Raw genomic sequence first — 140,543 nt, 5'->3', positions numbered from 1 at the left:
GGTCAGGTTGGTAGGCCTGGAGATTGCGGGCCTTCAGTTTGCAGAACAGGTACAGCACAGGCATCAGCAGGACAAACAGCACTCACGCTGACCTAGAAGGACCACCTCTAACAGGGAGAAAAGGAGTACTTGTGGCACCTTAGAGACTAACCAATTTATTTGAGCATAAGCTTTCGTAAGCTACAGCTCACTTCATCCGATGAAGTGAGCTGTAGCTCACGAAAGCTTATGCTCAGATAAATTGGTTAGTCTCTAAGGTGCCACAAGTACTCCTTTTCTTTTTGCGAATACAGACTAACACAGCTGTTGTTCTGAAATCTAACAGGGAGAGTGTCTCTGGTTCATTAAATCCTTGCCCTTTCTACTAACTATGCCATCTGATCATGTGGGGCCCATCTTCTGTGAAGCAACTGGACTGAGACCATCAAATGGTTTCACCAAATAACTCACAGCTGGTAACTGACATGGGCTGGTGCTCTGGAGGTGAAAGCCTCCGTATCTCATTGTCGGTTCCCTGTGACATACAGTCCAAGTTAACCCCATTTCTCTTAATGAATAGGAATTAACTTCAGGTCTATTCTACAGAGGGAACTTTAAATCCCAAACATGAGTTTGCCCAATATGAGTGACAAATATGCACTGAATGGGGTGACTACTAGGCAATTTTCTTATTGTATGCAGGCAGTGTCCCCTGCTGTGCTCCTGTACCTCTTGCTGGGAGACGCAGGAACTGTAGTACTGGAAGTGTGCACCCCTTCCTGCACCATTTCCCCAGGTGCCCCATATGGTGAGATGGGTAATTGCTAACTCCCCCCATGACCAGTGTTGCTGCATCATTCTCTAGAACACCCCTGGCTTTGCAGTAGAGGAAAAGATTTTGGACTAGTGTTTTCAGGAGAGCTTCCATTCTCTCCAGTGAAGTGTTGTTGCAGCCAAAAAAATCTGGCTTGCTTTCTGGTGTGCATGCCAGATATCTCCAGAGGAGTTGGCTCCAGGTGCACTAGTCTAGGCCCTCTCATCCTGTACTCTTGCGACCACATTTGTGTTATGTTTATACAGTGCCTGGCACAATGGAGCTCAGGTCTGTGGCTGCTATTGGAATAACAACTCTCGGTAGACAGCACTGCATTCAACATTTCAGGAAGGGAAATTCTCAGCCCTGTCAGATAAGGTGTAGTCTCTCTGCATACATTTAAGTATATAATCACTAGATACAGCTGTTCTCTCATCTGGGTAGTCTGGAATTGGGTCTGGATCTCCTCAAAGTTTTTAGGGTGTTGATGTGGTATGTTAGTTCTGTTCCAAGTCTGAGCAATGGGCTGAAGCTGAGCTATTCAGATAATTGGGTCTTGGCCCATCTCTACTTGTGACAAACACATCACAAGTAGATGTAATTATTGAAGCAAATTGCATCATACAAACACTGCCAGGCCTCTTCCACCTACCCATTCTAATTGAACATGACTAACAATTCCTACATTATTTAGACAGTACGTAAACATTTTATCTAGAATTGCTTTAACTCAGAAATATCCTCATATATTCCATCTCTCTTCCTATGTCAGGACAAATTCTATGCTCCGTACAGAATACCTACTGCATCTGCTCTATTTGTTGTTGTTATGAAATTAACTTCCTACACCATATCACACATCTCCCAGAAGGCATCAAAATGTGTAACAAGTAACCACAATGTGGAACACCTGTGTTTTGTTGTGTGCTGTGCCATAACTGATGGTAGATAATGTTTTTAAACTAAAACAGGTTAAAGACATTTTCTTGCTGTGTGACTCAAATAAACCAATCTGTTAGAGACAAGGGTTGTGGGTCTCTACCTGGGCGTCTCATGGAAAGATAAGGGTTTGGAGAAAGAGGGATGGTCCCTGCCAAGGTTCCCCAAATTCACTTAATGTTGGTGGATCCCCCCCCCCTTCCCAATTCACTTGGTTTAGGCTGGCCCTACCTTTGGTTTCCTTTGTTACTGCCTCCACCACACTTGCCTTCCTCAGGCCCACAAGGCCCTTAGGCTTTGCTCTTCTCTCCCTCTACCCTTAATGAGCAGAGAGAAGCCTCTGAGAGTGGGAACTTAACTGCCCTGGAGCTGATAGTTGCTGTTGGGGAAGGAGGGCATGCAAACTTGGGACCGATGCATCTTTCACAGGAGGAGAGCAGGGAGTAAACAGGAGAGAATGGCACCTATTAGCCTGTGAAGAGCACAGCAGTTCAGGGCCTGCTCTGCTCTCTGCCTGTTCCCCTTCGCCTCCCTCTGTAAAAATGTATCATCATACCCACTTGCCCTCCCTCTTCTGCCTACCCAAAAACAACCATTGGCATCTTTTTGGGCTCATTTCCTTAGAGACCTCTCTCCGCCCCTTAGAGGGGAGGTGAAAAGGGGAGAAGAGGGGCAGAAAGCAAAACGCACTGTAGAATGCATGGGACACTCAAGTTCCCTGCAATACCAAAAATATTAAACTGGTAATCATCATCTAGCACAGAAAGAACAACCAATGAGAAAAAAGGATCAATGTATGTATATTTGATGGTTTAATGTGAATTTTCATATTATAACTGGACATTATAGTGAGAGACAAATTAGAAATACCTAAAGATTACATCCTGTATCTGCACTACGGTGACCGATTATCTCCATACTTTGTTTTATTAACTAACATACTTGGCATGTAGCTTAAGCAATACTTAGGTTATCTGGCAACCTTAACATTGAGCTAAAGTTTTTAGCTGAAAATTTCCTTTTGGAGGACCGGCGGGGAAGGAAGAAAGAAGCAGAAGATACTTTAGTAGCTTAAGCTGATTTCAGTTATAAAGTTATATGTGGATCAAACTTTGTGTCAGAAAGAGACTTCAGATGAATTATTTTCAGTGTGTAAAGGGGTATGTGTCTAAATCTTTATGTATGGAAAAGAATACAGTGTATAAATGTTGATGCAATTATAAACTCTTCAGGGCATGGATGATGTCCTCCTGTGTGCTTGCAGAATGGTAGAGTGATTCCAGTTGGGGCCGTTGGGTGCTACCACTATACAAATAATAAATAAAAAGAATAAATGTGAATAAAACCTCATGCTGAAAAGGCTTCTTGGATTTCTGCGCTGTTTGGTAATTCCACACAGATGTTAAAAGTGCCTATATTTTCCTGTAAAAGCAGCAGAGAGTCCTGTGGCACCTTATAGACTAACAGACATATTGGAGCATTAGCTTTCATGGGTGAATACCCACTTCGTCGGATGCATGTAGTGGAAATTTCCAGAGGTAGGTATAAATATACAAGCAAGAATCAGGCTAGGGATAACGAGGTTAGTTCAATTAGGGAGGATGAGGCCCTCTTCTAGCAGTTGAGGTGTGAACACCAAGGGAGGAGAAACTGCTTTCATAGTTGGCTAGCCATTCACAATCTTTGTTTAATCCTGAGCTGATGGTGTCAAATTTGCAAATGAACTGAAGCTCAGCAGTTTCTCTTCGAAGTCTGGTCCTGAAGTTTTTTTGCTGCAGGATGGCTACCTTTAAATCTGCTATTGTGTGCCCAGGGAGGTTGAAGTGTTCTCCTACAGGTTTTTGTATATTGCCATTCCTAATATCTGATTTGTGTCCATTTATCCTTTTACGTAGGGACTGTCCAGTTTGGCCGATGTACATAGCAGAGGGGCATTGCTGGCACATGATGGCGTATATTACATTGGTGGACGTGCAGGTGAATGAACCAGTGATGGTGTGGCTGATCTGGTTAGGTCCTGTCATGGGGTTGCTGGTGTAGATATGTGGGCAGAGTAGGTATCGAGGTTTGTTGCATAGATTGGTTCATGAGTTAGAGTTACTATGGTGTGGTGTGTAGTTGCTGGTGAGAATATGCTTCAGGTTGGCGGGTTGTCTGTAGGCGAGGACTGGCCTGCCTCCCAAGGCCTGTGAAAGTGAGGGATCGTTGTCCAGGATGGGTTGTAGATCACTGACGATGAGTTGGAGAGGTTTTAGCTGAGGATGGTATGTGATGGCCAGTGGAGTTCTGTTGGTTTCTTTCTTGGGCTGGTCTTGCAGCAGGAGGCTTCTGGGTACACATCTGGCTTTGTTGATCTGTTTCCTTATTTCCTCATGTGGGTATTGTAGTTTTGAGAATGCTAGGTGAAGATCTTGTAGGTGTTGGTCTCTGTCTGAGGGGTTGGAGCAACTTCTCCTCCCTTGGTGTTCACACTGTTAAGGAAAAGTTAGCACATGACTCCATTTTGGTTTGGGGCCCAACACCTCAACTGCTAGAAGAGGGCCTCATCCGCCCTGATTGAACTAATCTCGTTATCCCTAGCCTGATTCTTGCTTGCATATTTATACCTGCCTCTGGAAATTTCCACTACATGCATCCGACGACGTGGGTATTCACTCTTTGCCGCTTTTACAGATCCAGACTAACACAGCTACCCCTCTGATATATTTTCCTGCTGGGTTTACAATTTCTACTTGGATTCCTGTGAATGCTAGATATACTTAAGCCAAACATAAGTTGTGGTGCTCAATACAGGGGTAACTGGGTGAAATGTAATGGCCTGTGTTATACAGGAGGTCAGACTAGATGATGTAATAGTCCTTTGTGGACTTAACCTCTATGAGCCTATGAAATGCTGGACCTAATCCTTTTTGTTGGAGGGTCTTAGCTTTTCCCTCATTTTAAGTGGACACTCCTTTCTTCAGGTACAATGCAATCCTCCTAGTGGATTCAGTACCTGCAGTAGTTTCTGTACTGAAATGAAAGGCATGGAGCTTTAACCTGCACCAGACTCAAATCTTGGTAGACAGTGAAGACTCAACATTTCAGATTCGATTTTGGCTGAGGATGTTTGTGGCAGCTTATGCGGAGGAAGACCAACCATCTTGCAGTTGATTGTCTTTTGCACAAAATAGTCTGTGTGTGAGTCTTCATACACAAGTATTTTTATTGCATAAGGATAGAGGTTTGTCTGTATAATGTATGTGATTAAAGATGTCATTACATAACTTACACATTAAGCCATTCTGATCATCATGCAGCCTGCCTGGTTTCCCATCTTTACTATCTGAAATAACGTCTGAGGTCTTTGCTCTTTACATCAGCTCTGCTGAGAGCAGCGCTGCTAAGCTAACCATCGACAGATACAGAACAAAAATGCTCTGCATAGACTGGGAATGCATAGACTGGGAGAACCAGAGTTATGGGTCACAGGAGAAGATGGCAATGAGGAGCAGGGGGCTCACTCAGTGCATGCAGTTTTATGTCCAATGTTTGCCAGAGTCCATTTGATTAACAGCTTTCCCTGTGTAGCTAAGGATAAAAGATACCCGTATATTTAGTACATAGAGGTGAAATATAAGAATTAATGTTGTAACATAGGCCTGAAAAACAACAGCTTAGCTAAACTAACTATGACCTAAGACCTAAATATTTGACACAAGCCTCTAACTAGTAAGTGACCCTAAATCACAAGTTGTCACAACATAGCAATGACCCTATATCACAAGATGTCACAAACGTGAACGACTCACACAGAAAACTTAAAACTCAGGAGGAGCTTTATGGACATGTTAATAGAGTGTTTCCCATCAAACCCCTCCCACAGCTACACTTTTAAACAATGGAGTGCCACCATGTCGAAAATTTTACGTTGGCCTTTGTGAGGAGAAACTGGTTTGTTTATATGACAGTAATGCCCAGAAGCGCCAGTCAGGATTGGAGTGCCATTTTGCTTGTAATTGCACAAACATATCTGTACTTGCTCTGAATCACTTCCTGTCTAAATTGGAACAAGATGTAGTGGGAGGGTGTGGAACAAACCACATGGTGAGGGGAAGATAAAGTTGCTAATGATAGGAACACAGGTTGCATAACTTACTTAAGTTTACGATTTGGAGTGTGTATGTAGATAGATATAGATATCAAGGATCATTAAAGGCCTGTTGGTGATTCTTTAGTTTCACTTGTTCACTTCTCTCTCTCTCTCTCTTTTTTAAATTGTACTGATTAAGGATGCTAATAAACTTGTTTTTAATATTTTCTTATTAAAAGTAGCCTATTTTTGTTTTTATAGATAGATAGAAATATATAGGCACCAACTCCGGGGCTGGAGCTACAGGCACCTAATTTCCAATGTGCTGGGGGTGCTCACTGCTCAACCCCTGGCTCTGCCACAGGCCCTGCCCCCACTCCACCCCTTCCTGCCCTCTCCCCTGAGCCTGCTAAGCCCTCAGTCCTCCCTCTCCCCCTCCCGCTCCAAGCCTCCTGTACACCACAAAACAGCTGTTTGGGAGGGAGGGAGGGAGGGGGAGAAGCTGATCGGCTGCCGGTGGGCAGGAGGCACTGGGAGCAGGGTGGGGGAGCTGATGGGGGGGATACTTACGTATTACTGTAGCTCTTTGGCAATGTACGTTGGTAAATTCTGGCTCCTTCTCAGGCTCAGGTTGGCCACCCCTGATCTATCACATAGTCCAGCTTACCCAGGTGGCAAGATAAACTGGAATGCCCAAGGAGACTGGCTGTGACTCCATGATAAAACTGCTATAGTGCTTTTAGAGTTCACATTTTTTAGTGGATTGGTGAAACAATTACAGAACAACCAACCAGTCTGAGGTTTCTGCCCTGCCTTTTGACAGTCTTCCCTGAGATTGGCACTCATGTTCGTGAGCCACTCCAGCCAGTGTGACACATTAACTGGGCCAAAGAGTTAGAATGACTCCATAGCCTAATGGTTATGGCATTCACCTGACAGGGGGAAGATCCCTGTTCAAATCCTTTCTCCTGTGGGGAGAGACAGTTGAATGAGGGGCCTCCCACATTCAGAATGAATACCTTCTCCACTTGACTAAATGTTATAAGGGAGGGGGTCTCCCTCCCCACTTGTATGTGAACTTGCCTGAAGGGCCCAGTCCAGTAAATGGCCTCCCAGTACACCTATTATATCAGGCCTCAGAACACAACTTAGGCAGCCAAACACCTATCTTCCCCTGGTTCATGGATCAGAGAGCACTTCCCTACATCCTGTACTTAAGCACCTGTCTCTGAGAGAGGGTCAGGGCTTAACATACTCTCCTCTTGTCAGTATCTCCCATTGGCTAGCTTAGGCAGCTCCCTGCCTACTGTGGTGGCTTTGTGGATCACATTCTAAGGCACGTATCTCCCCATTCATTGTACAGAAACCTAGGTGCCTAATTCAGGCTTCGTGGATCACAGTAGCGTGCCTGTGATTTTCTAGGCACCTGAAAGTTAGGCACCATGATGCTCATCCATTGACATAGCCCTCTCAATGTAACATCCTAGTGAAGATAAAGCACTGTAGTTTTTGCCTTGATATAACTAATGGTGATCAAGCCCAGGCAGGGAGAGGGGCATGGGGTTAACGTACACTAGCTATATCAAGGTATAACTCAACTTGCCTTCCTTAGGCTTTTACATCACAACAGCTATTCTCAATACAAAACCACACCTTTTTGTAGTGAAGACATAGCCTCTGAGGACTGCATAGTAGCTGGGGTTATCTGACTCTAGAGAATATTAAAGAGACAAGGTGGGTGAAGTAATATCTTTTATTGGACCAACTTTTGTTGGCGAGAGAGACAAGCTCTTGAGCCACACAGAGGGTATGTCCACAATACAACTGCTAAAGCAGCACAGCTATGGTGCTGCAGCTGTGCTGCTGTAGTGTAGACACTTCCTACATTGACAGAAGGGGTTTTTCTGTCAAAGTAATTAATCCACCTCTCTGAGAGGCAGTGGCTAGGTTGACAGAAGAATTCTCACATTGACCTAGCCACATCTACAGGAGAAAATAGGTTAACTACAACAGACAGGGCACAAAATTTTTCACAGAACTCAGTGACGTAGCTTGTTTGTTCTAATTTTTAAGTGTAGACCAGACCTAAGGCTTGCACAGCTATTTGCTTATCTTTTGGTGCATCTCCTTTTACCAGCTGAGGTGGATAGATGTCTGTTACATTTTGTCATTTGAAATACTTAAGTGTTTCACAGGATTATGAGAGTTTGCATCCGAGTGAATTATTACATTGTGCAGAATGTTTTTAATTCAGTTTATAACAAATGAGCTGTGTGGGTCTCAAATGACAAATGAGTGATGTTTTGTCTTATGCTCTCTGTTGGCCCGTTCCATGACCTTTGAAACAGCTGATCCTGAGGTTTTGTTGCAACAATAAAATGGTTGTATTCATCTGTGTTGCAAGTGGTCAACATTATCTGTCATCTTTCATCTTAAACTGTTCATTGGCTTACCCCTGTATTTTCAATGTTGCCCAAACAGTCTCTGTCATGGGACTGATGGTAGTTGGGTAGCATTCCCAATGCTCATGGCAGCTAGGGTCAAACACACAGCTGATGCCCGCGAGAGCTCTTGTTTCCTTGAGGCCTTATTTGATTTGTATTATTTCATTTTCTGATCCTAGTGATTTAGATGTTGAATAACTTCCTCCTGGGAATTGTTACACAGAAAGAGATACTACTGAACAGTTCTCACAAAATGTATTCTCTTCTTTCTATAGTTCATCACCTTGAGGTATCTTTGCCCTTGAGCTGTTGAATCATGTACAAATTAACCTGTCTGATTCTGTATAAACAGCATCATGGGGTTCCATGTTGCATTACAGCTTTATAGAGAGGAACTAATCTCTCCCTGCTTTGGGATGTGGTGCCTCAATAGGTGCAGCACAAAACCTTTGCAGCCATATCACATTGCAACTCCTGTCTACTTTTCTGTAAACCCTCACCACCTTGGTCTCTTTCACCCATTCATGCTTCCCAGGTTTCTTCTTCCCATTCAGTGTCTTGTTTTAGGATAATTTTCCTCCAGGTGTATCATATTAGCTACATTTTCCCAAGTTGAATTTCATTCTGCTTCTATATTTCTAGATACTTTTTATTTCTCTGTCATTGGTACTGTCTGCAGATCTCTCAATTTAGTAACATTTACAAACTTCATTAACATGGTGTCTTGTCCCTTTTGAAGATCATCAGTGATATGGATCCATCCATGAGTTAAATTTGACATGGATATTGGATCAAGTGGCATTAAATAGAGTAACACATTGTTTATTATTAAATCACGTTTGATCTGTTTAAATGACATTAAGCCCATCACAAATCACCTAATCAGAAATGTTATGCCCCCTCCTCTCAGATACAGACCATGCCTTGATCCTCCCTTCTTCCATTCTATGCTTGATTAAGGCAACCAGTTTTAATTTTCACTAACCAGGAAAGTGACACAGAAGCTCTAGCTCAGGGGTTGGCTACCTTGCAGAAGTGGTGTGCCGAGTCTTCATTTATTCACTCTAATTTAAGGTTTTGCGTGCCAGTAATACATTTTAACGTTTCTAGAAGGTCTTTTTCTATAAGTCTATAATATATAACTAAAGTATTGTTGTATGTAAAATAAATAAGGTTTTTAAAATGTTTAAGAAGCTTCGTTTAAAATTAAATTAAAATGCAGAGCCCCCTGGACCAGCGGCCAGGACCTTGGCAGCGTGAGTGCCACTGAAAATCAGCTTGCGCGCCACCTTTGACACGCGTGCCATAGGTTGCCTACCCTGCTCTAACTTGTCCAGAATGCAGCCATGTATTTCTGATTGGAGTGGTCTGGCAGAAGCATATTGAACTGGGTTGTGCTTCTGCACTGGCTCCCTCTTCTGGTGGCTATTTGCAAAGCTCTGAATACCTTTGATCCAAGTTACCTTTAAAGGCTGCCTCTTCATCTGGGCTTCACTGCAGCCTGTCTGATCACTGGCCCTCTCTCTAGCAAAAGCTTGAAGCTGGTTGTTTCTGGCATTAGGGCCGCTACTGGCATTCAGGCCTGGTGGAGGCTTATTTAACCACGTTGCAGAAGATTTGTGGAGAAGCAGATGCCTGGCCAGGCCTCCCCACAGCACCACTGCCTGGCCAGGCTCCCTCGGAAGAAGTCGCCTACTCAGTGAGATGGGCGAACAGAGCCAATGAGAACCCCTGGGGCCTAGGAACAAGCAATGATGGGGGAAGGAACAGCCCCAGCTAGCGGGGCTAATGGAGCCAGACTCTAGCACCCCTCCGCCCCCAAACTACCCAAGGGCCACAGGGCTCCCCTCCCCCACCGCAGCTGTCTTCACTTCCCAATCACAGAGCCCCCCAGCCCAGCCCCACAGAGTCCCCCTCTGAGCGCTCCCCAGCCCCCCGAGCGCTCCCCCACAACCCCTCCCTCACAGAGCCCCCCCCTGAGCGCTCCCCCACAACCCCTCCCTCACAGAGCCCCCCCCTCTGAGCGCTCCCCCACAACCCCTCCCTCACAGAGCCCCCCCCTCTGAGCGCTCCCCCACAACCCCTCCCTCACAGAGCCCCCCCTCTGAGCGCTCCCCCACAACCCCTCCCTCACAGAGCCCCCCCTCTGAGCGCTCCCCCACACAGCCCCCTTCGGAGCCCTTCCCAGCCCCCCGCCCTCAGAGCCCTGCCCGGGGCAGCCAGCTCCCCCTCGTGCGGGTGCCCGCCGGGTGGCGGGAGCGCGCAGGTCACGGCGGCGGCCGGAAGCGGTTCCGGGACTTGCCAGAGCCAATATGGAGCCTGCCGGGGCTGCGGGAGGCCGGTGAGGGAGGGGCCCGACGCAGAGCGGGCGCGCGGCGCCGAGCCGGGGACACTCCAGGCCTCTCCTGCGAGTGCCCGGCCCTGCGGCGGGCAGAGCCGCCGGGACCATGTCCCTGGGCGAGTACGAGCGGCACTGCGACTCCATCAACTCCGACTTCGGCAGCGAGTCCTCGGGCCGGGGAGGGCCCCGCGCGGGCCCCAGCCTGGGCGCCGAGCAGGAGGAGCTGCACTACGCCCCCATCCGCATCCTGGGCCGCGGCGCCTTCGGGGAGGCCACTCTCTACCGCCGGACCGAGGTACCGCCCGCGGCTGCGCCCGGACCGGGCTCCCCGGCACCAGGATCCCAGGCCTGAGGGCGTAACCGGCCCGCGGCTGCGCCTGGGCTCTCCAGCTGTGCGGCCCTGAGCCCGCGGCAGCCGCCTTCTCCGCCCGCCAGGGCCGCGCTGCAGAGAAAGCGGCGCCCACGCCAGCCCATTGGGCTGTGGAGCCGAGGCGGGCATGGCTGGCTTGGCACAGGCTCCTACGGCGGGGGGGAGGTTCCGGCCTCTCCATCAGCCGTGGCTGGAAATAGGGACCCTGCGCGCCCTGCATCCGCTGATAAAGCCCCGCTACTGCAAACCGTCTTGCCCAAGCCAGGGCCTGCCTCCTAGACAGGGGACCAGCATGGGCCCGGACACACCCCTTCTAAGCGCTTCTGCTGACTGGCATGGCAGTGAGCCTCGGCCAGTTCACTTCCAATCTCTGTAGGGCACTGGGAAGGCAGAGAAACTGTGGCCTGATGTATGCTGAAATAGCCATCGACCTGAACATTTTCAGCATCATGTGTGATATTACCGCCCAAAGCTTCCAATACCTACAGAAGTCTCCTACAGGCATTGAACAGGAGAAGCTGCAGGCTAGGGCACTGTGGTACTGCAGAGAGAGCCCTTAGGAAAGAAGAGTAGTTCTTCAACAATGGCCTCTGAGTTATCGCTCAGAGAGAGGAGCTAAATCACTGCAAAATTGTGCCATATGCCTCTGCAGGGGCCTGCATGCACATCAGCCACATCACCTGGTCAGTGGTATCATAGATCGAATTGTTATGGATGCGTACCATTGTAAGGCAGATATCTTCTGTCATAGATATCAGTACAATTTCTCTGCCATACCCAGGCTGAAAAGCTGATTGTTTGGAACAGGAAAGCTGAGGAATTGAGGTGCTGGCAGCATGCCCTATAATAACCTTCAATTTTCTCCCCAAAAATAGGAGGCTAGGACCCAAGTCGTGACTGTTGATGTCAAGCGATGGTTTTTTTTGAGCTGCAGTCTGGCTAGTGCTGCTTACAGGATTTTGGCCTCTCAGATTTTCAAAGTGAGGCATTAAGAATCCCTGCCACTAATGTACCTCAAACTTTTTTGCTGCTTTCACCAGTTATGACTGATATGAGGCTATCTTGCAGAGCTGACTGAAGCTCTCTTAGTACGTTCACAATCTCAGTAAAAACAGAGGAAACTCAGCCACAGAAGCCAGAGCTCTCTCTTCTCCCCTTTCAATTAAATCCATCCAGATTCCATTTATTTTTTGTTGCTGGCAGAGAGAAACACTTGACTCCAGTTACCAAATTGTCTTTAGGATTTATTACCCCTTCTGGAAGAAGGGGACAACTAGGTATTATAGCCTGGATGGCTGGGGACAAACAATGATGTTTCACCAAGGCACTGACAGAATGACCCAATGAATGGGCAGTATAATTCTACAATTGGGTGGGTCTATAAGGGCAGACTGTTAAAATTTGCTGTAGCTCCTCAAGTCTCTGTTTGGATAAACTGGCTCTGGAGTAGCGAGGCGCTTCTGAGGGCCAATGCTATTTCACCATAGCCTACATTAATGCTTGTTGGGAAAATAATGGATTATAGCAGAATTGTTGTTTTACTGGGGAATGCACAATGTGTTTGAGTTTGTGCAAGAAAAAACAACAAAACCTCCCATTCCCCTATAACACTTTCCTTGATAAGTTCCTAATTTATTTTAAAACAAGAGAGCGCTAGCCAGCTAGAAAAACAGCTAGGTATAGTGATTTCTAACCTCAGAAATAGAGAAACTTTAAATTAATTCTGTGCAAAAACTTTGACTGAAATCTGTAAGAGGGAGAAAATGTGTTTACCTTTCATAGAGGTTTAATTTCCTGACTCAAAGGTACATGTTGTTCTTTCCCCTTCCCAGCAATATGTTTTAATTCAGAGTCTTTGTGTTTCAGGATGACTCGCTTGTGGTGTGGAAGGAGGTGGATCTGACCCGACTATCAGAAAAAGAGCGTCGTGATGCTTTGAATGAAATAGTTATCCTTGCTCTGTTGCAGCATGACAACATCATTGCTTACTACAATCATTTCATGGATAACACCACACTGCTGATTGAGCTGGAATACTGTAATGGTGAGATCCCCAGTCCCACCTGCAAAAGGGAAGGTGCCGTGCAGCTCTGGAGCAGAATCTGCTGGAGCATTAATTGTATTTCTTGAGTATCTTCTAGAGAGAAGAGGCATAAAGCCAAATCTTGTAGTGCAGCTAGAGAAGGGAATATTGTGGGTTTGTTGTAGGGTGCCAAAGAGAGAAACTAAGTGATCAATCTAGGTATTTCCAGAGATTGACCAGTTTCTGAAGAATTGTGAGCAGATGGAGCATTGAAAGAAGTGGAGGTATTGTTAATACAGAGCTCTAAATATATCTCCCACGTTTGAGCATGTACATAGGTCTTTCCCCACTGTCCTCCTGTCAGGTCGTCTGCTCCATCTTCCTGCCAGTACAGGGCATGTCTCTGTTTTAGGGTTATGGCCAGAAGAGACAGCACCTTTTTAAATGAGTCCCGTCTTTAGCTAGAGTTACAACCAGGGCTTGAAAATCCTCCTGTCCAGGGTAAGCAGGAATCTTACCTCAGCAAGTGCCATCAGCTTTTGTAGAATCTGCATCTTCCATTGGAAAAAAACTTTTCTAGCCATTATGGTTGTGAAGAGAACCTTTGAAACATAAGCCAAGTTTAAACCAATGCAATGATAACTTCCAAAGTCTGAAGAGAGAGTGATCCCATTTTTGGGGGTGGGGTGGTCAGCAGATACCACTGTTGGAAGGGGTGAGGGGCCAGGCTATCACTGCTGTTAAGGAAGCTGGGAAAAGAGAGAATGTGCAGCTGCTACTGTTAAGAGCAGAGAGCTCTGGATGGAGCTACTACCCCCTGGAATAGGGGACACTGTGGTGGGGGAGTCCAGTCACCCCAGCAGATGACTTTGTGTGTTTGGGGCCTTCCACCAATGCTACGAGCCACTCAAGCAGAAGATTATTCTGTATGGGAGCAAGGTCCCTCATGCTGCGACCATCACCACAGGAAGGGTGAGGACTCCACATATGCACAGCTTTTTGGAGGTGCCTCACACACACAGCTCTCTGCTTGTGGGGATATTGGCAGGAGGAGGCACTTGTACAAGAGCCCTTTGGTAGAGGGCCTATAATCACTGGCTCTCATGCTGGCCAGGGCCTCGCTGCTCCTCAGGTCCACTGCCGTTGTTTTTAGGTGAGATGAGGTGTCAGTCTAGGACAGGGGTTCTCAAACTGGGGGTTGAGACCCCTCAGGGGGTCGTGAGGTTATTATGTGAGGGGTCGTAAGCTGTCAGCCTCCACCCCAAAGCCCACTTTGCCTCCAGTATTGATAATGGTGTTAAATATATTTAAAAAGTGTTTTTAATTTAGGAGGGGGGTCGCACTCAAAGGCTTGCTGTGTGAAAGGGGTCACCAGTACAAACGTTTGAGAATCACTGGTCTAGGAGGAGGGAAACAGCCCTCTGACACCACTGTGTGTGAGTCCTCTTGCCACTCTGACAGAGGCTCTGGTTTGGGGCCAGTATAAATTGATTTGAGGGGGCAGAGAAGGGCTGGCCAATATTAATAGTTACATCCCCCCATGTACATGCATGTGTGCGCGCACACATACATTCTCTAAATTGTTTGAGGGCAGACCAGCATTAATTGATTTATTTTGGTGTAGGAAGGGGCAGTATGAGTTGAGAGCTCAGAATTCAACCTGCAGTAGACAGGAGTATTAGGGACCAACTAGGGGTGACCAGGAGGAGGGTATGTGGCTTAAGACACAGCTGTATTTTCGCCGAACAAATAGGCTTAGTGTTTGGGCTAGTCAGTGTTGGGAAAATATTATAAGCCCTGAAGACGGCAATAGTGGAAAATGAAATGCACCAGATGTTGCTCATTTCTCTAGGGCCCTGTGTTTTATTTCTGGTGTTGGCAGTGGGTTCCAGTTTAGTATAAACTGTGAATTTCAGTAATTAGATGTTTATGCATTGCCTTCTTCCAGATAATTAATGAATATGTTAGATAAGACCATGCCTGCTTCAGTTACTCACAACCCTACTAGACATCTCCTGAAAATGGGATGCTTTTGAAGTTTATTGTTGCTCTGTGTTTGCAGTTCTTCAGCCAGGTTTCAGTCCAAAATAATTTATATTCATTTTTCAATCAAGATTTCATTAGACACTATCAGATATACTATGGAGATCCAAAACCACAATATGGACAGAAAAAAAATGTATATAAGCCCTTTCTTCCAGGGATCCTGAAGGGATTTACAAATGTAGTTAAGTATTATCCCCATTTTACAGATGAGGATGCTGACACACAGGAAAGTTGTGACTTACATAAGGTCACACACCAATAGTGGCAAAGCTGGAACTAGACCCAGATTCATCATGGAAGAATGCCAATTAATACATTTGTTGAAAATAACCTGAAGCATAATTGATGGGAGGGGAAAAAACCTGGGAATTAAGAATGAACAAGAAAGACCCCAGTGTGTTAGTTGGCAGCAAGTTAGGCATGAGTTTGCAATGATTTAATATGAAAAGAGAAAAGCTAATGTGATTTTTGGCTCGCATAATACAGAGGCATCACAAAACCAAGTAGGGAGGTAAAGTGTCTCCCTACATATGACCATGGAGATATTGTACCTGAGATACAGCATTCATACCTGGGCAGTTCTGTGCCAGAAAGATGTAGGTACGCTGGAAGGAGTTCAGAGAAAACCAACAAAAATGATTAAGGGGCTTGGGGCAGACAGGATGGAGGGAAAGAGAGTTTGATTTGTGAAGAAAGAAAAGAGCTAAATATAAAAGCTTGGCTTTTAAATTATTAAAGGGGAAGATACATTGTTTTAAAATATTTTAGAAGGTGTGAATGCAAAGTGAGGAAAGATTTGCGTGCAGCCTGTTTATGACTATGAAGAATGGGAAGAAGTTAAGCAAAGGGAAATTTAGATTGAATATCAGGAAAATCTTCCTTATAGGGAGATCTGTTGAACACGCTCAAGGAATATAAAGGAATTCCATCACCAGCACTTGGAACACCTAAGGCTTGACAAAGCCTTGGAGAATGTACTGCAGGATGTGCTGTGCTGTCCCTATGGGAATGAAAAAGAGGGCCTAATGGGTCCCTTCATCCCTTACATCTATGATAATCACCACTGGAACATGAGTAGATGATTGTCGAGGACTAAAATGGTGCAGGATGTAATCAGAGGAGACTTGGGACCTGCCAGTAAGATGCTGACTTGGTAGGGAGTCTTTTCTTGCTCACTGCTTGCTGCAGTCCATTTGTACATCATTCCTTTTAGCTTTCCTTGATCTTCAACTCACCCTCCTGGAATTGCTAGGCAGCCTGAAGAGAGAGACTGTGATTACTGATTAAGGCTTCTGCTCTTGTTGGATTGTCAGTGCTACATAGTATATCTTTCATCAGGGCATTTGATGATCACAAACCTAGATAATTGGGCTTGCATGGACAAAGAAGATGGGGATGTAATCACTGCTGCTCTTGGGGACTTTTCTGCAATGGTTGTAATTATTTTTATTTTGTGTTGATTTTTTGCTGTGCTCTGCAAGGCAGTCTAGTCTGATTTTCTGTATAGAGTATAAAGGTCTGCCCATTCTAGGAAACACTGTTATGTAAGGAGCACTGGCTGTTCTTTCATATACATTTTTTAAACAAATTGAAGGTGGTGGTCAGAGAGATTAATCCCTTTATAGCCTTAGATGTGCCAGCTTCCCTGTGAGAGGAAAGGGGTGTGTGTTCTGAAGAAAAACTTGTTTGTGTGAGACACTGCAGAGTCTAAGTGAAGAGCACAGAGGGAGAGCTACTTCTGAAGAGGCTGGAACAGTCCAGCAGATTCCTAACTGGATTCCCGATGATACATCAGCAGAACATTTACCATCACTAAGATATGCTTCTCTCTCTTACTTTTAATTGCAGGGGGGAACCTCTACGATAAGATCCTGCGGCAGAAAGACAAGTTGTTTGAGGAAGAGGTAATTTGGGCTGTTTGAGGATAGCAGTGGTGCTGGTTTCAGCGCTACTTGAACGTATGTAGTTATCTAGGTATTTATACTATGCTCCTTCCCGTAGTATTAGCTCACCTCTATTCTTGTCAGGGGTCTCTTCTCATATCCTTTGGGCTGTAGTCCCGCCTCTCCTTTTGGACATCATAAGCAGTTATGAGGCATCAGGAGGCCTTTTCCTTTCAACCTATGAATATCTTTAGGCAATTATATCATGCGTGGAATAATGGAGGGAGAATCAGTGGCTGTGGCTGCTTTACAGTCTCAGCTGAGATTTTGCTTTAAGATCTCCCTTTCTGCATTCCCATTTGACTATCACTCTGCTCATTTCTCTGTTTTGGCCTTCCATGGGATCTATTCCAAATATGGCTTGTTCACAGACTATTTAATGAACCTGTCTGACAGTGGACTTTTTCCTGGGCCATACTTGTTAATGTGTACTGTTCTTTTCTCATTAGCTCCTACATTCTCACTGCTTCCTTCTCCCATCTTGAATTAAGATTCTCACATTTGCACCGCTCATAAAATAAACTTGAAGAATTTGTGAGTCTTGTGAAGATAAAATGGTCCAAGTTGGAGTTGCAAAGACCCACCCCAACCCAGATTCCCTCAGAAGATCATTAGCTGCCACTCCTAATTATTTTTACTGTAAGTTACCAATTTCTATAGCACGTGTCACAGTGCACTTTGAAGAACACTGACACAAAATTATCTTATGGAGGTTCCCTCTTATAAGGATCCCTAAATTGGGATATTCCCAGGGGAGTGAAGACGACCTCTCCCTAAAGGAGCCTCCAGCCAGGATGTTCCTTGCTGATGGTCACCAGGTTCTCTTGCTGTAGCTTGCCAGGACAATGATATATGTAATTTTTGGGCCTCATGTGACCTTTGTTCCTACCTCTACAGATGGTGGTGTGGTACCTATTTCAGATTGCATCAGCCGTGAGCTGTATCCATAGAGCTGGAATCCTTCACAGGTAGGTGTCTAACGTAACAAAGCTCGGGTGAAAGTGGATTCATGTGTCTGAGGGCCAAACCCATTTGAAAATCTCTGTGCTCCTACTTCTGAAGCAGCATATCCCTGGCTAGCAGGAGCTGGGGGAGAGGGGAAATCTGTCATACCTGTTTGATGCCCCTTTGGGAAGCTTCCCTGCTCATGGCATATCTGGGTGCTTTGGCATTAAATGCCAGCTCATCTCATGAGTTTAGGTTAGAAACTGCATTGCTGCTTTTGTACAATGAACTAGAAAAATAATTGCTCTACACAGTCAATGCTGCAGCCATTGGAACCTATTTATTGAGTAAAAAGATAAATATCAATAGGGGAATAAACCAACCTCTGACTTGAAGCACAAAACAAATTTATTTCCTAAATCAGGCAGGTTGGAGGTAATCACTAGTGGAGAACACTGTCCCCATCTGCAATAATATCCCAGCATCAGATCAGTATGTGAATCTGCATCATTACTCATGTGGGCTAACCACATCACACCAGTGCTCCATGGACTGCAGTGGCGGCTTCTTCACAATTTCAGGTGCTGATGTTGATCTGTAGAACTCTAAATATAAAATAGTGTGTCTGGGGGACTCTGTTTTCAGTGAGGGGCTTAAAGCTCTGGATTCACATTCTTTCATACTTAACAGTTTCCTAACCTTAAGAGCTTAGTGTAAAGCTCATCTCTTCGCAAAGGCCTTTGCCTAAGGCCAGAGGCACTGGAACAATTTGTATAGTGCGGGTACTGAGAGCCACTGAACCAAACTGTAAACCCTGTATATAATGGAAACCACTTCAAGCCAGGGGATGTGGCAGCACCCCTAGTTCTAGCACCTCTGCTGAAGGATGAGGCAGAGGGCTGTTTTGTTTAACAGCTAAGTTCTGGAATTGGGTTGCTTTTACGCTGTTTTATTTTGTTAAGAATTTTCCATGGGCTCATATGCCTGGGATTGGCCCATTTCTGAAAATGGAAAAATAAAACGGTCTTTAATGGTCTTCACTGTGACTCACAGGAGAAAGAACCATAGTCTGTACATTGGGCTCTGAAGGATGAACATTCCAGACTATTTCTGTTTGTGCATATATGATAAAATGCAGCTAAGGTGATTACTTCCCTGGGACTGTGAGATGAGAAGCTCTGTCAGTGACTGCAACACTGGGCTTTCTATGTCTGAAGAAATGCTAATCAAGTCTGATACAGTGAGAGATGCCATTCAGGGCTAACAGAAAAAGGAAGGCAGAAAGTTCACTCCAAGTCCTGATGAGCAGAAAGACACTCAAATACCTCAGCTTCATAGTGACACTTCTCTCTCTTTTTTTCACCAGAGATATAAAGACATTAAATATCTTCCTCACCAAGGCAAACCTGATTAAGCTGGGAGACTATGGGTTGGCAAAGAAGCTGAACTCTGAGTACTCCATGGCTGAGACTGTGAGTATATTTTAGCAGGTCAATTTTGGGGCAATGTAATCAAAGGATTTTTGTTTTAAAGAAAAAAATTAGACATGTGAATGCTTGCTGGCAGGGGAAGTGCTTTTTAGTGGGTGGAGGAATAGGGATGTGAGGCTGCATCAGTGGAAGGAGATTACGGAGAAGGGATAAATGAAGCTGGGTGGTAGGGGAGGTGAGAGGGACGGCAGTGCTCAGGTGAGGGGGAGGGACTCTGGGAAGGAGACATGGGGATAAGTGGCAGGAGGACTGGGAGAGAAAAGAGGCAGGGGAGCTGGTCAGCAACTCTGGTCAGTCCTACATTCTCCCCTTCTGTAGGTATGCACCCTTCATGGGAGCTGGGATATGGAGGGCCTTGCTTCTGGGGGTGTGCCAGGGTCCTGGGAGGACTCTGCCCACCTTTCGGGTCTGATCCTGCTTCCGTGACCCCCTCTTGTGAGTCAGGTTCTGGAGGCGGCTTTCCTTTCTGGCAGTGCCAGAGCCCCTCTCCCTACCTTTTCATGTGAGCTGGAGTTGCCCGTTCCTCTAGTGGGAGAGCGAATGTGAGTCCATCTCTCTGACCTTGATGGGTATGTCTACATAGCAAAGACACATCCTTGGCTGGCCCATGCCAGCCAACTTGGGCTGCAAGGCTGTTTCATTGCTGTATAGACTTCCTGGCTCTGGAGGGTCCTGGAGCCTGGGCTCCAGCCTGAGCCTGGAATTCTGCACAGCAATGAAACAGCCTGAGTCAGATGGCACAGGCCAGCTGTAGGTTTTTCTTTGCTGTGTAGACATACCCTATGTGAGCCAGGATCTGGAGAAGCCCTGTGCTTCTGGGGGGAGCTGGGAACAGAACTAAACACTCTGCTGACACAGGTGAGGAGTTGAGAACAGTCACGCTTGATGCATATCACAAGCTCTCCAGTGCTAGGGCAGGGAGATGGAAACACCTGCTGATGAATGAAGCAATTAACACATCTCAGAATTATTGCTTCAGGCTGTGTTAATCTCCATAGGGTGTTCTCATTCATCTGAGATCATCACACCTCTCTGAGCCTCCTGTGTTGGGGATCTGCGTATAGAAAAGCAGTTGCTGATGGTTAATTTCATAAACATTATAGTGGAGCAGCAGCTCTGCTACAGTTAGGATTGAGAAGATTTTTCTGTTTAAAGGATGACTTTCCTATGTGTTCCAAAATCTGCATGCCTGTCCATATTTTCTTGAAATTTGCTGTGTCTTATGGGGGTGTAGGGTAGGGTTTGTGATCCAAATTTGGGGTCATTTGACCAAGGGGTTCCCTAGATATGACCCTTCCCCAGGAAAAAAGCTTTTCTTTAAAGTTCACAGATTCTTCCAGCATTTTTGGGGGCACACCAGGCTTCTGCAATACTAATGGTTTAATGGGACAGAAAGGGGAAGGTGAACTAGAAGTGGTGGTGATGGGGGGGGAAGGGGAATGGGAGCTATGTGTTGCAGGGAATAGTGGGGGTGGTTGGGCGGAGAGAGACACATCAGTCTTCTCTCACAAAACTCAAAGCACCAAGCTGCTCAGACTTTGACGTAGCACAGGTGTTTGGAGCACATTGTCCTGGAACATCCAATACAGTTCTGTTGAAGGAGCTCTCCTCTTCTCCCTCCGGTATCTGATCTCCGAGCTCCATTGTTCCTGCAGTGATTAGTAGGCTTGGAATGGGAGACTGCTCTGAACTCCCAACCTGTTAAGGATTTTATAGGGTAGGACACCTGCTAACATGCACTTTTCCCCCCAAAGGCTTGATTGTTAAATTTAATGCAGCTGTTGGTGTTTTGCTAGGATGCTTCCTTCCTTTGAAAACTTCCTTCAGGAACATCAGCACTATTACACAGCTCCATAACAAATGGGAACTTAGGGTTACTGTAATGTGCCCTGGTAGCTCCTGCTATAGCAAAACCAATTCAGTTATAACCCATTTTCCTCACATTCATAACATTTAGAAATTCACCTTTTTTGCTGAGAATTTCCATGCTTGATTTTTGCTCAAAGGGGAGTGTGTATCTTTTTCTTGCCCCCTCCTTTTTGGCTGGTGGATAGTTTGATCAAAATTCATTCTGACACTTTTGAGTTCTCTGAGGGTGACAATAAATACATGCTGACCTTGCTGAAATTGGTATTTTACTGTGTGACTAGAGTTCGTGGAGTTGTGTAACTACCATCCAGCTTAAGGGAAAATGGATAGTGGATGATAGAGTAAGAAGTGATTGAATTAGCCCTGTGAATGTGCTCATAGGCCTCTGGTAAGATTCTAGCAAAGACTAATGAAAGCCTACCTCGTTTGTGACATAACTGCCCATTCTCCCAGCCTAGCCTGGCAGTCCCTGGGTCTGTTGCTGAGACAGTTTGCATAAAAAGGATTATAAATATCCCCCTCTTCCTAAAGACATGGTCTGTTCTCATTTCTCTCTCAATTTCATTCCACAGTGGTTAGTCTGACTCATTGCTAAGGGGAAGAGCCTATTCAGCTGGAAGCTTCTTCCCACTTACACCACTTGTCATGTTCATTCTCAGTTTCTCATTGTGATTTTGAACTGTTCATCTTTCATGTGATGTTCATGATGGCTTCTGCATTTAACCAAAATATAGGTTCCATTGTTGAGGAAAGTCCAGTCCTGCAGCGGAAGTCTTCCAGATGGGATTCAGGCCAGCTTTTTGGCTTCTTGATCCTGAAAACTTCCTTTTTCATTCTGAAACAGAGCAGCTTTTGTCTGCTGACATCACACAGTCAGACAGAACTGCTCACCAGTTGTGAGCTGGCAGCTGCTTTCCAATGCTTTGTCAGATCCCTTGTCCCTCACCTTCCCAAGACTACTGGGAGGGGGGGTGAGGAGAAATGGATGGCTGAACCTGATATGTTGTCATCACCTGCTTTGTAGTCCTGTTTGCCCTCACCTGCAAGGTGGTGAATGGTGAGGTAGGGACTATAGGTCCCTCTCCTGAAGTCCTGACTTCCACTATGTGCTACATCAGAGTCTGAGCAGCTTGGGTGCTTTGGGTTTTCTGTAAACATTAGAAAATTAAGATTTGCAATGGAAATACTGATGGGCCCATGGTAATTATGGTGGGTCTGAGTGGAATGTGTATGAAGATTTTCTGCTTTTGTTATCTAGCTGGTGGGAACTCCATACTACATGTCCCCAGAGCTCTGCCAGGGGGTGAAATACAACTTCAAATCTGATATCTGGGCTGTGGGCTGTGTTGTCTTTGAGCTTCTCACCCTGAAGAGAACCTTTGATGCTACAGTAAGTCCATAGACTGTGAGATAAATTGAATATGCTATTTGTTATTGTCACAGTGTCTATGCTTGTCCTGTAGCTTTTCTAACTTTTGTTTTTATTTTTATTCCTTCATGGCTATTGGTAATTTGAGTATTTATGAACACGAGGGTCTGAGAGCACAACCAAGAGCTGGATGTAATATGGGCAAACTTTTCCTGCTCAGCTTTGCTGATTCTCTTTGATCCTCCCCGCAGTCTGAGACCTCACACGCACATGGAGTGCAGATGGTCCTGATTTGTACCAATGTTTGAAGGGAAACGTTCTCTTTTGACCAAAGCAAGACTTCATTAATTTTCTGTGCAACCAAGTCCTATCTCCCCCACCCCCCACAAAAAAAAAAAGAAGTCTTATGCTGGTAGTTGGGAGTTTCACAGTACAGCATCCTGTTGTGAGAGTTTGTAATCTCTGGACCTCCTGGGATTTAATCATGTTGTCTTGTTCTACAGCTTGATTATGTGAAGCGTGTGGCTGATTGGCACAGCTGGGAGTTATCACTTAGCTATGTGGGGAGCATGGCTGGCTGGCTGGCACGGGTGGGTGGGTGAATAAAGCTGCCAGCTAGTGTAGCATGACGATGTGGGGAATGCAGCCAGCTGGGATGGAATGGCTGTAATATGTTCTATACTAGCTATGGGACCATGTCAAATCACTGTCCTTTTCTGACTTTTCATTGCCAGTGGTGCCTAGACTCCAGTACATGAGTGCTTGTGTGGTATCTTCAGAGCTGGGGAGCTTCTGTACACTGATGGAGCCTGACATACAGGGGGGAGCCCACCCTCCTCTCCCCCATTGCTTCATTTGGAGAGAAGCTTGGTGTTGCCACCAAGCCCTAGCTTGGAAAGGCTGTCTGGAAGAGGTAGCGGTTCTGTAGGGGAGGTGACTAGGTTGCTGCAGCACCTAGTAGCAGCTGAGAGGAGGAGGGAAATGTTGAGTACACAGTCAGAGAAAGATGATAAACATCAGAGGCCTGCAGCATCCCTCCCCATTGGACACGCTGTCCAAGTCAGCTCAGCTCCTTTACAACTGGTCATTGTTTGTTTCCTCCCTAGAATCCCCTAAACCTGTGTGTGAAGATTGTACAGGGTAATCGGGCCATGGAGGTTGATTCCAGTGTCTATTCCCTGGAGCTGATCCAGATGGTGCACTCCTGCCTCGATCAGGTTGGGAAGATTAATTTTCTCTTCAGATCTTCTGCCCAGTTGCCTAAGTCCTGCAGCTCCAGAGCAATGGGTGACTGCTGAGATGTGTATTTCAGAGTGGGGTATGTAGGTGCAGACAGACTCCCACATGCAGCAGCCTGTGCAGCCTGGTGTGTCAGTGAGAGTAACTTCTGCTTCCTCTTGTTCTCTGAAAACTTCCTGTCAGGATGCCTTTCCAGCTTCATGGGATTTGGAGGGCTGCTGGATTTTCTCTGATGCTGTATGTTGGGGGATGGTTAGAGGCTGAGGTTTTCACATTCATCAGCAGGCCTATCAGCATGATTGATATGGAAGCATCTTCCCAGTGTGATCTGTCCTGCCTCCAGCTCTCTGGGCTGTGCCTCTTGGCTTAATGTTCTTGTTGCCCTCAGAGCACGTGCTTCTTGGAGGCAGTTAAATTGCCCATATCTTTGGAGTGTGGGAGTTCACAATTTGAGTATCTGGCTTTTAACCCTGTGCTGTCCAGAGACGTGATGGCCCTTTGGTTCATTTCTGTTTGACCGCATGCCTTTCTGAAGCAAGCGAGGCATGAGAGAAGGAGACCAGTGGGGGCTGGAATGAGATTTCACTGCAGACAATGACCCTTTCCTTAGGAGTGACCTGTTGCTCACCTCTTTCAGGATCCTGAGAAGAGGCCAACTGCTGATGAGCTGCTTGAACATGTTCTTCTCAGCAAACGCAGGAGGTAGCCAAATGTTCTCACCTTGGACATAGATGGGCTGTAGGGGTCAGGAGGGACCTTGGAGCTTTGTGCAAACTAATAATTCTGATGCTTCCTGAATTCAGCCCTTAGACTGATTTCTGGCTGGTAGAAGGCACACCTTGAAATAGACTCTGCCCCTTTAAGAGAGTGGAGTGGATTGCTGCTATTCAGGCAAGAGAAAGCCTTGCTGGTGCCTTTTAATTAACCTGCATACTGGTGGGAGCATGGGGGGCTGTGGAGTGCCCATCTGCCCTCTTCGGTCTAACAGCTGACGTTCTGAGAACTCTGGTGTGTTTCTCTGAGACTCCTTAGAGGGACCCTGGCTGCTGACATTCAAGTTAGACCTTTAGGAACACGTAGCAGTGCTCAGGCACTTGTAAGGTCATTATAAAAGCCCTTTTATCTCCTGTATCCCATATAATAAGCCCAGTCCAGCACTTTTCCCCTTAGCCCTCCCTGCAGAGTTGTGATGAAAATGCCCCATTTCAGTGGGTGCCCGCACTTAGCTACACTAAAGACCACGTTGGCAACTTACCAGGAGCCTGAGGACTGTGCTTGACTATTTGCCCACCCTCATCTTCAGTGCAGAGGGGCAGCCCACAGAGACTGCAAGTCAAGTCCCAAGATGTGCTGCTTCATGGTGTTCTAAGTGGCCTGGCTGAGACATAACCTACCTACTCCTTCATGTAAGATGAGGGTGGCTGTGGGCCATGCTGTCGGACTGTTTGAGTTACCCTTTGGCCACCCTGGTGGTGGAGATTTCCTTGCTTTAAGGTGCTTTTCATTAGTAGGCAACCCCCAGAATGATGCTCCAGGGTGTTGTCTTGCTGAACGTGCCATCATTAGGATGAGATTTAAAACCCACATCCTGTTCACTTGTGGTCATTAAAGATCCAGTGGTACTTTTCTCAAAAGTAGGGGTGTAAGCCTCAGCATCATAGCCAAATTCTGGCTCTGGTATATATTTTTTGCCTCCCTTAATTCCCACAAGAGTTTGTTCGCTCTCTGGTGCGTTACTTCTGCCCTAATCACGTGTATTGCTGTAGGATGTGTAAATAGCTGCCGTGGTCCACCCCAGAAGGAGCAGCATTTCATCTGAAGGGAAAGTAATCCCTGTGTATGGCTTGTCAGTTTGTGGAGTCTGTAAAGTGTTTGGGCTATAGTAATACGTAGTTACTATTTTCTGTAATGTTTTTCTTTTTTTTCCCCCTGTGCTAGGGAGATGGAGGAGAAAGTCACACTGCTTAATGGGCCAACCAAACGGCCAAGGTAATGATTTGGGCATGTATTTAAAGAGATGTTTGTAGAGAATAGCTTTCCACCTAGAAATTTTGCTGAGAGTGTTAGAGATGAGGCTGTGACATCCTTAATGGAGTGTTGTAGTTAGAAAAACTTTAAATGCTAGAAACTCAGGGAGGGTGCAATTGTATGCTCATCAGTGTATGAGGCTGTAATCCAACCCCCTCTTTTCAGGCTTGTCTCAAGTGCAAAGGTGGGAGTTTCTACTACATGTGGGGAGAGTGTTAGGTGGATCATTCTGTCTCTGAGATAAGTAATTTGCTTAAAGGGGCTCCATAATTATTGGTAGATAACATGTAGCTAACTGACACTGACGCAGCATGTGGGACCCAGTTCAGAAGAGCAGGAGGTGTTCTGTGTGAATCTCAGTTCCCTCAGTGTACATTGTTATGTCACTTGGCTTGATGAGTGGCCTAGGGGAAAGGGATAGGGTGTGGGGGAGGCGCTGCTTGGACTCTGAGGAGGCTGCCAAGCACAGCCTATATCTGTCCGCTACCCATCCTTGTCCGTGGAGGGGGGCGTGGGTTGATGTCCCCACATGCTTGGCTGTTTGTGGTAGTCTGGGGTCCATGGACAGTGTGAGAGTTGGCTCTGGCCTGTATCTGGAGGCTGTGATCTCTGACTGGTATTGGGAGGGCAAATGAGGTAGTTACAGTGGGTTTCTAGGTCAAATAGGGAGGGAAGTCAGTATAGACTGGGCTGTTCAGGCAATAGTGAAATAGGGGAGATGCTGGGTCTACGCTGTGTTGAGGGTCAGATGTGAGATGTTGAGCTCTGTGGCACTATGGGTGGTTGGGTGAACTGCAGAATGGTCAGGTCACTGGCCCATATGTGGTGGGTGGGTTGTGGTTCATCAGTTCGTGTTGTAAGGGAGATAGTGGGTCTGTGGCCCATTTTAGAAATGTAGATGCAATAGGGTGGGTGTTGATAAGGGGGCAAAGCTAACATTGGTATTTTATGATCTTTAAAGTGTGCAACTTTCTATAAAAGCTCTGTTAGCAGCCTTTTGAGGGTGATAAATTCTGAACCCTAACTCAGCCCTAATGAAGTTTTTATTGGAGAATTCCTGTGTGTGTGTGTGTGTGTGTGTGTGTGTGAGAATTTTGGGTGAAGGAGAGTGTCTTATGCTCAGATAACTCAAAACCAGTACTGGAGTAATAACTCAAGTTAGCTATGATTGTGGTGCGGAGATGAGCACAATTAATTGAGGAGAACAGTGAAAATTACAACGAATAACTCATAGTTTTGAAGTTAAATCCCATGACAGACTCACATTCCTAGAGACTAGTTTCCACTTTGAGGCTTTTGAAAATGAGGAGGACTAGAAAGGTAACCTTTATTTTTTTAAAATGAGGTAAGGTGTGGTGGCATTCATAATAGTCATCAGGCACTCCAGGACATAATAATCGCTGCCCACAGGCACCAGGCTGCCAGTGACGAATTGGGCTATTCATTTGAATTTTGCGACAGTTTTTTGTAAAACAGGGTATGTGCATAAATTCTCCTTTAATCCCAGCTAATGAGCTAATTTGTAGTAAATAATTTCTGCAATAAATGTAGCTGTTTTTCTGCTGGTGAATTATCAAACAGTTTGATTTTCACAAATTGATTATTTGAAAGCATTGGCTCAGCTCTGTGTTTGATCCTGTTTCAGTCCATGTGTTGTTCACAAACTACTTGCTTTGACTGCGGCTTCTGTTTTGTGATCTGTTTGTGGAGCGATTGGGCACCTAAGTTTTTTTGTTCCCTGATTGGATGGCTGAAATTCTCTTAGAGGGAAACTGGAGATTGAGATGGCCATGTGTTCTTCTGTGTATGTTTGTGTGATTATTTGTGAATCTTTCACTTTCTGAGCATTTTTTCATGAGTACTCATGAGACCTTCACATTTGACAAATACCAACTGTCATGTCAGTGTTCTAAATGTCATCAGATTGGATTTTGGTTTTTATTTGAATGATTGTTGGAGGCTCCTTTTTCTGCAGAGCTCACTCAGCTGTGCTCCTGAGCATATTTAGAACACTCCAGACATCACAGTCTTTGAGAAGAACTTTTGTAAAGAAAAACCCACTAATGTTTGTGAAGAGCTGCAGCTGGGACCCAAGTTGTCCAGTTCTCATCTAGTTTCTCCTCTGCGTGGGGACCAAAAGGAAGGATTTGGATTGAACAGTGTTGACAATGGTCATAGCTTCATACTAACAGCATTTGTGTTCTGGGGGGTGTTACACAGGTCCAGCACCGTCAGTGAGACACCAATTGCAGTGGTGACTTCGCGCACTAGTGAGGTGTATGTTTGGGGGGGTGGGAAGTCCACCCCCCAGAAGCTGGATGTCATCAAAAGTGGCTGCAGTGCGCGCCAGGTGTGTGCTGGAAACACTCACTTTGCTGTGGTGACGGTGGAGAAGGAGCTCTACACTTGGGTGGTAAGTGAGCCAAGCAGAAGGAACTTGGGAAGGCAAGGAGGCCAGGGATAGAAGATTTAAAAGTTAGAGAATCCAGCCATAGGTCAGTTTATCAATCTGTTAGAAACAGGAGAATGGGAGCTCAGGAAGGAGAGAGATGAAATGTAGGCAAGTTTGGGGATTAGATGAAGTAGCGGAAATGGTTGAAGGCAGCCCCTTTGGGTGCTAACCTAAACCTCTCAAGTATAATATTTTTTATGCGGGGGTGGAAGCATTCTTCTATGGAGTCAGGTGTCGAAGTGCTGCTGATGTTACCCAGGATTGCAGCACACCAAAGGGTGGTAAGTTAGGGACTGTGGCATGATGCCCTGAGCCAAGCACCCTTTCTTTCCCTCCCCCATCCCTAAGTTCCAGTGGTGGTCTTGTACTATTCCATTGGCCTGTATCTATTTTTGGAGAAGGGTTTTCAGAGACGACATGGAATGTGTTGGGGAGCCCATTAGAATGCAGGAGTCATGTCCTGAGTGCAGGAACCATAGCCTGGCTGGGTATAGGTAGGACTCTGAGTACTCTACAGCAGGCTGGTTCCCAATTCTGCAGCAAGGGCCCCTTCTTTCAGGGACCAAGCTGGAGACTGCAGCAGCTTAAGGTGAATGGAAAAATTGAGTTTTATCATGAATTTTAAAATAATTCACTTTTGTTTCCCCTGTTGCTTTGGTATCAAACTAAACAAATGTATCCTACGTCTACATTTTCAGTTTTCTGCAGATTTTTGTACTGACAACACACAACTGCAGCATAGAACCTGTTCAGAGGGGAAGGGGAGGAACAGGAAATTTGATCGAGCAGGGGATAGGTCTCTTGGGGAGGCAGGCAGTTGGTGATTATGGGACAAACACATTCACTACTAAAACCATCAGTGAGATCATTAACATGGTTGACACTCTAATTGTCATATTTAGGTTTCAGCATCAACAACCCATCAAGATGAAAGGGGAAGCTCAAAATTCTCAGAGCTGTTGTTTCAGTCTGTCTGCAGACTCGGGCAGAAATTGCTGCATCAGTGACACTTGTTTCACATGCTTAAGGATTTCTTTGCACCCATAAGCATTAGCAGCATATGTAATAATGAAAGCTGAGATCCTTGAGCACAGTTCTGCAGCAACAAGTGTATTCTGCAGCATCTTAGATTACACAGGGCCTTAGTCATATAATGCACCTGTCCATTTGCGTAGGCATGGGAAAGGAGAGGTATTCCTTCCTGACTCCTGTGGCTGGCTTGAAACCTGATTGCTGCTCCTTAGGGCATAATTAAAGCTACCTAAAAGCCCAAGGTGCCATTTAAGTGGTGTTTGGTATCATACCCCACTGAGAGACCAGTCCCTTCCCTAGGATAGGGTAACGAAAACACTTTCCCTTGCTCTGTTGTTGTTTTTAACTTACCTCCTCATTCTCAGGCTTCAAGGGTACTGACAGTATCCCCCTGAGCTCTGGACATGCATCCTTACCAGGCTTCTATGTATTACAGAATATGCAGGGGGGCACAAAGCTGCATGGCCAGCTGGGGCATGGAGACAAAGCTTCCTACCGGCAGCCAAAGCGTGTGGAGAAGTTGCAGGGGAAGGCTATCCACCAGGTGTCCTGTGGGGATGACTTTACCGTTTGCATCACAGGTGAGAGACTGATTGGGTGGCATGAGGACAGACCCTGGTCTGCTGCACAGTGGACCAGTCAGCCTCCAAGACGAGCTCAGCAGAGAAACTTTACCAGGGAAAAGGCTACACTTTGGCTTTCTCTGAGCTTCTCAAACAAGAGGCCTGCAGGTCCCAGCATGCAGTGATCCATCTTAATATGAACAACCAGGTTACATTTCAGGCAAAGACTTTATAGTCTCCTGGGGCCACTCCTCTGTATTAAAGATGAGGGTGACCACAGGGATCAGGCTCCTTTGGCCACTCCATGGGAGGTTAGTAGGCAGCCTGATGCCAGCTCCATGTGCTGACTGAGTTTGCTCCATCTTCCATGCAGATGAAGGCCAGATGTATGCCTTTGGCTCGGACTATTATGGCTGCATGGGTGTTGACAAGGCATTTGGCTCTGAAGTCCTGGACCCCCTGCAGCTGGACTTCTTCCTCAGCAACCCTGTGGAGCAGGTCTCCTGTGGAGATAATCATGTGGCTGTTCTGACCAGAAACAGAGAGGTCTACTCGTGGGGCTGTGGGGAGTATGGTATGTGCAGTCATGCCGTGTCCTTTTTCTGGGACCAGTTCCAAGCTTTGGAGGCCTAGGGAGGTCAGATATAGTATGGCCCTGAGAGGGAATGGAAACACATCCACTCTTGCTCACAGCTGGCAGGATGGTGGCTATGATGCAGTTATATAAAGCAGAGAATGGATGAGGGCTGCCTAGGGCACCTTGGAGGCCAAAAATCACCTAGTCGTTCATGGGGGTTTCTTTCCAACTTAGATTGAGAGATGAGGAATGAACCTTTGGGATTTTACTAGGAAGTTGGGAGGCAGGGTGGTTTCCCCAGGAATAGGTACTCCGCCTTTGGGACAGAGAGTTCCCTGTGAACTGGAGCAGTGCACTTTGTCCTTGGAGGGGTTACCCTGGTGAATGGAAAGGAGCACTGTTTTCCCAGAAGCAGGGCTCCTGGCTTTGGGGGATTCTGCTAGGACTGGGGAAGGTCAAGGGCATGTCCCAGGGACAAGCCTCTCAGCCATGGGAAGATCGTACATCACTGTTTCTCACCATAGTCTCTCTGCTGACACAGGGCGCCTGGGTTTGGATTCTGAAGAGGATCACTACACCCCTCAGAAGGTAAAACTCTAGCTGCCTCCTCCTGAAACACCTCTTGGGCATTAATCTGGGCCCAAATTAGTCACTGTTTTCAAAAATTTGCTGCCTAAGTTTGTTTTTCCTAAGGCACTGCAAAGCTTTAGGATTCCATATTCCCTTCACCAATCACTGGCCCTAGATCTAATGGCAGTTATCAGTCGGTCTGAGATGGGAAATATAGCTCTCAAAATGGCTAAACTAGGGTGCTCCCCGTGCCTTGTGACTTCCAACTTCACTGCTCTGAGACCTCCTTGCAGAGACAAATAATAGCAAGTGCTGAACTTGACAAAGAAAGCCCTGTAGGAGGGGAGCATCCTGAACTATTAGCACCAAATTCCATGCCCCAGATCTACAGAGGAAAATTGTGCTTCTCTAACCTACTGGAATTCTTTGGGCATTCCACAAACTAATGGCAAAAGGAAAATGAGTTGATATAATTTGTCAAAGATTATTTGGAAATCCATATAAAATCCCTCCCAAAAAGGAGTGGGAGGTGAAGTTCTATCATGGGTTAGAAACCAGCTAAGAGACGGAAAACAAGGATAGGATAATTTATCAATTTTCTTCATGGCAAGAAGTTTACTTGGAGGCTCCAAGCGTTGCTTGATGTATTTATTAACGATCAGAACAGGTGGATGAACAGAGGTGGTTCAGTTTTGCAGATTATACAAAATTATGTAGGTTAGTCAATAGTAGAGAAACCTGTGAGGCACTCTGGAACCTCACATGGAACCAGCAAGTTTGCATGGCTAAAGTGTTTACTGTGATCATTTTTCCCCACTCACTATAAAGATCACTCCTCACCATCTTTTCTTTACCAAAAATATGTTGTGTAGATAAGCAAACAATCTCCTGATTTTGATCATTACACTTGTTCTTACTTCCCCTACGCTCACTGTCTGTTGTTCTGATTCAGTAAAGGGTCAGATGTTCACATTAAATAGTAAAGAAGATACAGAAGGAAGAAAAACACATGCTTTGGGGGTAAAAGCAAAATTCTGATAGTGCTTAAGAAGTGACGTCCCTTATGGAATAATAACTGTTACTAATGCAAAATACCATTAAGGTCACAAGCTTGGTAGGATTCACTATAGAATCATACATTGGTATGGATGGGCTTCAGGTCATAAAACCAAACTAATTGTCAGGAAGACGTAACTTCCCTGTGGGTAGTTTATTCTGTTATGAAGATTCTTACACATTTATGTGAAGCATCTTGTACTGGCCATTGTCAGGGATAGGACCTAGACTAGATGGACCACCACTTTGATCCAGTCAGGTATTTCCTGTGTTCTAGGTTTGGTCCTTGGCTTCTGCTCTGTAGCTGTCAGGACTTGATTCCTGGCATTTGTGTTTTCAATCTAGGTGGATGTTCCAAAGACCTTGAACATTGTCTCAGTCCAGTGTGGCTGTGATGGGACTTTCCTGCTGACCCAGACTGGCAAAGTGCTGGCATGTGGACTCAACGAGTTCAACAAACTGGGCCTGAACCAATGCACGTCTGGGATCATCAACCATGATGTGAGTGCATCTGGTGCTCCTGTGCCTGCTCCCAGGGTTTCGTAGAAGATGGGGAAGCAGAGGTCCCCCAACAATGGCAAGGAATCCATCACATGGGATACGTCCATCCACTGGATCCCAGCTCAGAACTGCAGGGGGAAGGGAAATCCTAAGGCACCTGCTAGTATGATGAGAGGCAAATCATTCCCCAGCCTCACATCTGCCAGTGGGTTCAGTTCACTTCTGTGGTGGTAAAACAGCATGTTAGCTGCATCTGGGGCACTCATACAACGTAAGTGGAATCTGAGCCTGGCAGGAATTACCTGCCTTCTTGCAGGGCTGGCAGACCCAGCACTGTCCTCTACCCAAGACCTGCATAGATAGATCTTGGCTGGTGAATGTGCATGATGTGTGTGCCCCTGGGGTGCTGGCTCTGGGCTTTACCTGATTATGTCTGGTCTCTTCCTTCAGACCTACTATGAAGTTCCCTACACAACTTCCCTTACTCTGGCCAAGCAGCTCTCCTTCTACAAGATCCGCACCATTGCCCCAGGAAAGACGCACACAGCTTCCATAGATGGTGAGACCTACTCACAGTGCAAGTGGTGGTGGGGAATGGCTCCACTTCCCCACTCCCAGTTAGAGGAGCTAGTTGTTGTCCCCAGGGATAGGCTTTCATTGTACATGTCACTGGCTTGTATGCTGTGTTCAGAGTTAGTAGGATACCATTTGTGCTGGTCCTTTTAAATCAGTTCTATTCCATTTCATTCCAGCTCCACTGAGCAAAGTAGAAGCGCATGAAGCCCCATCCAGTGATTGCGAGCCGAGTGCTGACCCCTGGTCAATGAAGGTTTTAGATAGGGTTTCAGCTCCCTTTGCCACTGGCTGTCAGTTCCTGGACCAGGCATGAATTTCACATTGTTCAGCAGCAGCAATATCAGAGCTCAGTTCAGCCCTCCTAAAGGGAGGAGAGGCTTGTGCATGGAAAGGATAATACCTTGGGAAGGCTGACGTTCAGCATTAGAACCTGATCAGGCACCTTGGTTCCCCCTGCCAGAGCATCTCAGTTAAGGGACTGGGAGGAGTCACGGGATCCAGAGTCAAAGGTAGGAAGCAAAGAGAGATTTGAGTGGCTGGGGGACTTTCTTGGGTTGAAGCAATTCTCACTGGCTAATAGCCCCCTTCCAGAATGACCAAGTTCTTAGCAAAGTCCTTTTTGGTCATGGGGTGTTGCTAGTAATTCTCTCTGCCTGCATGGCTGCTTCCTGTCTTGGGTACCTACCATGACTCTCCTCATTCTTCCTCTCAGAGCGGGGCCGCTTGCTGACCTTCGGCTCCAACAAGTGTGGACAGCTGGGCGTTGGTGACTATAAGAAGCATCTGGGAATTAACCTGCTGGGAGGCCCCCTTGGGGGTAAGCAGGTGATCAGGGTTTCATGTGGAGATGAATTCACCATAGCTGCTACTGACGGTGAGTGGGCATTTGTGGGGCTGCAGTGGACTTCTCCTGTGGGCTGGGTCTGCAGAATAGTTTGACATTTGGCTCCCATCTAGCAATGGGAGCATTTCCTGAATCTTCTGCCATTCAGGGCAGCACAGAAAGGCTGCAGTCTTTGCAGTTAGCCCTGTCACAGTCAGGCTCTGAAAGGCCGTGACTGGAACGGGGAAATTTTCCCAGATTGGTGCCATATCAGTGGGGCAGGGCAGCACAAAGCTTTAGCTAATGTTGTCCATAGGGTACCAAGTGGTTGGCTGGAGACTGGCTGCTAGACTTCACTACACACAATTTTAGCCTTCCAAGGGCTGGTTAGTAGCAGGTGGACTAGATACCCTGTCTGTCTTGAATCTGAGTAGCTATGGGAGATCTCTGTAATGAGTCCAGGCTGGTGGGGCCCCTGGAAGGGTAATGAGGTGTTTCTAAGTTCAGGCTGATGGTTCAGTTTTTTCCTAGATAACCATATCTTTGCCTGGGGCAATGGTGGGAACGGACGTCTGGCAATGACACCGACAGAGAGAGCTCATGGCTCTGATATTTGTACTTCATGGCCTCGGCCCATTTTTGGGTCCCTGCATCACGTTCCAGATCTGTCCTGCCGCGGCTGGCACACCATTCTCATTGTTGGTGAGTGTGATTCAGGGACAGGGGCTGTTCCAAGGACATTTGTTGTGATAACTCATTACTCACTAACATAGGCTTACTGGGAGGGAGGGTCAAGATCATTCTGAGGGAACTCGCTGGCGAGTCCACATCAGCCCCGGTATTGGAACACTGGTTTCGTCCTGTATTGATTTGAACCATCTTTGTGAGAGCCCCTTTACCGAAAGGATATTCTTTCTTTCCATAGAAAAGGTGCTGAATTCCAAAACCATCCGATCCAACAGTAGTGGCTTGTCCATCGGTACAGGTGAGTAATCAGCCCTGGGTAAAAGCCATGTGGGTCACTCCACAGCTGGGGTTCCTGGGCCTCAGCAGCTTTGATGCACACTGGAAAGCTTCAGACATGTGCAGGGTCATTTCAAAGGGCTTTCAGAGCCAGTTATTACCCATCCCACCCTCACTGCTTCCTGCCTGCACTGGGCTTTCTGGTCTCCTTCCCCACTGGGGCCAGCTGACTGCCTCCCACTCCAATATTGTTGTACCTGTGAGGAGCACGATGATAGGAGGTTACTTGCCTCAATTAGCACAGTGTGACACACGTTGTCTGTTTAGGTGCCAGCAAAAACAGTCCTTATAAACCAAACCAGGTTTCAGCCCAGTCAAACCCCCTAGAAGTGTGAGATCTGAGAAAACGAGAGCAGCTGAAATTTCTGAGGAGCAAAGACCTCAGGTCCTTGCAGGAGGCCCTGGAGATAGCAAATGTAAGAACCAAGCACCAGAAATGTACACATCATCTGTATACTGTGTTGAAGTCCCTGCCCCGCAGGGGGCTTGCAGCTTGAGTTAGATTGAGCACAGACAAGGAGGATCAGGGTCTGTGCAAGGTGGTTCTGTTATCTTATCCAGTCACCGAGGTATCTAGGTGTGAATTATGGTATCTGTGTCCAACTGGCTCAGGCCTCTGCATTTTTTCAGACATGGTCCTTGCACAAGTGCACTGAGAGTGGATGCAGTTGGTCCTGCCACAGGGTTTCAGTTCTGTCTTTGAAAGGCCTCAAAGAAGGATGCGAGGGGCTTTTAATAAAGAGAGGGAGGCCAGCTGGTGCACAAGATGAGGAAGGGCTAAGCCTAAGGGGAAGGATCTGAACAGCGTGGGAGAGGAGTAGGAAGAGATGGAGGCAGGAGCTGAGCTGTGTGGGGCCTTTAACATGAGACGCTTGAACTTGATGTGGAAGGCAAGAGGAGAACAATAGAGGGAGGTGAGTGGGGAGGTGATATGGTGGCAGCTGCTGGAGGATACATTTTTGGCAGAAACATTTTGGATGGACGGAAGGAGGGTAAGGTCAGAGGCTTGTTGGCAAGAGAGCTGGACATTGTGAGGTCTGTGTCCTGTTAGCTTAGCCTGGGGTGCCAGTGGTTCAATAACTCTCACCAAAGTGGCAATGACCTCATTAAGTTTCAAACAGACTGCGTGTTATGAGGGTTAGGAAAGCAGGGCAGGCTGATAGGATTGGACTGGATGCTTGTGGAGGTGGTGGGACTGGATGAGTGGCTACAGATATGAAGACAAGGAGATTGTGTGGGTGGGAAAAGCAGTCAACACTTCTGTCTGATCTGTCCAAGCATTCGTCATCCGTGTCCCTTTATGCAACAGGAGGCAGCTTGATGGATGAGGAGGTGGTTACCTATCTTGGGGTCACTACAGGGACTTTTGGGTGGGGAGAGATGAGGCCAGGAAGCAAGATTGCGTGGCAGAGGGTCACTTTTGGGGAGGGTTGCATGGTGTTTTATGAATTACATAGCTGGAAGGAGACATAGTCCAGGTAAATACACTCACCTTCAGGCTTCTGCAGTTAAAGTAGCTTTTAGGGGGATAATCTCCCCTTCTCTTTTCTCTGCCTCATCTGGGATCCAGCACCTGCTGCATTCCCTGATCTGGTAGAGCCAGTGAAATGTGTAAGGTTGCTGCTTCTCTTGTCTGCCAGTGGCTCAGAGCTCCACAACTGGTGGAGGAGAGGAGGAGGAAAATGAACGGGAATCTGAAACCCCTGATCCAAGTGGAGGCTTTCGGGGAACCATGGAAGCAGATCGTGGAATGGGGGGCTGGATCAGTGCAACAGAGGCCATGGGGGACAGCAATGCCGACAGCAGCTCCTGCCCTGGCTGGCTGCGTAAGGTAATAAACTGTCTCATGAATTTATCTAAAATCCCAGGATCTGGGATCACGGTTAAGGGAGAATAAGCTGTCCCTTCTTCCTCAAAGAGCCCAGCAAGAGGAGTTCCAAGAGGCTTCTCTAAACTGTCTGCAGCCTCTATTCTTCCCCACCAGAGGGCACAGGAGACCCCCTCTTCACCAGATTGGCATTTCTCTGCGCTCCTTGTTCTGTGGTAGTACTGGAATTAGACACACAGCTAACACCACTGGTTTGGTCAATTTAATGTACCCTGTCTACCCCCACACACCTCATACATCATATGAAAGTTTATCATGTCTGCTTTAAGATGTGGTACAATGTGGAGCTGTCAAGTGGTGCCATTACCATAGAAACGGGATAAACAATGACACCAAAATGACCACTTTGAAATATTTGCATTCATTTGTTAGTTTAATCGCTCTAGGTATTATTGCAAGACATAAAATTTGATTTCTTTGTGATCCAAAGCATCACAACAACAATCTAAAGGGTGAAGCAAAATCTAATAACACGTTTTTTATAGGTATCATTGAAATGTAATAGCGCTGTTAACATCTCTAGTCAACATTGTCATCATCTTGTTCATCATTGTGATCTCTGTCAAGAGTGCATGGGATAACAGTCTTCATTGCCTCAGCTTATACACAGTTCTGTGCAGGGAAGATTGTTCTGACTACAGACACAGTAGATTGTGCAGCAACCTCTACTGGTACAGGCACAGATAAGATCTTGTAGAAGCTCAGCTGCTATTGGGCCCTTGAAGAGTACAGGCAGTAGTTCATCATCTACATTGCAATAGTGATCCAATAGCTGGTTTACCGATTTGTGGAGGCATTCAAATATTTGTTTGCCAAGATGCTCTTGATCGCTTTTTTCAAAACTGTCCTCACACGATGGGAGTTTGGCCACTGACTCGTCCTTTTTGATGGCTAGATTGAGGCGTAAGCAATTCGGGTCTCTACAGATCTCTTTCTTTCTCGTGCTGGTCAGACAGCACCACTACCAACTTCTTTGGTGCAGAAATTGCAGCTTGTCCGTCACTCTTTTCCAATTTGGCAAGATGTCTGAAGTGGTAAGGTACCTTTGTTTTGACATGAAACACAGTTTTTTTCTAAATACTCAATAGGGCTGATATAGAGTCACATCCTGTTAATACGTGTACAGCAGGAAGTGTGTTGCCGAAGTCAGGGTGAATGCATCACAAATTGCATGCACAGATATGAAGAATTGCATGAACAGATATGTCAGTTGTGCTGGTAATGGTAATGGTTCCTACATGTTACCTATATGTTCCAGTTTTGGAAAGCAATGAACAGCAAGGATCAAAACTTGTGTATCAGGTGACCGTATTATGGTTACTTTGACACACAGAGAGCCAAAATCCATATTGGCACATACAGCATGCAAAAGTATTCTTGTGTCGTTGTCTTCTTGAGTACTGTATAAGTCTTGGACTACTTCAAAAACTTCTACTGGTGATGGACTTTGCTTATTTCACCATCAGAAAAGCCTCTAGCAAAAAGGAATGTTTGTGTTGGGTGTGCTCCTACACACTCAGGTGCATTTTTAATCCTATATTCATAGAGAAATTTTAGAAGTGACTGCTTGTTGGATATCACATTTAGAAACATTTCCATGGAGGCACAGGGCATCCACCAATCACCTAGTATTTCTTGCATCCAACCTTAGATCCTGTCCAGCACTGTCTGTCTGCAGTTTTCACAAAGTTCCTGTCGTATCTGTAAAAGACTTTGATTACAGAATTAGCATTGTCAAATTCTTTTAGCACCTGCCTCAAATACTCAGCAGGCAATTCATAGAATGCGTAGAATTTGTCTCCAGCCATCAGTTGTATGAGAGCCATGGCATCTCTGGCTTCTTTGTTGTATGCTCTTTGCTCATGGGGTCTTTCAGATTGAGCTTCCAGCTGATCCCTTAATTCAGTTTTATCTGTTCTTCTCATAGTTCCATCAGCCTGGAAGAGGGGCACAGCATAGGTCCTATTGGGTGACTAAGAACAGTTGCCATTGAAACATCATCTCTGCATCTTGCTAAGGACTGGGCTCTGCAGAAAATAATTTCAGGACTGATAGCTACTGCAAGTTTCCCTCCTTTGCCTGACTTAAATTTGGTGGTCTTGACCATGTCAGCAAATGTTTTGATGCCAGATTTCTTGACTGAGCTGAAGAAGATATGTCCTATCAGAATCAAGTGCCCCTCTCATAAGTCTCTCTATTTGTTCTTCACCAACGTCTGCTGTTTTCAGTAGACTCTTGTACACCTGATTTTACATGCAGTCTAGCAAATACGTTGATAAACTCCTCTGGATGTGATTCAGGGTCAAATGGGTTTGTCATATTGTTGATGACATTGTTAAGAGTTGTAATACGCTCTTCATCCTTCAGTGCAGAGGCAAGGACTTGTTTATGAACTTTGTCTTCATTACTTCTCATTAGGCCACTTCTTTCTCCCATAGCTTTTGCATATTTATATTATGATGCTATGTATTATCATCTCTAACACTGACCTGTACATAAGCGTCACTGAATTAAAAAGCTAGTTTCTAGAATATTTCAAATGCAAGTACTGCATGCATGGGCAGTTACAAATTAAAACCTTCTACCAGGCAGACTAGATGCTACATTATATGTACGATAGCTTACAGATGGAGAAGCATTACATTAGGAATTCATGTACATTTATATGTACCCACTATGCAGCACAAACTGTAGGCACGTAATCTGCTTCTGCTGGTGCAAAACCTTCAATCTGAGACCGATCTGGTCAGCAAATTTCAGTTGAAAGTATAGAAAACTATTATCACTTGTAAGATACTTTGATATTGATATTCACCATTTTTTGCCACATTCTAAACAGCTTCATTTCTGAAAAAAATACTTGCCCATGAGAAACTAAAAAAATCTTTTAATACATTGTTGTTTGGTAGCTTTGACCAATAAGTACCACACTAAGGTGCTGAAATTAACTTAAACAGTAAAAACTGTACTCATGGTCCTGTTGCAGTGTTTCTGGAACTGTGCAGAAAATGACACTTTTTTTGTTTTTAGTTACCACTGTTTCACCTTGTCTACAGGCTTACGGCACCACTTGACTACTCCATATTATGCCTCATCTAAACATACATAAAATAAGCTTTCAAGTTATATATGGTGTGGGTGTGTGTAGGGTGGGTATATTAGTATGGCCCTTTTTGGAGAATTGTCGCACACCTAAATGGTGACACAAACGGGACCTGTCAGCCAACCAGCCCACACCAGGAAATGGTGTGGAGTTCACCCCAGTGACGATCTGAGAGACCTAGTGCCAGTGCCAGGCTACTGTTAGGAGGAGAGTGTCTCGCTGCTAGTCTGACTTCAAGCAAGGGGTCTGCTGTGTGAGGAGCCTGTAAGCCATAGTAGTCTTTTCCACCACAAGAGGGTGCTGGTGCCCTGGCTGAAGAGATGCAGGGTGTTTAGGAGCATGAGGAATCTCTGACACAATGCTGCTTGTGTGTGTGTCCAGGAACTGGAGAATGCTGAATTCATCCCCATGCCTGACAGCCCCTTTCCTATGAGCACAGACTCTTCAGAGCCTGAAAAGGAGACTCTTCCCTATCAGGAACTTCAAGGACTGAAAGTGGCCTCTGATGCTTCTGCTGAATTCAACAAGCCCAAGACAGAGCCCCAGGTAACGTATACCTTAAGACAGGGGTCTCAAACATGCGGGTTGCATGTGGCCCGCAAGGTTCTTTCGGGAGGCCTGCCAAGCTGCCCGCGCCCCCCCTCCTGCGCGACCCCCCGCCCCTCTGCCTACCCTGTGGCATCGCAAGCACCACGCTGCTCCCTGAAGTGGCTGGAACCATGTCCCTGCGGCCCCGGGGGGGAGTGGCAGAGGGCTCTGTGCATTGCTCTCGCTTCCAGGCACTGCCCCCCGCAGCTCCCATTGGGAGATTCGGAGGAGGTACCTGGAGGAGTGGCAAGAGCAGCACATGGAGCCCTGTGCCCCTCCTCCCCCAGGGACGTGTTTCTGGCTGCTTCCTGGAGCAGAGCAGCGCAGGGCCAGGGCAGGCAGGCAGTGACTTCGGGGAAGGGGTTGGAATTGGGGCAGGGAAAGGGCAGGGGCGGGGCCTCATGAAAGGGGCGGAGTGGGGGCAGGGGCAGAAAGGTGGGGGTGTCAGTGACGCGGCCCTTGGGCCAATGCACTAGTCCTCATATGGCCCTCGTGGTCATTTGAGTGTGAGACCCCTGCCTTCAGACCACATCTCCCACAATGAATGTTGGTTGAGTAGGAGCTGATGGGAACATAAATGGCAACGTTTGAGTTGTGGGGAGGTCTAGTGGGGGCCATTGGGTCAGGCTAACTGATGGTCTGGATGAGAGTGGAAAAGGGCATGTTCATGATGATCACAGTTGATGCTAACTTGGGAGGAGTTGTGAATACCAGTGAGGAGAGAGAAATCCAAAAGAGAGTAGACATGTGGGCAGGAAATAAAATGAGTTCCTGCTTAGGAAAAATGCAGCTCACACATCTGGGGAAATATTAACCCCATGTTGGGAGACTCCAGTGGGAGGGAGGAACCTGGGAAGCATGGATAGGGCAGGAAATTATACAGGAGTTTATAGTGCTGCCATACCTAGATGAGGTGCTAATTCCTGACTCACCTGGGAAATCAGGCTGGGGTGGGGAGGCATCAACAAGGATCTCAAAGTGACAAGCAGGTAGGGACAATAGCTGTAAAGAGGGAGTGGGAGGAAGGTCTGTCCAAGTTTGGGGTCCGGGGAATTGGCAGTGAATAACATAAGGGTTAATATCATGTTGACCTGGCTGCCCAAGGGTCCAGCACTTAGCGCTTGGAAATCTGCAACTTCAGCAACTGTGGTGCCATCTTCCATCCTCATTCTCTCACCATGGCACAGGCAGCCACTGGCCTGGGAGGTTTCATGCATTGCGCACACATACAAACTCACTCCCCCGTCTCTCTCTGCAGCGGATGTGTTCAGCTCCAGCCCTGCCCTGTGTGGAAGGAAAGGCAGCGTCTCCAGCTGCAGCCTGTGTGTGCAGCACTTTGCAAACTGAGGTGGAGCGGCTGCAGGGGTTGGTGTTACAGTGTCTGGCTGACCAACAGAAGCTGCAGCAGGAAACCAGTCGTCTCAGTGCCCAGCTCCAGAGGTTCTGCAGGGGGACGGAGGGAATGCAGCAGGTGAGGACATCCCTTGGATGGGGCATTCAGGCTGAGAACCCTCACACCCCTTGAAAGGTGTGTGTGCAGGAGTAGAGAACTTGGATCCTGGTTCTGGTTGGATGGCGGGGGGAGAGAAGAGGAAGAGCTTTTAATCAAACTCAAATCTCTTCAGGCAGCAGGAGATGGGACAGAGCAGAGAGGTGTAGGGTAAAAATTCCTTGTGCCTGTTGCTCTTGGTCAGCTGCAAAGACACTCTAATTTACTCTATGGCAATAATTTAATAGCAATACAGCCATGAGGCAGGCACTTCAGTGCCTAAGGGGTTTTGAGCAACTTGTATTTCTCCTTCCCAAGAAGAGGGGAGCAGTTAGATGTAGTGTGCTCTGGCTGGGATTGCCATAGTAGCTCTCTTCGTGATGGTAGAAACTTGCATCTGGAGTAGCCAGTAAATTGTGTATAGCCAGCAGCTGAGTTCTGGGAGTGACTGACTGTTTTGTCTGGACAGCTGCAGGCTCATTCCAAAGGAACCCAGACAGCCAAAGAAGAGATGGAAACTGATCCAAAAACTGACTTGGATTCAGATTCCTGGTGTCTCTTGGGAACGGACTCATGCCGCTCCAGCCTCTAGTCTCCTGAGCCTACTGGGATCCATCCAACTTCACAACACACTAACTGAATGCAGAAAGCGGCTTTCCTGGCTTCAGGTCACTCACTGATAAGGAGCGAGGGCGGAGGCTCCAGAGCAGCACCCATGTACGTTTGGTGGGAGACACCTCCTTTAGATATGATCTAGGAGTGAGTTTTGAGAGGGGTAGGGTCCTGAGCTCTGGGCAATGGTCAGCTCAGTGATTATGGCAGCAGCAGCTCTTCTCTGTACCTCATCCATCAATCCTGCCCTTGAGGCAAGACGACCCTGGACCCATCATGGTGATGGCTCCAGTAGCAGCTTGTGGCCCTTTTGTTTCACTGCTTCCTAAGAGCTGCCCTTGGGACCCCAGCATTAGTCACTGCACCTCTAGGTGAGAGAGTGAGAACCATTGAGTACGGAAGCTGGCTGAACCCTAACTCCCCACCTTCACTTTAGAGCAGTGAACTCTGAGCTGCTCCCAGCCATTATGACAATGGACAGGGCCCTGCCTGTGGAACAGCTCAATGCTGCTCACGGGCAAACAGAGCCTTGAATGTGTTTTACTCTGGAGGCAGTGGGGAGATGGTGATAGAAAGCATGCCCCTGGCCTGAGATGCAGCCTTTGTCCATACAGCTGTGTGCCCTAGTCCTACAGATGAAGTTTAAATGCTTTATTCTGAGGGCCTAGCACTCAGCTAATGCTTTCCACCCTCCAAGCACTGCACAAAAAGGAAAATTGGATTTAGTTTCCAGTTGTTGCAGAGGGAACTGCTTGAGATAGGGTTCTTGAGTTCAGACTGGCTGCTTCCTAACCAGAAAAGGTGTGTCTGGATCTCAGGCTGTGGCACACTCATTACTCCATCTGTTCAGCTAGTTTTGGGTGCCAGAGCTCCTCTTGTCATGTCTGGTTTCTCAGAGTGAGTCCATTGCTGCTCCTGGCTTTGTTTCTACTTATCCCTCACCGTAAGCTGGCACAGTCTCAATGCTGGTGTGGGCCTCGTCAGTATTTTTTTCCCCTCCATTGTTTTGACAAAGTGGGAGCACAGCTGTCCTCTCAGCATGGGTCTCTCCTGCAGTGTACACAGAAGGCATCTTTCCCAAGGGCAGTAGATGGTTAGGCCTCAGTCTAAAGCTCACCCCTTCTCTAGCTGCACAAGGTTCTCTCTTCCAAGGAACTTGAAGTGGCCTGACATTTGAAACTTTCCCATATCCCTAGTAGGGAATGAGAGAGTTTTCTAAATTTGTTTAACAAATTGGCTTGGGGTGGATTTTTGGGTTGGGAAGGGCCTCTAGGGGGAAGCTAGTCCCTCACCCTTCCCCAAGGTGGGGCTTCTAGGAAGCAGAGTCTTCTCCTCCCATGCAATGGGGTGGGGTTGTGATTTCATTATCCCTAAAACTGTCTCCATCACCGGTGTGTCTCTAGTTTTGCCTTGAATCTTTCAATGAGAGCTATTTCACCTGCCTTAGACTTTTCTTCCCTTGTGGGGACTGTTTAAGGGTGCTAACATCTTTCTTGATGAAATTCTCTACCTGGGGACAGATGCCAAAGCATCCTGCTTGGAATCGGTGCTCTCTTAGGTTCTTCTCTAGTGCCTATCACTGTAGTATACTAGAGCTGAATCAAATGCAGTCTGTTCTGAGCAGCACCCTGGGCAGAGTTAGACCTCAGTCTGGCTGTCCTTATTGTTGTAGAGCGGGAAGGAGACAGACAGCCCCAATGTAGGGTCTTGAATGCCAGAAGTTCAAGTGTTGCTTGGTTACTGTTGGTGACACTGCCTTCTCTTCTCCCATATGTATTGGAGTCAGTTCTCAGGTTAGGAGTCCCAGCATAAGAATTCTTTTGCTGCAGTGGAGATGGAGTCTGTCATGTTGCAGCAGTGGCTTTGAGAAGGAGTGAAGTGCTAAGCCTAAGCCATGTCCAATAAGCGAGCACCAAGCTGATGGGAGTTGCTCTCCTGCAGTGCACTGCTATCTCCTGTCTCAATGCTCTACAGCTGGGAAGACTGGATTCCCCTTGGATCTAGTAGAGGATTCAGATCCCTGGCAGAGGGTGTCCTGTGCTCCACAACCTCATATGTGCCTTAGAGGATTCACGCTATCCAAGTTGTGCCTATTACAGACCACTGATTTTCACACCAGCTAGCTGTGCAACCAGAAAAGCAGTTTAAACCCAGTTTTTGGCTGGAAAGTGAAGGGCAAGTGGGTAGAAGTGCCTTTGAACAGTTTCAAAACCCTTTTGACTTCTCCCCTTTTTGCATTGCTAGCTCCATATGTCAGTCTCCTGCTAGTTTTGCTCTTGAGTTGTTATAGTGGAACACGACTTATGCCTGCTCTGACACTGGCAGAATAACTAGTTTGTCATTATCTTTCTTTGAAAGATTAAAGAGTGGAGTGGTTTGTAGTTTGTTTAAATAAATGTTTAAACTAATTCTCCGGTGTGTCCTGACTCTGTGCATATTCCCACCTCCCCTCCAGGCAGAATCTCGGCTTGGAGCAGGGTCTCCTGTGTTTTCATTCCACCAAGAGGTGTGGGGAAAGTGTGCACGCAGTCAGCTTAGGGGAAGGTTCATTGCTGTGAAAAAGTGGCAAGTTTTGCTTTACTAGGGACATCTACATGAAAAGAGGCTCTGTGTTCCATGAGACACCTGGTCTCTTGATGCTGCTTCTCTTCCTGATGATGCCATTTTTACCACAGCTCCAATGGTGCCATGTGGGGTATGAGCAGCAGGAAGAGATGGGGTCCAAAGGAACAAAATCCTGGTTCTCTTAGAAGAGCTTTTACTAGAGTGTTAAGTCTCCCACAGTCACCTATTCAGTAGTTGTAATAAGCAGCACTGCTGCCAGTTCTGATTGATTATTTGCATTACCACAGCACCTAAGAGCATCAGTCATGGATCAGGGTCCCATTGTGCTGGGTGCTGTAAAAACAGAATATTAAAAACTCTGAGGTTTTAATCAGGGTCTCCTGTATTCAATGGTATCTGTATGCCTGCCTGAGTCTGCAGACAAACTGAAACGATAGCTCAACAAGAGCAGTGAACTGCCCATTGTTGACTCTGAAACATAAAGATGGCAAGCCAATTATCTCCTGGCATAATTCCATTGACTTCAGTGATGTAACCCCAGCAGACAATTTGGTCTACAACTTCAGTGTCACCATTAACTATTTAAACTGCTCATCTTTTTCACAGAAATTTGCCGTGAATGTGTTTATCGCACAATCCCAAACTGCCTCCCACAACTTCCCAAGAGCCCCATTATGCCTACCAACTTCCCCTGCTGACTTCTGTGATGCAGATCAGCATTGTTCACACCGTCAGCCTTTGGCACACTGAGAACAGGGTGAGGATCATGTAAAATTGGATTTAATATAAACACATCACAGGGGTTACGATACTGATTTTCTTAAACTAGTTTCATGTTTAGTTCATTTTAAAAATTAATTTATCTGTCAGTTCAGATGAATTTCCACTCCCCCCCCCTTCCCCATTTTCTTGCTATTTACTCCTCTCCAGCCTTCCTGTGACCTCACTGCTATCCCATAATAATAAAACCAGAAATGGAGTTACTAAGCCATGTGCCCAGCCTTCCATGATCACTCTGCATGTATGTTGAACCCATTTCAGACCCTGTCTCTGGATTTTAATATTTCTTCCTAGGCTGTAAGCTCTTCAGTGCTTGCACAGTGCCCAGCACTATGCAGCTTTAACACTAATTGGGGCTTTTGAGCACTACCATAGTGTCCCAAGGGAGGGAGCTTTGCCCACTTATCTTGGGGACAGGAGGTCTCCTATTTCCTTGGGAGACTATTCCACACCTCACAGTCAAGGACTATTTCCAAATATCCAGCCTCTGACTAAGCCTAGTTCAGTCTGGCCCCTGTGTATCTTCCCCAGGCTGTGCTGAGTTGGGGCAGGACCACCATGTGCCTTGAAGAAAACGTTACTGGGCTTTTTTATTCATTTTCTCCTCTCGTGAATTACTTGTTCTTCCATTGGTATCCCTACACTACTTGGGACCCACCTGCTAGGGCTTCGTTAGTACTGAACAACCTGCTACTTACATAGGGCCTAAAGAAATCTGCCAGCCTGGATGCTCTCCATGGAAAACTGAGGCTGGAAAGAACCTTGCATCGGAGTCCTAGTTCGTGTACCTGGTAAGTAAGCCCTTTGTAACAGTCACCCTGTAGCCTAAAGGCCCTGTCCTAGCTCTAGGAGTCTTTACCATTCCACAGTTGACACTGGAACAAGCACACTTGGGCTGAAAGATGCCTCTCCAAATACTCAGTAAGTGGCTGGTGGTGCATAGCTCCCCTGCTACTATGAGGCCCCATCTGTAAGCTTTCTGCCCCAAGGAATTCTTGTGCTGAAGCTGCATTTTATGGGTCCCGCTCCCCAGTCTGCTCTTCCGATTAAAGAGATGGTATGTCAAACATGGCCCCAAATTAAGGGTTTTGGATGTTTAAAAGCAAAATGTTACTGACCCAAAGTCCAATAGAAACAGTCCGAGGATTTTCCTGAATTCCAGTGGAAACAAGCTAAATAAATCCTCCTGTGGGCTATTGCAGGAGAAGCACGGAATGAGCCCACCTGCTCTGTTTTAATTGTTCAGCTCAAAAATAAACAGGACTGAGCACAAAAAGCAGCTGAGAGAGGGAAGCAGTTCTGGATTCTGCCTCTAGGGACTGTTAGAAACAGAGGGAAGGAAAGTTGTAATTTGTACGTTGTTCTAATGTACTAATGTCATTTATCTTCCCCGTCTCTCTGCAAGGAAACTACCTTCCCTGACTTATCCAAACTACTGTATCATCCCACACAAGGCCTCTCTACTGTAGGAACCCAGAACTCCCTCCCACCTGCTCTTCCCAGAGACAGCCACACAGGCTTGGCGGATGAAGCTGGAGAGTTGATCTTTGGGGGCTTTCATGTGCCAGCATCTGCAGCTAAACAGCAGTAGAATTCCAGCCCACTCCCCAGCTGTTCTGCAGGCAGGCGCTTCCTTCAGCACAGTCAGGCTGTTAACATATAAATATCAGGTTTCGGAGTGGTAGCCATGTTAGTCTGTATCAGCAAAAGCAAGGAGGAGTCCTTGTGGCATCTTAGAGCAGGGGCGGGCAAACTTTTTGGTCTGAGGGCTGCATCTGGTTTCCAAAATTGTATGGAGGGCCAGTCAGGAGAGGCTGTGCCTCCCCAAACAGCCAGGCATGACCTGGCCCCTGCCCCCTATCCAAACCCCACTGCTTCTTGCCCCTAGGACTCCTGCCCCATCCAACCCCCTGCTCTCTGTCCCTGACTGCCCCTGGACCCCCCACCCTAGCTGCCCCATCCAACCCCTCCTCATTCCTGACTGCCACCACCCCCAGACCCTCCACCCCTAACTGCCCCCTGCCACCCCCTCTCCTTCCTGACTGCCCCCCCACACCCAGGACCCCTGCCCCATGCAACAACCCCTTTTCCCTGACCACCCCTGGAACACCCACCCCTGACTGCCCCCTGCCACCCCATCCAACCCCTCCTCTCATTCCTGACTGCCCCCCTGGGACCTGTACCCCACCCACCCCTCCTGCTACCTGTCCCCTGACTGCCCCCTGCTGCTGCATCCAACCCCTCCTCTCCTTCCTGACTGCCCCCCCAGGACCCCTGGTCCCTGCCCTCTGATCGCCCTGGCCCCTAACCACCACCCTGAACTCCCCTGCCCTTTATCCAACCCCCGCCCCCGCTCCTTGCCCCCTTATCTCGCTGCCTGGAGCACCGGTGGCTGGCAGCATGGCTGCACCAGGACAGGCAGCCATGCCGCACAGCACAGAGCACTGGGTCAGGCCGGGCTCTGCAGCTGCGCCCCCAGGAGCTCACAGCCCTGCTGCCCAGAGCATTGTGCTGGTGGCACAGTGAGCTGAGGCAGCGGGCAGCAGGGGGACTAGCCTCCTGGGCCAGGAGCTCAGGGGCTGGGCAGGAGGGTCCCATGGGCCAGATGCGGCCCACGGGCCGTAGTTTGCCCACCTCTGCCTCAGAGCCTAACAAATTTATTTGGGCAGAAGCTTTTGTGGGCTAAAACCCCCTTCATCAGATGCATGGAATGAAAAAAAACAGTAAGCAGAATTCATGTGCTATGAATTCTGCTTACTGTTTTTTTCACTCCATGCATCTGATGAAGGGGGTTTTAGCCCACAAAAGCTTCTGCCCAAATAAATTTGTTAGGCTCTAAGGTGCCACAAGGCCGCCTCATTGTTTATACAAATATCAGTTTGATCTCAGCAGGGAAGGGGTATTTTAGTGTGGCTGGTTCAAGGCTGAGCATTGTTGGTGTCTAACTAAAGGGCTTCTTTCCATCTGTGAGATCTGGATGACCTCTGCCCCAGACTGTGTACTACTTCATGTCAGAGGAAAGAGCCCTCAACCTTCCACCCCCACCACCTGCCCATAGCCCCAACCATGATTCTGAGGACCAGCCTATCCATGGTGGTTCTTCCCTTGCTGCTGTCCCACCAACAACCCCATTCCCTACACAAGGGACATCATGGTAATCTTCTCCCACTCACAGCAAGACCCAGCAATCTCTTCCATCAAGAGAACTGGAACTCCTTGTGAAGAGCTGTAGAAGGGGAAGAAATGGGAACCAGCAGCAGTAGGGTAGTGGCCTAAACTGTCATGGACCTATTTTTCTGCACACACTCAGGAACCACTGGCTGCAGCTCAAAGTACAAGCACTTTAGTATTCTGTTCATGGGGCCTGAGCTTCTTACTCATGTTACATGGGGATATCTTAAAAGTTAGCAGCCTGCTTGGGGGAGGGGAAGAACACAAAGCTTCCTCTAGATGGAAGCCAGTTTGGGAGAGGGAGCTAGGATTCACTGCAGTGTGTCATCCTTAACGTCTCCTTTGTGGTGGTGGGGGGGGTCGGTTCTTGATGGTCTTGCATTTGGGAATATGTCTCTCAGCCACCTTGGGTGCAAAGCGGCGGTTGCAGTGGGGGCAGGAGATATAGTCTGGATTCTCTACAGGGGGCAGTGGTGGCAGGTCTGAGAGCTTCCCCCCTTTGGAGATCACATGCTGCATCTCACGGGCCTGGCGGAGGGTCCGGATGAAAGACTCATGCTTTTGTCTCCAGTTGTTCTTGGGTGGCTCATTCTGCACAGAAGGGGAAGAGTGATTAGTATAGATGGCAGGAGTTATAACTGGGCTGGCTCCAGGTCCTGTGCCTTTACTCACCATCTTCTCATAGAGGGCCCAACCCCGTACTCAGCCCTGAACCCACCTCCAGTGCAGCAGACCCCTAGATTGGTACCACTCCTTTAAGGCAGCCGAGACAAATGGTCGTTGTCAAGGGAAGGTATCAGTCACCAGGAGCAGGGGAAAATAGCCACTTAAAGGGAGCCTGCAGAAGTGAGGCCAAGATACACCAGGCAGGGGCTGCTGGAGCTTGGCTGAGGGATGTTAATGTTCCCGTTGCCATTGGTTTGTTTTAACAATAGGCTTTTAGATCAGGTCCTAGCCTGCCCCCAATAGCAGCCCCAATTATACTGCAGCTCCCCCAACCTAAACACAGCAGACCCCCCCCACCACCAATAAGAGGTTGTCCCCGCTGGGAGCATCCTGGAGTGGGTTGAGCCCCTTTCAGTGGGAGGAGATTCTTCCCTTTGCACGGTGTAAACAGCCCAGAAATGGCATAGGTCCTGGAAGGATTTTTATAGTGAGGGTGCTGAGAGCCATTAAGCAAAACTGTAAACCCTGTAACTGATGGAAACCACTGCAAACCAGCAGGTGCAGCACCCGCTGTTCCAGCACCTATGGGAAGTGGAGGGGGGGTCCTGATCTCCCCCTTGCTGCTGGGAGTGCCCCAGTCAGGATTGCCTAGTTGCTAGTGTTGGCCAGTGGTGGATTAACTGTGCCCAGGAGCCCAGGCCAATTTGGGGGCACCCCAAACCCCTGGCAGAAGCCTGGTTGTCCCAGCAGGAGCCCCAAGCCCAGTTCTGGGGCTGCTGCAGCACAGAAGTGAGGGTGTACCACCCTCATTTCTGTGCTGCCTCAGGGGGTGGGTCTGATCTCCCCCCCAAGAGCAGCTGTGCAGGGGAAGGACACGTCCTGTCCTGCCCAGCCCAGCCTGGACTAGGAGCTACCAGCTGGGGTACTCCCAACAGCATGCCAAGATTGGATTTCACGGGGAAAGGCTTATTTCACAGTCCAGGACATGTTTTTCAGTGTCATGAAATTAGTAGGGCCCTACCTATGAGCAAGTTCTTTCATACCCCTTCATTATTTTGGAGATCAGGTGACTATCTCCAGGAAGCGTCAGTGTCCTAAACCAAGCCCCTTAAACCTTCTAATGCTGGATCCTGTCCATGGGCTCGTTGCTGGCTTATCCCTTAAAGGTGTCTATATTCTATTGGCCCTGAATGGAGTGTCAGGAGCATAGTAAGTATTATTAAAACAGGTATAATTCCATCCTTCTTAAAGAGGGTTCCAAGGGGGAAGGACTGATCCACCCCCAGGCCAGCCAGTTGCCTGGAAGTTCATGTTACCTGGGTGGTGTTTTTGCCCTTCCAGTGCTGATATTGCTCCAGCTCAGTTCCCCTGGCTCTGGCCATGCTTGAGTCAAATACTTTCCTCTTGGAGCCTTGGCTTTTGCTGCAAACATACATGTGCTTCTCCAGCCGGAGGTGGAGAAACCTACGCCCACAGAAGCCACACTCTCCTAGCTCTCCCTGCTCCGTGCCAATGGGAGCCTGTGAATGCAGCAGTTCTGCTGCAGGGTCTTGTTCTGAGGGGGCTGCTGCAGGTGTACCCTGGCTGTGTTTCATGACCAACTTTGAACAGGAGGCCATGCTCTCCAAAGACATGTGCTCTTGAATTTTGCTGTTGCTGGCCACCAGCCGCCCCTTCTTGAGTCTCTCTATGCCCAGCACATGGGGAAGGTGGGTATTGTTTGGCACGGGCATGGCACCCTCTGGAGACTGCTCCCAATCACAGTCCCCCTCACTGGGCCTGGCTGTAGCCCTGAAAATGTTCCCTCCAGAAAGCCCTGCCGCTTTCCTCTCTTGCATCCTCAGACCCTCTCTCTCCTTTCTCTCTTCCACCTCCACCTGCTGCTTCTCTCTCTGGATCCGCCTGAGCTCCTCCTCTGTTCTCCTCAGCTTCTCCCTGAGGAGGGCCTCTTTCCTTCGGATCTCCTCCTCCAGGCTCTGCCCAGCTGCCTCCAGCCTTTGGATGTAACCCAACTCTGCCCTGCTTGGATGGGTGGCTGACTGCTTAGGCTGCTCTGCTGCCAAAGGAGATGGGAATACGGCTGGCTGGGCCCTGGCTGCTGGCAACTTCCCTCTCTTCTTTGAGCTAGATCTATTGCTGGGAGATTCAGCCATGGGTGGTGAGCTCCTGAGCGGACCTGTGCTGACCACTGGAACACTCTCAGCCTTGCGGTGAAAGACTGGTTTCAGAGGGTAGGACCGGTCTACCCCTTCTCTCCGCCTGGCTGCCCACTTGGAGGGCAAAGTACTGGTCTGGCTGGTGAGATACCTGCTGTGGGGTCCAGCAGAGTAGAAGCCTTCAAGTCCAGAGTCTTGCCAGTTGCTCCCAGAAAAGAGAGAGCAGGAATAACTCCGGCTTTTGCAGATGCAAAGATCCTTCAGTTTTTCCTCCTTGTCACGCAGGAGCTGCTGCTGGAAGTTGTTCTTCAGGTGTTCTAGCCGGGACTGGTGCCCAAGGGCCTTGGGATGGTATCTCTTCTGCCCCGTCAATGGAAGACTGGGAGCTGCCACCATCGAATCCACAGGTGGACACACAGCCAGTTGCAGCTGAGCCATTCAGTGCCTGTGGTAGAACATTGGGGCAAAAACACATTATAAACATGTTTGTTCCCAAAATGGGGCTTCCTCCCCCAAAATCAATGCTCTAGAGTAGGAGTGGACGAACGTTTTCCCAGATGTGGCCCTCAGGCCAATAGAACTTGTATGGCAGGCCATGAATGTTCACAAAATTAGGGTTAGGGTGTGGGAGGGGGTGAGGGCTCTGGTTGGGGCTGTGGGCTCCAGGGTTGGGCCAGAAATGAGTTCAGGGTGCAGGAGGGGGCTCCAGGCTGGGGAGTGGGAGGTGAGCTCTGGGGTGGGGGATGAGGAATTTGGGGTGTAGGAGGGTGCTCTGGGCTGGGATGGAGGGGTATCATGGCTGGGGCAGGGGGTTGGGGCATGGGAAGGGGTGCAGGCTCCAGCTGGGGGTGCAAGCTCTGGGATGGGACTGGGGATGAGGGGTTTGGGGTGGAGGAGGGTGCTCTAGGCTGGGATCAAGGGGTTCAGAGGGGGATCAGGGCTGGGCTGGGGAGAGGCTCAGGGGTGCAAGAGGCTCCCGGAAGCAATGGCATGTCCCTTCTTCGGCTCCTACGCGAAGGCACGGTCAGGCTGCTCTGCACTCTGCCCCATCTGCAGGCACCGCCCCTGCAGCTCCCACTGGAGCGCCGGAGGGGGCGCCATACCACGGCTTCCAGGAGCCGCATAGAGCAGCCCCTGACCCTGCGACACAGCAAGAGCTCGAGGGCTGGTTTAAAATGACTGACGGGCCGGATCTGGCCTGCAGTTCATAGTTTGCCCACCCCTGCTCTAGAGGCAGTGGCCTGAACAGCCCAAAGGACATTAATGGAGCTTTGGAGAGCTTGTGTGATTACTCTGCCCTCTGTGAACCTTCCCTGAGGTGCAGGGCCTCTTTGAAGGCCTCTCCTGGTTTTACCTGTGGAATTCTCTAATGCAGTTGGAAATAAATTGCTTCTTTCTCTGCCTGTGCAATGTCTTGCTACGAAAGCAGCAGGAATGTGCTCAGCCAGCAGGGAAGTCTATTGCCCAAAAATATCTGTTAAGTCCCCTCCATCGTTCCTCCCTTTAGAATTTGCAACACCAGCTAGAGAAGCAAGTGTTCTTTGGATTCTGCCAACACAGATTCTTATATGCTACAGGTAGAGTCAACATACAGAAACCTCCAGAAGCAGGTTACCCTGCTCCTGCAGCATGCTCTCCTACAGCACGCAGCCTGAACAGATAACTTGAGGTTCCTATAGGGCAAGGCCAATTATACACCATCACAAGCATATACGGAGCTCTACAAACCAGCACAAAGCCACTGCCCTTAGGAGTGTAATCTAAACTAAGTGTACAGCAGGGGATGATGAGGACATATAGGCTTTGGGCTGAGATATGCTCATGTAAAGGTCACATACTATTTGGTGCGTTTTTGGTGCTGATTTATTTGCAGTCTAATCCCCAGCTGCTGAGAAGGCTGCTAGAATTCCAGTGGCACGCCCACTGACTGCAACAACTTTCAGGTAGGTACTGGTAGCAGTGTGCCCTTCGCTACAACTTAGCTCTGAAGAAGTCATGTGCTCTTAAAAATCATACCTGTAGCACCATGATTGGGGTGGGTGTACAAACATCCAACATTTGCTTCATGGCATCAAGTTTTACCAATTTGGACAAGCGGTTACAGAAGTTTTTAATTTGAATTCAAAACAATTGTTGAACAGCTGATTGGTGGAAAGGGACTGTGATAGCAGCAGTGATTTAGCCAATTAAGGGATAAAACAAGTAATAAGAGAGGAAGCTCTTAACTGGGCACTTAACTGGGTTATAAGTGGGCAAGTGTCTGGGGTAACCTGCAAGCTTCAGCTATCTTGGAACCCAGTTTTACCTTCTAATTATTGTGCCTTTGATAGGGGCACTGTAAGTTCTGTTGTGTTTTAAATTAAAACACTGGAGCTGCAAGGGGTCAGCTGGGTTCTGAAGTCAGTCAGCACTGTTTGTGGTCCTGTTTTTGTGATCAAATGTCTATTCCACCAAGACCAGGAAATTGAGGCTATAGCCTTCTGCTGACATTAGAACAAAACCTCTCTAAGTGGCACATTGCAAACAATGCTGAGAATGGGGAAGGTTTGCAGGGACTCTGTCAAATTAAACAGCATTTATTGTTATCACACACACTTTTCCTTATAATAACCAACAGCCCCTAAAGCTGAATGAATGTTGACAGCACCTGCAAAGTGCAGTTGATGCGGAGTATTGTTTCCTTTATTGCCCTTCTCTCAGCCCAGACAGTGAAAAATCGAGGAGGTCACGTTCCTTGCTGGGGTATTTCCGTGTCCCAGGCGCGGAGGCAGGCAGCGTTGTCAGGCGGAGACAAGTCACGGCTTGCTCCGCGAGAGGCGGCTGCTAAGCTGAGACTTGAACCAGGCCCTTAAGTCAAGCACCCTTCCTCCTTTTCGCGTGGGGAAGGCCCGGCCCGGTCCCTCTCGGGGCCTGTTATCCCCAGGTCAGCGAAAGGGGGTTGGGAGGTGCTCGGGCACCCCACGGAACGCCCTCCCCGGCCCCCGGCGACCGAGGCTGTCCAGATACGCTCCGACACCCCGGCAGCCAACCCCCTGCCCTGACTCCCGCCCTGGGAAAGGTCCCCCATGCGTGGGGTGCTGCCCTCACGCACCCCCAGGGAAACAAACGCCCCGTGACCGCCAGCCTCACCTGGGCCTCCAGCCGCGCTGGGCGGCTGCGGGCGCTGCGCACTGACTGTTTACTACTGTTGCCTGGAAACCAGCACGCCAACGCTAGCTCCAGCGTCGCTCTAGCCTCCCGCCGAGTTGGCCGCTCTGGCACTCGACTCCGCTCTATGGTCTGGGGCGGCTCTGTTCCCGGCTCTATGACCCGACGGCGGCAAAAGCCGGCGCGCGCCACAGCCGTTGGGCGGCGCTAGTTCTCGCTCTAGCGGCGGGTCCCCGGCGGGTGAGTCCGGCGGGACCCGCGCCCGAAGGGTTCGGACCCGTCTCCCAGCCCTGCTGCTTTATTCGTGAAGTTGCGGATGGGGACAGGTCGTGGGCGGAGCCGGGACGCCTGCCCGGGGGGGCTGGCGGAGGCGTGACCCCGCCCCCAGGGCACGGCGGGGAGCCGGGGGCAGCTCTACCTGCCTGCTGGGAGCGCCGAGTGGCTGCTCAGTGGTTCCTCCTTGGGCACGGGTCCTGGGACTTTAAGCTCCAAATAAGGCGCAGTTCCGACCCTCCTGTCTCTCCCAAGCCTCGTAATGCAGCCGCAGTGGGGCCCTGCGGGAAGCCCCTCTTGCCCGCGTGGGTGGGGAGGGCGGCAGCGGCATCCCCCTGGATCTCTGCTAATAGTCGCCGCTTTGTTTTTGTACCAGGCGTGCGTCACTATGGCTGAGGGCGACAGCCTCATCTCTGTGGACTATGAAGTCTTTGGGAAGGTCCAAGGAGTGTTCTTCCGCAAGCACACCCAGGTGTGTCTGCTGCAAATGATGGAGCAGAGGGCGAGGCTGGCAGCTCAGCCAGGATGGGGCTGCTCAGGCAGCTTGATCTAGTCACCACCGGGGCGCAGGCTGTACTGAACTGGCATCTGCATTTGCATCTCAGCACAAGCTGGGCCTGAGCTGCCTTTCCCAAGTTGGCGTTGGCCCTATCTGCCCTGTAGCTGCTGCTGTTTCCCCCTACTGCTCTTCTATGTTTTCTCCTTTTGGGGTAGCTGCAGGAGTCACCAGTCTTGCCTTCTGGATCCATCACTTTTGGGGGGAGAGGAGTGGGGTGGTCCAGATGTTGGGTTGTGACTTGCTGAGGACTTGTCACACTAAATAAGTACAGCCCATTAAATTCCAGCTCCTAGAGTAAGAGTATTGTCTTGGGACTGGAGTGGTCTAGCTATTGCTGACCCCCCTAGAGAACAAAATCTGAGTTAAATTTTGTACTTTAATGAAAAACATTAACCTTCAAGGCCAGTCTTTTCCTTTTGGAACCTCCCAGCGTGGGGAGTCACCTTACCCTCTTCCTGGTCAGCCAACATTCTGCTGTGATCTCAAAATGGTCTCCATCACAGACTCTTTCCATCAAAGGTCCCAGAGGCTTTTATGAGGCTGCTGGGTCATTTGTAAGTAATTCAGCTGAGGCTGAGTCACTAGCATCATGGCTTTTATAGCCACAGCTGTGTTTTGTTTGGAATCTCTTGACACTGCCTGTTGCCAGTGACACCTGGATTGTATTCCCTAGGGGTAACTCAAGGGATGTATTGTAGGTGCTGTTTTCAATGTAAAGGTGTTACAATGGGTAACTGGATTAATCCCAAAATACATTCTGTCTGGCTATTCCATGGGATCTCTCTTATCAATGGCTTTCCCATGGTCCTCCCTGGGGACTGATTCCTATAAAAAGATGTCAGTTTGTGGTCTGCCTTCAATTCAGATTAATCCCATCTTCATCTCCCATTTCCTTTCTAGGCTGAGGGTAAGAAGCTGGGGGTGGTTGGCTGGGTCCAAAACACCGAAGACGGCACTGTGCAAGGACAAATCCAAGGTCCCAGTGTCAAGGTACGGCAGCTGCAGGAATGGCTCAGGAAGACAGGAAGCCCCAAATCCCACATCGACCAAGCTGAATTCCGCAATGAGAAGAAGATTGTTGCACTGGAGTACAGGAACTTCAGCATTGTGAAATAACTAGACAGAAAGCACCGAGAAGGGAGTTGAGCTCTCAAAAACTTCCCCACCAACCTTTACTTGTTCAGTCAGATAGTGTCCAAATACAGAGAGCCCTTAGTTTTATCTTGTTACTCTTCTAATTTATTGTCTTTTTGTTATACTATTTAACCCTGAACCTTCCTGAATCCCATGGGCAGGAAAACAGGCAGACTGGAGGGTGAGACTGCCTTTAATAAAGGGATTGTTTGGAAACCCAACCTCTCATATCTGAATTTATTTGTAACCATTCAAACTCATTTTGCATTTTAGAGAACACACAGTCAGTATAGTATCCCATCTACTTCACAGAAGTCACATAACCAGCCTTGGAATTGATGCCTTAGAGGGCAGAACCATGGAATTTTGGCTTCTTCTAATACTAAATACTATTAAAGAATCATTTGCCTCTCTTTATTTTTTAAATTTCCAGTTCTCAGAAACATCTGTTTTATCTTCCATCCAGCTGTAACCCTTCTGCCCATCAGAGTTGGCAGCAACAAGGGCCGGGTTCAATATCTAGGGGATCCATTCCAATAACACAATGCAAACCGGCTCGAGCCCCCACCCAGTGACCTGGGACAAATATATACCACCCCCCGCTGGGTGCCTCCAAGAGGCAATACTTCCCCTCTCGCAAGCACAGAGTCTGAGTGTAGCAAAAAGCCTTTTAATAACAGAGAGAAACAATGTGGCATCATGTTGGGGAAACACCCCCAACAGGATTCATAACACAACCCATGAGCAAAAAAACCCCACCCCAAGCAAATTGGGGCATGCCCCTTTCCCTTTGGTTCTTGAGTCCAGCAACCCCAAATCACCCAAAGTCCCAAAAGTCCAATGACCCAAAAGTCTCTGTCCCTGGTCAGGGCAGCCCCAGAGTTCGAAAGTTTATCTGCGGAGCTTTACCTCCCACCCTGGGTGGAGATGGGACAGAGGTAAGAGGCACCTTACATGATCTGAAGCTGACCGTCCCACAGCTCCATAGGCCTTCGCTCCGCTCCGCCAGCCGCCCCACGAACTCCTTCGCTCAGCTCCGCGGCCCACGAGCAGCTCCCGCCGCCCCACGAACTGCTCCACCAGCCGGCCCGCAAACTGCTCTGTGTCCCACCAACAGCTCCCGCCGTCCTACGACCGCCAGCCTGTCCACAAGGCACTCCAGCCGTTCCACAAACTGCTCCACGATATATCTTCAGGCTCCCCCACACAATGCTCAGTGATTTCAGCTCTTAGTCAGTTCAGCTCTTCGGTGAATTCAGCTTGTAGTAGGGTAGCCTCAGTGCTGGTACACCCTTAGCCCAAAGTGAGCTCAGCAGCCTGTAACTAGACTTCTAATGAAATCAAAATTAGCTCTGACATTCCACAGTGGAGAGAGGAGGAAGTGCAATTAGCACATAAGGCCCTCACCAAGGGGCCCATGCCACCAACTATTAATACTTATCCCCAGCCTCTCTCAATTCACACAGTTTTGGAACCCATGACCCTTGCCTAGCGAGTGCTACTTAGTTGATGGTGAGTCCCTCCATCATAACAAAAGGCCAAGTACAGTTCCAAGCACAGTTCCCATAATCAGGGTAATAACAATTTATTCTTCCTGCCCCAATAACAGAGACACTGGGGATCCCACAGCAGCCAAAGTGACCATTTGGGCAGCTATGGCCTCAGTCTAGGCGGGGTGGGTGTGCCTATGCAAATGAGATCGGCCCCTGAAGTTTTTTTCCACACCTTGCCACACCTCACCACCAGATGTCAGGGTGGAGCTCATCCTGACACTGCTTGCACAGCAATGACTTGTATTTGGCAGTTTCTGTTCTTTTGGGTGCCTTGTGTGTACTTCACACCAGCATCATTGATGTTTTTGGGTGATAGTTGGCCAAGCTGAGGGAAAGCTTTTAGTGGTACTGCAACAACACCACCTGCAAGGGATATTGCTGCTGCTGCTTGTGATGTTTTTCAAAATTTATGAATGAATATAATAGGGCTGGTGCAAGACCAAAAGCCCTAGAACTTGAAGTCTTCTCTCTGTCCCCTCAGATTGGTAGAGTAGTAGCACAGCATGCCTTGCTGCTAATTCCCTAGGAGGGAGAGGAGAATTCAGTCTGTGTAGCCCATTCAGTCTTTAGGCTCTATATTGAGACTGCCAATAAAGTGGTTGATTAAAATCAATTGTAGTAGTGGTGGTTTTGTCATGTGGGTACTTGGCTATTAGCAGGTAGACCTACCAACTCCTTTCACAGGTGGAGCTGCCATAATGGGTTTGAAATAGGACCAGCTTTTTGGGTTACCATATTGTTATTATTTGGCATGCATCCCTGTGCAATCATGGTATGCCATTGTTATTACTTCATTCAGTTACGCTGAAACCTAAGATTTTTTTTGTCCCATTTGCAGTAAACTTAGCCTGCCCACTACTTCTTTGTGTGAGCCCAGATTGCTGTGTGGTAGACCCTGTATGCTGCCGCTCACTGAGATTTTAATACGCTACCATGTGAGGCACGCCAGCATAGAGGCAGTTGGGCCTCCAGTCAGTGTTAATATAGGGAGAGGAAGGAGAAGTGAATGGGGAATGTAGGAGGAATGAGCTTCTGGCCCTATATGGCTAGTGACCTCCAACCCATCTGCACCCTCAAGGGAACATTCTGTCTGCTTACTAGATATTTATATGGCATCAGTCACCATCTCATTCTAACCCCAACCTAATTTCCCATGCTACCCCTCGTCTGCTGTCTGCTCAGCTTTCCCAGAGGCACTGCTGCTGCATTCATGAGACTGTTCAGGGGATGGTAAGGGAATCAAAGTGGGCAGCCTTGGGCACGCACCTTGGCCATGCCCCACTGAACAATACTGACAATATGGTGCGTTTGCCCACCACAGAGGACGGAGCCAGTGGTCGGTAATCAATTGACAAAATACGACAGAAGGGGCCACCCTCAAGAAAGACTACAACTCCCAGCATGCACTGAATCATGTTGCAATGTATGTTGGGAATTGTAGTCACCTCCGGCCTGCCATTGTTCTTCCCTCGGCTCCACATATCTTCACTGCGCATGTGCCATAGGGGTTTCCTCTCCCCGCCTTTCTTCCCTCGAACTGGGTCTGGGACGGCTACCTTGCGAGCCGAAGAGCTGCGGCGGGCGGTTGGTCTGTCTCGCGCCCCGGCCTTTGGTGTGGAGGAGGCCCCTCCCCCCCTCAACGGGTTCTGAGAGACTGTGCGGGGACATTTTAATTTAGTCACCAAAATGCAGCTGCCTCCCTGAGCTGGTCTGGTGGCGGAGGGGCTGGGAGGCCCCTGTTTGGCATTGGCCAGGGCCGGGCCAGCACAGCTCCCTCACGCTGCTGCGGCAGGGGACCTGTCGCTTGTAAGTTGCTAGACTTCATCCCTGGGGTGGCTAAACTGTTTCCCTTCCTTTCCTGCCTGGCATTCGGGGCAGTGCCCTAGCGAAACTGGGCACCAAACTCTCCCAGCAGAGAGCCATAGCTGTAACGTGCTTCACACGGGCACCTGCGTGGCACCTTGGTCTCAGTGTGGACCTGTTGCAGGTGCTGGGGCGAGTGACCTAGGCCTGCCCAAACCGAAAAGCCAGTTGGTCATAGCCTGTAGCGTGGACAGGGCCTAACTGATTGCACTGACGCCTGTGACTAGGCTAAATCCTGGGATCTGGGCCATGGTTGAAGTGGATTGAAATAGGAAGGGGAGCACTTGCTGTACCCGCCAAAGAGGAAGGGAGCTAAGCGGGAATGCTGCTCCTCAAGGAAGAGAAAGGAGAGGGGCTTCCCTCTGCTTTTAGCTCAGGAGGGGGAGCTGTGCTTCCCCAATCCCCTTCTTTCTAACCTGTAGATGTGAGATTCAAGGGAAAAGTGTACATCCTGCTAACACCACAGGTGATGAATGAATCAGTGTGGTATAAAATAATCATAATAGAAAGAAAAGCTTAATTTATTAGACACCCCACCACCACCTTTGAGCCAGCCCATGTGCCAGTGGGGTTTTATGGCAACTGCATCTTCCCAGCTGGATGCATGTTGGAGTGTTTCCAAGGATAGATGCTGCCTGGCCATGGGGAGGATGGACATCCGGAGTCCACTTGAAAGCAAACAGCAAAATAAGTTTATTGGATGACAATGATGTGAAGAGGGCTCTGAGCCTCGCTTTTGGTGGCATTGAGTACCTACTGCTGAAGTTACTGGCAACTGGTGCTTTCCATGTGCAGATCATTGATAGCTTGGTTTTGGTTTGTGTGTTTGGATTTTCTTTTAGGAAGTATGGGAGTAGGGAAAGGAGTATAGTGTTAATAAGGATCATGAAAATGGGGGCACTTTTTATTTTTTATTGTTGCACTTTCATGCCTAGGGCACTGGCTGATGCCTGGTCATAGCCAGGGCAGGGAAAGTGAGCACAGAAAAGCGCTCTGAATACCAGGAAAAAATTAAGGCATTCATGGAGGCAAAATAAACTTTTTAAAATGGTAACTTTTTATCCAGTAAATGTAAGAGATTTTCAAACTCTGAGCTTTTACTCTTTGTCCATTTGTTTTTTTTTACAGGGGACTATTTCAAAGAAGGAAGAGGAATGATATTCCTGAAATTTCTTGGGTTCCTCACCTTTCTGCTTTTGCCATGATCAAATGTTTGGTGGAAGATGTACGCACCAGGTTACGCTCTGGAGTGGCCATCAACTCACTGGCCCAGTGTGTTGAAGAGCTTGTCCTCAATAGCATTGATGCTAAAGCAACATGCGTGGCCATACGGGTGGATTTGGAAACTTTCAAGGTCCAAGTGGTGGACAATGGCTCTGGGATGGGGAGAGAGGACCTAAATAAAGTGGGTAATCGATATTTCACTAGTAAGTGCAATTCAGTGGAGGATTTAGAGAATCTGAAGTTCTATGGTTTCCGAGGGGAAGCTGTGGCCAGCATAGCAAATATGGCCAGCATAGTGGAAATTTCATCCAAGACCAACAATACAGTGAAAACCTTTATGAAACTGTTTCAGAATGGGAAAGCACTGGAAGTCTGTGAGGCTGAATTGACTAGACCAAGTGGTGGAACAACAGTGACTGTGTATAACCTGTTCCACCAGTTACCAGTGAGGAAAAAGTGCATGGATCCCATGCTGGAATTTGAGAGGGTGAGGCAGAAGGTAGAGGCTCTTTCGCTCATACATCCTTCCATCTCATTTTCCTTAAGAAATGATGCTTCCTGTTCTATGATGCTTCATCTCCCAAAGACAAAAGATATGTGTTCCCGTTTTTGTCAGATTTATGGACTGGGAAGAACACAGAAATTACGAAAAATAAATTATACATCTGGGGAGTTTGAGTTAAGTGGCTATATCAGTTCTGAAGGGCATTACAATAAAAATATGCAGTTTTTGTTTGTGAATAATAGACTGGTTTTAAAAACAAGATTGCATAAACTCATGGACTTTTTATTAAGGAAAGAAAGTGTAATTTGCAAGGCAAAAGGTGGCCCTGCCAACAGACAAATGAGTTCAAGTCCTGTTTGGCATCGTGGCCCAGAGCTCTATGGAATCTTTGTTATCAATGTGAAGTGTCCTTACTGTGAATATGATGTGTGTCTGGAACCTGCAAAAACTCTGATAGAATTCCGCAATTGGGATGCTCTTTTAGCTTGCATTGAGGAAGGAGTGAAAACATTTTTAAAACGAGAACACTTATTTGTTGAACTGTCTGGTGAAGACATAAAAGAATTTAATGAAGACAATGGCTTTAGTTTGTACAGGATCAGAACTCTGCATACTGCACTCTCTGAAGAAAAGAGCATACAAGACAATTTTAAGAAAACATGTGATGATATTGTAGATTCCTATGAAATTTTTAATTTGCAATCAAAAGCTGTCAAAAGAAAAGTGACTATTCCGGAAAAGTCTTCAGATCTCATAGGTTCAAATGGTAATGCTGGAGAAAAGGAAGTCTCCCCAGGTCTGATCATTGCTGAACCAGCTGACGCAGCGAGTCCTCAACTCAACAAAGAAGGCACCAATTCTGATTTCTCAGAATCAGATATCTCAGAACAAGAGCCAAGAGAGTTCAGCAATCCCAAAATGGTGTTTGTGAGCCGCAAGTCTTCAGAAAATCTCTATGGGGAGTCCAGGTCAGAAAGAGTAGAAATAGACAGTTATGCTAAAATGCCACACTGTACTGAGAATTGTGTGGAAGATGCAAAAACACAGGAGGACAGCGCAGCTCAGAAAAGCAGCATCAACATTGCCTTTGGAAATGGTGTCACTCAGGGGCAGCATGAGAGAGTTGAAGATACAGCTGATGGACCAGAACTTCTTTGGGGGAGAGCATTGATGGGAATGTCTGATGTGATGAAAGAAGACAGTAGAAAAAGTAAAGGGCCAAATAATGATGGTGGAGGAAAGGTTGTTAGATCTGTACCACTGAAGTTGTGTTCCACAGGCCTTATAACTCATGTGATGCAAAATCAGCCACCGCGTGAACAAACTGAAATGAATTGCTCATTAAACATGCATTCTAAACCTGGTCCTGTAAGTGCCAAGGACATATTTGGAAACAAGATGAGCTTTTCAATTCAGAGTCTAAATGTTCAGGATATTTCTAGTATTTTAAATAAAGAGTATACTACACTACCCAATAGAGAAGTATGCAGAGCATATGCATATGAGTGGTTAGAAAATGAGACTGTATCAGGCCAGAAGAATGAGGAGGTAGCTTCCATTACTGCACGAGGTAGAAGGGAGTGTGTAACATCACACACTAGAGAGTTGCTTCCCGTCACTTCCTTGAGTTTTCCTCATAATGAAAATAATCCAAGCAACAGAAGGCAAATGGTTGAGCTATCTGTTACGCCCAGAACTCAAGCCTATAAGAAGCTGAGTTTGTCCATACAGTTGGGGTCTTTAGAGCGATTCAGGAGACATTATGGGAAGGTCAGGAGTGTTCCATCAGTATCTATTCCAGAGAAGAGGAGTGAATTTGAACCTCCAGATGTTCTTGGTTCTCTGGCTGATCTTGACAGCTTGAAGAATCAGAATAACAATTTTGAATGTGTTAACATTTGTGAAACTCAAGTTCTGGAACATGCTGATTGTAATAATAGTTGCCAAGCTGGTTGCCTCCATTCCTTGGAGAGGTCTCAGTTCTGTGGGAAAGAAACTTTGTTAGACAGAAAAGCTCCTTGCGTGAGAGAGAGTCCTTTGATATTGACTGACTACTCTCAAATAAGAAAAAAGGACCTAAGCAGCAGTAGATTACTGGGATCACTAGCTTCTAAACTGTCCAGAATGAAGGGTGACCACAAGGAAGTTTTAGCTACAGAAGTTGTGGGACAAGTTGATGAACAATTCCAAACAGATTCAAGCAGAAAAGGTGACACATTGCATCTGTTGTCTCAAACTGATGATTTTTTGCAGAGTTCTTATCAAATGTGTCAAAGCCCCTCACAAGAAGCAGGGATAGACGATTGCATCCTTGCGTCTGCCTCTGATGAGCAGGATGCTCCCTCCAAAATGTATAGTACAAGAGGAGGGACCATGGAAAATGCTCTGAACCAGTCACTGCTCATCAACACAGATGGGGAGTACATGGCCACCACAAGCAGTGGTTTGGCATTACAAAGTGAAAAGAGTTATTCTGAAGACATCTGTAAAGATGGAAAGATTGTGGCTGTATCTTCAAAGCAGACTTCAGAAGCCACTGAGCTTCCCAGTGTAACTTTTTCAAGTAGTTTGGAAGTACTTGGAGATGTCACAAATGCAGTTCAGTCTAAAAATGAGGAATCAATATTGTGTTCTGTCTGGATGCAACATTTTGATGTTTCACTGGGTAAGATGGTATACGTCAATAAAATGACTGGACTAAGCACCTACAGCACTCCTCCAACTGAAGAACTTCAGGCTGCTTGTACTAAAGATATAACTACAATGGCTGTGAATGTTGTCTTACAGAGTGGTAAGTACAGGATGTTTAATTTTGTTGCAAGGAAAGAGTGATGCAGATAGTTTGGGTCCTCCTAGCAGTGTAAAATACTCTTTATGGCAATGCCTGCAATTTCCACACTGAAATAACTGTTGTGTCACATGAATTAGTTCTGTAGAAAACAGGAAAATGTTGATGGCAATATGGAAATAGTACAGTAGATTCACATTTTGAAAAAGATATGAAAATAGCATACTGCTTAGCAGACAACCACTTGGTGTCACCCTGCATCATGCTCTGAGAATTCTCATGATCATGACCCATTTTGTCATGTATAAAGTGAGAGACATATTTGAAAGTAAGGGTACTGGATAATCACGGCATTTATGAACCTCCTGCCTTGGGCAGTCATGTTCCTAAGGAGATTTTGATACCATCATTACAAGAGACCAATATCAAGCTGTAAAAATCAGGTTTTGTTCAACTCTTTTACTGGATTTACATCAAAAGATAAATACTAAATATCTACAGTATGAAAACAAGTTCTCTAGTGCTGCTGGAATCAAAAATTACATTGTTTCTGTAAGATGGTTGTTGCCAGTAGGAGCTCCAAAAATTCAAAATTTTTATTTCAATTTTTATTTTCAAATACATTCCTCAGTTAATTTCTGATTAGAAGCATGTCTTACCATGAATTCTGTCAGAATCTTGTGCTGAGCAAAAGGGGCAGTTTCTTGCAACAGTAACTATCAAGCTCTCTTAGGGCAGAGGTGCTTCTGAGTGCTATTTTGAAACGACACAGATTGATTCTGGGACCTAGCCTGATAATGCACATAACATGTTGTCTGGATTAATAAACCAGTCTCTGTGATTGGAACCTCATGATACCAGCTTATGATTTCATAGCCAATAGAGTAAGTTCATGTTCAGTATTCAAGCATAAGTAGAGTGAGAAAGCCAAGACAGTGCAATGTTCAGGCTTTACGCCTTTATCCACATATATCATACGCACATCTATCAAGCACTTCCTGAAGGTAGAGTTCTCTAAGTTCCTAAACATCACCATATACATTAACATACTATAATATCTCCTACTGGGAAGCTATTGTAACATCTGTTTTGTTTTGTTTAGTTTAGTTGAGAGAGCAAAATTAAACATGAATATTGTAACTTGCTTATGTATTTAACATTCCGTTACACTGCCTTAAAGTCTATATAATCGTATATAAAAATCAACTTTTTTTTACTAGCTTCCTTGGGAACTAGGGTATTTTCCTGTTCATTTGGGAAGGTAGTTATTTCACACCTTCATTTTATACAAAGTCTTATGTATTCCTTGCAGGTTATTTGATGTTGGAGCAAATGCGAGTCTTTCTTTTGACAACAGGAGTTTGCCTTGTACTTGGTTCTTTTGGTGCCATGGTGTTTTGAGGGTCTGTTCTGATATCTATCAGTTGCTCATTAGCCCATGTTCCTTCCATTTCCTGGAGATTTGGGTTACTTTTCGTAATAATCCTGATAACAGAGCGGGATTGTAGTATACTGATTGAAACATTCCTGGATAGGTTGAAACAGATTGGTGGTCTAACCCTGATCCCTCATGTGGCTTCTCTGACTTGTATTTTTCCACCATGCAAGACAGTTCCTTATTAATAAACTAAGTATTAAGATGAGTGGCCGTAGATTGTCAGTGCTGGCACGCCTGAATGTAGGGTAGGGAATGGGTATTTTGGGACCTGGCAGGCTTTACTGTGGCCCTTTCTGTTCTTTCAGAATAACCCATTTCAGTTGTGGTAGTTTTGGAAATAATCCTTATTGATTAAAGCAGCAACATACTCTTAATGAGCTCTGCCTTTGAGAGGCTCCAGTAGTGTCAGCCATCCTAAAAGTATTAATTGCTATAATGTCTATGCAAGTACAGGGTACACCACCCCTCCCTAACACAGCACTTATGTATGTAGCCAGGGCCAAAGAGGAGGCAAACCACACCAGGGTTTGAAAACCTCTATTACTCTCACTAAAGAGCATAAATTAGTTACTGTTCATCAGTCTCACATCTATGGAAAGTCATTCAATAGTCTGATGGTATGAGATTGGTCAAGATGTGGACCCTGCAGAGACCACAGGTATGATGGAATAAATGAAGTTAAAGAACACAAAGAGTGTTCAGAGTTTGAAACATGTAGTGCTCTGCTTTAGCCTAATTCTAAACCGTATCTACATTTCTGTTTCAGCTTCATGTAGGCACTTGTGTGCAGTCTACGTTTTCCAGTTCAGCTGCATGTAGGCACTTTTGTGCAGTCCACATTTTCCTTTGCTCCATCACTTTGTTTTTCTCCTTTCTGCATATATGAGAAGCACTATACCCAACTCCTTCAAGCATAGTCTCTCTGTAAATGATGATGATTTATATTACATAAATGTATCTCCTATCTAGAAGGATCCCAAAGTGCTCTGCAAACTGACTTAGAGGAATCTCTTCATCCAACACGGAAATGCAGCCTTCCCTAAATGGGACAGGGGAATGCAGCAGCACAGCATTAGCAGCAACAGTATAGAGCAATTTAGGATCGAAAGTGAAGGAGAATCCTGTATCCAGTTGAAACCACAGCGGGAATTCAAATTATTTATCCAAGACAACCCCATGTCTTATGAAAAATAATAATCATAAGTGCTCAAGAACTTTGTTTGTCTCATCTCTGAACATTAGACACCATGCTGGGTTATTGGTTCAGCACGGACGTGGATGGAAGAGCCCCACCTATTAAATCACCAGCACTTCTTTTTGCAGCCCCCGAATATTCCCTTAAGTACTAATCAGGCCTAATTTAATTTGTGAGATCTTATAAGAGCCCAGCTTGAGAAACGTATACACTATGGGTCAGATTTTTGAAGGTATTTAGTAGGGCTGTCAATTAATCACAGTTAACTCACATGATTAACTCAAAAAAATTAATCATGATTAATCGCAATGTTAATCGCACTGTTAAACAATAGAATACCAATTGAAATTTATTAAATATTTTGGATGTTTTTTTACATTTTCATATTTATTGTATTCTGTGTTGTAGTTGAAATAAAAAAGTGTACAAAAACAAAATAACGTAAAACTTCAGAGCGTACAAGTCCACTCAATCCTCCTTCTGGTTCAGCCAATCGCTAAGATAAACAAGTTTGTTTACATTTACAGGACATAATGCTTCCCTCTTTTTAGAATCATAGAAAATTAGGGTTGGAAGAGACCTCAGGAGTTCATCTAGTCCAATCCCCTGCTCAAAGCAGGACCAACCTTAACTAAATCATCCCAGCCAGGACTTTGCCAAGCCGGGCCTTAAAAACCTCTAAGGATGGAGGTTCCACCACCTCCCTAGGTAAGCCATTCCAGTGCTTCACCACCCTCGCAGTGAAATAGTTTTTCCGAATATCTAACCTAGACCTCCCCACTGCAACTTGAGACCATTGCTCCTTGTTCTGTCATCTGCCAACACTGAGAACAGCCTAGCTCCATACTCTTTGGAACCCCGCTCCAGGTAGTTGAAGGCTGCTATCAAATCCCCCCTCGCTCTTCTCTTTTACAGACTAAATAAGCCCAGTTCCCTCAGCCTCTCCTCAGAAGTCATGTGACCCAGCCCCCTAATCATTTTTGTTGCCCTCCGCTGAACTCTCTCCAATTTGTCCACATTCTTTCTGTAGTGAGGGGCCCAAAACTGGACGCAATAATCCAGATGTGGCCTCACCAGTGCGAAATAGAGGGGAATAATCACTTTTCTCAATCTGCTGGCAATACTCTTACTTTTGTAGCTGGCATTGCAAAGTATTTGCATACCAGATACGCTAAATATTCGTTTGCCCCTTTGTGCTTTGGCCACCATTCCAGAGGACATGCTTCCACAAATAAAAATGAGTTAATTAAATTTGTGACTGAACTCCTTGGGGGAGAATTGTATGTCCCCTGCTTTTATGTCCCCCCTCTTTTACCTGCATTCTGCCATCTATTTCATGTAACAGCCATCTCAGATAATGCCTCAGCACATGTGGTTCATTTTAAGAGCACTTTCACTGCAGATTTCACAAAATGCAAAGAAGGTACCAATGTGAGATTTCTAAAGATAGCTACAGCACTCGACCCAAGATTTAAGAATCTGAAGTGCCTTCCAAAATCTGATCGGGATGGGTTGTGGAGCATGCTTTCAGAAGTCTTAAAAGAGCAACACTCCAATGCAGAAACTACAGAACCTGAACCACCAAAAAAGAAAATCAACCTTCCGCTGGTGGCATCTGACTCAGGTAATGAAAATGAACATGCGTCGGTCCACACTGCTTTGGGTTATTATCAAGTAGAACCCGTCATCAGCATGGACGCATGTGCCCTGGAAGGGTGGTTGAAGCATGAAGGGACATATGAATCTTTAGCACATCTGGCACATAAATATCTTGCGATGCCAGCTGCGACAGTGCCATGAGAAGGCCTGTTCTCACTTTCAGGTGATATAAACAAGAAGCGGGCAGCATTATCTTCTGCAAATGTAAACAAACTTGTTTGTCTGAGTGATTGGCTGAACAAGAAGTAGGACTGAGTGGACTTGCAGGCACTAAAATTTTACATTGTTTTATTTTTGAATGCAGTTTATTTTGTACATAATTCTACATTTGTAAGTTCAACTTTGATAAAGAGATTGCACTACAGTACTTGTATTAGATGAATTGAAAAATACTATTGCTTTTGTCTGTATATAGTGCAAACACTTGTAATCAAAAATAAATATTAAGTGAGCACTGTACACTTTGTATTCTGTGTTGTAATTGAAATCAGTGTATTTGAAAATGTAGAACCATCCAAAAATATTTAAATAAATGGTATTCTGTTATTGTTTAATGGTGTGATTAATCACGTGATTAATCGCGATTAAGTTTTTTAATCATGCAATTAATAGTGATTAATTTTTTTAATCACTTGACAGCCCTAGTAGTTAGTTGCTTAAAGATGCAAATCAGTGGGAGTTAGGCATCTGGTGGTTTTGAAAATCCCACTAGGCACCTACCTGCATCTTTCAGTACCTAAATACCTTTAAAAATCTGGCCTGCATCTCTGTGTCTATCAGTTTCTCTTTGTAAAAATATTTACATATATTTCATATAAAGGACACAATATAACCATGCACTGTGTGTGTTTAGTATTCACTTCATTTTGCACAGAAATGTGTTGTATTACAAATATACTTCTTTCTGTGTTCAATGTTTCAGTCTTCGCTCATATCCTTCATTAAAACACACCTCTTCTGCCAAGGCAGCTAGTATTCTCCCAGTCACATTAGAAGTTAGGTTATTAGGTACTTACATTAATTTATTTTAAATGAAGTTCCCTATACTAGCTTCTGATCATTCAGAGCACTGTGTTATTATTTCTTCATTGCTGACTTCTAGTTCTATGGGTCAGGAATAATATCTTCATCGTTTGTACAGAACTGAGCACACTATAATAATTTAGTTAATAAAAATATGAAGAACGGGGCTCTAGAGATGTTTGAAACTTTGTGTCCGTTAAATTTGCAGCAGTAAATTTTTGTTGTGTGTTTAGGGTTTCAGTGCAGGTGCCATCCTTTTAGAAGTGAGCTTGTTCTACCCTTCCTTCCTAGACCTCGGGAAGAGAGGATTCTGGCAAGCCAGGATTTCAGAGGTAGGGTCATTTTGCCAGGACATAGAGTACAGTGAAAAACAAACCAAAGAACTCTGCCAGATGTCCTGACAGAAACCCAGACTTACTCAAGGTCTGTTAACAATGGGACTCTGTGAGTCATCTCATATGTGGAATTGGAAAAAAATCCTGCAGGGTTGAAGTCTATTAGAGAATGTTTATATTTACAAGATGATGTTCCCAGTTCTCTGTAAAATCATGCTAATAGTTTAAAGAGCAATTATCTAATCCCCTTGTCTGTCTTCACATTCCAGTCTGAGCATAGAAATTAGTTTAGTCCTTGGGACTCTTTCCCAAGAAAGGATGAAATCAATGTTTTGGTATGTGGCTTTGTCTAGAGGGAGTGGGCGGCTGAGTTTATCCATCTTTTCCTTTCCAGATTTTGTTGGGTTGTTCTGTAGTGCATAGTGTAGTCAGAGAAGCTGCCCAGAGTCCTACTCCCATCTGACAATAGGAAGGAGCATTCTCTTGTCTCTTTTTCTCCCTTTCATTCAAAAAAGAGAAGAAAAGAAACCCAGACATTGTGAGCTAAAGAGTCCCAGGTTGGTGGGAATGAACAATCTGAGTACATCTTCTATTGGCACTCCTAGGCTTTCTTAATCCCCATGTTATACACAAATTCTCTCCTAGATGCTGATGGGGAGTCTCTCCAGTCCTTGTTTTCAGAGTGGGACAATCCTGTATTTGCTCGCTGCCCAGAGGTGGGTATTTTTACGTTCTAGTGTTTCAGTGGGAGCCATTTCAGTCTTCTGTTATGTTGATTTTTTTAACTGAAATGGCAAATACTATAACTGTTGTGTATATTTATTCTGTTGTACATATAACAAGGGGCTTGTCTGTGGTACATTTTTATAGATTGTTTATATGTGAGTTCATTTTGTGGGCTTATGCAAATTAGAAGTGATTGATATTACAGCTGATCTTAAAGAATACTGTACCTCGTGTTATTTGGAAACAAAGTGTTATTGTGGGCTGTGTCTACAATGCAAAAATAATCACCTTGACTTAGGATAAAATTCTGTCCCTTGCAATACTCCCCTCCCCCTTGTATGTATTATATGGGTCATTTAAATACGTTGGTAGCATTGGCAGGACCATAATGTGTGAGGAAGAAACAATGTTGCACCCTATGTCTGTGGAGCTTTTAGAGCGATTTCCTTTATAGTCACAGGGAAATATCTTTAATCAATGTGAGTAAGTGTACAATTTCAGTCAGGATGTGCAGTATGCATACAAATATTTCCACTTGTGTACAATAGAGATGCAGGAGCAAACCACCTGCTGGTGAGTTTCTGAAGGGGAACAATTATTTGGAACATTTGCTGTAGTAACAGTCATTTTGAGTTGATACATCTTCCTGGATGTTCAGCTGGTTGAGTGTGTACATGTCGGCTGACAACTAATGTCAGATTGTCTAATGAAATAGCTCTTAGTGTGTGGGAAAGTGCTGAGAGAGGAGCAGAGGGATTACCAGATGGTATTTTGAGCTAGTTCTGTTCTTGTTAGCGGAACCAATGCACTAAGTACAAAGGGACCCCTTTCCAGAATAGCCTTATTCAAAGCTGGCAGTTCGATTTTGTGGTTTTAAACTCAGTAGTTAAGTCTGCATCCTGTAAATTATCTGTATTGATCTTTTTCACAGGTTGCTGTTGATGTGAGCAGTGGCCAGGCTGGGAGTCTGGCTGTGAAAATTCATAATATCTTATATCCCTATCGTTTCACCAAGGAGATGATTAATTCAATGCAGGTATAATAAGTCAGATAGCAGCTTTGTGTAAACACCATGTTTCAACTGCTACTAGCCAAATAGTGTTTGTCAATGTTTCTGCTTGGTGAAAAAGACGTAGGGAATTAAATAGATAATACTTTTAATTTGCAAAGAAAAGCATAATTGGTTTGTGAGAGAAACACCAACAGATATATGCATCTCAAAACCATCTCTTAGATGATTGTAAACAGTTACCTACAGAGTGGTTCCCAACTTTCTTGAGTTTAAAGCTAGTCAAGTCAAGAAATAGCCCTGCTATCACTGCCTTGTAACTTACAGCACTATCGTTGGCACTTCACTACATAACATTTTGATAGTCAGTTGTAGTTGTAGCTGTTTGGTTAATTCCGATTCTTTGACATACATTTTCAAAAAAGATTTGCTGAAGAAATTCTGACCTTCAGCTGAGCAGTTTCAATAGCTATCCCAAAGCTCATGTAAGGATTTTTACATTTATTTTAAAGTGTGGTTCTGCTCTGAAAAGTGACTCTAAAATGGTACAGTAAACATGAAACCCAGTTGTATCTTAGTGCTTCTGTATCAAATGTTTTGCTCAGACATTTTAAAATTAATATAAATATGCTGCCAACCTTGCACTTTTACCTTTGGGCTCTGAGAGCCAATCTGGTTTCTTTTCTTCTCTCAAATCTAATCTAATGCAAGTTCTGCAGGCCAAACTATATTCTTATTTACATCCATGCAGTCACATTGCTTCATGTGGTTTTGCAGAGGTATAAGTGGTTGGGACTTAGTAAAAAGATAGTATTGATGCACAAGGTGAACTAGAATCCAGTTCATTTTCTCTTAGTTGTTACCTCTGTAAGGCTAATGGGAGTAAAAACATTTGTCACTAATGGCAACAGGTTTGTCTGAAACACCGGGGAAGAGATCTAGAGACCTGAGGGTTTCATTTTTGCATTAACTTTTTCAGGTGGAACTGCACTTTAACTCATCCAGTGGTTCCAATGTTAGCTATTGGTGGGGAGAGGAGTTTTTCTTTCTAAAGTTTTGTATGTTTCCCTTCTAAAAATGGTTTTGCCAATGGATAATGAACATTTTGAATATGTTACAGGTTCTTCACCAAGTGGACAATAAATTTATTGCTTGTTTAATCAACACTAGGAGTGAAGTGAATGCAAATGCAGGTAAGAATGCCCATTAGTATTGATTAGGTTGAGCTAGCCCTCATGTAGTTTCAGTACAGAGAGGACACTGTCCTGGCATTCTGAAACATGTTCAGAAGATGTGATTTTTTTCAGGGATGTATTCTTTTGGTCTGATAGTTCTGTGATGCTAAATGCAAAATAACAATGCAAAATCTCTGTTTCAGTAATATTAAGGCTCTAACTTGGATCTGACAAAAGCCAGGAAACCAAAAGCAAATGCCAGGACTGTGTCCTTATCTTCTGCTGTTGCGAGACAGGATAAAAAGGCATGTTATTATGAATTAAGGAGGGTGTTGGCCTTCACTTGGAATTTCCTAGATTTTTTTCTCTCTCTGTTTTGGAGATTGCTAAAGGACTTTGTTCATGGTGCTCCTTAGATGCTGTGGTGATTAGTGCTGCTATAGATAAACACATTATATTTCACATTACCAAAAGGTATTGGACTTCATTCTCAGTTAATGGATGCATTTCATCTTTTGTATTGAAACTAGCTTGAGCTATACAAAAATGCTCTCCAAACCAGTAGCTTCTTGTTTTTTATCTAATCTGCATAATAAAATTGAACAGATTGTAGTTGACCTCATCTTTAATATAGAGGGAGTAGGAATTTGGCTGGTGACATCATCAAACATACAACTCCTTGAACTTCATTCTGGCCACCCCAGGTTTAAATGACTCATCTGGATCCTCACATTTCATTTCTGCATTATTTTATTTTTTGTTAACCCAGCTTCCTCCTGAACTTAGCTCTGTTAAATAGACTGATCTCCAGCTGCTAAATCTGACCTTGGTGAGACATGGGCAATGCTCTTTCCTTCTCCCAACATGTGCAGTTGTTTGAAATGAAGGTGCCTGTTGTTAACCTCCTCTCTTAGATGGAAATCTGCTAGTGTTGGTGGATCAGCATGCAGCCCATGAGCGTATCCGCTTGGAGCAACTTATTGCAGGTGAGGATTCAGATGTCCAAAGAAAGCTCTTCACCATCCTAGCAAAGTGCAACTGAGAATAGTCTCCAGGGGGAAAAGGCCCCATGAGACAGCATGCTAACAAAATTATTTTAAATATAAATTTCCTCACGGGGTCCAGGGATCCGGTATGATCCTCCATCTTTCCCATGTCATTGACCTGTATGGGCAGTGGTGAGCTGGAGCCAGATCGCACTGGTTCACTAGAACCGGTTGTTAAATTTAGAAGCCCTTTTAGAACCAGTTGTTCCGCGAGGGACAAACGGTTCTAAAAGGGCTTCTAAATTTAACCGGCCAAAAGTGGCACCTTAGGCGCTGACTCCATGGGTGCTCCAGCCCTGGAGCACCCAAAGGGAAAATTTGGTGGGTGCAGAGCACCCACCGGCAGCTCCCTGCCCCACCCCCGGCCCCAGCTCACCTCCACTCCGCGTCCGCCTCTTCCCTTGAACGCGCCGCCCTGCTCTGCTTCTCCGCCCCCCCCCCCCCCCGGGCTTCCCACAAATCAGCTGTTCGCGTGGGAAGCCGGAGCAGGCTGAGAAGCAGGCGGCAGCTTCGCACTGAGGCCCAGGGAGGCGGAGGTGAGCTGGGGCGGGGGGGCGCAAGGAGGGCCACCTGCGCCACAGCAGGTAACCCGGGGGGGGGCGGGGGTGCATGCGTGCAGGGGAACTGCTCCCCGCCCCAGCTCACCTCCACCGCCGTCGGCCTGAGTGGGAAGCCACTGCCCACTTCTCAGCCCTCCCAGGCTTCCTGCCAAACAGCTGATTCGCGGGAAGCCAGGGGGAGGGGGGAACGTGGAGAAGCGGAGTGGGGCGGTGCGTTCAGGGGAGGAGGCGGAGCAGAGGTGAGCTGGGGCCGGGCGGGGAGCTGCCAGTGGGTGCTCTGCACCCACCAAATTTTCCCCGTGGGTGCTCCAGCCCTGGAGCACCCACAGAGTCGGCACCTAAGGCGCCACTTTTGATGTGATCAGTGGGGGGAGTGGCCACTGCCCCCTGCACCCCCCCCAGCTACACTCCCCCACCCCTAGGAGCCAGAGGGACCTGCCGGATGCTTCCTAGGAGCTGCCCCAGGTAAGCACTGCTGGGACTCCCCACCTCGTTCCCCAGCAGGTCCCTCTGGCTCTTAGGGGTGGCGTGGGCACCCACTACGGTGACCCACGAGACCCTCCTGCCTGGTTCTGGGGGCAGTCAGGGGACAGGGGAGGGGGGTGGATGGGGCAGGGGTCCTGGGGGACGGGGCGTCAAGGAACGCGGGGGGTTGGATGGGGCAGGAGTCCCGGAGGGCGGGGGTGGGCAACAACCCCCTCGTGGGGTGGGGAGGGAACCAGTTGTTAAGATTTTGGCAGCTCATCACTGGGCGTACAGGCATCTGGTAGTATTGGCACCCAAAGGAGTACTAGGTGCCTTTCAAAACAGATAGAATGATCCATGCCCCAAGGAGCTTTCAGACTGAAATAGGTCTGGTGTAATGGGGGGCTAACAAGACAGGCAGGATGAATAAAATTAGGAAAATGGGGGTAATGTCAATAAGATTATGAGGTTTAGCAGTGTGGACTAACGGGTGGGATAATGGAATAAAGAGCATGGGTTGTTTTTGTTTGTTTAACTAAACACAATGATCAGAAGAGAAACCTAAAATTCACCACATTTAGTCACCTGAAACTGTATGCAGAGGAATAAGTCTTTTCTCTTGCTCGGCCTAATTTTGGTTATAGATCTGTAAAACACAGTGCCCATCCATTGAGCACTTAAAAGATCACTGGCCTTCTCTTTCATCAAAAAGGGCCATGCAGTCCCTGCAAACAAGATTCCAGGAAAGAAACATTGCTCCTTTTGGCCTACTGGTGAAAACAGCTAAAGACTGAGAACCCTTCGGGGATTGAGGGAAATGGCTAATGAATGGTATTCAAATGGAGACTGTGTGTCAGGGCCCAGACATAGGTAGCCCGTATCTAGTGGTTAGCAGCTTGGTTCAGGAGGTTCTTGTCCTAGGTTATGGGGCATCAGATAGGCACTAGGTTGAACTAATTCAGACAAGGTCAGGCACTATTAGGATCACCAGGACTCAGGCCAAGGTCAGGATACTGGTAATCAGGCAGATCAGAGTCTATAAAGCTGGGTGAGGCACCCAAACAGCAGCCACATAGAGCCCAGTTGTGCAAACGTCTTCCTGTGCCTCTCTTTGGATTTACATAGAAGCCCTGGCCAATCAGAAATACTGGTGTTCCTCCAGTCAAAGCCCGAGGGAGACCTTCCTGATGTAACTTCAGGTTTCATGATTTCTCTGCTGGGTTGGTTAGTAACAAGCCACTGGGTGAGAGCAGGGAGGCATCAACTGACCGGGAAACCTGCAGACCCAGCGAGGTTTGAGACCTGCAGGGTCATGACACAATGCACTTATTTTAGATGTTTCAGTTCAGTTCAATTCAAGTGGCCATTCCATGAGTTGAGCTAACTCTTGTAATAACCTTTGCTATGTAGGATAACTCCTTTTTAACACTGAGGGGGGATCCAAGTATGGAATTAATCATACTCCCTAGACAACGATTGTCTTTTCCATGACTGTCGCTGTCCCCCATGAGTCCCAGAAGGAAGAGTCCTGCGGTCGCTTCTTAATTCAAGCACGAAGGTCTACATGCCAAGCCATAGGGCCATTGAGGATAAAACCTGCATGTACATTTTAAGAACAGGTTTCAGAGTAGCTTTTTCTTCGCAGAAAGAAAAGGAGTACTTGTGGCAAAAGGTTTCCCCCCCCTTCCCCCCCCCACCGTGCTCTCGTGCTGGTAATATCTCACCTTAAGTGATCACTCTCGTTACAGTGTGTATGGTAACACCCATTGTTTCATGTTCTCTATGTATATAAATCTTTCCACTGAATGCATCCGATGAAGTGAGCTGTAGCTCACGAAAGCTTATGCTCAAATAAATTGGTTAGTCTCTAAGGTGCCACAAGTACTCATTTTAAGAACAGTATTTGTAATTTTTCTACCCACAGATTCCTATGAGAAGCAGCCTGAAGAATCTGGCAAGAAGAAATTGCTGTCCTCCACCATCTGTCCCCCACTGGAGATTGAGGTAACAGAGGAGCAGAGAAGACTCTTACGGTTAGTAATGGTTGATGGCTCCAATATCTTGGGTGGGATTCCAGTGAATAGGAGAATGTAATTTCTGTGTGCTGTTTTAGATACCACAGCCATTGCTGGAGTTGCTTTCATTCTGCTTTAGGTGCACACTGAGTGAGTTCCAATAGCTATAGTGTGAGGAGAAGAGAATAGAGGGGTATGGTAAGTTTGTATGATGAATTGTTAGAAAAGAAGAGTCTCTCTGCTCTTGGGTGACAGAAACCAAAATCACTACATGGAATAAGAAGTGAACATCGTCTCTCAAATGTTTTGGAATAGGGGATTGGCTACTGTCAGGAATTCTTCCGTCCCATACAAGAATTTTTATTAGCTGCAGATTTGGTTTTGAGTAGTTACATTTATCTAGCATTAATCAGAGGTTTATTCAGAAATCTCAGCTCTCGCTCTGAGCAGGAACTCAAGTGGGGTGGGTATTTACAGTTACAAGGTGTTCTCTCCTTTTGTGCTCAGCGTATGCTTGTTTGGTAATGGATACTTTTCTGCCCTTCTTGTGTGGACTCATTAGGAACATAGGAATATCTGTACTAGATCATATTGGTAGTCCATCCAATTCAGCATTCTCCCTGACAGTGGCCAGTGCCAAATGCTTCAGAGGCAGGTGCAAGAAATTACTTAATGGATAACCATGGAATAACCTGTCCATAGAGGAAGATTAAGAAAGAGGGTAAATAGGAGCACCTGATTTACTTTCTTTTTCCCTGTTCATTATTTTGAATGCCTCTGCCATCTCCTCTCTAAACAGTCCTAATATTCTTAATCTTTTTTCATAGGGAAGTCTTTCTGGACCATTAATATTTTTTGTCACCCATCTCTGAATCGCTTCTATTTCTTTTCTATCTTCTTTGAGGTAGGGTGACCAGAACTGAACATACTATTCCAGGTGAGGATATCACATCGATTTATACAATGACATTGTGACGGGTTCCCCAGGGTGCAACCTGGAACTGAGGTACCACTGAGTCGTCTGTCTCACCAACCTGGGCTCCCTCTCACACTGTGATGCTGTGGCAAGCTGCAAACTCCTCCTACTGTACTTGCACAGACATCCCCAGGCATGGAGACATCCAACTGAGTTACATGAATGCCTTCACCAGTCACTCATGAACCAACAATAGAGAGGCTCCAGCCATTTCCCCACAGCTCCCCAGCCTAAGACCCCAGAACTGTACCGCCTTGCCCTGGTCAGAAGCCTGACCAGTGCAAGTCTGTTCCCCAGTCCGCCTCTCCGTCAGTGTGGAGAGGGCATGCACCAACTCTTGTTTCTGAGCAGATTTCCCAGACACTCCAAGCAAAACCCACTGGTTTAGGTAAAATATAAAACAGATTTATTAACTACAGAAAGATAGATTTTAAGTGATTATAAGTAGTAAAGAATAAATGGACACAGATCTGACATCAGGAATTATAACATTCAAAAACCAGTAGGAGAACACTTCAATCTCCCTGGTCACTCACTGACAGACTTAAAAGTGACAATTCTTCAACAAAAAAAACTTCAAAAACAGACTTCAGCGTGAAACTGCAGAACTGGAATTAACTTGCAAACTGGACACCATCAAATTAGGCCTGAATAAAGACTGGGGGTGGATGGGTCATTACAAAAACTAATTTCCCCATACTGTTACTCCCACCTTCTTGTCAACTGTTTGAAATGGGCCACCATCATTACCACTACAAAAGTAATTTTTCCTCCCTTGGTATTCTACTATTAATTGAATTGTCTCATTAGTTAGACTGACCCCCCGCTTGGTAAGGCAACTCCCATCTTTTCATGTACTATGTATATATACCTGCTACTGTATTTTCCACTCCATGCATCTGATGAAGTGGGTTCTAGCCCACGAAAGCTTATGCCCAAATAAACTTGTTAGTCTCTAAGGTGCCACAAGGACTCCTTGTTGTTTTTGCTGATACAGACTAACACAGCTACCATTCTGAAAACAGACCAAAGTTGGTCACCTAAAAAATAAAAGTAGGATCGCAATCTGAGTTCTATAGACTAGACAGGATTTGAATCAAGCAGCGTCTCATCCTGATGGTATGGTTCCTTAATACACAAAGCTGAGATTCTCCTTCCCAGTCTGGAACCATCTCCCCAATTCAAAGTCTTTGTTCTCCAGGCATGTTTCCAGGTGTTGAGTTGTGGGGGGAGTGAGACCAAGCGATGATGTCACTTCCCTCTTTTATAGCTTATTCCAGCTTGCTGAAAAGATCTTTTGCTGAGTCAAGCAGTGTCCATTGTCTATCTGCTATCTCTGAGAAGTCTCCATTGTATATGGTTCCTGGGACAGTCCTTGTGAGTGTGTATTCCCCTTAATGGGCCATCATCAATATCTGGCTGTTCCTTTGTTTTACCTGAAAGGCTGGTTGTTCCCAACCTTACAACATATTTCAGTAACACACATACAGCAAATTTCATAACTTCACATACAATTATAGCTCATACAATCCAACAGGATATTAATGTTCAACAGATCAAGACTTTTAAAATGATACCTCAGAAGGCATACTTTGTACAAAACATATCATAATCATATAACCGTGGTAAATATGGGGGTGCCAGGGTGTTGCTTTGGGGTACAGAATGTCACAGACATTACAATATTTCCATATTATTTTCTCTCATATTTTTTACACCCTACCATTTTGTGTGCTTTTTTGGCTGCCTCTACACATTGAGCAGTTACAATGACATCCTGGTCTTTTTCCTTAGTGGTTGCAATTAATTTAACAAAGTATCTGAATATATCAAATTATTGTTCCTAAGGTGCGTGCATTTGTCATTTGAATGTCACCTCCCATAATGCTGCCCATTTTCCTCTGAAGTTCCACACAGTCTGTTCTAGTCCCAACTAATTTAAATAATTTTGTATCTTATGAAGATTTGGCTGCCTGACTACTTATCTTTTTTTTCCAGTTCATTAATAAAATGTTTGTTCTAGTGCAAACTTTTGTCAAATTAAAAACTGAGCTTTTATTGATACGCTGTTTTTTTCTGTCTTTGTCTTTTTCTAACCCATGACAAAACTTTGTCTCACCCCATAGCCACTTAATATGTTTTTAGCCTCTTGTGAGGGACTGTCAAAGATTTTTGGAAAGCCCATATAAGTTCTGTCAACCAGTTTTATTTTATCTACTGTTTTGCTTACATGCTTAAAGAATTGTAGTAGATTAGAGAGGCACAGTTTTCTTTTGTGGAAGCCCTACTTGTTTTTTCCCATCATATCATGATCATCTTGGAGTTGTACAATTCTGTTTTTTGGTATATCTGGTAAGACTCAGTTCTGTGATTCTCAGGATCATCCCTAGCATCTTTTTTTAAGGATAAGTAAGCTTCTTGCTGCCTACCATTCCACTGCTATAATAGCTCATTATAATGAGCGCATATTTTTGTGTATTTCAGCCATTTGATTCATAAGCTCCTGCAGAACTCTTGGGTGTTTGCTATCTGATACCAGTGACTTGTTGCTCTTTAATTTATTAGCTTGTTTCAGTAACTCCTCTCTTGGCATCTCAAGCATTTTTATTACTTGAAAAGAGTAGGTCTGGGGTAGATATCTCAGAACATTCTGTGGTGAAGATTGATGCAAGGAAATCCTTAAACTTCCTGCAAATATCGTTATCTCCTCACTTGTTCTCGTTACTACCTGGTAGTCTTTCCATTCGCTGCCTGGACTGTACCACTTCCCCAGTGGCTGGTAGGGGAATCCGGGCCTGCCCTCTATTCTGGGTTCCAGGTCAGGGACCCTCTAATCAACAGCCAAGGTCTACAACATCCCACCTTACTACTATTTCCCTGAGCCTTGTCCTACTCTGCATCTCTCAGGCTTACTCCACCACCCTTCTGGATAAACTCTTCCTTCAGGGCGTGGATCCCCGGGGTTTCTACTGTCTCCCTGGGTTTCCTCTTTTCCCTCTCTAATGCCTAGGGAGTGACTGCAGGCTTCCTCACTGCAACCCTTTTTTGCTACCAACTTCCTACCTTTATACTAGCACCACCTGTTCCCTCTTAGTAGGGCTCCATCTTAGTAGGGCTCCATCATCAATCAGGCATTGCTTAGGGCTTGTCTACACTTAAAACACTGCAGCAGCGCTGCTGTAGTATTCCAGTGAAGATGCTAGCTGTGCCGATGGGAGGGCTTCTCCCATCAGTGTAGCTACTTCAGCTCCCCGAGAGATGATACCTAGATCGATGGGAGAATTCTTCTTTCGGCTTAGCAGTGTCTACACAGGGAATTAGGTCCATTTTAACTATATCATTCAGAGGTGTGGATTTTTCACACCCCTGAGCAACATAGTTATATTGATCTAATTTCCTGGTGTAGCTCAGGCCTTAGCAAACCTAATTTCCCTCAGGCATGGCCTATCGGGTTAAATGTCTCTTCTCAACCTCATTAACCCTTTCCAGGCTAGTGTGGGGGTGAATACCCCATCATAATATTGCATTGCATGTATATAATATATTGTGGTCACTGTTACCTGAACTTCCTGTGTGTATCTTAAGAAAAGAGACCTGCAGACATGGGGAAAAGTGTACAGCTTCCTATTGTGCAGTAAAGTGAACTCCTGGGATCTCAGAACCATGGAGCCAGCATTCTGCACAAATTTAATGGAGAGAAATGTGGACTAAAAGAGAAGCATTGCTGGGAAATCCTGAGATGCCATTATGTGGATGGAGGAGATGGGAAGCTTCTGTGTGGGGAGTGCAGAAGTGTCCAGCTCTGTGACTGATCCTGTAGGTGTGTGGAAGAGGGTGCTTCAGGTTCTCATTTCTGAGGTTTTCTTCTCAGGTGCTGCCACAAAAGCCTGGAGGAAGTAGGCCTTGAATTATCATTTCCAGAGAACAACAGCTCCCAGATTCTAGTTGGGAAAGTCCCCCTGTGTTTTATGGAGAGAGAGGCCAATGAATTACGACGGAAAAGACAGCCTGTGGCTAAAAGCATTGTGGAGGTTAGTCCTGGATGTGGAACTTGAGCAAATTACTTTGTGATGGTGTCATTCTGCTCTATATTAATGATGCAGGGTGTTGGAAGAGTGGCTTCTAAGTGAGAAAGCTAAAGAGAGCCCTTGCTATGCTTTCAGTAGAACTATTTATCCATGTCCGCTGGCCTCAGGACTGCTTCTTTGCTGGTGTACTTTTCATCTTCAGTGAGAAAGTAACTCGTCTTGAAAACGAAAGGAGCATGACTTACTAATACTGTTCTGTCCATGTGGGATAAAAGAGAGCAAAGATTTACTTATTAATTGCATAAGAGGCTACATGGTTGGATGGAGAGACTATTATTTTAAGTTTAATACAACTAAAATGAGACTCCCTAGGACAGAGGCCAGTGTTCAGCAGTGTAGGCGACAAGGTTGGTTAAGAGGTGTCCTGCTATTTCTGGTGAAGAGGAGTGAGCCACCAGCCTCTTTCCCCTAGATCTGTGTGGCAGCAGAATTGATAACACATGTACCTTAGACAGAGAGGCAATGTTGATAGAGCACTAGACTGGGACTCAGGAGAGCTCAGTTCTATTCCCAGTTTGGTCCTGGCCTGCTGGCATGTGACCCAGGGCAAGTCACCTCACCTCTTTCTGCCTCAATTTTCCTGTAATAATAATGATGTTCCTTTGTAAAGCACTTTGAGATCTACTAAAAAAAGCACTAGATTATAATTTATTATTATTGAGCACAATTAGTGTTAGGCAGTGATGTTTGTTTTCTTTTAGTCCCATAGCTAGGCTAACTATAAGTCTATAACTGACATAATTAGGGATGATTGCAGATTTCGGAAAGTGGATGAAATAAAAATTATAGTGGGTGAGCTGCAAGGAGGATTGCATTTAAAGACAAGAACAAATTAAAATATTATTGTTTTAAAGACTCTCTTGCTCCAGTTGTATCTGTGTGGCTTTCGGTTGCACCGGGAGGAGTTTGAACTTTGAAATTCCTTAGAAAATGTTGGTGGCATGAAACAATACCTGCAATCAGGAATCAGATTTGAAAAATATCAGTGGCAGTAATCTCTCAAATTCTGCTCACAACTCAAGCTCCATCCATTCATGATGCCAAAATCATATACCTCTTATCGTAAATCATTCATAATTTGCCCCTCTTTCTTGAGTGCTTTGATCAACAGTGACATAGTTAACAAGACTGATATTTAAATGCCATCATTAGGTGTCAGAGTTGTCTTCTCCTATAAACAAATAGGGGCAGTTCATCCCTCTCAGAGCTATTGTTTCAGGCTTTCTGAAAACTGAGGCAGAAATTGCTGCATCAGTTGCTTGCAGTTCACATTTTGAAGATTTTCTTCACACCCATAAGTATTAGGGTATAAGTATTTTTAAATAAAAGCACAATATAATAACAAGTTGCAGCCACCAGGCTGAGCCATTGTAAGCCATTCCAATCCTACTCCTGTTTGCAATATGTTTCTCTTTTGTTCATGTGTAAGAGTTTATATACAGGGAAAGTGCCCTTTTCAAGGGGTGATACTGCTGATCTCTTGGGGCAAAAAAACAGGTTGTGAAATGCTGTTGGCTTAAAAAATTGACCCATTTCCTTGTACTTAATGTGTGAAACTTGTAGACCTTAAGCTACAAGACAAGTGTTATAACCACCCCAATACAGACCTGCTTGGATTTGACTCATTGAAGGGAGCCCTTTTTTGAGCAAATATTTGGTTTTATGGTGTTTGCTCTTATTCCCCATTATGTCATCTGCTGAATGATATTAGCAATATGAACAAACATGCTTACTTAGGAAGTAGGGTGGATAAAAATCAATTTTATTTAAAGTAAAAAATAATCTGATATTTAATATTTAAATTAAATACAGTTTGTTTATTTAAATAAACCTATTTAAAATTAAATTTGAAACTGACAATATATGTTAAGGCCCAAAGTTGTTATAATCTATTAAAGTCATTTAAATTAAATTTAAAAAATGAGTACATTTTTGCTCCGAAGTACAGTATTAAAGAAAGTCAAACTACTGAACTAGTGGATGTCTCTGGCTAAGCAACTTGAACCAGAATTTGTTGGAGTGCAAAACCAGCTGTTGACAGTAGTAGCCTCTTCTGCAGGTGAAGAGAGAATATTTTTTTATTTCGGTTTATTCAACTAGTTCAGTTCAGTGATTAGTTAATTCAGAGTTAAGAAACCAGATGGGACTTGAAAAATCAGGAAAGCTTTTCCTCCAATCTATGAATAAAAACTAGGTGTGAGAGGATGAGATCTACTAGTTATAACATCTTGAAGGACATGATGACCAGAAACAATCAGATCAGTTGACTAACTACAGATAATACTTCCTTTGTTTAATAAATCAGTTAGTTTTAAATTTAAAACATGTTTTGCTAAACTTTATGCTAAACATTTTTCTTTCATTTGTATCCTGCACATTTAAAATAGTTTTATTTTAAAAATAAAATTCTATTTTTTGTATTTTTAAATGCATTTGAATTTCCATCCAAATAGAGATTGGCACAAATCACAAGTAAAAACATAATAATAATCTAGTAAATAAGAAATGCATAATTCACCAATTTCTAACATAGTAAAATATGTAAAAGTTAAGAATCTTAATAAATCTAAGTTAAGCTATATAATTACTTAAATAAATGTGTCTAGATATACTGTATCCTCCTGGGTAGCAAAAACTAAAAGATGCTCCAAATTTAGTGTAAAGGCTATCTTTAGTTGCAATTCAACTTGGTTTTGTGGTTACCAACCAATGAAACCAACTTTTCTTTAGGAAAATAAATTATTTGAATGTTTTAAATCAGCATTTTCTGCTTGCTGATTTAAATTGCGATTAAAATCAGTGATTTAAATTACTTTGATTTAAATCAATCCACCCTGTTAGAAAACAGCATCTTCTGACACATCAAGTTCATTCTTTTTCAAGTGATTCTCCTCATGTATTCCACTTCCAGCGCTCATGTGACCCATGCATATGGGGTCTGATTCTTTTGGCTAGCAATGTCCATGAGGGCCATGCCTGTGCCCTGGATGTCCTCATGCCTCTCTTCCCTCTTCTCCTCTTATCCACCGCCAGAGATAAAGGACAGATAGGCCCAGCTGTCCCTCAGCTCCTTCTTACTGCCCGTGGCTGCAAGACAGAACCCCTGCAGAATCTGCTTCTCTGCACACTGTGTGACTTTACTGATCATGTGTGTAATTATATATATATAGAGAGAGAGAGAGAGAGTAATATTTGTATAGTTAGCGTAGTGTGTTTTTTACACTTAGTGGCTATATATAACAAACAAACAAAACCCTCTTATTAAAGTTAGGGACTTCCCCAGTACCAGGATTTAATTGCTGTGATACAAAGGAAGTCCCAAGGGTTCAAAACGTGCTCCTCCTATGATTCAGCTAGTCTGCTTAATGATTCACACTCAAGGTGATAGATGCTCAATCTGTTGCTCCTTCTCCAAGAGGACACAGAAGGTGAGAAAGATCCACCTTAACATTTTTTCCTGAAGCTCTCAGATAGCGCCTCCTTAGAACTGGAGAGAAAAGGGCCTCTCTGGCCTGAACAGGCTTCCTCAGTCAATGCTTCAGTTTTCTGAATACAGTAGGAAGGAATATCTTTCCCAGAGCAAGCACAGACCTCAGTCACCCTTCTTGGGACCTAGTAAAAGGAAGCATAGATCTCCTCAGACTATTAAGACAAAGGGTAGTTCATGGTCCAAATTAGGTTTCTCTGACACCATGATAAAACCCAGTTGCTGAGCACACATGGTACTGTCTCAGGCAGTGGTCTGCATTTCACCTGGTACTGACTCTCGGTGCATGAGATGTCAGTGACCTGTCACCTCTGAATCTGCTACTGACCCCTATAGTACAGATGCTCCCAGCACTGACTTTCTTGGCACTGAAGTTATTTGTGGTGTCACGTGATCTTGCAGTGATCATGAAGCCTGAGTCACCATAGTATTCTCAGCTGTAAGAGTGCCCTCTGTATTTTGGTATTGACTACCAGTATTGCTACAGTACCAGTCAACTCTTCAGCTGCAGTGGTGGGGAAGACTCAAGCTCACCCCAAAACTCTGGTTAGGGTAGAGGAGGAGTACTCATTTTCTTTCTCCCCTTCTGAGCATAGTAGGGAGGGTATCCCCCAGCCACTCATCTCTTTTCTATTCATATGACCTTTACTGGTCTAACAGGGAATCTAGAAGTTGTAGATGTACACCTATGGGATCTCAGGGAGAGCACTCACCTTGATATCCAACCCCATGGCCCCCAGCCCCTTACTCCTACGATGTGCAATCTTGGGCCTTTTGGGGTATGCAACCAGCAAGAAAAACTACCTCCACTACCCCTTGTAGACTTAGATCTCATTCCCCTATGAAACTTCATAGAGTGCTCAAGGGGCGCTGATGGTGCAGACTCACAGTGTAGCACAGGAAGATGAGGAAGAACACCTGCAGACAGTAGAGCACTTGATCCCAGCAGTGGTCTAGTCTTCCTTACTAGATTAGGCAGTAGGTCCCTCCACTTCCACTCAGCCGTATGATTGGGAAACATTTCAGTAACTGCTGCATTACATGTTAGAAATCTCCATGGAGGTAGAGCAGGAAGACTCACACAAGCTACTGGATATTTTGTACTCTTGCTTGCCTGAAAGGCGTGCCATGCCAATTAATGAGGGGCTGTTGGAGCCAGCAAAAAAATTATAGTAGACCCCATCATCTGTGGCACCTACTTCTAAAAAGGCAGATAGGTACTGTCAAGTCTGTCATAACATTGGACAGATGGTGCTAGAGATCATCACCCCGGCTACCCTATATACTTCTACTCCTTGCCCCCTGCGCTACCTTCCCCATCCCTCTTCAGGAATCCTTCTCATGAGAGCCTATTACAAGCAGAATTGGCCTTATTGCTTCATGTAGGAGCCATAGAGGAAGGGCCCTCAGAATTCAGGGGAAGAGGCTTCTACTCTGTTTTTTCTCATTTTGAAGAAAAAAGGGGGTCTTTGTCCTCTCCTAGATCAGAGGAGATTCAACAAATATATATGCCACCTCAGATTCAGGATGGTAATACTTGCATCCATCATTCCATTTCTGGTGGCTCAGGACTGGTTTGTAGCTCTTGACTTACTGGATGTGTACTTCCATAGAGTTATCCACTCATCCCACAGGAAGTACTTGAGAATCACAGTAGGGCCCAACTATTACCAGTATAGGTCTGTCCATGGCACCAAGAGTATTCACAAAATGTCTGGCAGCGATAGTAGTGCATTTAAGGAGAAAAGGTATCCATGTCTATCCATATCTGAATGAGCAGAGGAAGGTCCAAGTAGGAGACTACAATATCAATTCTTTCCTTGTTTTCCCAACTGGGATTCTTTGTGAATTGCAAGAAATCGTCTCTCACCCCATAACAGACAATAGAGTTCATAGGAACCATGATTAGCTCTTGATCAGCAAATCCCTACCTCCAAGAGGACATCTTATGGTCTCTTCAGTCCATAACAAATGAGCTAAAATTTACTTTAACAAGGTTGGTGTGTATATGCTTAGGACTGTTGGACCATATGACAGCATGCACGTATGTGACACTGCTTGCCAGACTTCACCTGTGGTCCTTGCAGTTATGGGTGAAGTTTGCATACTTCCCGTCAAAGCATCACATGAGCAAGAGAGTCCTGGTCCCACCCCAGATTCTATGAGAACTCAGTTGGTGGCTGGAAACATATAGAAGAGGGTTTCCTTCTTGATTCCCTCCCTGACAATAAAACTCATCACAGACACCTAAGGTACAGGTTGGGGTGCCATCTGCATATGCAAGGGATCTGGTTTGAAATTGCATGTGAACATCCTGGAGCTCAGGGCTTCTAGCTGGCCTGCATGGCATTCCAGCTTGTTCTGCGGGACTCCATGTTGCAGATCTTGACAGACAATATATCCACAATACACTATGTAAAGAAGCAAGGAGGTGCTTGGTCATCCCCTCTCTGCCAGGAGGCCATCAAGCTGTGGACTGGATGTCATCTCCACTGGGTAATCCCATTGGCTTTAAACCTTTCAGTAGCCCGCTAAAGCCTGAGAGGCTTCTTAGGCAGCACACAGCAAGCAGTCACAAGTGGTCACTGCAGACCTCCATCATAGCACTGATATTTCACCATTGGGGGATTCCCACAATAGATCTGTTCACAACAGGAAATATTACCAAGTGCCTGAACTTCTGTTCAAGAGGGGGTATGGGACTGGGCTTCTTAACAGACACCTTCTTTCTACAGTGGTCTGAGCCTACGAAACACCTTTCCCTCCATTCCCTTGATGTCCAGATTAATATCCAGAATCAGAGAGGACAAGGCCATACTGAACTTAATAGCTCCCGACTGGCTGAGGCAATTTCGGCTGTCTTACTTATTGCAAATGTCCATTTTATCTCCCATCCATCTTCTGCTCTATCCAGACACGGTATCATAGAACCACAGTCAGATCTTGCACCCAGACCTACAGTCATTGCATCTGATTGCTTGGATTTGGCTGGTGAGCACTTCTGACAGGGACTGTTCCTGACAGGTTAAAGAAATCCTCATGCATAATAAGAAACCATCTCCTATGAATACCTACTCCTCCAAATGGAAAGGGTTCTCTGTATAGGCAATTCAGCAGATTCTGGATCCAGTTGGGGCCATGATACCACAGATGCTTGACTACATATTGCACTTGAAACATGCTGGATTGGCATTTAGTTGTTTCAAAGCTTACCTTGCAGCTATATTGGCTCTGTCATGCTCTGATACTGTCATATGCAGTCCTCTCATATCCAGTGGTATTGAGATTCCCCAAGGGCCTCTTGGATATTTACACCCTGCGGGAGTCCCAGCTCCTCCTTGGGATCGCATGTTGTCCTCTTAAAACTCATGGAGCCTCCATTAGAGATACTCATGGATTGTTCAGTGCATCACCTTACTCTTAAGAGAGTCTTTCCGGTAGCTATCACCACAGCATGGAGTGCGAGCATGCTCCAAATCTTTATGGCCAGGCCTCCTTTATCCTTTCACAAGGACAAAGTGGTTCTGAGAATTCAGAACCCTAGCACCATAAGTTCATCCCTAAGGTAGGTAGTCTCGACATTTCACCTAAATCAGCCAATTAACCTACGAGTTGTCTTCCTGAAGCCACACTCAATGCCAGGAGAGAAGCTGCATACTTTGGACATTTCTGGAGGCTTGCTGTATTACTTTGACAGGATTAAATGTTGTAGACTGTCTCCCTGGGTTGTTGGTTTTTTTATGTATATATTTAGCTTGTCGAAAGGCCAAGCCATCTCATACACTGTATGATCTACTTAGAGACCTTCTGGGATCTCCACTGTTACCAGCTAGTTTGTGAGCCTTTCCCTTCACACATCAAAATACTGCCTGTGCCTTGATGGAGGGTGTCTTCAGGAATGTGCCAGTATCCAAGATCTGGAAAGCAGCAACGTGGAGCAACCCACTGACTTTTGTCAAACATTGCACACTTGAGTGGGTGTATAGAGGTGATGCCAAGTTTGGGAGAGTAGTACTTCAATCTTTGAGTAATGCAGCTGGCTTTTAGTCTTACCATCTAAAGAGGATAATGCTTACCAGTCACCTGTGGTGGGATCCACACTAACACGTACTCAAAAAAGAGAGAACAGGTATTTACCCTACAGTAACTGTGGGTCTTCAAGATGTAGTCAGTGTGGCTCTCACAACCTGCCCTCCGATCCACACTTTTTGGAGTCCTCAGCAACACCAGCTTTGAATTGTGAGGGAATTGAGGGAGGGTTGAGGCTACTGTGTCCTGTATGTCCTTGTATGGGAGTGCAAGGAGGCACAGGGTGCATGTGCAGACACTACTATTCAAAAAGACTGATCTTGCATGCATGAGGTGGATGGGCACGTACAGGATCCACGCTGACTACAACATCTCAAAGAACCATAGTTTCTGTAGGGTGGGTGTGATGGGATGTATTTAGCACTTGGTGGCTCCCTGCTGAGGGTCCTGCAGTCTTACTACACCCCACCCCAAGAAAGAGTAAGTTGGGGAAAAGAGCAGTGAGGGTGGGTCCCCCAAGCTTGCCTAGAGAGGACTCTCTGGAGCAGCCATTTTGGAAACTGCAGAAATTTGGTCCTCTAAGGGCTAGAGGGTTAGAAACGACCACTCAAGGCCCTGCTGGCCCAGATAAAAGTTGCTGCCTGGCCTTAGCAGTTCAGCTTGCTGGGAGCAGAAAAGTGAAGAAGAGTGTTCCTCTTGGGACAAGGAGCCTGATCATTAGAATTTATGGCTGGCTGAACTTACATAGTTGGACTGCAGAGAGAGAGGAATCTGAGGATGCAGGGCTGAACATAAAAGGGCCCGGTATGAAGAGGCCCAGGGAAGTAGCCGCAAAGGTTTGAAGTAAGGAGTATATGGCTGCTGTTTATAGCATTACTGGACACAGCTAAAATGGAATAAATCCACAAAGGGGACAGGGCTTATTTGGGAGCCTGAACAAAGGGCTGAATTTAAAGGACCCAGTTCTGAGGCTGAAGATTCTACTAAGGACAAATAGATTGTTTATTGGATGTTCATTTGGACTGTGTGACTTGGCTGGAGGGCCAAGCCACTGAAGACCTGCCAAGGTTGTCAGGCAATCTCAGGGGAATCAGGGGTGAGAAACGGACTGTGGACCACACTCCACTGCTTGGAGGTGCTCAAGTGGTGAGCGCCCCCTTACAGTGTGGAACCATTCTTTTCCTTCTGTTCTGGATTATCTGTTATCCCTAAAGCATACAGGATTATTCATCAGCTCTATGAGGATACATTTAGGAGCAATAGCAACTTATTCTCCCAGCAGGGTCACACCATTTTTTCCCACCATACAGCTTCTAGATTCCTTAGGGACCTATTCTTGTGTTTTCCTCCAGTCTGGGTCCCTCTTCCTTTCTGGGACATCAGGATAGTTTTAGCTGAGTTAATGGGACCCCCTTTTCACCCGCTCACAACTTACTCTCTATATCACCTATCTGTAAAAAACAGCCCTTTTAGTAGCCATAACATCAGCTTGAAGGGTAGGAGAGATTCAGGCTCTTGCGTGGTGTTCCCTACAGACTAAGTGATCCTTAAGGCTCACCCTAAATTTTTTTACCAAAGATTGTCTTGGATTTTCATCTAAATGAGATGATGCATCTGCCAGTTTTCTTTTCCAAGCCCCACTCCAACCAAGAGGAAGCCAATCTGCATGTTGCTGGTATGATTAGGGCTCTTTTATGTCATCTTGACAGAACAATACCCTTCAAGAGCATCCCGAGGCTATTAGTAGCATTTGAAGATAGGGTGAAGGTCAGGCAACATCTACCTAAAGACTAACTGGGTATGTAATTGTATTAAATCATGCCATGAGTTAACTAGATTAGATCTATTCTATCTAGGTTCTATCTAGGTTAGACTGAACTTATCACTGTAGTATCTGAGCACCTTCCAGTGGTGCACTAAGCAATGTGACTAAACATCTGTCATGTGTTGTTTTGTTTTCTTATCCTCTTCTTAGGGAGAGAAGTGTATGCAGTGGAGTGTCATGTGTTGGTAGGGCTTTAGAGGGTTGGGGGTTTTTTGGGGTATTTTTTTAAATATACATGTTATGTATTTATGTTAGAGGAAAAAAGGTTAAAGAGCGGAAGGTGGTGAGGTTTTTGATCGTCCTTAGATCCACCCATGCAAGTTATAGCCCATTTCACCAGGGCTTAAGCAGCTTCTGGAGCTTCTCTGAAAAGCATACCAATTCCAGAAATTTGCAGGGAAACTATATGGGGGATCAGTCCACTCCTTCATCCCACATTATTTCTTAGATGAGGCCTGAAGATCTGATTCCTGTTTTGGCAGAACTGTCCTGCAATCATTATTTAAATGGGACTTCTAGCATCCACCCCCTGATTATGAGGTCACTGCTTACTAGCCACCAGAAATGGAATACATGTGGATAATCACTCCCAGAAGAAACAATGGTTGCTTACTTACAATAACTGTGGTTCTTCACAATGTGTTGTCTATGGATTCTGCAACCCATCCACAACCTACCCTCCTTCCCCGTTACTAGAAAATCCTATACCACCTACGGTCTGTATTGGCGAAGAAACTGAGGGATGGTTGTGCGAGCCTCTGCTCTTTATGTCCTTGGATGGGAAGGGGAGAGGGGGCATGAGCACATCCAAGGTGTGGCACCAGTGAACACTGCAGGCCAAAAGAGTCCAATCTTGCATGCATGGGGCAATGGCTCGCTAGAGGTGGAATCAATGTGGACAACACATCTCTTAGAACCACTGTCACTGTTGGGTAAGCTACCATTCTTTCTTACTGGTCTTGTAATTGAACAAGCTAATGGGAGATGCTTTAAGATTAGAACTTAAACAGATTCTGGAAATTGTGTGTTGCTATCCCTTTAGTGCAGTCCTGAAAAGTTGTAGTAAGTTCGGGAGTTTGCTGGGGTGACTTCAGACTGGTCTTCTGTCTACGGTACTTATATGGCCCTTATCATGTAGTACCTGAGACTCACAATCTTTAATGTATTTATTCTCCCAACACCCCTGTGAAGTGCTATCATCCCCAGTTTAGAGAGGGGAACTAAGTGACTTGCCCAAGGTACACAGGAAGTCTATGGCAGAGCGGGGACTTCAACCTGGATCTCCCACTGCCTAGGCTAATGCTCCAATCATTGGCCCATCCTTCTTGATTATTTATCACAGTGAGTGACTTGGAACTGGAGACAGTAAATATGTCCAGGTTTGGACAGTAGAGAGGAAAGTTGAGGAGGGAAAAAACAGTAAGTGATTGATTGTTCTGCCTCTTGCTTTCCAGGAGTTGATTCAAGAACAAGTTGAGGTAAGTAGTGCTCTTCTTTTGAAGTGGGTCAGGGTAGCTCTCAAGCAACCCTGAAAGTTTTGTTGCTTGAGACAGGACAAAACCTGGGAGAATACCATCCTTTAGCTCTTAAGGATTGACAGTGGGGAGATGTGGACCAGGTGGGCCCTACTATGTCTTTCTCATCTGTTCCTTCTCGAATGTTACTATTCTTTCCTTTTCATACTCACTGGAAAGTTGGACCATGTTCTCTCTCTGCTTTTAGCTATTGCAGACCACAGGAGGCGCACAAGGGACACTCCCACTAACCTTTCTAAAGGTGCTGGCTTCCCAAGCATGCCATGGTAAGTGAGCTGAACTTCTCTACTTTTCCATTTCTACACAGTGTACTTTCTGAGGCTCTGGAATAATATGGCACTTTGAAGGGTTGCAGGAGTCTAACTTTTTAAAGACAGGGTGTCTACTAGTAGCAGGAGGCAGTTGCCCTCTTTTTGGAGAGCTCTGCCAAGGACAGAACATGCTGCCTCTATTTGCATTGTTTGTGGCTATTATCCATATTCCTATTCAGATGTGAGATGTTGACAAAATAGAGCCCTAATGTGCATCAATTCATATGAGCTCTAGAACTTTTAATTCAACAGTTCTGTGGGAGCAGGAGGAGTGCCCTGTTCTCAAAGAGCACATTTTTGACTGCCCCAAATGGTAAGTTGTAGAAATGCCAGTGTAGGGTGTCCTGGAGACCCTGGAAGTGCTAGTTTTCTGGATCCATGATGGACATCTGGCTCACCTTCTGGGCTTTCAGAAGCCCAGAAGGTGAGTAGATCTCACAAATGCAAGCTGCAGTAATTCTAACCCCTTCATGCCAGCAGACATATTGCATAGTGCATTAACATTCCCCTCATGGCCAAAGGGCAAATGTGGATTGGTGGCATTGTTTCAATGGCACATCACTAGAGTCTCCAAGTCGCAGACTGCATACAAGATTGCTTTTAGCTAGAAGAGCAGGACAAGTGCCATCTCTGAACTGCAGGATACAAGCTGCTAAGAGAAATAAATGAGACCATAGATTCTCACACCCTCTGGTGTTTAGGAAAGATAAAGGTTATTAAAGTACCAGAGAGACCTTACTATCCTGCCTGGATTTGCAGTGGTTGCATTAAATGCCCAGATGTGGGAAAGAGTGGATGATTACTGAGGTGGTACTCAATCTCTAAATAGCATATGGGGTGGGTGTTCAGTCTTTCTCTGTTTGGTAGCTCCTCATTTGTGGAATGGCCTTGTTTTCAGCTCCAGAGGAAGCTGCTCATGTGCCTTGAGCTGGAACAACTGTAGCATCTGGGAAGCAAGGAAATAGTTGCCCTGCCATCTAGCAGCCTCAGACTAGACCAAGCAGCTTAGGCTATGGAAAAGGTTGTGTGTGCCAGGAAGGCTTCTTGAGGGAAGTCTGATTAACTGGAGCTAAATCTGAAGTCTAGTGTACTATGCTGCTGGTTTGTGGTCTCAGGGTGGGGGAGGAAGTGGGAGCTGCCCCATATTAACTTGCTATGCTGTCCATAGTTCCCAGAGGGGGACTTGTTAGCTGAACTGAACTCTTGCCAGCACATGCTATAATTCGCCTCTCTTTTCAGGAGCTATTAAGTTTAATGACAGCTTGACTAAGGAGGAGAGCTGCCAGCTTATTGAAGCTTTGTCCTCTTGCCAGCTGCCTTTCCAGTGTGCTCATGGGAGACCTTCCATGATGCCACTTGCAGACATAGACCACCTGAAGCAGGAAAAGCAGGTACAGTGTGAAGAGCTGAGCAGAGAAAGGCAACAAACCCCCAGGGTGGGTTGTCTGAAAAGATGCGTTAAATCTTGCTAAGCCTTTTCATCCAAGTTTCATACTAACCAACAACACAGCTCACTCTGTAGCCACCACTTAATACAAACAGAGGTATCCTGACTGAAATAACCACTGACCGCATGTGATGTAAACAAACCTCTAACTCCTGTCCCTCCCTTAACCGTTCCTATATTATTCCTCACGGTATTGTGTATAAATGAAGACTGCGACTCACTGGGCACAAAGAGCATGTCCAGTTGCTATTTTAGACTCTACTCATTTGGTGTATTGCACATTTGCATTTAGAACCCTACTGTTAACATGCCATTTCCTGTAATATTTCTTCCTGAAGTTGTACAGACTTGGTAAGTAGCCACTGGCAATGTTTATTCAGCTATCCTGTATCATCTTAGGGAGTCACACTATTGGTAACCCTTTGCAACTGAAACACTGTTATAAACTCATCTAAGGACAAACTGGAGGGAATTCAAAGAAGAGCAACAAAAAATGGCCAGGGAACTGCAGAAGACTTATGAGAAGAGAATAAGTCTGTCTAGTTTGGCTAAGGGACAACTAGTGGTGGGGGAAGAACTAGTAATGTGCACCTTTCTAAAGCTCCCTACTAAGTGTGCTGTTCCCTAAATATGTTGAGTACATGGGATATCCCACAGCAGATCAGTACATTTTGCTTTTTTTCTCTTCTTTCATAACTCAATTTCTTAGGAAATGGTTGCCTGAAACAGTACATTTGCTCTGTGTGCCTAGATGGGTAAATCTACTATTTGAAAGGTGGAATTATTTAGGATGATATGAGGAGTTATAACCAAGAGGAATGGGACGAAATAAAGAAAGAAAATCTAGGCTGAAGATCAGGAGAACATTTTGACTGTCAGGGTGGAATGATTTTTTAAAATCAGATTGAGGTTTTGTAAAACTAATTTGAAAATTTGTACTATTGCAACTTCAGATGAAAATATACAATGAACTATTTTTCTTAAATGCCACTTCCAGTAGGGTATTTGAATTTTACAAAAATAAATGGAATAGTATAGCCCTGATCCTGCAGACAAGCTGGTTAGTAACTTTACTCACAAGAGAAGCTCCGTTTACTTTAATGGGGTCACTAGTGCTTAAAATTAAACATGCTTAAGTGTAGCAGCAGTGGTTAAAACATTGTATTTTTATTAAACTTTTCTCTTAGGAGCATAAAATCTTTCATTTCAAAACAAAATTGCTTCACTGTTAACAATGAAAAGTTACTTAGACTTTTAATACACGAGTTATTAAAGGCACTTAGGTGACTTATGAGCACATGTCCCATTGACTTCAAATTCTGCCAGAAGAGTATCGCCTTGCCAAAGCATTTCAGCTTTCTTCATTCATGCCAGTTTATATCAGAATGTGGTGCTGGTTGCAGATATAGGAAGGTCAGTTTGCTTATCAGTTTTCTGTTCTCACAGTGAGGGTATTAATGAGGCCCTGGGCTTCTCATTTTCAGAAAAGATGAGGCTTTTAAGTGAGAGACTTAAGGGAAAAACATGTAAAATCTAAAATTCTACTAACAACGAGTAAACTAATGGAAGAAACAAGTACAAAACAACTCAGCCTAAAATGAGAAGCAATGGACTAGCAAGATGTATATTAAAAAAAATATATATATCTGATGTTTAATAAAAACTTGACTTTTATCCACCCTGCTGCCAAGGCACTGCATCAGATTGTGAAACTGGAAGTCACAGAGGACATTTAAAATTAGATTTGATAAAACACTTGAGCATCTTTCCGTGTGGGGAAAGGACTATGGAGGTCAGTAAAGTCCTTTTCTCTTAATGAAACTTTGTATCAATTCATTAATTCTCTCTTCTCCTACCAGCCTAAACCTAATTTGGCTAAACTGCGGAGAATGGCCCAAGCCTGGCAGCTGTTTGGGAAACAAGAACAGCACTTCGAAGTGTGAGCTAAAAACCAGACCCTCCAGGAATGTTGATGTCACACAACCCCTCATATTTCCAGCCAGCAACACGAAACCAGCGTTGCTGCTTGGATGCAACTCCTGAGCCAGGATGGTATCAGAGGTACTACCTTCACAGCTCACCTTCTGAGGAGCCGAGATCATCCCTGGGAATGTGGCAGGAGAGGGCTCGTATAGCCCAGAGAAGAGGCTTCAATGTTCAGAAATTATATTGTGTGCCTAGACGTGGCTATTCAAGGGTAGAAATAGTCTCACACTTGCAAGTGTTAAATTCCCTTCTTGTGAGAATGGCAGGACTCCTCATAGGGGAAGGGTTGTTTTAATGTATTTACAACACTTTGAAGGTGTAGAGGGCTAAGTATTTATTAATAAACCAACAACACTTTCCTCAGGCTCACGTCTGTCTGGAGTTAGCGCAGGCCATCTGCAAGATTTTGTAGACAAACTTAGAGTCAGACCGTCAAAGAACCAAAAGTGTCACTTCATTCAACTAAGCATCTAATAGCAGAGAAATCCCAGCTAGCTGTTTCTTTCCTTGCCTGCGGCTTTCACAGCACATCAATCCTTTTCTCCAGGTGGAGGGGAGATCTCAAAAATATAGCCAGGTGCTATCTTCTCAGTGAAACATGAAGTTGCTGGAAAAGAGGTAGTTAAGGATCCCTAGAGCACTACTTGCAATAAGAAGTCCTGCTCGAATTCTAATTTTATTCTGCCTCCACTCTTCAATTCACCCTGCAGCTCTAAATAGATTGGGGTTTATTTCTATACCAGTAAGGGGGTCACGTTACAAATTTCTATCTACTTATTAGGCATTACTATAACACACAGGATTTAAGGGCCTAAACTAAAACAAGAATTCTGGCCCACCAGGTTTTACTGTCTAAACAAAACCAGAGGGGGGAAATATTTCACTTCTTACCCTAAACTGTGATGTAGTGTTGCTGTGCACTGTTAAAAGAGCTGTCATATTGCCAGAGACAGCTAAAGAGAATGCACGCTAAAGCCTTTGGTTTGTAACAGAAGGCTGTTCAGTTTGCATCCACCAAAGTAACTATAGCCATCTTGCTACAACAGCAGCTCAATACTGGGGCCAGTATGCTGCTACTGTTTGAAGAATGAGCATTTTATTCTTGTATAGAAAATAAGCCAACAGCAGAGATCACTACAAGCAGTCTTTATTGTAGCACACTAAGGTAACGCAGCTTAGTGGCAACAGAGAATTCCATTTATACCCGGTCCATCATTGAACCAGAACTTCTGTGGAGATATACAAGAATGGCAACAACAGGTTCCAAACATCAGATAGATTCAAAACTGCTCCATGTGCCTTGTAATACAAGTGATGGAAGCAAAACCAGGCCTAGATCTGTCACTGCTGCTCTTGGCTAGGGTGGAAACATTATACTCTATGCAGATGCTTCCTTTTGAAGACAGTCACCCCCATCTCTGCAGCCCTGGGTTTATTTAGCTGCTGGGTCTTCCAAAAGAGCAAGGTAGGAAGAGCTTGGACACTGAGGCACTTCATGCCAGTAGATCTTAGAGTTCATGGTCATCAGGATGGTAGAGCTCACTCATGAGGCGATAGATGTAGGAGGGTGCATTACCCCCAATGTTGGAGATGAAGAGAGTAATGAGCTCTGGGGGAACATAGTCAAAAACTGGGCAGTGAACATTGATCTTTGACAGGATCTCCCCTGAAAAACAAACAGTCATGGTATTAGAGATGAGCAATAGACAAGATGATGTGGAGTGTGGCTTCACCATACACTGCCTGGAGCACAGGTTGTGACCCTCCCCTCACCACCCCTGAAGTCAGCACTGAAATAGCAGAACAAGATTCAAGACAACCCCAGCCATGGTAGGTTTATTTGAATTATGGGTATAAAGCACAGTCTTGGATAAAAAAGATAGAGTTTGCCCCTGCTGATGGCTGTTGCTGGTGCTAACCAGAAGAGCCCCCGATGGAAAATCTGCAAAATGCCACAATGAAAGCCTTAATCAGAACTGTCTTAGCCCAGCACTTGTCAGGTCCTGCTGCACAGAAACATGGATTTGGCACCAGAGCTGCCATCTTTTTAAAGATGGATTCTCAGAATTTAAGGCCCGAAGGGACCGTCATGATCATCTAGTCTGACCTCCTACATGTCACAGGCCACAGAACTTCACCCACCACTTCCTGCAATACACAACCTCTGGCTGAGTTATTAAAGTCCTCAAATCTTCATTTAAAGACTTCAAGTTACAGAGGATCCACCATCTGTTCTAGTTCAAACCAGCAAGTGACTAGTGCCCCACACTGCCGGGGAGGGCAGCCTCTCCCCATCCGTGTCTGCCAATCTGATCCAGGGGAGGGGGAACACATATTGCCTTCCAATATGGTGATCAGTTAAGACTGTGAGAATTTAGACAAGACTCACCAGCCAGACACCTTGGAAAGAATTGGCTATAGTAACTCTGCGCCCTCCCCATCTAGTGTCCCATCTCCAGCCATTGGAGATATTTACTAATAGTAGTCACAGATGGGACATATGCATTGTAGGCAACCTCATCATAACATCCCCTCCATAAATGTATCAAGCTCAGTCTTGAAACCAGTTAGGGTTTTTGCCCCCACTACTCCCCTTGGAAAGCTGTTTCAGAACTTCACTCTTCTGATGGTTAGAAACATTTATCTAATTTCAAGCCTAAACTTGTTGATGGGCAGTTTATATCCATTTGTTCTTGTGCCAACATTGGCCCTTAACTTCAGTCCTTTCACTGCCTGGTGTTTGTTCCTCTGATGTATTTTATAGAGAGCAATCATATCTCCCGCAACCTTTGTTTTGTTAGGCAAAACAAGCCAAGCTCTTTATGGTCTTTTCTTGTAAGGCAGATTCTCCATTCCTCTGATTATCCTAGTAGCCCTTCTCTGCACCTGTTCCAGTTTGAATTCATCTTTCTTAAACATGGGAGACCGGAATTGCCCACACTAACCTGGCCTCAGAAGCTCCATGGCAGAAACAAAACTATGTCAGCCAGTGGCAATAATTCATATAGTATTTCTGGAGTGTTATGTTCCAAGAAGTCACACTACGTATGAGCGCTACACAGAAACTAGTTTGGTTTCTGACACTGTGCTAGGGCTCTGCTGCCCACCAGCAGGCAGTCACCATCAGAATCTTGATTTTTTTTTTAAATTACTACCTGTATAAGAGAGTGTTTCATAGGGCAGGAGCCCAACTGCAAGGATGGAGTTCAGAGGAAACCCTGTTCCATTCCTCCCATCAGCCAAGTAGCATATAAACTAGGACAGTGGTCAGAGTCATTTCAGAGCTTAAGACAATGGGCAGGATTTCCTGCCCTTGGTTACAAGCTAATTCCGTCTTTAAACATGTGAGACAGGGTCCCAGTTCCTGCTGCCTTGGGTCAACACAGCTAGTTCCCCTTCAAAAACCTGCACTAAAGAGGACCAGTACCTTCTGTGAATGGCAGCACTTCTTGTGGAGAGACAAACTTGTAGAATGAATCCTCTTCATTGGGGAACTGAAAGAAAGAGCAATAGGGTCAGAAGAGGCCACCCATCCTCATTATACCATATGGAGCTGGGGCATAAGTGCTGGAAGGGACTGAGCAGAGGAAAGTAAGTGCCTCACAGCTTAGGTTTGTAGAGTGTACAGCAGTCGCCTGCAGCCTCAGACGAATATGCATGGTAACTGCAGGTGAAACTGTGCAGCAAGGGGCTCAGGCAAGCCATACATTCCTAGTTCCTTTATGCCTGCTTATATTCTGGCTGCTCTGCAGGATAGCCTGGTAGGTCAGGAGAGCAGAGAGACATGACTGTCTCAAGCTGCTCTTTAGTGACTTGAGACAGGATCCATTATTACAATATCAAAAAAGCAGAGCAGGAAAGTCCTAAAACATCTCCTTCCGCCTCTGAAGATGCGAGTTCAAATCGCCACTGGATTAAGTGAAATGAATATGGTAGCTCTCAGTCTCTAGTGGATGTTGGTCTACATCATAAGAGCCCACCATTCAGGATATCTGGCAATCTGTGCTGGAACAAAGGCCTTATCATAGAATATCAGGGTTGGAAGGGACCTCAGGAGGTCATCTAGTCCAACCCCCTGCTCAAAGCAGGACCAATCCCCAATCAAATCATCCCAGCCAAGGCTTTGTCAAGCCTGACCTTAAAAACTTCCAAGGAAGGAGATTCTACCACCTCCCTAGGTAACGCATTCCAGTGTTTCACCACCCTCCTAGTGAAAAAGTTTTTCCTAATATCCAACCTAAACCTCCCCCACTGCAACTTGAGACCATTACTCCTTGTCCTGTCCTCTTCTACCACTGAGAATAGTCTAGAACCATCCTCTCTGGAACCACCTCTCAGGTAGTTGAAAGCAGCTATCAAATCCCCCCTCATTCTTCTCTTCTGCAGACTAAACAATCCCAGTTCCCTCAGCCTCTCCTCATAAGTCATGTGTTCCAGACCCCTAATCATTTTTGTTGCCCTTCGCTGGACTCTCTCCAATTTATCCACATCCTTCTTGTAGTGTGGGGCCCAAAACTGGACACAGTACTCCAGATGAGGCCTCACCAATGTCGAATAGAGGGGAACGATCACGTCCCTCGATCTGCTCGCTATGCCCCTACTTATACATCCCAAAATGCCATTGGCCTTCTTGGCAACAAGGGCACACTGCTGACTCATATCCAGCTTCTCGTCCACTGTCACCCCTAGGTCCTTTTCCGCAGAACTGCTGCCTAGCCATTCGGTCCCTAGTCTGTAGCTGTGCATTGGGTTCTTCCTTCCGTCCTAAGTGCAGGACCCTGCACTTATCCTTATTGAACCTCATCAGGTTTCTTTTGGCCCGATCCTCCAATTTGTCTAGGTCCCTCTGTATCCTATCTACCACTCCTCCCAGTTTAGTATCATCCGCAAATTTGCTGAGAGTGCAATCCACACCATCCTCCAGATCATTTATGAAGATATTGAACAAAACTGGCCCCAGGACCGACCCCTGGGGCACTCCACTTGACACCGGCTGCCAACTAGACATGGAGCCATTGATCACTACCCGTTGAGCCCGACAATCTAGCCAACTTTCTACCCACCTTATAGTACATTCATCCAGCCCATACTTCTTTAACTTGCTGACAAGAATACTGTGGGAGACCGTGTCAAAAGCTTTGCTAAAGTCAAGAAACAATACATCCACTGCTTTCCCTTCATCCACAGAATCAGTAATCTCATCATAGAAGGCGATTAGATTAGTCAGGCATGACCTTCCCTTGGTGAATCCATGCTGACTGTTCCTGATCACTTTCCTCTCGTGTAAGTGCTTCAGGATTGATTCCTTGAGGACGTGCTCCATGATTTTTCCGGGGACTGAGGTGAGGCTAACTGGCCTGTAGTTCCCAGGATCCTCCTTCTTCCCTTTTTTAAAGATTGGCACTACATTAGCCTTTTTCCAGTCATCTGGGACTTCCCCCGTTCGCCACGAGTTTTCAAAGATAATGGCCAATGGCTCTGCAATCACATCTGCCAATTCCTTTAGTACTCTCGGATGCAACTCGTCCGGCCCCATGGACTTGTGCACGTCCAGCTTTTCTAAACAGTCCCTAACCACCTCTTTCTCCACAGAGGGCTGGCCATCTACTCCCCATGTTGCGATGCCCAGCGCAGCAGTCTGGGAGCTGTCCTTGTTAGTGAAGACAGAGGCAAAAAAAGCATTGAGCACATTAGCTTTTTCCACATCCTCTGTCACTAGGTTGCCTCCCTCATTCAGTAAGGGGCCCACACTTTCCTTGGCTTTCTTCTTGTTGCCAACATACCTGAAGAAACCCTTCTTGTTACTCTTGACATCTCTTGCTAGCTGCAGCTCCAGGTGCGATTTGGCCCTCCTGATTTCATTCCTACATGCCCGAGCAATATTTTTATACTCTTCCCTGGTCATATGTCCAACCTTCCACTTCTTGTAAGCTTCTTTTTTATGTTTAAGATCCGCTAGGATTTCACCATTAAGCCAAGCTGGTCGCCTGCCATATTTACTATTCTTTCGACTCATCGGGATGGTTTGTCCCTGTAACCTCAACAGGGATTCCTTGAAATACAGCCAGCTCTCCTGGACTCCTTTCCCCTTAGCCACATCAGTAGAGCTGTTGGGGGAAGGTCCATCAATGGGGCAGAGGCACCCTTGCGTTAGGATCTAAGTGCATTAGCAGGGTTGGTAGAAGCCTTCTGGGTTGCCAGCCTGTATTTTAGCCAGTCCATGCTATCCATTACTCACTTTCATGAGCAATATAGGTCCCTCTATTTGCCACGAGATACAGCAGATGCTGTAATCAAAGTTGTTGCACCTACCTGCGGTGAAAGCTTGAACATGGGTGCACAGACGATGAGGGGAGTGGAGTGGTGTTTAGCTGCCAGTGCCAGGGTATGAGTCCCACTTACAGCAATCAACGCACCATTGGCCAAGATTGTCTTCGTACCAATGATCACCTTCCAAGTACAAATTAGTATTAGAGCACTTTGCAATGAACTGGGACAGGCAGAGAAAAGGAGCTCCAAATCCTGGGCTACTGGCTCAGACCATGCGGGGTTAGGGGCTGCAGGTTCTCACCATCTATATACATCACAGCAAGAGGGCATTACACTGACTAGACAGACAGTGAAAGGCTGGGATTCTAGTTCAGCAGGGTGCTGGATCTGTTCCATCTGAGACTGGCTCTCCATAAAAGTTTTCCTCTAACTAGAACAGCATCCAGAACTGTCAGACCTGCCAAGTGGAAGTTAGAAGACTAGCAGGCTTCATTGCAGGGCTGTGGTGCTCTATTTTCATCTCTACATGAGAGTGAGGAAAGCAGTCAGAGCTCTGAGGATGTCAAGCAGCAATTTCCTGACACCCTGCCAAAGGCTGGCATACTGCCTACTCTGTGACTTGTGCTCCAGGCAGGGGCGCAGTGCTTCCCCCTCAGGATGGGCAGGTTTTGGTTGTTTGTTTTTTATTTAAAAAAAAAAAAAAAAAAAAAAAAGCTGGAGTCAACCCGTGGCTCTAAATGTGTGTTTCAGAGCAACTCTGCCTCCACTCAAGCTCATTGTTTGTTCTAATGCATCCTGGAAATTTAGCCACTCAGGTGAGGGGCAGCTGGGATTAAGTTGAGACTCCCAGTGGAACTGTCCCAGTGTGGTCAGTCACACTGGTTTCTGCTTGTACACTGTATCCTGCTCCCCATCCTCTGTCTTATTAAATCGTAAGCTTTTCAGAGGAGGTGTTCTATTTCTACATGTGTATATAGTAGCACTCATATTATGGTGGGTACAATATGTAAATATTAAAACCTCTCCTGAGACATCCTCTCTAGCCACCTCTCTCCAAGCTCTTTGGGGTCTTTAATAGGGGAAGCAAACTCACTTGATGCTGCCTATGGATGGCCCTATAAGGCCTGAACACCAGAACCCCACTACTGACCCCCCCCCCCCAACCTACCTTGTTGACTCGAGACATGACAGCAAAGATGGCTGCATCGCTCATGACAGTGGTTTCAATCTCCTCTTTGGATAGACGGACAGCCATTTCATGACCCTACAGAAGAGAGAGAATCTGGTGAGTCCCTTAAGAGGGACCAGACAAGGAAGCTCCTGAGCTGGACTTGATGCAGTGCCAGACACACAATTCAAGTCAGAAGCTACATTATCTGAGCCAGAAACTTGCCAGTGGTATAGCACATATGCTGTCCTCTAAATCACTGATGGGGGAGGCAAGGAGTTTCCCCCACTTCTTGGCTACAGCCAGCAATCCCACACCATTTCTTGGGGCAGCCTGGTCACTCCCTCATGCTGAGCAGAAGTACCTGTTATTTCTACATCTGCTCCTCCTAAGGCAGATAAAAGCACTGCACAGCTACCACAGGCACAGCCTGAGAACACAGCCAGCCAGGGTCCTACCTGGCAGAAGGGCGCACACTCCGCCACAATGACATGGAATTTCCGCTTGCGTGCTGCCTCCTTCAGGAAGGCCTCGACGGTGCGAGAGTAACCAATGGTCATGATTACCTCGTTGGAGTGGATGTGCTCCAGCGCCTGCATCGCAATGTTATCAGTGGTGCCCTCTGCAAGGGAAGCCATCCAGCAGTGAGAGGAGAGTCAGGCCCTATACCTGCCATTCTGATTCCAGCCACAGACAGCACCAACAGGAGAGAGCACAAGCCCTCTGCCACTGCACACAACTGCAATTCCCTCTCCATGGAACTATCCCATAGGCCAAAAAAACCCAACAACATACTTTTTAGAGCTTTGGGTTTGAAGGGAAGGCATCTGAGGTTTTGAGCTACAACTTGATGAAAGGGCAAAACATTCCTTATCCGAACACTGAGACCCCCAATTTGGTAACTAGGTTATTACCTGACCCCCCCCCCAAACCAGGCTGTGTGTCACATCACCCTTAGCTAAGGCAGCAAGATGGGCATTGGTGGAGCAGCATCAGTTCAGTTCCCCAGCCCCTGCACCAGCTGGGATCAAGCCTAGACTCTGGCTGTACATGCCTTGTGGCAGCACAAAGAGCACCACACCCTGACTTCCATAGGCTCCCAAACTGCCCAGGAAAATAAGGCATATTGAAAATCCCACCATAAGGGGAGAGGAAAGGACCAGCATCAGCTATGGTGGCCACCCTGCCCATGGACTAAATCTTAGTGCCAGAATGGGAGATGCATGAGGAAGTTATAGCCTGCCAGTACTGAATGTGGAGGGAGGTTGCCAAGCAGTGAAATCCTCAAGAGGATAGATGGTCGCTGATCTGTGGACAGATGTAGAAGACAATGACCTGTTGGGAAGGAGAACTGAAGTGGAATGCTGTACCATGTGCAGAGAGAAGTTTGCGAGGTTCACAGCAACCCTCCTAGCTGTCTCAGGTGCTGCACGCAGACCTTGGCTGCAGACAATGCTTGCAATGCATCCACCAGGGAAGAAGTGCAGGGGAAAATATTTAATTCTGTTCCCTGCAGGACCTGAGCACACCAGGGCTCCATCTTAGTCAGTTGGAGGAAGGGCTCTGCTCAGATTCTTTCAAAGCCTTGAGTGCAAACAGAACAGGGCTGAATGTTGCCTGTTTCCAGAAGATGCATACTTGACACTGTTCTGCTCTCCTCACAGGACCACATAGGAAGGGATCCCTCTGCGCTGCTCCCAGGATACACACATTCTGCAAGATTGAGCCTCACAACTCCCCATCCTTTCCATTCAAGCTGGGAACTGGTTCTTCCCCATCCCTAATCCCATGAACAGCCCTCTCTCCCACCCTGTGATAGAATGGTTTTCTCGTACCCAGCTCTATCAGCAGCTCACTGATAGCTTCAATCACATTAGCCCTGAGTGGGGGATAGGGAGTGCTGAAGTCCTCGCTGAGTCCTCCAGAGGTCAGAAGCTTGTGCAGTGACTCCTGCTGGTCACTCTCCTCACTGCGTCCACGGAGCCTATGGAGAGAACACAGCCCATCACAGCAAGAAGGGAGCACAAGTAAACAACCTCATGAGGCTACTTTTGAGCTTTGTTGTCCTTCCAGAGCAGAGAAATAAGGGGCCTTACTTATTCAGGGTCAGATAAGAGGGCCACACCTATTTTCTCAAACAGCCTCCAGAGCAGACATGCCAAACCTGCGAAAAAAACGCAGAAATTGGGCTTGTTTTTGGTTTAATTGGCTTGTGAGTTGCTTGTTGGCTAGTAGCTAGTTGCTTCTTTTTTTTGATCAGCTACTGGCAAGCAGGGACAAGGGGAGGGGGGAGAGAATCAGGGATGCACAGCAGGCCCACCACAGTCCTAGACTGCACGCTGGGGAGATCTAGTCACATAAACTGTTGGGAGTTCTTAGGGACTGGCTTGTTTTGGCCTTGTTTTGAAATGGTATTAGCTTGATTTCTGGCTTATTGTGAAAGTCAGGGTGCTTATTTACTGTGTGAAAGTTGGCAATTGTGCTCCAGGGCTGTCTGTGGCAGAAAGCTACCTGAAGCTTTGCCAATAACTGTACCTTCTGAAAGCTATGTAAGTAAACTTTGAAAGCTGCAGGAGGCACATGAAACAGCCTGGCTCAAGGCTGCTGCTCCAACAGAACTCTCTCTCCTAGGAAAGTAGGGAGAGGACAGCATGTGCAATACAGGGTCAGAACACAGAGAGATCTGCAGCAGAGGGAGGCTTCACGCAGCAGTAACACATACTAGAAGAAACGTCAGTAGCGGGGAAACCACAAGGCTCGTTGTGGCTATAAACCTTCCTACAAAGGAATTAAAGGAGTTTAACCTTGAAGGTAAATCTTTGAGACAGGGAGGACAGAAATCTCATTTAGACTCCTGAAGAGTCTCACAGGAGCAGCAAAGAGAAGACACCATACAGGATCCAAATGACCCTGTCAGGAAGATCTTCTCCCAGATCGCTGAGAGGGGTACACACAGGCAGCAGGGGGAGGGAGAGCTTCACCTGCCGTACTCCTCGCGAATGATCTTCAGCACTCGCCGCACCATGTTTCCCACAGTGGTCTCAGACGGCTGGGCTACAGTCATCCTCTTGCCCTCCTTCCGAATCAGCACCATCAAGTCCCCTGAAACAAGGGGATGCCTTAGTATGGGCGCTTGGGACCCCTTCAACGAGCGTATGCTGCGGACCTGTGGGATCGGTCGACGCTACACACGGCTCATGCGGCACCTCATGGTTTCGGACACCATCCGATGATTCAGGGACATCTACATCGAACACATCACCGGCCACCGACAGTACCAGGAGGTGTGAGCCGGTACGACATTGTGCATCAACTATGGGAAAGGGACTGAGAGACTTTTTCCATTGGACCATATGAACTGGAACCATAAACTCACTGAACATTAAATCCCACCAAATGAGAGTAGATCCATCCTCATCATCGTATCCGCTCATTATACTCCACACCTGAACATAGCTATTATATAGACAATATATCCCCATATCTCTATGTCTGTACTTTGACCCGTTAAACTTTTACCCCCAATCGGGGAGATTGCAGATTATGTATTCCTTACGCCACACACTCCTAAACTGAATTTTGCACCCCTTGATAATCTGTACCTTATTCCCTGATAACCAGAAACTTCTATGCCTAAACTCTGTACCGTTTTCTTTTTACTTCAACATTATCTTAATAAAATTATTAAATCTATTCTTCCAAGAACAGGTCATGCCCACAGCCTCAAGTAACTCCACAGCCAGTGGCCCTATGCCATCTTAAAACCGATCTATCTTTCAATAGTCCTGCACCTGGTTCAATTGCTACTAACATATTGGAACAAATATTTAGACAGAAAACTTAGCACCATGATCTAGAAAACAACAGCCATGAACAAAAAATAAAAATAAAAAAAACTTCAGGTGACCTATAAAGGTGAGATCATTCCAAACTAGTCAGGCTTTTAGATAATATTACTATGTGAGTGGATGAGGTGAAGACAATAGATGAGATGGGATTTTTACTAAAATATTTCATACTGTATATCACTAAATCCCACTCACAAAACTAAGTCAAAGTGGTTTGGATGTCACACATTCCAGGAAATGTTCAAAGGATCATAAACAGTGGAGCACTGAGTTCAGGGAGAGGGGGAAATCCAGCTGGTGGGTACTGCAAGTGTCAGCATTCGCTCTGGTCTTATTTAACAGCGCATACTGAATTGGGAAGATCTGCAAATACCAACAGGGAAAAAGAAATCCAGCGGGGTTTACGAAAAAGCGGGGGAGGAGACTCCGTATTCAGAGGGAAGTATCTCAAATCCAGGGCCGTGGTGGGCGGCAGACACTCATGTTTCTGATCAGAGAGTGTTTCCCATCAAGGCTAGAGAGGGGACTCATTAAAGCGCTAACCCCGGGGGCAAGCCGTGATCTCAGGGTGGGTGAGAGAGGGGCGGACGGAGGGATAATCACTGCGAGAACCAGGAACCTCGAGCGCGGGCCTGTGGCTGGGAGGAAGCATCTGGGCCAGGGCGGCGCCGAGTCCTACGGAGCAGGGAGAATCCCAGCGGCGGCTCGGGGAAGCCCCTTGGCAGCGAGATGGGGCCACGGGGTGCCCATCGCTGGGGAAACGAGCCCGGGCGCCGCTCGAGGGTAGAGAGCTGGCGCAGGTCAAGACGCGCTGCCCGTGGCCGCCTGCGGGGACACCGGCGCCCCAGGGGGTTCCCAGCCAAGGGCTCCCACGGGACTGCTGCTGCCCGCCCCGCCTCACCCGCGTTGCTCCAGCGCCCATGGCCGATGATCTTCCGCAGCAGCCCCACCGTCTGCCGCGCCGCCTCCTCTGAGCTCAGCCGCTCCCCGCCCCGCTTCAGCCGAGCCACGAAGGCCTCGATCTGCTCCGACAGCTCCGACTCCTTCTCGGGCGCGCCCGGCATCTTGGCGGCGGCGGGAGCGAACGGAGGTCGGAACTGTGGGATCGAGAGCACCACTGCCACCCGGACCCACGCTAGGAACGGACCACTTCCGCCTCTCTCCACTGCTATTGGCCAAGAGCCATTCTCTTTCTGTCCACTCCAGGCTGTTAAGCCAATCGCAGAGAAGATGGAGGCGTCTCTCGTAAGCCGATTTCGCGGCGGGGGGGGCGTTGTGCAATGTTTTCCGTCCAGAGGCTGTGACCTCTGACCCTGTCCCAAACTAGTGTCACTCCAGGGCCCTCCTCCGAGTGCGGCCGCGTGGGATCTGCCGGGGCGGTGGAGCTAGCGAGGCTTCGTGGAGTCCACGTAGGGCAAAGTGAGGCCCACGTGCCTGGGGGAAGAGCAAAGAGAGAGCCACGTGCTTGGTATATTGGGGGGGGTGGGTCAGCAAGCCTCTGGAACATTCTGGGGGGAAGCATGAAGGGGGCCCCACGTGCATACCTCCCAGCATTTCAAGTGGCTGAAGTGGGATGCTGCACCACTCAGGTTCAGCCTCTCTGCCCCGCCTTGTGCCAAATATGATATTATGACCTAGTGCAGGGGGTTGCAATGATGCTGAAATTTAGCCTGGCCACCCTGACGGAGACAGCAGAGGGACAGACCAAACCTGAGTGGCGCTGTGACCCTGCACCCCAAGTTGCAACACCACTTGGTTTGGGGGCCCAGAGCTAACTGCCCCTCTTCTCCCTGAGCTGCCCTGAATGCGGGAAACGTTCCTTTTGCATTGGGATGGGGCAAGGTTGTGGGTCAAAGTGAACAGTCCTGTGGAACCTGGGACTGTTGGGAGTTCTGCACGTGCATGGATGTAGGGGGTGCACAAAGCAAGCCCCTGTGCCTGAGGTATGTGGGGGACAAGGCCCAAATAACAGTGGACATGATAAAGGGAAGCAAGGCCCAAAGACCCAGGGATGAGCCCTAAAGGCCCATAGATTGGGGCTTGCTTCCCTACTCCTTCATCTCAGAATGCCCAGAAGAGGTGGAGGGGAAGTAAACCCCAGTCTTCCATAAGAGGGCTCTCATACACAACTCAAGGTGTTCTTTTGTCTAACTTATGTTCGCAGCCTGACAGAAGGGTGAGAGACTTAGGGCTTGGCTACACTTGCAAGTTAGAGCGCATTAAAGCAGCCCCGGGCGCTGTAACTCCTGAGGTGTCCACATGGCAAGGCATGTAGAGCACCTGGACCTGCAGCTGTAGCGCTCCTGGTAATCCACCTCCACGCGAAGCATAAAGCTTGTTATGCCCCGGCTGAAATGCCCGGGCATCAGTGTGGAGGAGGTGTTGCATTACTGTGCTATGGTTGGCATCCGGAGAAAAGGCATTGTGACCCCCACACTGCACTTTGTGTGGAACAGTGCTTCACAAAGTCTACAGGTGTCAAAGTACAACACATACTCTTGAACTGAGCTGTAACTGCTCAGATACAGTTAGGGCCTTACATACTGGGCCATCTCCCTAGACCAGGGGTTCTTACAACAAATTTTTTGGTGGCCTCAGAGTGCAGCCACCAACTCTGGCTGGTAGCCATGCTGACAGTGTTTCCTAAAATATTTAATTAACTTTAGGAAAACCAAATAAATATGCACATATATATGTCCAAATCACTACAATTTATTTATGTAGGGTTTTTTCAGACTCAGTAATAAAAATAATTTACAGTTATCTCTACTCTTTACTGGACATAAACAGAATAAGAACGGCCCTACTGGGTCAGACCAAGGGTCCATCTAGCCCAGTGTCCTGTCTTCCAACAGTGGCCAGTGCCAGGCGCCCCAGAGGGAGTGAAGAGAACAGGTAATCAGCGAGTGATCCATCCCCTGTCGCTCATTCCCAGCTTCTGGGCAAACAGAGGCTAGGGACACCATCCCTGCCCATCCTGGCTAATAGCCATTGATGGACCTATCCTCCATGAATTTATCTAGTTCTTTTTTGAACACTGTTATGGTCTTGGCCTTCACAACATCCTCTGGCAAGGAGTTTCATAGGAAGAGACAGAGTAGGACCTGTTGGTTAGTTCCACGGTCTCACTACTGTGGAGAGGGAGACTTCCACATGGTGGAGAGGCCTAGAGCATTTGTAAGAACAGCAGAGTGGATGTGTAGTGTCTGCTTAGCAGAGGAGAGAAGAGATAGGCTGGGGAGAGGAGGGTGGAAGCCATGTTGGAAGCTAGGTACTTTCTCTCACTCCCCTTTTAGAATCTTTTTTAGAATCCCTTAATGCCCGATGCTGACATTCTGCTTGTAGCAGTTTATCCTTTTCCATTGCCCACATGACATTCACTGCAATATCAAAGGCAGATTATGGCCAAGAAGAATTCTGACTTTCCCCAGCCCCGCAACTGAATTGGGGTGGGAGAGAGATTGGGAGTGTCTCTCCTGTGGGAACCTCCATGGGCAGAGACTTCTGTGGGGCTAATTTGGAAAGGAGGTGGGAGGAAGGGCCTTGGGTCACATCTCCTGCCCACAGTCCAACCCTGCCAGTTCTCAGGAGCTCTGTTTTCTTTACCCACAATCCCCATGGTGTCCCCGATGGAAATAGTAACAATCCCACGATTCCTAATAGTAGCATCGGAATGAGACATTCCTGAGGTCACTTCCCTCTCTGCCCGTCTCCTCTTGAGGCTGCCTTCCCAGCCCTTGGGTTCTTGCAGCCTGTCTCTGGCAAGGCTTGTGTAGATATAATGTGGGGAGAGCCTGACTTGTGCCCCTTTCCCTTGGGTCTGTGGAGGCTATGCCACTTGGAGCTGCTTCCAGTCTTGTTCACTGCTTCTTCCATTCATTCTGAGTCCCAGTATCTCTACTTTTTGCTGCAGTAACAAGGCTTTGGGTTAAGGCTGTTAGATGTTATTTCAGCTGGCATGGGGCGGGATCAGCAGTGGGAAGAAATGGCTACAGTACAAACTGCCTGAGAAAACCCATCTGGAGTGTTCCCAGGGAGGGTAAGTGGGGCCTCAGCACCAAAAGTCCCTCAGCAGAGGAGTAAAGGAGAGGAGAAATGGGACAGGGGAGGAGGTGCTGTATCTCGGGCCAGAATCCCTGCCCCACACAGAGATAATAGGAACCCAGCTTCTCTTACTGTAGCTCAGAGACATTATTAACACTAATTAATGGGGCCTCCTGAGGTCCCTGGGTAGCAGGTGAGGATCGCTATGCCTGGTTTTCAGATGAGAAATGACTTGACAAAGGCTGTGCTGGCTCTGAGCCAGCCCCTTCACCCCTCTCAGTTTTGCCAGCCCATTTCCAGAAAGCCCTTCCCAATTGCCAGATAGCTAGAGTGGGAACTGGAAGGGACAGTCCAGCATGCTAATGGGAGGCAGTAGCCTGAGAGGAGGGGGGACAGCAGAAGGGGTCTCACTGCTTCTATCACTGCACTCCCCCCAATGGCTGGCTCACTGGTCCGCTCAGTCACAGAGGAAGGAAGATTGAATAGGGATTCCCAGTTAGGCCCCCAGAAAGCTGTGGAGCCTGCATTGGTAGGGTGAGCATTTGCAAGTGGCAAGCTGTCCTGCAGTGGCTCAAGAATACTGACCTCAGGGCAGATGGTTGAGAAGCAGGACACAACCCCCAAATTGGTTGTGAGTCCCATACTTAAATTTCATCAACTGTCAAGTGTAAACTCCTCAGTCACTATAACAGTGTAACCATGAAGTCATAGCCAGTCCCCTTGGGTACTCCAGTCTATAGGCACCCCCTGGCAGGCCGCACCGATCAGCTCCTCTGCCTCCCACCCACCACTGATCAGCTGTTCAGCGGTGGGCAGGAGGTGGGGCCTTGGGGGAAGAGGTGGAGTGGAGGCAGGGTCTGTGGCTGAGCAGGGGTCGAGCACCCTCCCCCAAGGGAAATCAGAAAGTCAGTGCCTCTGCTCCAATCTATCTTGTCACCTAGGCAAGCTTGCCTTTGTGATAGATGGTTCTGTACACCAAAAATCACAACAATATTCAGGTTACGTCCAGTCCCAAAGGACCAGTCACTTACCCCAGGTCAATTGCCCCTTAGATTTCACATCAAAGACAATGCTTGTGCCAATTCTGTAATGAACTATCTAAAAGATTTTATTAATGAGGAAGAGGAAATTGGAGTTATTTACAAGGTTAAAGCAGCTAAACATACACACACAAATGAGTTACAGTCTTAAGTTTCAAAATGTAATAGAAGCGTCTATAATACGCAAGCTTTATATGTCCATTAAGGCTAACCCAGGCTAAATGCTGGGGATCTCTTGCTGATGCCTAGAAAACCTTGCCTTCCCAGCGTCCAAGCAGCATAGAGATACAGTTTCTCCTTGTCAGGGATTTTTATTCCCTTCCCCTCTTCTTTGAGCTCCTCTTCATGGGGTGGGGAGAGCAATTAACAAAGTGTTTTGTCCTTTGAAGTTCCACAATAGTTCATCTGGTCTTGGTGGGCCTTCTTTGTTGGGCTGGAGATAACACCTCCTGTTGGAGACTAGTATTTCACAGTCATTAATGCTTCTTTCCTGTCTGGTGATTTACAGTTACAGATAATTACAATGCAAACACTCAGATATGACCTTACAGTATGGGATACAGGTGTTATAAGTGACATCAATGCAGGCAGCAACTTACAAGCATTCAATAAAGGCTAAACATTAAACAGATGTTTATAACTCTAATATCTATTTTAACAACCCTAACACACAGGTGAGCCAGACTAATTCCAGCTGTGTATTTGTCAGTGTCCAAGTGAGGCATAGGGCCCTTAGCATGAGCTGGCACCTGGTTTGCCAGCATCACAGCCAGTTAAAGAGTAAAACTGACTTCCAACAGACCCTCCCTGTGGAGCAGGCTGCCTTGGCCAGCAGGGGGCACACAGGGCCCCATCCCTAGACCAATCATGGAGGTGAATGCAGATGTATGAATTCGGATAATACTTGAGAGGAGTCAGGCTGGGGCAGTTAATGGAAGAAGGACGGGGAAGTGGATCCCACACATTGTGGCCTGTGCTAGACCCCCCCGATTGCCTCACCTTGTGCAGTAGCTCCCAAGTGCCCCACATGCAGGACCAGTGGACCAGTAATATAGGTGGGATCTGAAATGCAAGGTGCAGGCAGTGGCTGGGGTTGGGGAAGGGAAGGGCAATGTAATTAAGCCCTAAATAGGCAAACGGCCCAAGGGACAGACTGGGTTTCGATAAAGGAGGAGGAGGCCTCTGCCTGGGGGAAGACGTGATTTGTGCCACAGAGCACAAGGTGCCTGTACTGGAGCGGAATATGAGGTCTGTGCCAAGCAGCAGGAAGGGTGGATGGAGGGAACACAGGGTTTGCACCACAGAACAGGAGGCGTCTGTCTGAGAAGGAATACAGGATTTATTTTGGACAATTCAATGTTCTAGAAACTTAGAGCCAAAGCAAATGGGCTGGGAAAGCAGCAGTTCCTGGCAGCCTGACTGCTCTTGCTGGCAAAGCCAGTACCTCTCCAGGATAAGGCAGGAATGTTGCTCTTTGTCTCCAGTTGCTGGAGCTCAGAGTCCATGTCTCAGGCAGTAGCAGCAGCATATTTCGCATCCCCAGTCCGCTCTACCTGCCAGGCACCTTCCCCTGCACCCTGCTCTGTCAGCTTGTGAAAACCAAAGCAAACTGGCCTGTGCTGGGTGCTTGTGGCAGGCACTCTGTCTGCATGGCCAGGGCTCTTCATTAGGCCCAGTCCACACCTGTCTCGCCCTGTTCTGGCTTGCTCCACTCCCAGTTGGAGAATGGCCAGGCCCAAGGCAGGATGACACCAATTCATGGTTGGGGTGTGGGAGTGTCAGAAACGTGGTACCAGACGGTTAATCAGATAGAGCACCCAGTCCCACTCCACTTTCTAGCAGACCCCTTTCCCTAGAGAGTCCCATGCATCTGGAGGGATTCTGTGCAGGGAAAGGGGGAGGTTAGCAACCCCAAGAGAGCCCAGCTTAGTACATGGGATCTACTCAACAGGAGCCATGACTGCATGGCCAGCCTTGCTTGTACAATACTTGGGGTTCCATAGCTTGGGCAGGTGATGTCTGAGAGAGACTTATGGGGAAAGGACTGGCCTCCAAAGGATTTCTCCTGGAGGCATCTTGAAGCTCTCTGCAGAGAGCCTCCACCCAACCTTCTCCTTCCCTCCTCCCCCTCCGCCCCCCCTCTGTGCTCTAGACAGACTGAACCTAGCTAGGCAGCTCCCTTCATATGTCCATGGAGAATGGCTAACCTCACCCACTCCCCGCGTTCTGTGCCATGTCCCATCTGTAGCAAGAGTTACGGCCAGCGTGTTATTGGACCCAGTTCTTCCCATACACTGCATGATCTACGCTGGAGCTACCTTTAGCCTGGAGAAGATCAGAGAGCCACTTTGGCAGGTTGATGAATGTGTGTGTGTGCATGTGTCCGGGTCTGTGCAGCAGTGACTGACTCCCAGAAATAAGTGCTGCAACGCGCGGCCGGTACCATTACTCATAAGTGATCATACAGCCGTACCGGAGCACCACAAAACTAAAACAATGCTGGAACGGTGTTCGGAGCATTCCGGCATGACTCCAGCCCTGATGTGCAGGAGCATCTGGCAAGCTCTGTGTGTGGGCTGCACGCCCCTGTGCCTCGTACCTGGTGTCTTCATTTACAGCTGTGCAAAGTGAGCATAAAATGCTGCTGCCCCAGCAGTAAATAACAAAAACAAAAACAAAAAAAACCCCAACCCTTAACAATGGTGGGGCAGCAGCTGTGCCGAGACCACCCCCATCTGTGCTGATCAGTTCTGTCTCATTCCCAGTACATTTCCCAGACCTGGGGAAGAACTCAGTGCATCTCAAAAGCATGTCTCTCTCACCAACAGAAGGTGGGCCAATACGAGATAGTACCTCACCCACCTGGTCATTCTTTCCCGGTGTTTCCCCTGTATCTTGCATCCATCTGCTGTCTCTTGTCCAGTACTGCGATTGTAAGCTCCTTGCAGCATAGACAGTCTTTCTGTTCTGTGTTCGTACAGTGCCCAGCACAGTGGGACACATAGGCACTACTGCACTATAAATAACAAGAGGTGCCAGGCTTTGTAGAGTCAGGCCCTGTGTGAGCACCCATGTCTACGAGTGCCTGTCTCTGCCTGTGCTTGTGAGCACCTGTCTCTGCTTGTCTTTGTGCCTGTTTGGGCATGCCTGTGTATGTGCATGCTTGTGTCTGTGTGCGCATGTGTGTCTGTGCATGCAGCTGGGACCAGGGCATAGGGGATCAACCAAAAATCATCGTTTCTATGCTTTCCTTTGTTTGTTTACTTTTCGCTCTAGTAAACAGTGCAGCCCCAGAGATTAGGAAGGCGGGAGCAGGAGGAAGAGTAACTGGACTCTGAGGTTATGACCTCCTTGTGGATCCTGGGTTATTTACATTCCTCAGCTTCAATCCCACAGCTACTACAGGCCATTTTCTTCTCAGAGTCCTGCTGCGAGTGGCTGGCTCTGAGGTAGCCAGGAGCTCACTGCCCACCAGCGGTCCTGCCCTGTTCCTTGCAGCCCCTACTGCTCCCCCCACAGCCAGCATGTGAAGTTGTGTGTCATTTTCATGAATGGAGAGCTCTTGAATGGGGATTTCAGGAGCTTTTAGCCTCTTGGCCCCCACGTGGCTGGGACGTGCCAGAGCCTGATTCCCTCAGGGAACTGAAGGGAAGTGTTGGATTGTGGCTGCTTGGAGGGATTACAGTGGAGAGACAAGTAGCATCTGGTTGTCATTAGCGAGGAGCTGCTGCCAGGACCCAGACAGAGTTAGGCAAGAAATGCCCAGGAATATCAAAAGGAGGAGGAGGAGATTGAAGGCACTTGAAGATGTGAGGATAGGGTGGGGCAGGGAACACAGGGCATGGGGTGAGGGGTATGGAGGAGGAAATAATTTTCTCCAATACACAATTTATACTAGACTGAAATCCTGTCTGTTCTGGCGGCTCAGCAGCTGCACAGATAGCCCAGGTAATGAGTTTGGAAGGTAATGCAACTAGGGGCATCTGCACCCACTGCCCCTGGAGCTTGGAGAGCTTGCAAGAGGGCTCCAAAGTCTCCAGAGACAAGTTGAGTCACGTAGCCAACGCTAACCATCCTGGCTCCAATGTGGGGGCAGCCACAGCTTGGAGTGTGACTAAGACTCTGAAACAACTGCCCCTTTCTGCCTCCCGTTGCCAGACCCTTTCGAACTTCCCTCCCTCCCACCCAGTCTCTAAGGTGTGTCCTGCTAAATTCCAGGGGGATTTATTAGCCAAGTTGGTGAGGTTGCCTCATGTGCCCAACAGCATCTGTGTGTGCTCCCTTGTGCATGCATCAGTGTGGAGGCCTAACGGCGGCGGTAGTCACAGCATCCTCCAAGAAGAGTCCAGGGTTGGCAGACAAACAGGGCAGCTGACTGGAGTGCAGTAAGGGGAGCAGAGGGGTATGGCCGCCATAGGAGACTGGAATACTAGTTCTCTGGGCCATTGCCTGTGGGATTTAATGACCTGGGTTTGGGCTCATCTGCTGAGATAAGAGCAGACACCCCAGTTAGGGCTTGAAGCAAAGCCAGTGTCTCTAGGGGATGAGATGAGGAAAGCCTGGAAGCAGCAAGCTGCTCTTTCTGTTCACTGTCAGGGAAGGGTACTGAGCAGGCCAGGATAGGGGTTAGTGGACACCTCTTGTCCCCAGCCCCAAAAGCTGGGCTGCCCTGCCCTCACTGCCATAGTGATCTCTGCTTTTGCAGATTCTGATTCTCTATGGAAGCAGGAGAACTATGTGTCATCCACACAGTTTCTCCAAGTTCTTTCCAGTGTCAAGATAAGTGAGGAGAAGATGGAGACTGGAGAGCAGACCAGCCAAGGAAGGAGAGAGCAGGGTTTGAAGTCAAGGGGCAGTGGAAACTTCTATGATGATGATGAGAGACCATTTGGATGAGAAGCTCTCTCTGATTGAGGACCATCAAGTGGGCAGGACTTGTAAAGTGACTTTAAACTAGGATGGAACGCTGGAGAGGGGATTCTGAGGGCTTGGCTACACTTGCGAGTTACAGCACATTAAAGCAGCCCCAGGTGCCCTAGCTCACTACCCGTCCACACTGGCAAGGCGCGTAGAGCGCTCTGACTCCACGGCTAGAGAGCTCCTGGTATTCCACCTCGGCAAGAAGATTAACGTTTGGTGCACCTTGGCTGAAACGCTCGGGCATCAGTGTGAACGAGGTGTTGCATTACTGCGCTCTGATCAGCCTCCGGAAACGTCCCATAACCCCCATAAGTCAAGTGGCCCCTCGTCTCATTGTTTTGGAATCGCTGCAGGAATGTGGATATGCCCTTTGAAAGCTCCGTTTCTGACAGCTGGCTGCTTATCTGCTCCAAGACAAAGCAAACCATTATTGTGGAATGCTGTGTGTAAGAGAGAGAGGGGGGAGAGGGAGCTGCTGCTATCTGAACTTACAAGAGAGCATGCTGACATGCTCTCAGCCCTCCCAAAACCCACTCTCCCCCCCCCACATACACACGACACACTCCCTGTCACACTCCACCCCACCCCACCCCCCACTTGAAAAGCACGTTGCAGCCACTTGCATGCTGGGATAGCTAACACAATACACTGTTCTCTGTGGCCATTGGAAGAAGTGCTAATGGGGCCATGCCAGTGCGCTTGTAGCTGTCAGTGTGGACAGATTGCAGCGTTTTCCCTACTGTGCTCTACAAAGGCGGGTTTAACTCAAAGTGCTCTACATCTGCAAGTGTAGCCATGCCCTTAGTCTAATAACCAGACGTGTGCTTCCAACATCCAATGTCAATGAGAAGAATGAGCCATTCAGCAACAGGAGATGAAGAGAAGGAGCATACTTACCTACACACAAACACCAGGAGTATAGGGAGCTAACAAGAACCACAAGGGGTACTAAATGATGGAGGCTTGGGTCTAGTGGGAATAACAACCTGAACTATCAATGTTGAGGGATATGAGATAGGTAGAAAGGGAAGGAGAGGTGAAGGGACAGCACTATATGTTCAAACCTCTTACTTTACAAAAGTAATTTTGGGGAGGAGTTAGGAAATCTAGTGAGTATGGTGCACTGGGAGGAAGTATTAAAATCCACCAGCATAGGAGAAGGTTGAAGAAGGCTAAAAGATGCCACAATGGAGGGGTGAGAGATGACATTTCCTCTGAGAGAAAGGTGGACAATGTGGCTTTGGAGCTGAGTGGCTAAGATCTGAGAATTGAAAAGAAGAACCTGTAATGGAGCAGGAGGGAAGAACCAGAAAGAACAGAGAGTGTGTTAAAGCTGCAGGATGAGGATGATGTCAGGAGAAAAGCAGAATCAGTTAATGCTGCCAAAAAGCTAAGGAGGCCCTGAAGTGCTTTCCCCCCATATATCAGAGGGAAGAAGAGCTAGAAAGAAAGCAGGTCAGTTAATAAATGAGGACGGGGGGCAGGTGGGGTGGAATCAATGAGGGTTCCTAAATGGCCCAGATACTGAACTCATTTTTAAAGTCCAACCATCCAGAAAAATGAAGAGAACCAACTTGTGATCAAAGGCAGGGAAGTGAATATTTTGAAAATTCAAACATACACAAATCAGTGGGTCTGAGGAACATACACACCTACTAGGGCATTGACAGTTATAGCACATTTGAAATTCATGGCCAACTAGACAAGCACTGGCAGACTACAGAGAAGGGAATGTGATGTCAATTTTCAAAAAGAAAAAGTGATCCTGGCAATGACCAGCCCATAAATCTAACTGTTGTCCCTAACAAAACAATGGAAGCCCTAGTAAGAGAGAACACTCCAGTAACCATCTAGAGGACAATGGAACCATGAGCACCATAAACAAGTGGGGTTTGCAAAGGATTCTCTCCAGAGATGTTGGTTGCTTTTCCATCACCCAAAGCAAGTGGACAAAGGGAAGGCAGCAGGACTGAATCATTGTCTCTGGATGTAGAAAAACATGTGATACAATTTCTCCCTGGGCAAAATGAATTCAGTTCAGCTTCACTACATACCTATCACATGGCCTGAAAAATGGTTGATGAACCATAATCTTAGCTCGAACAGCAGCACCAGTGTACAGAACATCAGGAAGGAGGCCGAGGGCCAGCCAGGACAGGAAGAGATGATGAGACCAGAGGAAGTGACCAAACATTATGCAGGCAAGCCTGATAGAGGGGTGAGAGAAAGAGAGCATCATGCAGGGCAAAGTCAGAAGACACCAGGTACTCATATCAGCACAGTTCTGGCCTACAGCCACGATTGTCAGAGCTCATAAGTTAAATGGTGTTGGGCTTGTTGGTACTTGCATGGGAGATCCTCCCTCCTATAAAACCCTGGGTGCTCATGAAGTGCTGTGGGGAGTGGCCCCTCTGAGTAGGTAGTGAATCAGGGCACCAGCATGGTGATAGAGGAGGTACTGACTTTTGGATGGGACATAAAACCAAGGCTCAGGCACTTTGTGGTCACTAAAGAGTCAATGACTTTTTGCCTAATAGCCTGACCTGCATCCTGGTCAGATTCCAGCTCCACACACTCTCCTTAAATGCCCCCTGTCATTTCTTTTGGATACTGGATTGCCCTTCACTTCCTGTGTTAGGTGGTGGTGGTGTGGACCATTCATCAGCTGGCATGTTGCACTCCCAGGGTGGGGGTTAGCAATCCCTGTCTGCACATCCTGTAAAGTTCTTTAGGATGAAGCCTTTGGGGTACAGATGTTCGTCCTCACTAAGATGAATTTGGGTAAACCCTGCCTGTGTCGTTCAGAAGTGCCCTCTTATCAGCAGGTGTGGCAACAGGGTGTAGTGTTTGGAAGCAGCTCAGCCTCCTGCCCCTATCTGCACAATGTAGGAGCCTGCTGCTCCCCTGATCCTCCTATGTTTTCACTCCAGAGCAAGGCAGGATCCTGCCTTCCCTATTATTTCATTCTGGGTCAATATTATGACAGCTAAAGCCAAGAGTGCTGCATCCACATGATAAGCAGCCAGAGACACTAAGTTGGGTGTGGATGGTGCCTGAGTTTGGCAGTGGAGAATGAGTGCCCAGCATCAGGAAGGACAGATTGTGGGAGGGGGCGACAGGTGGGGCAGATTGATGGATAATTGCCTCCACCTCTTGGATAATTGCCCCCTGCTCACCCCTAACTCAGGTAGGGAGCATAATAGCCATGTCCCTGAAGAAAGGGGACTACAGCAGTGGTTCTTGACCGGGGTACATGTACCCTTCGGTGAACTCAATGGTCTTCCAGGGGGTACATCAGCTCATCTAAATATTTGCCTAGTTTTACAAAAGGCTACATAAAAAGCACTAGCGAAGTCAGTACAAACTAAAATTTCATACAGACAATGACTTGTTTATACTGCTCTATGTACTATACACCGAAATGTCAGTACAATGTTTATATTCTAATTGATTGATTTTATAAGTATATGGTAAAAATGAGAAAGTCAGCACTTTTTCAGTACTAGTGTGCTGTGTGACACTTTTGTATGTTTATGTCTGATTTTGTAAGCAAGTAGTTTTTAAGTGAGGTGAAACTTGGGGTACGCAAGACAACTCAGACTCCTGAAAGGGGTACAGTAGCCTGGAAAGGTTGAGAGCCACTGGACTAGAGGATCTGCTCAGGTGTTGGGCGCCCCTCCCCTTAGCAGCCCAGCCCCATTCTCATGGGAGGGGATCAGCTCAGCTCACAGTGTGGTGTCACTTGCAGATGGTATCTACCGCTTGCTCTTCAGTGGTCAGCGCAACAGCTGCCCTCCTATACATGCCTTGGAAGTTCTCAGCCCTGCCTGTGCTGGCCAAACAGTGGCAGAGGGCAGCACAAACACGGCCTTTCCAGGCCCCTCTCACCCTGCGCTTGTTACGGTTACAGCCCTGCTCCGCTGGCTGGTGTCTGAAGCCTGCTGTTTGTTTTTGTCCAAGCACAGCGCTCTGCAGCTGTTTGAGTGACATTCCCAGGGGGCCTCTTGTTTCTCGGCTCCATTCCCCTCCAGAGCCTGGGGTGAGGCCCAGGAAAGAAGAAGCTGCCTCACACAGCTTGGCCACAGGGTATTGCAAAGAGCCTGCTGTTTCTTTGGGACCGGAGCAACATGCCCAGCAAAGATGGGCTCCTCCTGACTTGCACCCGCTGGCCCAAGCCACACCTGTGCACACCCTCATCTGCTTGGGTGCCCCTGTGCAGTTCTGTCAGTGCCTTTCTCCGTGGTCACACCTGCCCCTGGGATTTTCACTCTCGAGAACATCTGCCTTAGTAACTAAAGCTCATGATTATCCAGGCAGGAGGGGCAATGTGGGATGTGCTTAGGAGCCATATGTGCTGTCCTTGGCTGGCAGGGCATGTTGAGGACAGCAGATGCACTGGCAGCTCTGTGTTTGTGCTCCCTCGGTTACCTGGTACTGCCTGTGCCATGGCTGGGCTGGGAGCTATCATGGCTCAGTATATTCTTCTTGCTTCTTGACAAAATAGAACAAACATCCACCCACAGCTTTGGCCTCTCAGGGTAGTTCAACTCCTCCTGCCACCTGTCTCTGGCCCAGAAATGCTGCTGAAAGCCTAGCCCTGCGCATGCTGGAATTGAAAACACAGACTGCAGCAGCTGCCTCTTCACCAGCACCAACTGCAGGGATCGCACCCCCCTCGTGTCCACTCACTCTGCACAGTAGACGGAGCCAACCTTAAAGTCTCAGTGTCCATCATCGGGGCCCACCTGGCTTTGGGCCTAGGTATCTCATCAAGAGCCTCTCTCCATGGCGACAGCCTTCCCTGGCAGCTATGGACAATGACATTCTCAACCTTGAGGGTGAAGCTCATGAGACAGGGAGCCTGAGCTCTCTTGGTAAGAGGGCCAGCGCCTGGGGACTCATTGCAGAAGAGAATAGGGGGGGAATAAATCTCCAGAGCCAAGGCTAGAACCTCCGTCAACTTAGCACTCTCACAGCTGCCACCAAACCCAGTGCTGGGGAAGGGGAACACGACATAGTGAGGGAAGAGAGAGTGGGAAGGATAGACGGGAGGAAGGAGAAAGCTGGCTCTCGTTCTGGGATGGGAACGAGAAGAAAGGAGCAGCAGCAATAAGGCAAATGCTCATTTGGGGCTTAAGCCTGCAAAGAGGGATTCTTTGCTGCTCCCCTTCCCTGGGCCTCAGACACATCACTAGGCGCTTTCCATTGCCCAGGACTCGGGGCTCAAACAATCCACAGGGCAGCCTTGACAATGCCATCTCCCAGGGCCCATGTGTCAGGTTCCCCTAAGAAGACTTCCCTTCTCCTAGGACTGTGTCAGAGCCACCACTGCGTCACACCCTGCTCTCCCTGTCAGATGGGCAATTTGTATGGGGGGAGGCCGGGGGCTGCTCAGAGGCCAGGCCCAGCTGCTATCGGCTGGGTGGGCCAGCACCAAGCTGCCTGCAGTTCTTTTTCTCCCCCTTTGGCCATCCCTACAGTGAGGCTATCACTCCCCAGGGCAGGCCTAATCCACGCCCAGGAACAAAAATAAACAGCAGCATTCCGGCCACGTGCAGCCAGGGGTGACTAACCGCCAGCCACTTCCTGCGGCTGCTGACAGCAACAACAGCAGCCTGTGCTCACAATGGGGGGGGGGATGCACAACACAGCCCACTTCCCCCAATTGTCAGCCTCCTCTTTAGCAAACAGACCTTCCCCTGTCTCCCCCCATCCTCCGCACCTGGCCTGGGAGGGAGCTTTGACGCCACAGGAATTTGCAGCAAGGGGCTAAGGAATGTTCTAAGTAACACGTTCCTTGGTATTGCAGGGGCTGGTGATATCGCTGCCTGGAGGGCACTTGCCTTCCACACTGTACTGAATAGTTTCAATCCTTATGAAACACAGAGACAGAGCACACAGGGGCCCTGCCACAATGCACCTCACTCCTGTGCAGCAGCACCCCTGCTAATCCAGCCCTGGACTCCCCACACAGCTCTGTCCATGCACCTCACTCCTGGCCTGCAGCACCGCCTGCTATTCCAGCCCTGGACTCCCCACACAGCTCTGCCTGTGCACCTAATTCCACACCTGTTATTGGCTAAAGAAGGAAATTGGATGGGGGCTGCTTCCCTTGTACTTAGCACCATATAACGATTAAACGTAAAGTCATGCTGCTTCCAAAAAGCTGTCCAGCACCTAGCTCTTGTAAACATCACTGCTGCTACATGCTTGCACTATCCCCTGGTGTCTTAGCTACTCTATATACCATGTTGTCAGTGTCCATATTAGACTGTAAATTCTTTGGGTTATGGAGCATGTCTCTTCGTAGATGCAAGGCCAAGAACACTACCGGCTCTTGATAAATTATGTTACCCCTTTGGTCCGAGTGGTTAGCCAGTATTTGGGGCCTTGCTGGGTTGTTTTTGTTAGGAAGAAAAATTGATGCTAAGTCCGTTATTTCTCTGGTGCAATCCTGTTTATTTGCAAAGACTACACAAAATCTTGCTTCCCTGAACACAGTGGAAACAATCAACAGCAGGTAGTTTCCTTGCTCAGAAATCCAAGTCTGCCTTTCCAATGAGTACTGTGCTCCAAAGAAGCTCTGTCCGTTTCCTCCCAGGGCCAAGCTCACAGTTTTGTTGCTGTTTTCTGTCGCTCTCTCACACAGCTGTAACCAATCATTCCCCTAACGTTTGCATTTGCATTCAGCCTCAGGAAACCCCTCTTATTCTCCCGAGGCTAGTTCTTGCTCAAGCCTTGCCATGGGGCCCAGTGATTTGGGTGGTGGCTTTTATTGTTTCAGCTATCACTGTGTAAAGGGGCATTTAATTACTCCTTCCATTTAGCCTAATGAAGCTTTGGTTTTAACGAGGTCTGTGATTGTCTAGTGATCAAAGATCTGCTTGATGGCTGCCATTAACACCTGCCAACATAACAATAATAAACAGGTGACATGAAGGGACTCCCTTCTTTTTGCAGAAATTCTGATGTACTTTGAGCCTCTCTGCAGGGTATGCCCCCAACCCTGAAGAATGCCAGTGGAATGGGAATTGTCCCTGTGAACTATGCAGCTTGATTTCACCAGCGCAAACTGGAGCAATATGAAACAAATGGGTGAGGTGGACCCTGTTACTGTCCCCATAGCTACTCTAGAGACACCATCAGAGGACCCAGTCACATGAGCCACACCATCAGGGGCTCATTCACCTGCACATCTACTAATGTGATATATGCAATCATGTGCCAGCAATGCCCCTCTGCCATGTACATTAGCCAAACTGGACAGTCTCTACGTAAAAGAATAAATGGACACAAATCAGACATCAGAAATGGTCACATACAAAAGGCAGTAGAGAAAACTTCTATCTCCCTGGACATTCAATAACATATTAAAAAGTAGCCATACTTCAACAAAAAAACTTCAAAAACAGATTTCAAAGAGAACCTGCAGAGCTACAATTCATTTGCAAATTTAACACCATTAATCTGGGTTTGAATAGGGACTGGGAGTGGCTGGTTTACTACAAAAGCAATTTTCCCTCTCCTGGAGTTAACACCTCCTCATCAATTATTGGGAGTGGACCACATCCACCCTGACTGAATTGGCTCTGTCAGCACTGGTTCTCCACTTATAAGGTAACTCCCTTCTCTTCATGTGTCAGTATATTTATGCCTACATCTGTAATTTTCACTCCATGCATCTGAAGAAGTGGGTTTTTTACCCAGGAAAGCTTATGCCCAAATAAATCTATTAGTCTCTAAGGTGCCACGAGACTCCTCGTTGTTTTTGTATCCTTCTCAAGCTGCATATATCACCAGGCACTGTGATAGCATTCTTTGATCACTGTGTAGATTTTGCTCTGTACCTGCAGCTGGGGAAATGTTCCTCTTTCCTTTATGCCCCAGTCTTTCTCCTGAGCCTTGTACATCTCTTGCCCTGGAGGTGGATGGCTCAATTTCCCATCCGCAAAGCTTTGTGCCAGCCAGTCTGTGAGGCATTAGGGAGTATGTGGCCAAGTCATGGGAACTGAGCTCTGCTGGTGTGGAGTACCATGATGTTCTGCATTGTGACAAAGCCCAAGGGCACTTGCCCATCCAGCTGTGTTGGCTTTTTAATGTTTTTCCTTATTTTCCCATTGTGATGGTTTGGGGAATCTGTCTATGTCCAGCTTATGAATTCTGGTTCATTCTATGAAATTGCTGCATTGAATTCCTTGGTGAGTCAGCCATGGTTTGTTGAGATCCCTGACTCTTTCCCTCACCCTGTCTGGGAGAAGCTACAGCCCAAGCAAAAGAAGTCATTAACCTTAATGACTGTGTGCTCATCAAACAATAGGTACGCTAAGGAGGGTCCCTGAGCTGGAAAACCGATTCAATCAAGTTTATCACAGGGAGTGCGGAGCACGGGTTTATAAAGACAAGGAAGTTTGAGGCTGGGGAGAGAATGAAGGGGCTGGCATGCTTTGATAGCAGAGAGGTCATTTTAGACTCTGGGGTCAGCTGATGAAGAAGGCAGCTAGTTGCAGGGGAGAGACACTCCATGATTTGCAGGAGAAGCCATGGGCAGGAGGGGGATCCTGGACTCCTTAGAGGACTCTGACCAAAGCCCAGAGAACACTCCAGAGTGTTGAGGAACCTGAGGCAAGGAACAGCATGCAGGTGTGTTGTTGTTTTTATCTCAGTCTGTATCTTGCTTGTGCTGACTAACAAGATTGTGTTAGGTTTCAGAGTAGCAGCCGTGTTAGTCTGTATCCGCAAAAAGAACAGGAGTACTTGTGACACCTTGGAGACTAACAAATTTATTAGAGCATAAGTTTTCTTGGGCTACAGCCCACTTCATTGGATGCATAGAATGGAACATATAGTAAGAAGGGGTGTGTGTGTGTGTGTGTGTATATATATATATATATATATACACACACACACACACACACACACACACACACACACACACACAGAAGGTGGAAGTTGCCATATTAATTAGCCTCTTACAGTTTGTATGGCAACTTCCACCTTCTCTGTATGTGTGTATATATATATATATATATATATATATATATACACATATATACAATCTTCTTACTATATGTTCCATTCTATGCATTCGATGAAGTGGGTTGTAGCCCAAGAAAACTTATGCTCTAATAAATCTGTTGGTCTCCAAGGTGCCACAAGTACTCCTGTTCTTTTTGAAGATTGTGTTAGAAACCTTTACAAATCCCATGTGTTATGGGCCTCAGCTATCACATATTCCTGCAGGGGTGAACTGTAACCCAGAGCGCCCATAGGGTTGGAGCTCTGGGCAAGGGTGTTCTTAAGCTACAGGGGTTTCTTGGAGGTGGTTAGCACTGGTCCTGTGGCCTAGGGCAGCTCTATGGCAAGGTGCTATTTCCATGAAGGGGTAACAGACAGGCTGTGTCCAGGAAGTGTGCCAGAGAGGCCAAAGAAAGAGCCAGGGCTGGAGCCTGCCCAGACCAAGGGACACTTACAGCGCATGGGCCCAGTGTGTTGGGACCCAAATGCAGCAGCCTGGTGAGTGTCCAGAAGGGGGAGCTTGACTAGGGCTGTGACACTCATCCTCTGCCAATTTACCAGGCCAGAAATGGGAAAGTTTGTCATGTTCATGAGCTCAGCTGCAATATGTCAGATGGGTTCAGATGACATGTAAGCCCTGCTGACAAATGATTCCCCACCACTGCCTCCTGCATGTCCTTGTGAAGGTGGACGCTTGGGCTAGGAAGTGCTTTTCGAGACTTGTCCCTTAAACTCAGGAAGGGCTGAGATGGAACAGACAAGAGGAGCAGACTCTGCCCCGGTCTGCTATTGACAAGAATGCGCGTCTGTTGGAGCCGCATTCCAGCGCCTACTGCACACACCCTGGGAACATAAGCCCACAAAACAGCCAGATGCAGCTCAGCGCTGGGGAATTCCAGCTCATCACAGGGGCCTCTTGCTCTGCTCAGAGCACAAGCGGATCATGTTTGTTCCCTTGTGCAAAGACTCAGGAGGATAAGGATTTCATCTGCACTATTGTCACCACAGTGGAGGGCCAAGTCTATTTCCTAGGAGGACAAGAGATGTTTAAACCCTGACATTAATGCCCCAGGATGTGGAATCCATTTTGTGCGGGGCTGGTCCTAATGCCCCATTGTGGATCCTGCTATCTTCAGGTGCCCAAATCTGCCCTACTCACCATAACTGCAGCTTTAACAAGACACCCTGGGGTACAGAGAGAACATAAATGTCCTGGTTGTTCCTTTACACCAGTGGTTCTCAAATTTTTGTACTGGTGACCTCTTTCACATAGCAAGCCTCTGAGTGCGATTTCCCCCCCCCCCTTCTAAATTAAAAACACTTTTTTGTACATTTAACACCATTATAAATGCTGGAGGCAAAGCAGGTTTTAGGGTGGAGGCTGACAGCTCGTGACCCCCCATGTAATAACCTTGCGACCGCCTGAGGAGTCCCAACCTCCAGTTTGAGAACCCCTGCTCTACACCAACACACTGAGAGCGGAGTTTGGCTCCTCATGTTGCCAGGGATTGTTATTTCTGATGACTGGGGAGTTAATTTCCCACACTTTTATAACTGGAACCCTGACTCAGCCCAACAGTCACCACTTCCTCACTCATGAGATTTCACCCTCCAATGTGTTCAGAAGCAAAACAAGACATTTGCAATACATTGGCAGTGACTAGAGTTTGAAACTCTCTAGGGCTTTGCTCTTCACAAGGCAGCTGAGCTGGCAAGAAGAGCGCAGCTTCAGAGTGGATTGGCGATATGATGCCAGGGTGAGAGGAGCCCTAGGGCCAGTCTCTTTGCAAGTTTGCATCCAAATAACTCAACTGGATTTAATTCACACCTTTGTTGTTTCAGTGCAAGTTTCTGTGTAGACAAGTGCTTGGACAGTCACATCACATAGGTAGATAACCTAGATTTAAAATGACACCGAAAACCCCCTTGCAAGTGCCAGCATAGGTGGGATTATATGAAAAGCAATGCGAAGTCCATGAGTCTCAGGTTTCAGTCCTGGGCTGGGATTGGGCTGGTACGCAGCGGGGCAGCGTATTGACACACCTCTTCCAAGCTGCTTTCTTCTTCTTCTGTTTGTCAAGAAAAAGAGAGAGTAAAAAGCAAAAGTCACTTGGAAGCTGTTATGTCTGCAACAAAGTCCTTGAAAATGTGAACCATGCGCACAGCAGTGCAGTTATAGCTGCCTGAGTTGCAGAATACATGCCTCAATAGCTCTGAGGGGGCAGGTGGGGTTTATGATTGTGGGCAGAATGTGGCAGAATACTGCTACTCCCTTTCTCCCCTTGCCCCCCACCCCAGTTTGGCACCTGGTTTTGATACAGCTGAAAGCTCTTGGCAAGCTGGGAAGCCCAAAGGAAAAACTAGAGCTGCCAAGAGATGTGTAAATGTCAGAGTTCTTACAAGAAAATACTATTTTCATATCATATGACATTCGGCCCCCATCTCTGCATTATAGTCATGATGGGTCTGGCTTCTCATATTTTGCAGCCAGCGGCACTGTTCCATTCTATACATTTGTGTTATGTAAAGACAGTGTGTGGGGGGGAAGGAGGCTCTTGGGGAAGGGGACAGCTGGCTTTTACAGCTAGCTTTGAAGAGCAAGATTCTCGTTATTTATTAAGTGCTGACTGTGTTCAGGACTCTGTAGAAGCCATAAGCCCTGCCACATGGGATTTACAAAAATAAATAGCCAGAACCAGATGCTCCAGGAGACCCAGTGGATGGTGCTAGCCTGGAGCTTTTTTAAATACTGTGGTAGCAGCTTGTACTGACATAGCCTTCCTGGGCCATGCAGAGGAAGGAAGTCTGCAGGAAGGAGGGTGAATACCGTTTTGGGGCATGGAGAAGGTTTCGGCCATAGGACGTCAGCTCTACGTGACTCTGCAGACAATGCGCTCTTGACTAACACAGTCATCCAGGCACTTCTGGGAAATTTGAATACTCCAATTTTTCTTCTAGTTGAAGCAAACTAGTCATCTCCTCGGCATAGACATAGCCTCTGTATGTTATGGCTACGTGGGCTGGTGCATGCAGTGCATAAAGGCAGCAGTTCTGCACAGATGCCTTTTAAATGAGCTCCATCAACTCCAACTGGCTCTCAAAAATCAGGGCAATCAGGAATCTGTGCCTCTGGCCCCTGCAACAGCTCAGCAGCCCGAGGCTGGGAATCCTCCCCCAGCTTTCTCTGAGCTCCCCATACATGACAAGTTTAACTTGGCAGCTGTCAAGAAGGGCCAATTGTTACCATTAAATCCACCCACCCACGTGTCAAACGTCTCTGATTTTAAAAAAACATGAAAATCATGGAGTCCAATACCACAGCCCCGGGTCTGTGACATTCCAGTCTGGAGTGTATTACACACAGATTAATATACAGCGACTCTTTATAGTGTGAGTGTTTCAAGGCAGGGACCAAGTCTACATCTGTGTGTGTAGGGCACCCTGCACCATGTGGCCCTGACGGAGGGCTCCAGGCACCGCCACAGGATAAATATTTATTAATGAAAACTAATTAAAGAGAAATCCTATTTAAAGGCGTAAACCCCAGGAAGCAGCTTTAAGGTGCAGCCTGGCTTTCGAGAGCTTGAGCTTCAATGTCAATATTATATTAAAGAGCAAGAGGGACGGAGAGCGTGGGAGAGAAAGAGAGAGCCGGACAGGCAGATTAAACAGAGGATGAATCAGCGAGGGGCATAGAGATTAAAGTGCCCTATTGGGTCCCATCTATTCCCTCCCTGGAGAGCCAGGGCAGATCGTTTTCTACAATCTATTTGCCATAGCTGAAGGGTCCCACGTGATGTGCTTTGTGTGACCTAAGGCCAGTGTCAGCTCACACACTGCACGGTGCGTGCCACCGTGACGGGGGAGGCCGGAGGGCTGGAAGAGAACAGACTCCCTCCCGCGGACACACCTGTACACGTGCCCGCTCCCACCTGCGTGAACCCCATCTGCACACAGGGACCGCACGCCCAGTCACAGCGGCACCGGCCCACTCGCAGGCGCGCGCACCTGCGGGGGCGCCCAGAGCCAGGCGCGTGGCCACGCGGCGCTGACGCAGGATGAAAGGCAAGAAGCGGCCACCCGGAGGCTGGGGGGCTCCCAAGCCCAGAGGATGCAGCGCAGCTCCGTGCCGCCTCGGAGGAAGGGAAAGCGGGAGGGAGGGTGTGAGTTGGGGAGGGACTTGGGAGGAGCCCTGGGCTCATGAAGCAGAGCTGCAAAGCGGGCAGGGCAGCATTCACATGGCCCGAGAGCAGCCCACAGGAGCAGGAGGTGCAGAGGGGCCCCAGAGCAGCCAGTGCAGGAGCAGGAGGGGAACCTGTGTGATGGGATTGAACAGGGCAGAGGTAGTGTCAGAGTCCCAGGACTAAGACAGCTTGGACTTGCATCTCAGCTGTCCAGGTCCCTTGTCTCTGAGCACCCCTCATCCCATGCCACCTCGGGGGCTCTGTAACACTGGCTCCCTGGCCGCTGGCCACTGACCACCACAGCCTCTCCCAGGGCTACGCTGCTGCGGTTGGATCCACCGTTGGTGCTGTGTTTGGGACGCTGGGGTCCTGGACTGTGGCCAGCGTGAGGGCTCCCAGGAGTGCCACAGCCAGGGGATCTCGGCATGTCCCCAGCTCTGGAATCTCTCGCAGGGACCAGTATGTTTGTTTCGGCTGGGACACGGGACTCTTCACTGGGGCAAAACTGAGGAGGCAAAACCAGCGATGCAGCTTCTCAGCAGTTTCCTGAAGCTTCTTGTGGCTCTTGTGCTGCAGGCATCACACGCTCAGGTGAGGGACCCCCAGCTTCGAGCACCCCCCCCAACGTGTCCCCCACATAATGGATCTGGGGGAGCTGAGAGGGGCACTGGCAGTGGAAGAGACCTCGGGGATCCTGCCGTAATTGTCCCAAGCCCCATTACCCCCCTTGCATCACTGTGGGGCTAGAGCATCGCTGAGGAATCGCTCCTGTAGTGTATTTTTGCAGGCCAGGTACAGCGTGTGGATCAGTTTGAAGCTGTTCTTCTTGGGTTGCCCCACCACTACCCCTCTCTGGTGTCTGAGTTCCAAGTGACCCCTTGTTCCTCGGGTCCTCCCTTAGCAGAGGAACAGGGGGCTGACTTGGGTACTGCTAGGCTTGCTGGCGATGTGGGGAGAAGATGAGTATCTCAGATGCTCTCTGAGGATAAGGCTGGCTCCAGCTAATTTCCAGGAAAAATTAACTCCCAGGAAACATCTTGTGAGAAGAGAGAAAGTGCCATTATTGTAGGGAAGCTGCAGTGGGGCTGGAGCTTCCAGTCAGTCCAACGACTGCTCGTTTAGCTGAAAGTGTCTAGAGAGGATTCTGAGCTCATTACCCGCCTCTAGGCCCAGGCCCCAGGAGAGCAGCCTCGCAGGTGCAGGACAGGGCAGCTTGGTGAACTCTGACCCCCAGGAACCCTCCTATACCTGGCAAATCCCATGGAAGAGCCCCCTGCTCCTGGGAGAAAAAGCAGAGAGTTTCCCGTCTGCTGAAAGACAAGTGGGAGAATCATCTCCCCAGAACCCCTACAAGGGCCATACCTCCCATGGGCATGCGCTGTGACCAGCATGGCAGCAGAGTATTACTGCATTGAAACAGGGGTGTGACATAATGCAGGGACACCATCTGGTTTCCAGTGAATGAGGTCTTAACAGTGACCCCCTCCCTTGCACAGCTTCTCAGGGAAAGTCTGCCCAAGTAGCTGGTTGGGTACCCAGGGGTGGCAGGAAGCCAAGCCGATCCCAGGAGATGGTGTGGGGGGGTATTCCCCCCTTTTAAGCTTATATTAATTCTCTTTGATTTTGGTTTATAAACATTTGCCATTGAGGAAAAGTCCATCCCTGCTGACATCCCTGTGTTTTGCTTCTGCTGAGCGTCTGCCAGCTGACCGGGGCTACTCTCCTACCTGCTGCAGCCCACTTTGTGCTGTGATCCCATCACAGCGGGGCAGCCTTGGCCAACATTTGGATGGCAGAGCCCCGCCAAGGGAAACCCAGGGCATGCCCTGGAGGAATTAGGATTTATCCAGCATCCCAGGTGCACATGGCACTTCACAGCTAAGTACACGTGGCCCTTGCATGTGTCCAATGGGGCAGATGACAACATGCTGTGAGCTGACGGGAGGGAATCGGATGGCGCTCTGACAGCATCCCGATGGTTGGGGTATAAAGACTCATAGCTAGCTCGGGAAGGGGCGGAGGGGTGCTGGGGACTCAGTAGGGGGAGCTCTCTCTTTTGCGGTGTTTTGCTCCATTCTGGGTCAGCAGTGACCCCAGGCCCCAGTGTGGCAGGACAGGGGCCGAGGTGATAGGTGTCGTGTGGATGAGATGTAAACTGAAGTGCTGACCATGTGTGGTCATTAGATCCCCTGGCATGTTGGATAAGAGCAGGGATGTCAGCCTGGGTGTCTTCTACCTCCTGCAGTTTGAAGTTACAAAAGTCTTCACCCTCACACAACCTCCTCAGCTGTTGTTTAGTGAATTATGTCCCACCTAGCTCCTCTCCTGGCCCTCAGGGCAGGGTTGGTCCCTGTTGTGTTGCACTCAGTCTACAGTAGTTGTAAGCTTGTTTAACTTCACTGCTGGGCTCTGTTACACAGCTGCCATATTACAGCCCAGAGGTGGCCGCATTAAGTGGTGAGTGAAATGATCCCTTGTGGGTCTAAAGTACTTTGGGACTCTTCCGAATATAAAACAGAAAGGCTGGATGGTGCAGGGAACTGGCTGTGCAGGCTAGCATTACAACCGCTATAAACATGCTAGATAATACTTAGTCCTGCCATGAGTGCAAGAGATTGGACTAGATGACCTCTCGAGGTCCCCTCTAGGCCTATGATCCTATGCTATTTATTATCATTGTTATTTATTAGCTCAGTTGCCTTTCTGCTTCTCCATGTATACCAGCAAGTGCCCTGAATGTCCACAACAGATCTGAGCTGGAAGGGCCAAGTGCCCTGTGGGTGGGTGGGTGTTGCAGGCAGATGGGTGAGAATGGGGGGGGTTACACCCCAAGATTTTGCTGCATTGTGCTCACTCCCTGCTGCCTCTTCCTAAAGGGCCTGGGCCTCACCTCTCCGTATTTCTCTCCCTAGCTGTGGGACAGGTTCAGCAGAAACAGCACCTCAGAAGGGCAAGGTGAGTTTGCAGCTGCTTATCCTGGTTGTGTGTGAGAATATTAGATCCCCTGTGGGCTCTGGAATTCTCTCTCCCCTCCTCCCTGCCCAGGAGCTTGGGGATCCCCTCTGTCCTCCAACCCCAGAGGAGGAGACAGCCCTGGGGGAGGGGACTGGAGGCTCCAGAGGGAGGTGATGGGATATGGCCTATGGGGAGTCAGTCAGCCACTTAGGGGGAGGTGGAGGAGTACAAATGGGAAATGTGTTGGCAAAATGGCTCCCCTGGACCCCCTGGAAGTTAGATCCCCCAAGACCCCCACATTAATGCACCCTCCAGAAGGGGCTTATCCAGCCCTCCTTCGGAGCCACTGAGCTCCAACAGGGCAGCTCCCTGGGATCAGAGCTGGGCAGAATTCTTCGGGTGAAACTTTTTTTTAAAGAAAACTGCAACTCCAGTTTGACCAAAATGTTTTGTCAATTGATGTTGAAATTTGCTGATTTTTCAGATAAAAAAATCAGAAAAAGCCAACAAGTTTTGTTTGGACATTTTCAGGCAAAACATTTTGACTTTTCTTTAGACTTTTTACGACCGTTTAATTAAAAAAAAATTTAAAAGATGAAAAAACTTAACTGCACTGATCTGTTCGACCCCAGGAGGGTTTTTGTTTTTACTTTTTTGGAACTGCGGCTGCTTGATAAATTCCAAGTTGAGCTCTGAGGCAGCTTCTCCTCTGACAAGGTTTTGGGTGCTATAAACCCTTGTGCTTCAAGACACGAGCCAACATGTAACTATTTGGGGTTAGAAGGAAGCTTCCTCTGAGGGCCGGCTATCCCATAACTGCTACCAACAGACTTTCTTGTTCTGATCCATCTGGCACTGACCAGTGTGGAGACAGGGTAGTGATCTAGCTGGATTGCTGTATGATTCAGTACGACAGCTCCTTGATGAACACTATTTTTTGGCATGTCCCAAATCAGGACACCATCCCCCTGCCTTGTCCAAATGACATAAAATTTTCCAGAAAAAGTCAACCACCACCACAGGCCTCACTCCCTAGTTTTAAGGCTGATCAGAGTTACTTGGTGATTTTTAGATGGGGGCCAGCATTGGGCTTCTAGAAGAAATGGGGCTGTTGTCTGAACTATGGAGTGGTGCCACATTTCTCCGTATCTAATGGAGATTTTTATCAGTGTCTGGAGATGAAAAATAGCCTGACTCCAGTGCAGCACCTGACAGATGAGACAGGAAGAGAGCAGCAGATGGGACAGCTCAAAGAGGAGAAAACAAATCCGTTAGCCTGGAGAGAGAGAGAGAGAGTCATAACGCTGCCTGTAACTTTTGGGGCACACAGCAGGGCTTGCTCTGATGCCTGTGCCAGGTACATGATACACCTCCCAGACTCTGCCCTCACTCAGCCAGTAACTCCACTGTTTAGTGAGGGCTTGAGGGAGCAGGCCAGCAGGCATCTTCTGGGCATGAGCTTATGAGGCCCTCCGCCCCACCTCTGGGTCTCTTCCAGTCCTGCCCTTCCAGGAGGTTTGGGGCCGCAGCTTCTGTCGGCCATTGGAGATGCTGGTGGATATTGTATCCGAGTACCCCAGTGAGGTGGAGCACATGTTCAGCCCTTCCTGCATCTCCCTGCAACGCTGCACCGGCTGCTGCGGAGATGAGACACTGCAGTGTGTCCCAGTGGAGATGGCCAATGTCACCATGCAGGTAAGAGCCAGGTGGGCTCAGCTCACAGTGCAGGGACTTGGGCTCCTCTCCTGGTAGCTAAGACAACAATGTCAGGGCATCACACAAAGGTGGGAAACTAAGGCATGGAGAGGTTAGCTGACTTCCCCAGGACACAGTGAGTGAATCAGTGTCAGAGCCAGCAGCAGAAGTCAGGAGTCATTCCTGACATTCCACTGAACCCCGAGGCAGGCTCTTCCCCCACATCCATGCCTTGCCCCTGGAGGTGCGCTGAGCAGCTGGGGAAAGTGAGGGGGGACCCTGGGCAGCAGGCCCAGTGCAGGGAGACGCCCCCAGCCAAGAGGCCTTGTAGGCTGGACTGGAAGGGGGATCGTAACCCCGACAGGGCGGGGGCGATGCTGGGAAGAAGGGTCCTGCCACCTAGAGCCTGAGGGCATGTGGCCACCGCCAGAGCAAGTGTCTGACCTACAGCATCCCTGCGGCACAGCCAGGGCCTGAGAAGGAGGCCTGGGACTTGTGAGGAACAGATTGAACTTCCCTTGCATTCCAAAGACGCTGGTTCTGATGTCCCCGTGCCACAGAGCAGGGTTACGTGTTTTCCTTTAACCTTTCCCATTTTTTCCTTATTTTTTTAAATTGATTGCTCTTTAATAAATTGTATTTGCTTTGAACTGTATGTAATGATCAGTGGGTCAGGGAAGCATCCAGTGCAGAGAGAGCACCCCGGAGTGGGGACACAGTAGCCCCTACCCTAAGTGACCATGACAAGGTTGGGGGTCGAGCCCCCCAGGAATCCTGGGCCCAGCCTTGTTGGGGTTACAAGGACTGCCACACAGGAGAGTGGAAGGGGAGCCCTTAAGGTCAGGCAGGCCTCTGGGTAAAGGGAGTGGGAGTGAAGACTCAGATCCTTTCACTAGCCAATTCCACCGGGGTAGTGTACAAGCCAGGAAAGTTCCCCCATAATAGCAGGACTATTCCCCTGTTACACATGCACCCCAAGATTTCCCACCCAAAGAATGTGTGGTGCCCACAGCCAGGGTTCAGCAGATCCTGAAAACATTGCTTTGCTTCTCCCGTTCTCCTGCCAGCCTGCCCCCAGCACTGTCCTCGACCTCTCCAGCCCCACAGGCTTCTGATGCCCCAGGGGAACAGGGCTCTCGGGATGCCAGTGCAGTCACTAATTGTAAATGGTGATGGGTAGGTGGCCCAGCGTCCCCAGAGACACCTCTGGTTATGATGAGGGGGCGGAGAAAAAAAACAGAACCAGAGACACAGGGATTTGTTTTGCTGCAACTTCACAGCAGTGTCCACCTCACCTTATCCCACTAGGGGGCACCACGCATCACAGGGACAACAAACCGCTCTCTATCTCGCACATCCACACGGATACATGCAATGTTGGGCTCCCTGTGTTTGTAACTGTAGGGTCCAAGATGAGACCTTTCAGCAAAAAAGACAAGTCATAAAAGGGAGAACAGCAAAGAGCCAGTGACTTTTGTTCCCTTTCAGCTCCTGAAGATGAAACCAGCAGGGCAGGCGCCCTACGTGGAACTGTCCTTTACAGAGCACAGGCAGTGCGAGTGCAGGTACGGACCATCCAGGCTCATTCTTCTCCACCATGCAGGGCATCGCCCAGAGCAGGAGAGACCCCAGGCTGTGTCACCTCTTACAGTGAAGGCCTCAAACCCTCCCACAACCCTGGGGTTGGCAGGCCACCATGGACCCCTTGCTAAGTGGCTCTCCAGCACCATCTAGTGGCCTCTCACAGACATATAGAGGCTGTTCCAGAACTGCACCGTTTTCGAGCCTGCCGAGAAACTCTGACTGCTGAAGAATGAGTCAGGCCCAGATTTTCAAAAGTGGCCTCTGGTTTTCCATGCCTCAGTGTTAGGGGTTCAAATTGAGATACCTGAGGATTGATTTTGAGAGGTGTGTGGAGCAACTACAGCTCCCATTGCCTCCCTCTGAAGTTGTGGGTGCTTAGCACCTCAGCAAATCAAGCACCAGGGATGTCAGTTTGGACTCCCAAAACTAGTGGCCACTCTTTTGGCCATGTCTGCCTTCGTTTCTGACCCTCACTCTAGTTCCTCATCTGTGCTGTGTCCTGGCTCCTCCCCTTATCTCCAGGTGCTACTTGGATTGAGAGAAGCTACACTCCATTAAATACTTTCCGGATGTGCATTTGCCACAAGTCACTGATGTCACTGGCAAAAGGATGTTTTATCATTGCAACAGGGAGGAGCCCAAGCGTGGGAGTTCTAGCAGGCAGTCTGTCAATTAGGATGTGGTCCAAACCCTGTGGAGTCCATGCTATTTCCCTAGCACCCCATCCTCCCCCAGTACCTAGGGGCTCTGCAGATGCCATATATGCAGTGTGATCATTTTACTCTCTCCTTTTTCTCCTCCAGGCCTCGGCGGGATACACTGAAGTCAGGAAGGTAAGCGCTATTAGCAGGGATTCTGGAGTTTGGGACTCTCAGCCCTGGCTCATCTCCCATCCATTCAGACTCGTCTTTTTCCCCTTTCCTTTTGAAGGAGGAGACCCAAGGGCCGAGGCAAGAGGAAACGAGAGAAGCAGCGACCTAAAGGCTGTGACCTGTGAGTGTGCGTTAATCCAGGAGGAGGGGTCAGGGCAGTCTCTCTTGTCGGAGGTTTCTCCCAATAGTGGCTCTTTGGCTGCAGCTTGCTGCACAGGTGGGGCTTAGGGGCAACGCACCAGCACCTGGAGTGAAACTGCTACATCCCAACACACAGGGGTTGATACAGACCCAGGCCTGTCTCTACCATCTTTTCTGTGGATCTCAAAGTACTTTTCAAACATTCATTAAACCCTCCTGATCCCTGACCCCGGCACTGCCCCGCTGGGAGGTGACAGTGTCATTACCCCCACTTCACAGGTGGGAAAGCTGAGGCACAGAGAGGAATGGACTTGCCCAAGATCACCCAGAGAATCAGGAGTAGAGCTGGGAATAGCACCCAGAGCCGCTAGCTCCCAGTCCCCGTTCTAACCCTCCATCCTGTCTTTGTGCTGTGTTTTCTTTGCAGATGTGCCATTCCTCGCAGGTAATCATCTCAGCAGGAGAGGGCAGCACCACAGCGCCTGTACTTATTACCAAGTCCTCTAATTGCCTGTATGTATGTGCCAATTGCATTCTTGACTGAACCTTGTGGGACTTGTGACTACTTTCACCTGTGAGCTGTGACCCTCCAAACAGACAAGAAGCGGTGAAGCGAGTGACAGGACAGGAGCATGGGCCCTTTTGCCAGAGAGGATGACCTGGACTCTTGCTTGGCCACCTGCAGGGATACAGTTCCAGGACCAGGGAAACTCAGCTGCGAGAGGCAGTCACTCTTAGCCTGACCTGCCCCTGCCTTAAGGGCCTTTCCAGGAATCTCTGCACGGTTAACATTAGTTGTTAAAGGACCCAGGGACCAGATTCAGGACTGAAAAGCTTCATAATGAGGCTCAACAGGTCCAGCGCTTTGCATTCAACACTCAGCCAGAGGACAATGGGGGACAAGCTAGGCCAAACATGGGAATGTTTTTGTGACCCCTGCAGCTGAAGGAGTATTCTAAAGTGCTGAGGACTTAAAGCAGGACAGCACAGAACCTCAGGGAGGTGCCAGCCCAGGGGCTGCTGCATTGGGAACATTCCCTGTTGTTGTCACCCACAGGAGTCTTTTGTGTTGTCACCTCCACCTTTGCAGAGCAACCCTTCCCTGAGCTGTCAGCTGGCGGAGGGGACCACACAGTCATGAAGGAAGGAAACCTGGTCCCTGGTGGGTACTCCAGTGTGGTGTCTGTCCAGCTCCCTGCACAGGAAAGATGTGGAGAAGCTGCAGTGAGTGGAGCTGGCCTGGGACCTATCTGCTCTTTGAGTTCCCTGGGTGGGATAGAGAAACTCAGGTCAACTCTATCACAGAGGGAATCATGACACCTCAGCACC

The 140,543-nt window shown here is 47.2% G+C and overlaps 6 protein-coding genes across 11 annotated transcripts in view; 4 read left to right on the top strand and 2 right to left on the bottom strand.

The window, feature by feature from the left end:
• Positions 1 to 10,539: 10,539 nt before the first annotated feature.
• NEK9 (NIMA related kinase 9) lies at positions 10,540 to 45,155 on the top strand. Of its 2 annotated transcripts, none has more exons than XM_074955965.1 (22): positions 10,540 to 10,884; positions 12,826 to 13,003; positions 16,877 to 16,932; positions 17,869 to 17,939; positions 19,283 to 19,388; positions 22,534 to 22,665; positions 23,751 to 23,861; positions 24,521 to 24,585; positions 25,822 to 25,872; positions 28,132 to 28,324; positions 29,832 to 29,976; positions 30,332 to 30,532; positions 31,077 to 31,123; positions 32,507 to 32,662; positions 33,113 to 33,221; positions 33,951 to 34,112; positions 34,593 to 34,763; positions 34,987 to 35,046; positions 36,725 to 36,915; positions 40,457 to 40,621; positions 41,922 to 42,134; positions 42,628 to 45,155. In XM_074955965.1, exons 1-22 carry the CDS (start codon positions 10,696 to 10,698, stop codon positions 42,742 to 42,744), a joined length of 2,889 nt encoding a protein of 962 aa, XP_074812066.1. In that variant the 5' UTR covers positions 10,540 to 10,695; the 3' UTR covers positions 42,745 to 45,155. The 2 variants fall into 2 exon arrangements, with proteins under 2 accessions (XP_074812066.1, XP_074812064.1); XM_074955963.1 differs by having other exon boundaries at positions 42,622 to 45,154.
• Positions 45,156 to 48,972: 3,817 nt separating this feature from the next.
• On the bottom strand, positions 48,973 to 55,390 carry ZC2HC1C (zinc finger C2HC-type containing 1C). The gene is made up of 3 exons (XM_074957114.1): positions 55,232 to 55,390; positions 51,263 to 52,547; positions 48,973 to 49,871 (listed from the first exon to the last, which is right to left on the bottom strand). The coding sequence occupies exons 2-3, from the start codon at positions 52,538 to 52,540 to the stop codon at positions 49,611 to 49,613; spliced, it is 1,539 nt and encodes a 512-aa protein (XP_074813215.1). The 5' UTR covers positions 52,541 to 52,547; positions 55,232 to 55,390; the 3' UTR covers positions 48,973 to 49,610.
• Positions 55,365 to 57,514, top strand: ACYP1 (acylphosphatase 1). Its single transcript, XM_074957115.1, has 3 exons — positions 55,365 to 55,489; positions 55,899 to 55,994; positions 56,982 to 57,514. Exons 2-3 carry the CDS (start codon positions 55,911 to 55,913, stop codon positions 57,195 to 57,197), a joined length of 300 nt encoding a protein of 99 aa, XP_074813216.1. The 5' UTR covers positions 55,365 to 55,489; positions 55,899 to 55,910; the 3' UTR covers positions 57,198 to 57,514.
• A 2,758-nt stretch (positions 57,515 to 60,272) lies between these two features.
• MLH3 (mutL homolog 3) lies at positions 60,273 to 97,836 on the top strand. Of its 3 annotated transcripts, XM_074955956.1 has the most exons (13): positions 60,273 to 60,574; positions 61,760 to 65,151; positions 70,697 to 70,795; positions 71,444 to 71,514; positions 72,456 to 72,560; positions 73,654 to 73,726; positions 74,623 to 74,694; positions 77,704 to 77,812; positions 82,642 to 82,801; positions 93,654 to 93,677; positions 93,922 to 94,000; positions 95,285 to 95,436; positions 97,352 to 97,836. In XM_074955956.1, exons 2-13 carry the CDS (start codon positions 61,833 to 61,835, stop codon positions 97,433 to 97,435), a joined length of 4,347 nt encoding a protein of 1,448 aa, XP_074812057.1. In that variant the 5' UTR covers positions 60,273 to 60,574; positions 61,760 to 61,832; the 3' UTR covers positions 97,436 to 97,836. The 3 variants fall into 3 exon arrangements, with proteins under 3 accessions (XP_074812057.1, XP_074812058.1, XP_074812059.1); XM_074955957.1 differs by lacking the exon at positions 70,697 to 70,795; XM_074955958.1 differs by lacking the exons at positions 60,273 to 60,574; positions 61,760 to 65,151; positions 70,697 to 70,795 and adding an exon at positions 71,250 to 71,355 and having other exon boundaries at positions 97,352 to 97,826.
• Positions 97,837 to 98,609: 773 nt separating this feature from the next.
• On the bottom strand, positions 98,610 to 109,946 carry EIF2B2 (eukaryotic translation initiation factor 2B subunit beta). 3 transcript variants are annotated; one of them, XM_074955959.1, is made up of 8 exons: positions 109,666 to 109,935; positions 107,898 to 108,018; positions 106,752 to 106,900; positions 105,375 to 105,538; positions 104,917 to 105,012; positions 103,791 to 103,928; positions 100,906 to 100,972; positions 98,610 to 99,144 (listed from the first exon to the last, which is right to left on the bottom strand). In XM_074955959.1, exons 1-8 carry the CDS (start codon positions 109,826 to 109,828, stop codon positions 98,987 to 98,989), a joined length of 1,056 nt encoding a protein of 351 aa, XP_074812060.1. In that variant the 5' UTR covers positions 109,829 to 109,935; the 3' UTR covers positions 98,610 to 98,986. The 3 variants fall into 3 exon arrangements, with proteins under 3 accessions (XP_074812060.1, XP_074812061.1, XP_074812062.1); XM_074955960.1 differs by lacking the exon at positions 109,666 to 109,935 and adding an exon at positions 109,308 to 109,620; XM_074955961.1 differs by lacking the exon at positions 103,791 to 103,928 and having other exon boundaries at positions 109,666 to 109,946.
• Positions 109,947 to 132,097: 22,151 nt separating this feature from the next.
• PGF (placental growth factor) overlaps positions 132,098 to 140,543 on the top strand; it is an 8,531-nt gene continuing 85 nt past the window's right edge. Inside the window, exons 1-7 of the mRNA XM_074955962.1 lie at positions 132,098 to 132,558; positions 134,880 to 134,922; positions 136,421 to 136,617; positions 138,106 to 138,182; positions 139,005 to 139,034; positions 139,132 to 139,194; positions 139,642 to 140,543. The exon at positions 139,642 to 140,543 is cut by the window's right edge and continues 85 nt beyond it. Of these exons, the coding sequence (XP_074812063.1) occupies positions 132,493 to 132,558; positions 134,880 to 134,922; positions 136,421 to 136,617; positions 138,106 to 138,182; positions 139,005 to 139,034; positions 139,132 to 139,194; positions 139,642 to 139,663 (498 nt within the window). The 5' untranslated portion in view covers positions 132,098 to 132,492 and the 3' untranslated portion in view covers positions 139,664 to 140,543. The remainder of the gene's footprint in view (positions 132,559 to 134,879; positions 134,923 to 136,420; positions 136,618 to 138,105; positions 138,183 to 139,004; positions 139,035 to 139,131; positions 139,195 to 139,641) is intronic.

This window comes from Natator depressus, chromosome 6 (genome assembly GCF_965152275.1).
Source record: "Natator depressus isolate rNatDep1 chromosome 6, rNatDep2.hap1, whole genome shotgun sequence".
Lineage (NCBI taxonomy): Eukaryota > Metazoa > Chordata > Testudines > Cheloniidae > Natator > Natator depressus.
The sequence above is the reverse complement of the archived record's forward strand: the minus strand, read 5'-3'. Positions and strand labels throughout refer to the sequence as shown.

Excerpts from the sequence above, each read along its gene's own strand:
- EIF2B2 (XM_074955959.1), bottom strand. The coding sequence starts at position 109,828 with ATGCCGGGCGCGCCCGAGAAGGAGTCGGAGCTGTCGGAGCAGATCGAG. Across the intron at positions 105,539-106,751 it reads TGAGCTGCTGATAGAGCTGG|AGGGCACCACTGATAACATT; the intron begins GTACGAGAAAAC and ends CTTCCCTTGCAG. Across the intron at positions 105,013-105,374 it reads AGTGTGCGCCCTTCTGCCAG|GGTCATGAAATGGCTGTCCG; the intron begins GTAGGACCCTGG and ends TCTCTTCTGTAG.
- MLH3 (XM_074955956.1), top strand. The coding sequence starts at position 61,833 with ATGATCAAATGTTTGGTGGAAGATGTACGCACCAGGTTACGCTCTGGA. Across the intron at positions 72,561-73,653 it reads AGATGATTAATTCAATGCAG|GTTCTTCACCAAGTGGACAA; the intron begins GTATAATAAGTC and ends AATATGTTACAG. Across the intron at positions 77,813-82,641 it reads GAGCAGAGAAGACTCTTACG|GTGCTGCCACAAAAGCCTGG; the intron begins GTTAGTAATGGT and ends TTTTCTTCTCAG.
- ZC2HC1C (XM_074957114.1), bottom strand. The coding sequence starts at position 52,540 with ATGGCTCAGCTGCAACTGGCTGTGTGTCCACCTGTGGATTCGATGGTG. Across the intron at positions 49,872-51,262 it reads AGGGCAAAAACACCACCCAG|AATGAGCCACCCAAGAACAA; the intron begins GTAACATGAACT and ends CCTTCTGTGCAG.
- ACYP1 (XM_074957115.1), top strand. The coding sequence starts at position 55,911 with ATGGCTGAGGGCGACAGCCTCATCTCTGTGGACTATGAAGTCTTTGGG. Across the intron at positions 55,995-56,981 it reads TCTTCCGCAAGCACACCCAG|GCTGAGGGTAAGAAGCTGGG; the intron begins GTGTGTCTGCTG and ends TTTCCTTTCTAG.
- NEK9 (XM_074955963.1), top strand. The coding sequence starts at position 10,696 with ATGTCCCTGGGCGAGTACGAGCGGCACTGCGACTCCATCAACTCCGAC. Across the intron at positions 17,940-19,282 it reads AGAGCTGGAATCCTTCACAG|AGATATAAAGACATTAAATA; the intron begins GTAGGTGTCTAA and ends TTTTTTCACCAG. Across the intron at positions 35,047-36,724 it reads TGGCTTGTCCATCGGTACAG|TGGCTCAGAGCTCCACAACT; the intron begins GTGAGTAATCAG and ends CTTGTCTGCCAG.